The sequence below is a fragment of the Rhinolophus ferrumequinum genome, chromosome 7, assembly GCF_004115265.2.
Source record: "Rhinolophus ferrumequinum isolate MPI-CBG mRhiFer1 chromosome 7, mRhiFer1_v1.p, whole genome shotgun sequence".
NCBI lineage: Eukaryota > Metazoa > Chordata > Mammalia > Chiroptera > Rhinolophidae > Rhinolophus > Rhinolophus ferrumequinum.
In genome coordinates this window covers 90342191-90481685 of record NC_046290.1, presented here as the reverse complement: position 1 = coordinate 90481685, position 139495 = coordinate 90342191, and the positions used below count along the sequence as shown (strand labels likewise).

Genomic DNA, 139495 nt, shown 5'->3' with positions numbered 1-139495 from the left:
AAAGGTAAGTGCTCAAAGACCCCGCTCTCTCCCAAACTTTCCAACTGGGTGTTTCTGAAAACCCACTGCTCAGAATGGCCACTGGTGCCCCTTAAAAATGCAAATCCCTGCGGGGTGAGGTCTGGATATAGGAATCTGCAGTGTTAACAGTCTGCTCAGTGGTGTCTCTGAGTGAGCAAGTTTGAGAACCACCGCTCCACTAATCTGATCATTTTCAAGTTCTGTCTCTTGACTTAATCATTTCTCATCAGTGCTCACCTTTTGGTTCCTGGGAGAGAGGGTCTACCTGAAAAAGTAAGGAGAGAGCAGATGGAAGTTAGCTCAGCTCAGCAAACATTGGTTGAATGCCCATTTTCTACGGCCTGGCTTGTAAATGGAGATACTAGTAGGGAAAGCAGAAGTGCTGATTTGAAGGAACTCAGTGGGTAAAGGCAGGAGAGGGAGAAGTTGTCTCATTGGGGATGGAGGAGGAGTAATCAAGGAGGACTTCCCGGAGGAAGTGACACTGGCAGAAAGTCTCAAAGAATAAAAGGAATTAGTCAGGGAAGTGGTGAGCCTGGTGTAGAGTTCACTGTTCTTCCAAGCAGAGGAAACCATTCTGGGAGCTTTAAGCACCTCAGTGCTTTGGAGGAGGCAGGAATAGAGGACACTGTAAATCACATCCAAGAGCCTTGGATCCCAGAAGCAACGTGAAGCAGCCAAGGGACAACCTCACTTTACCTTGCAGATACATCAGTCTGTGGTGGAGGGGATGCAGGTGGGCCAGGCTTGAGCCAGTCTAATGCAATGGCATTGTGGGTGCAAGGAGAGAGCCAGATTCTGGAAGAGGTTAAGAGGGGACAGTAAGACTTGGGGATTGGATTGATGTAGGGGTGAGAGAGCAGGAGGAAGTCCCACGTTTACAACTTGGGTGAAGGAGGGTGCGATGAAACCACTTAGTGCATCAGGAAACAGGAAGGCAGAGACCTCCTCTAATTTGGGATAGGTTATATTTAAGATACCTTTGCTGTATCTGAGTAGAGATGTCCACCAGAAATTAAGATGTATCCATTTACAGTGCAGAGAGGACAGGGCTAGAGGCATTAATTATTTGTGTCCCAACACCCTCCAAAATTGATTTTAAAGAAAATTTTCAATGAAAGGAGATTTGCCGTATTACATATTAAAGCACAGAGGTGAAGAGCATAAAATCTGAGCTCCTGAAGTCAATCCTGGATGCGTCAACTCTGGCACAATGGTACTATTACTCTGTGCCTCAACTTACTCGTCAGTAAAATGGGGATAATAATAGTAATGACCCGGGGTTGTCATGGCGATTAAACGTAATGTATTTAGAATAGATCTTGGCACAGAGTAAACACCATATGAGCCTTAGCACTTATAATTATTCAGTTACCATAATATAAATGACGCAATACTGGCATATTAATACATAGAGAAAGCAATGGGAGAAAAGAGAAAAATCCAAATATAGGTAGTATGAAAACAGGCCCAAATATATGTAGGAATTTTGTAGGCTAAAAGGTCGCATTTCTTTCTTGTTGTTGTTGTTTGTTTGTTAAACAATTTTTTAATTACATCTCGTATACAATCTTATATTGGTTTCAGGTGCACAACATAGTGATTAGACATGTATATTACTTACTGAGTGATCACTCCTTAAATCTAAAAATTACCCATTTGATATCATACTTACTTGTTAAAACATTATTGACTATATTCCTTATGCTATATTTACATCACCAGGACTATTTAAGTTGTACTTCTTAATTCCTTCCCCTTTCTCACCCAACCACCAACCCCCTTCCCATCTGTCAATCATCAAAATGTTTTCTGTATCTATGAGTTTGTTTCCTTTATCAATAATGCTACAATAAACATATGGATGCACGTGTCCTGTCCAAGTAGTGTTTTGGGTTTCTTTGGATAAATACCCAGAAGTGGGATTACTGGGTGCTTCTTTGTCTCTTTGTATAGGCTTTGTTTTAAAGTCTGTTTTTCTGATATAAGTACTGCTACACCAATTTGTTTTAATTGTTTATTTGTTGATCTGAAAGGCCCAGAAAAATTATTAGCTTGACATTCATTCCTGGTCAAAAAAGTGGATCTGGGAGTGAGGCAGGTGAGGTGGGCAAACGTGACCTCAGAGGAGTAGCATGGTGAGCCAGAGGACCAGGCCAGGGCCAGCCAGTCAGTGACAGCTAAGTCACTGGCAGAGTGGGAGCTAGGGTAAGGAGGGGCTCTTTTCCTGGCTCCATTAGAAGGTGAGCGTGTACGGGTTGGGGCAGGCATCTGTATTTAAAGGAACCTGGCGGTAAGATGACGATGTCTTATTCCCAGAGCTGCTAGCGCACATGACCCCATGGGGGTTAAATGAAGGGAGTCCCGTTGGTTCATTGGCACCACTGTGGACTTATTAAATAACATTTTCTTGCATTTTGGAGGACTGGCTCTCTATTACTTGTGTTCGACACTGTCAACTCATCCTCTATTCAGTCCCCGAAACCTCAGCTTAGGGCTGCTATTAGAAACCTCCAAATTAAGAACATGTTCGTAAACTGGGGCCATATTGCCTCAAAATTAGACAAAACAAAAGCAAATAAAACAATATTCAGGTCTACAAACATAATTTCCATGTATCTCTTCCAGATAACTCTCCCTCCCCTTCATCTACACCTCCCATTCCATGAAGCCACCCACAAGAGGTAGTAAGGCAGCCAAATTTGGTGACTCTGCTCGCTCAAAGAAATGACAATGTGGCCACTGCAGAAAGAGGAAGAGATGGGAAACAAGGAAGGGGCTGAGTAAGAAACCAGAGCTGCATATATCAACAGGAATAAATCTCAAAAACATATTGAAAAAAATTGCAGAAACAGATATTTTGTTTTTTTGTCAGGCAAAGACAATCATATGTATGTACATACACACATATTTTATGTGTATATGTGTATATTCATATATTATACATACATATTAGATGGATACATTTTAGGGATGATATAGAACTTATTGGAATTCATAAATATCATAATGGCTATCTGGGAGAGATTGAAGGGAGAGGAATTGTGGACACATTTCATTTCTTTACACAAATCTGAGGTGTAGGAAACTACAATTTGATAGAGCCGGGTGGTGGGCATTTTGTTGTTATTTTCTTACACTTCTCTGTAAGTTGAAATTTTCATGAATATAATATATACCCTACACATTTAGTTTTGTAGGTATTATTGCTTTTCTATTCTTGTTTTCTTTGCAATTTTAAAATGAGTAAGTTTAAGGAAAAACATTAAATAAAAGACAGTGTAGACAGGGTATGTGTATGACAAAATCATGTGAAATTCCTAGTGCATGACTGGAGATTGGGAAATACCGATACACTTTTCACTGTCCCGTTTTTCACTCCAGGTGATTCAGAGTCTCAGAACCACATCGAAGTTCAATCAACAATAACAATATTGGTCATTGTTTTAGCATATTTGTATTCTTTTCCTTTAGATTTGATATTCCAGCTCTCTACTCCGCCTTACATTATTTCATCTTATGTATTTCAGGGCAGTGGGCACTGACACTGACACATGCTGAATCTCGCCCTGACTCCTGCAGACCTCAGTCACCTCTCCATTATCCTCTGGAATAAGCCAGGCTGACTGGCAGGTAGATGCCCTCTGCTCCCTCATGCCCAAACCCTCCCTTTTGGGGTCACAATATGCCAATAAAAGAAAACTACAATGAACACCAAATACATTCTATGAAAATTTACAAATGAATGACGAAATGTAAGTTCTCTCATTGATGACTTTTGGGTATAGTGAATTATTATCTAAAATAATTGTGAAAGAGGTCATTAGTGCAAAGTCCCAGGGGTGACCTTGGCATCCCCAAATGGAATCTACCATCTTACAGGAAGCTGCAATGGTTTCAAAGTCCAGAAAGTGAGACTCCAAATTGTAGGGGAAACCTAGGGTTTCGAATGGTGGATTTTGAGAGACACAGCGCCCGGAATAGTTTGCAGTATCAGGCAGAACATGTACCCCTCTTGGAAAATTACCACAGATAACAAACTCTTTATAACTGGGAGGGGCTATCATAAACGTTTACTCTTCTGTGCTCCAACAGGGTTCCTAGTTCGTACTGGATATTTCGGAGAAGAGTCTAGGTTGCCATGGGTCCATTCATGGGGCAAAGCAAGGGGTACAAGATTCTGACTGTGGGGTTGGTCTTTCTGGTCTGGGTGAGTACTACCCTTGCCTCCACTCCTCTGATCCCTGGCTTATTTGTTGTCTCCTATGTAGCCACAAATCTGGATTGATCACTGCCTTAATCTGGGAGAAGGGACTGAGGGAGCTTCAATCTTCTCTCTGCCCCTGTGTGACTCCAATTCAGCAATTGCAGGGTGGGATGGCATCCCTAGGAGGTGGGTGAGTGGTTGGGTGTGGGGTCTATTAGGGGATGAGAAACACAGACCTGGAAGGGATTGTTCAGGGAAATTCCAGAGGAGAAAAAAAGAAGCTATTCACATTGTCTTCAGCTCTTTCACCTTGTCTGCCCAAGTATAAGAGAAAGAGATAGACGTCTGTGGTGTCCTGTCCTGCTTTTTAGCACAGAGAAAAAAAGGCAGGGATCCTTTTCCAGAAAAAATCTTTCTCTGGAAGAAGTGGGCAATTGGCTGGAGTGACCTTTATTGTGTCTTTAGGGAACTCAGCTATGGTGAGAAGCTAAGAATACCTCCAGGAGAAGGCTTTTCCCTTTTTGTACACAGGTCAAAACTGGAGCTGTGGTGCTTAATGTAGCTATAGATGCACGTTGTTTGGCCTGTTTAAATTCAGGTTTAAAACAGTTAAATGGGTTATTGATAATTAAACAGTAGGAGATTTCCCATGAAAATATGGATTTCTGGTCTCTATTAAAAAGTGGTTGATCTCGAAAGATGGGTTCATATATTGGTCTTTATTCTAGGAGTATGTAGGAATTTGGCAGGGAAACCCTAATTCCTTAATAAACCAGTCTAAAGGAAGTGATGGTTTCATTACCAGAGATACCTTTCATTGTGAGAGAGAGAGACATCTTGGTGCAGCAGCCAAAGCGTCCCACCTTTTAAAAAAAGTTCAATTATAACATACATAAAAAATATATAAATCATAGTGCTCAACTAAATAAAAGATAACATACCTGTATAATCATCACTCAAGTCAAAAAATAAAAATTATCAGTACACCCAGAAACTTCCTTTTTTGCCTCCCTCTCCATCACTACTACCCTCTCTTCTTTTCAACTATAGACATTAGTATATTTTTGCATGATTTTGCATTTTATAGAAATGTAATCATACATTATGAACTCTTTTATGTGCATCTACTTTCATTCAATATTTTTGTGAGATTCATCTACATACACATATTTTTGTGTGTGTATGTGTATGTACATATGTATTTGATGGATACATTTTAGGTTGATATAGAACTTATATGGAAATCATAAACATCATAAAGGTTATGTGGCAGAGATTGAAGGGAGAGCAATTGAGGAAGCTTTTTGTTGTAGTGTAAGGCTATTATTTGTTAATTTTCCTCTCATTCTAGTACTCTAGTGTATGAATATGTGACAATTCATTTATCCATTTAAGTGTAGATGGACTTTTCTGGGGGGTTATTTTAAACATAGCTTGGTGCACATATGCATGCCTTTCTGTTGGATATACGAGCTAACCTGCTTGGTCCTAAGGTGTGCATCCCTTAAATTTCAGTGCATACTGTCAAATAGTTTTCCAAGTGGTTTCCGCAATTTATGCTCTCACCAGCATGACCTGAGAGATTCAGTTGCTTCAGATCCTCAGTAACATTGGTATTGCCCGTCTTTTAGTGGCAGCCTTTCTTTGACTATGTAAAGGTATTTCACTGTGGTTTTAATTTGCATTGCTTTTCTTGCCAGTTTAGCTGAGCACCTATTTACGTGTTTATTGGTCATTGGTCCTCTACTGTGAAATGCTATTAAAGTATCTTCTATCCATTTGTAATTGAGTTGTCTGTCTTTCCTTATTGATTTGTAGGAATTCGTTATAGATTTTGGATATAAGCTCCTCCATTTGTTGTACATGTTGCAACTATCTTCTCCAGGTCTGTGTCGTGCCTGCCTTTCACTCTAATACTGTCTTTTGAGTAAAACCAATTGTTTATTTTATTTTATTTTATCGTGATAAGAACACTTAACATGAGATCTACCTGCTTACCAATGTCTCAAAATATACAAGACGACATTACAGGTACAGTGCTGTACAGCAGACCTGTAACACTTACTCCTCTTGCTTAACTGAACCTTTCTGCCCATTAATTAGTACCTCCCCCTCCCCCCTCTCCCTGGACCCTGGCAAACACCACTCCACAATTCCGTTCTACAAATTTGACGATTTCAGATACTTCATATAAAGGGAATCAATCAGGCTATATTTGTGTTTCTGTGACTGGCTTTTCACACAGCACAGGGAGCTGTGTGGAGCCAAGATGAGGAGCTGTGGTAACAGTCCTGGTGTGGAATTAACCCCTGGTCATTCACAAAACTTGAAAGCATCCACAGACTCTACAAAGGAAGTTTGTATAAAGTTAGGGCAGAGAGAGAATGCCCATGGCAGTGTCCAAAGATGACGGCTGTCTCGGGTAATAAGAAGAGAAACACCGATGGAGTGTCAGGGGGTGGGGTACGTGGGGGCAGAGTCCAGAGCATGAGAGTGGGCAGCTGCATTAACTTCAGGTTAGCCTTTTCTTATATAGGAAAGGGGGAGTCAGTCAGGCAGGTTTGAGGGCTGACATCCCTCCTGGGATCTGGTCTATTTGAAGACGATGTTATCTCCAGACTATGGAATGGGACTGGGCCATAATCCCATCGAGGCGTGGGATTATGCATCAGCAATAAAAACTGCAAGGGAGTTGTAAATTGGATTCCAGTGTCCGGGAGCCTGAGGATTAAGAAATTGCTCCTTCCTAGGTGACGATGTTGTTAATTAATGAGGTGTCGGGAGCCTTGAGAAAGGGAACATGTTCTTCAGTTAATCAGTGAGGGGAGAAACAAAGAGAAAACAGATGAATATCAGGAAGAATCAAACTGCAAACAAACCAGGGTTAATTATAGGTGGCTAGATAAACTGCAAACTAGCTAAGTCTAACTGTGTTATTGATTCCCTGAATTTCACCCTGAATGAAACTACTACCTAAACTAGTAGTCCTTGTTCCCCCCCAGGCAGCTAGCTAGATTGTGCTGGTCTGGTCAGCATTGGAAAACTGGCAAGACTGAAGCCAATTCTCTAAGAAGTTTTACGGAAAAGCTGGGACACTAGACCAGTGGACCAACTCTTTCCCTTCTTTTCCCTGGTAGAAGCTGGGAGCTAAGCGTTCTCTTCCTGATCCTATAGCAGTGTACTGAGGGTAGGGATTCTGGCAAGAGGGTGTCCAGAGTCTCTCTACCAATTTAGATAAGTCTGGTTTCACGCTGGCCTAGAGTGTAGGAGCTTCTCGGTTAGTTTTATTATTTCTCACAAAGGGAATTGGTCTGTGAATTGTTCCTGAATCTGTGTGTTCCTGGAGGTAAACAGGATCTAGAGCTTCCTACTTTGCCACCTAAAAAATGTCACTCCTGAAGTTTTCTATTTTTATTTCTATGTACACAGATTGTATTTTTCTTTTTATAATTCCTCTTTGGTTAAAGAGAAATTAAGCAGAGGATTTTTAAAACTTGAAGTATTTTGCACATATGAGAGAATATATATATACCGCGTATATATATATATACCGCGTATATATATATATACATACACATGATATACACGATATATATATAATGTATGTATATATATATATACACATATATACACATATATATACATATATATATATATGTATATATATAGTATATGACATACATACCAGGAATAATAAAACAAATATCCATATGACCTCCCATACCTAATAATTCTTTGCATGTTACACAGTTATTGTTGGTCTTTCTCCAAATTGTTCAAATTTGCTGTAACCAGAACTCTTGGCCACTCTTACTGGTCAGTTCAAATCTTCAGCACCCTTTGTGTGGTGGCAAAGCTGCAAGTGACAGGAGGAAAACCAGTCTCTGCTTCTGGGAACATGGGTCATGTTCACCTGCTCTTTTTTTGCCATTTGTTGGTGATGGACAGGGAGCCATTCTAATCTGTGATCTCCCAGTTCAGTGGCCCTCCTGATATTCTCCCAGCCCAGGATGAGGGCCTGTGAACAGGCTCTAAATGGATCAGACACCTTACCAGATATACTACATCTGGCAATTAAGCTCGCAAATTTGTTGCAACGATGTTGCTAACCTTTTTTGATATCAGACAGATTACTCATTATGAATTTGTACCAACTGGACAAACAGTTAACCAGGTTTATGATTTGGAAGTGCTGAAAAGGCTGTGTGAAAAAGTTAGACAACCTGAACTTTTCACCAACAATTCATCGCTCTTGCATCACGACAATGCACCAGCTCACACACACTGTCTGTGAGGGGGTTTTTAGCCAGTAAATAAATCACTGTATTGGAACACCCTCCCTACTCACCTCCTCTGGACCCAATGACTTCTTTCTTTACCCAAAGAAAAGGAAATAAATATTGAAAGGAAAACATTTTGATGACATACAGGACATCAAGCGTAATTCGACGACAGGTCTGATGGTCATTTCAGAAAAAGAGTTCCAAAATGGCTTTGAAGGGTGGACTAGGCGCTGGTGTTGGTATAGCTTCCAAAGGGGAGTATTCGAAGGTGACAGTAGTGATATTCAACCATGAGGTATGTAGCACTTTTTCTAGGATGAGTTCGCAACATAATTGTCCAACCTCGTACTTCCCCCCAAGATGTCACGGGCCTTTGTGGGCCAAGCATCCCAAGGAACCACACAGCACTGGATTTGGTGCCCAGACTCTGTGATGTTCATTCCTGCTCCTCTCCAACCCAGGGATGAGCCAGTCCTGTGAGTGTTTCTTCTCCAGCGATCAAATCAGAGACTGCAGCCTCAAACACACCCTCCATGTGCTGCCATGGATTTTGAAACTTGTCATGTCTGAATAACACTTGTCTGAGCAGAGGGGACTATGGTGGGTGTAGGCGAGTATCTGATAGGCCAGGTGCACAGGCTTCCTCTCACATCTGTTACCACCCTTCATGACACAGACCATGGCCTCTCTCTACTGCTCTTCCTGTTTGGATACTCACACTTCTCTGGTCTGTATTTGTGGTGCTGTGTTTCTCAGAATATGATACCAGAGAGCTCTGAGCCCCCGGAGGAGACTCTTTGTTGTAGCAAACACCATTTCTTCCTAGAAAGGAATCTGCCATATCTCAGTCCTTCTTCAAACTCACACCTGTGTCTGTGCCTTTCTACAGCTTCTCACTTTTCCAATGGTTTCTGTAGTTGAATCTGAGTCCAATTAGAGAGGGAGTTCCCTCGGGATGGTCTAACCTCCTTCTTCTATAACCCTCAGCAGCATTGAGGAAAGGGCTTGCTCACCCACAACTCTGTTGGGAATCTAGGGTGGAGATGGTGGGAGAGAGGGACTAGGGAGGAAAAAGAGGACACTTAATCAGAATGCCAGGTTCTGGAAGGAAAGCAAGACTTGTGAGGGGTGAGGAAAGCTATAGATGTGACAGTTGGATGCAGACCTGCACTTATCTCTGTGTATGTTGTGGCGAGGGGGTGGGTGGTGGGTGGGGGGAAGGAGGTAGTAGAGGGAATAAGGCTGAGATAAGGAGACAGTTGAGACCCAGAGACATAACTTCACCTTCACACAAGATGAATGTGGTAATGACTCAGACACGAGGCTGATGAGTGACAGACAGCCTGGTGCAGGCAGGATAGCACCCCTGGCAGAAGGGACTAGCTTTGGTGAGTGGACAGCTCCTACCCAGAAGAAAGTGAGGGAAACACAAACCACGGATAGATTCTCCTTTCTCTACCCACAGGTCCTCTATTTCCAGATGTCTTGGCCTGACAGCACCGTCCCTCGGCCCCCAGCACCCCGCCCTGCCTCTCGATCTGCCTCTGAGTCCACAGAATCTCCCTCCCTCTTGGACTCTCTCCCCCAGGAGCTTGCCAACCTCACCCACCTTCTGTACTGGCCTCTGACCCCAGAAGATGAGGGGGACTTTTTGGCCTCCACCAGCCCCCAGGCCTCCACCTACCACCTGAGAGGTCCTGCCCAGACCAGCTATGCCCTGAGAGGCTACCTGGAGGCCATCCTTATCGCCAGAGACCACCGGGGCAGACCCAAGACCCATGGTGGGGATCTGTTTCGGGCGCAGCTGCTGGGGCCTGACTTGAAGGCTGGGCTCCCTGGGGACGTCCAGGATCTGGAGAACGGCACATACTTGCTGTCCTTCCCCCTGCTCTGGGCTGGGAAGGCCCAAGTACAGGTGCGTCTGATCCACTCCAGCGAGGCAGTTGGGGTTCTGCGAAGAATCTGGAGAGAGAAAAGGGCCACAGTTGATTTTGTGGGCTACTTTCGGGGCCCCACAGGAACTGAAGAGACTGTGATTTGCAATGTTGAACCCCAGTCTACTGGAACAAGACGGCCTACCTGCCAGTACAGGGATGTGGATTCGGGTGAGCTCTGGTTCTGTGCTCAACCCTCTACCCTGCCTTGCAGCTCTTTAGTTGGGCACTCAAGTGGGCGTTACCTGAAAGTGACTACACCACAGGATGAGGCCCTGCTGGCGGGGTAAGAAAACTCAAAATCGGGGACGCCTGCCCCACCCTAAGCCACATCCTTCCTTAGGGTGTGGATCATATTCCACATCCTCCACACACATTGTCCCTGTGACCCAATGGCCCTCCCCAGGTTACACCTCATTTATTTATACTCTCATTCAACACATGCTTTTTTAGCACCGTCATGTGACAGACTTTTCTACACAGATAGATACCCTGTTTCCCCCAAAATAAGACCTGGCCGGACAATCAGCTCTAATGAGTCTTTTGGAGCAAAAATTAATGTAAGACCAGGTATTATATTATATTATATTAATTACATTTTATAATACCCAGTCTTCTATTATCATAAAGTAAGACCAGGTCTTATATTAATTTTTGCTCCAAAAGATGCATTAGAGCTGATTGTCAGGGTAGGTCTTATTTGTGGGAAAACACAGTATATATCACAAAAAACTGGTCCGGATATCCATTTCGGAAGATTACAATTGATCTGGAATTCTCCAGGAAAGATAAGAAATGAAATATTCAAGGCAGAGTGAATGACCTCAGGGCAAAAGTGGCTTGAGTGCATCATTCATTTCTGTAAATTCCTGCCTACACTTAGCTTTTCATCTGAAGATTATTTATTTTGTTAGCTTTTCAATTATTTAAAAATCCATTTAAAAATATATTTTTAAGAAAACTCTTTTTGTCCGAATTTTTAGTTGTTCTCAGTGTATTTTTGTTGTGAATACTTGGGTCTGCCATATTACCAGGAAAATTAAGTCTCCATTTTATTTTAATTGTTTCTGTTGGTAACTTTAATATTTGTTGCTTCTAATTATTTATTTATTTATTTAAATTTATTGGGGTGACAATTGTTAGTAAAATTACATAGATTTCAGGTGTACAATTCTGTATCACATCATCTATAAATTACATTTTGTGTTCAACACCCAGAGTCAGTTCTCCTTCCATCACCATATATTTGATCCCCCTTACCCTCATCTCCCACCCCCCAACCCCTTTACCCTCTGGTAACCACTAAATTACGTTCCCCAGATTAATTTTCAAAACCCCATGGCCATCTTGTGGTTACTGATTGTTTTCTAATCCCCTCACCCTCCCCCTTACCCCCACACCCCTGCCCATCTAGCAATCCTCAGTTTTTCCTCTTTGTCTCCAAAACTGTTTCTGATTAGTTCATTCACTTATTCTTTTCTTTAGATTCCGCATATAAGTGAGATCATATGGTACTTATCTTTCTCTGTCTGATTTATTTCACTTAACATAATGTTCGCTAGGTCCATCCATGTTGTTGCAAATGGTAAGATTTCTTTCTTCTTTATGGCTGTGTAGTACTCCAATGTATAAATGTACCACAGTTTCTTAATCCAGTCATCTACCAATGGGCATTTCGGTTGTTTCCATGTCTTTGCTATTGTGTATAGTGCTGTAATAAACATAGGAGTGCATAAAGATTTTTGAATTGGAGTTTTGGATTTCTCCGGATAGATACCTAGGAGTGGAATTACTGGATCATAGGGTAGTTCCATTTTCAGATTTTTGAGATACCTCCATACTGTTTTCCATAGTGGCTGCACCAATCTGCAATCCCACCAACAGTGCACAAGCGTTCCCTTTTCTCCACATCTGCGCCAGCACTTGTTGTTTGTTGATTTATTGATGATAGCCATTTTGACTGGGGTGAGGTGGTATCTCATTGTGGATTTTTTTTTGCATTTCTCTGATGGTTAGTGAGGTTGAGCATTTCTTCATATGTCTGTTTGCCATCTGTATGTCCATCTGTATGTATTAGAAACATTGCCATCTGTATGTATTAGAAAAATGTCTCTTCAAGTCCTCTGCCCATTTTTTAATTGGGTCGTTTGTATTTTTGGAGTTGAGTTGAGTGAGTTTTTTATAGATTTGTGATATTAATCCCTTATCAGATATAGCATTGGCAAATATCTTTTCCCATTCAGTAGGATCCCTTTTTTTTTTATTGATGGTTTCCTTTGCTGTGAAAAAGCCTTTTAGTTTGATATAATCCCACATGTTTATTTTTTCTCTTACTTCCCTCGTGTGAGGGGATATATCAGTAAAAATCTTACTCCGGGTAATGTCTGTGAAGTTTCTTCCTATATTTTCTTCTAGGTATTTTATGGTTTCAGATCTTACATTTAAGTCTTTAAGCCATTTTGAATTTATTTTTGTATATGGTGTAAGGAGGTGGTCCAGCTTCATTTTTTGCATGTGTCTGTCCAGGTTTCCCAGCACCATTTATTGAATAGACTGTCTTTACCCCATCGTACATTCTTGCTTCCATTGTCGTAGATTAAATGGCCATATAGGCATGGATTTATTTCTGGACTCTCTATTCTGTTCCATCGATCTATGTTTCTGTTTTTATGCCAGTACCATGCTGTTTTGATTACTGTAGCCTTGTAGTATAATTTGAAGTCAGGTATTGTTATACCTCCCACTTTGTTCTTATTTCTCAAGATTGCTGAGGCTATACGGGGTCTTTTATGGTCCCATATAAATTATAGGATTATATGTTCTATTTCTGTGAAAAACGTCCTTGGTAGTTTGATAGGAATTGCGTTGAATATGTATATTGCCTTAGGCAGTATGGACATTTTAACTATATTAATTCTTCCTATCCATGAACATGATATGTGTTTCCATCTATTTATATCTTCTTTCATTCCTTTCTTCAGTGTCTTATAATTTTCAGAATACAGATCTTTTACTTCTTTGGTTAAATTTATTCCCAGGTATTTTATAGTCTTTGGAGCAATTGTAAATGAGATTGTTTTCTTAATTTCTCCTTCTGATGTTTTATTATTGGTATATACCAGTGCAACTGATTTCTGAATATTAATTTTGTATCTTGCTACTTTACTAAATTCATCTATCAGCTGTAATAGCTTCTTGGTGGAGTCTTTAGGGTTCTCTCTATATAGTATCATATCATCTGCATATAATGATAATTTTACTTCCTCCTTACCAATCTGGATGCCTTTTATTTCTTTTTCTTGTCTGATTGCTGTGGCTAGAACTTCCAGCACTATGTTGAATGGAAGCGGAGATAGTGGGCAACCTTGCCTTGTTCCTGAATCTTAGGGGGAATGGTTTTAGCTTTTCCCCATTGAGTATGATGTTAGCTGTGGGTTTGTCATCTATGGCCTTTATTATGTTGAGATATGATCCCTCTATTCCCACTTTCTTAAGGGTTTTTATCATAAATGGCTGTTGGATTTTATCAAATGCTTTTTCTGCATCTATTGATATGATCATGTGATTTTTATTTTTCATTTTGTTAATGTGGTGTATCACATTAATTGATTTGCGGATGTTGAACCACACTTGCATACCAGGGATGAAACCCACTTGATCATGGTGTATGATCTTTTTAATGTATTGCTGAATTCTGTTCACTAATATTTTGTTGAGGATTTTTGCATCTATGTTCATTAGAGATATCGGCCTGTAGTTTTCTTTCTTTGTGGTGTCTTTGTCTGATTTTGGGATCAGGGTGATATTGGCTTCGTAAAAAGTGTTTGGGAGTCTTCCCTCCTTCTGGATTTTTTGGAAGAGCTTGAAGAGAATAGGTGATAATTCTTTTCTGAACGTTTTGTAAAATTCACCTGTAAAGCCATCTGGTCCAGGGCTTTTGTTTGTTGGGAGATTGTTGATTACTGATTCAATTTCCGTGGTGGTAATCAGTCTATTCAGGTTTTCTGTTTCTTCTTGAGTTAGCCTTGGAAGGTTGTACGCCTCTAGAAAATTGTCCATTTCTTCCAGATTGTCAAATTTGTTGGCATATAGTTGCTCATAGTAACTTCTTAAAACTTTTTGTATTTCTGCAGTGTCCGTTGTCACTTCTCCTCTTTCATTTCTGATTTTATTAATTTGGGTCCTCTCTCTCTTTTTTTTAATGAGTCTGGCTAAAGGTTTGTCAATTTTGTTTATCTTCTCTAAGAACCAACTCTTGGATTCATTGATCTTTTGTATTGTTTTTCTGGTTTCTATTTCATTTATTTCTGCTCTGATCTTTATTATCTCCTTCCTTGTGCTCCCTTTGGGCTTATTTTGCTGTTCTTTTTCCAGATCCCTTAAGTGTGAAGATAAACTGTTGATTAGTGATGTTTCTTGTTTCTTTAGGTAGGCCTGCAAAGCTATGAATTTCCCTCTTAGGACTGCTTTCGCGGCATCCCATAGATTTTGGGTCGTCGTGTTTTCATTTTCGTTTGTCTCGAGATATCTTTTGATTTCTTCCTTGATCTCCTGCTTGACCCATTCATTATTTAGTAATAAGTTATTCAGCCTCCATGAATTGGTGTGTCTTCCAGTTTTTTTTTCCTGTAGTTCATTTCTAATTTCATAGCATTGTGATCAGAGAAGACAATTGGTATGGTTTCAATTTTCTTAAATTTATCAAGACTTGTTTTGTGGCCTAACATATGGTCTATCTTGGAAAACGTTCCATGTGCGCTTGAGAAAAATGTGTATTTTGCAGTATTGGGGTCAACTGTTCTGAAAATATCGATTAAATCCAAGTGGTCCAATGTATCATTTAAGGCTGTTGTTTCCATATTGATTTTCTGTCTGGAAGACCTGTCCCTTGTAGTCAGAGGTGTGTTGAAGTCCCCTACTATGATAGTGTTACTGTTGATCTCTGTCTTTATGTCAGTCAGTACCTGTTTTATATTTTATATTTTATATTTAGGTGCTCCTATGTTGGGTGCATAGATGTTTACTAGGGTTATGTCCTCTTGTCGGATCGATCCCTTTATTATTATATAGTGCCCATCTTTATCTTTTAATATGTTCTTCATTTTAAAGTCTATTTTGTCAGATATAAGTATTGCAACTGCAGCTTTTTTCTCATTTCCATTTGCATGAAATATCTTACTCCAACCCTTCACTTTCAGCCTGTGTGTGTCTTTTGTTCTGAGGTGAGTCTCTTGTATACAGCATATACAAGGGTCTTGCTGTCTTATCCAGTCAGCCACCCTATGTCTCTTGATTAGAGCATTTAATCCGTTTACATTTAAAGTGATTATTGATAAGTACATAGTTATTGCCATTTTAAAATTTGTAGTTAGGTTGTTTTGATCTTTCTTCTATTTACAGAAGTCCTTTTAGTATTTCTTGCAATGCTGGCTTGGTGGTAATAAATTCCTTTAGCTTATTTTTTTCTGGAAAGCTCTTTATCTCTCCATCAACTTTAAATGATAGTCTTGCTGGATAAAGTAATCTAGATTGTAAGCCTTTGTTTTCCATCACTTTGAGTATCTCCTGCCACTCCCTCCTGGCCTTCAATGTTTCTGTAGAAAAGTCATTTGATAGTCTTATGGGAGTTCTCTTGTATGTAACCCTCTGTCTTTCTCTTGCTGCTTTTAGGATTCTCTGTTTGTCTTTAAGCTTTGCCATTTTAACTGTAATATGTCTTGGTGTGGACCTGTTTGGGTTTATCCTGGTTGGAACTCTCTGCACTTCGTGGGCTTGTATGTTGGTTTCCTTCATCAGGTTGGGGAAGTTTTCGGACATTATTACTTCAAATATGTTCTCAATCCCTTGCTTCCTCTCTTCATCTTCTGGTATTCCTATGATGTGCATGTTGTTGTGCTTGATGTTATCCCAGAGGTCTCTTAAGCCATCCTCATTGTTTTTTATTCTTTTTTCTTACTGTTGTTCCGTTTGGGTGATCTCTGCTACCTTGTCTTCTAAGTCGCTGATTCGATCCTCTGCTTCATCTAACCTGCTGGTAATTCCTTCAAGTGAGTTCTTAATTTCGGTAATTGTGTTCTTTAGTTCTAACTGGTTGTTCGTTATGATTTCTAAATCCTTCTTTATGTCTTCTCTAAGCTCCTTAAACATTCTTATCACCAGTGTTCTGAACTCTGTCTCTGAAAGGTTGGTTACCTCTGCTTCATTTGGTTCCAGTTGTGGAGGTTTCTTCTGTTCTTTTATTTGGGACATGTATCTTTGTTTCCCCATTCTGGCTGACTCTCTGTGTTTGTTTTGATGTATTAGGTAGATCCCCTAGAGTTCTTAGTTCTTGCTAGGTTATCTTATGTAGTATGTGTCCTTTATATTTGACTTGCACTACGTCGTTCTTCTCCTCTGCATGTGCTCCAAAGGTGACTCATGTGTTGTGTATATTGTCCTGTTCAAGAAGATCTTTCATTGCTTTTTGCTTGTGAGTAGGTGGGGTTAACTCCTAGGCTGACTCGTTGTGAGACTTGGCTCTGCCCACCGCACGGCGTTCTGCTGCGTGAAGGTTGACCACTTAAATGTGGTTCGGCTTCTATGGGCTCTAGTGCCTGCAGAGAATTCCCTCTGGGTGGGTGACTTGTAGGTCAAACCCAGTAGTACTCCGGTTTGGTCTGGAGTTGGCCTCTGGATATGTTGAATCTTGTGACTCTTAAGCTGGGCCCTGGTAGGGCAGTTTCAGAACAAAGCAAATCACCAAGCACAACAACAACAACAACAACGAAAAAAATCAAATACATTCACATGTAAAAACTCCCGATAATCCCCATTTGACACAGGCAAAGATATCAAAGATATAAAGACAAAGCAAAACAAAACAAAACAAAGCAAAACAAAAAGCAGCGCCAGTCTTGGCTTAAGCCCACCAAGTAATGTCCAGGTTGTCCTCTGCTGTACCAAAGAACCCCTGCTTATTGCGCAGACAGAGCCGGTCACCTGGTGCCCAGAGTGACTTTGGGACTGTAGATTTAAATACGTGGGCCTGGATTATAGTTTTTACAAAGTCAGTGCAGTTTCTGCCCTTGCCTGCACATATGCACACTGAGAGTAGCACCACCAGCCCCATGTCCAGTACTCCTGAGTCTTAGGGCACTTCTTCAGTGTGTGTGTGTTTGGGGGCGTGCGGGCGGGAGATTTCTGAGCTGCTGAAAGCCCAGAGCTGCGTCTGCCGTTTACTGCTGATCCCTGGGAATGTCTCTGCAATTGCACTTGCCCCGCCCTAGGCAGGCCAGAAAGGGTGGGGACTGGGGATGGAGGGGGTCTTCTCTCTCCCAGCCCAGCCAAAATCACACTCTTCCCAGCCTCTTCCCTGGGTCAGGGCTGCCTGTCAGTCTTCCGAGAGCCTGAGCACTACTACGGCTCCGCTGTAATCTGACACTACTCCTCAGTTCAGGGGCCAGTTTAAGTCTCTGGAAGGGCGGGGTAGGATTGCAAGGGGGGGGAGGGGTGGGACCCAGGTATGGAGTCTGTGTTCTTTGTCCGCCCTACGGCCCACTAGCCACCCTCCCGGCGGGAGAAATCAGCCGTGGACGCAGGGAAAGAGCCCACCTCCTGGTCTCTGTGCTCTCCGTTCAGCCCTGGAATCCCGTGTGTGCCTGGAACTGCGGGTGCCACCACGGTTTTCGCCGCGGCCACCCCCGCTGCCACCGCCGCTGCCGCCGCCGCTGCAGCGGGCCGGGATTTCCTCGTCGCCGTGGGCCTGGATTCTGCCACCGGCCAGTGCGTTTTCACTCCACTCCCTTCCTTCCTTCCCCTGCTCGCCCAATTAGCGCACCTTCAAGTAATCCTTCCACGAGTCTCTTAGCTGTTCTGTGTGATGAGCAAAGAGTTCTTTGATGGGTTATAGGTCCCGTTTGTAAGCAGATCCGGAGGAGAACTCAGAAAGTGCGCCCCACTGCCGCCATTCCTCGTTTCTATTTAAGATTTATTTCCTTTTTCTAATTTCATGATTCAGAACAATTAGCCTATATATCAATCCTCTTTATATGGGATAAAAATTATACTTAAGACTATAAATTTTCCCTCTGAGTATAGTTTTAGCTGTATTCTCCAAATTTTGTATATGGGAGCTTCATTTTATTCAGTATTACATGTTTTATAATTTCTACAGTGATTTCCTACTTAAGTCATGAATTATTTAGGAATTATTTTTAGTTTCTGGATATAGGGTAGGGAGTTGGGTATCTTTGTATTTTTTCTTAATTTATTTGCATTATGACTAAGAGTATGGTTTCTAATATCAATTCTTTGAAATTTATTGAGAATTTATTTGTGACCCAACAGATGACTAAAATTTTTGTCTGTATTCTATATTTCCTTGAAAATAATTTGTATTCTCTATTTCTTCAGAATGAAATTCTGAACCTATTTGATTTGTCTTGTTAAGCGTTTTATTCCAAACACATATTTCTTCACTATTTTTTTCGTCTGCTTAGTCTATTAGTTTCAGACATAAATGTATTATATTGTGTTTGTAGGTTTGTAGATATGACTGTTTCTCATTGTAATTCAGGAAGTTTTCATTTTAGCTATTTCTAGGCCCTTTTGTTAAATACATTCAACTTTGTGATTGTTTTATGTTAGTGGTAAATTATTTGTGTTACTTTCTTGCTTTTTGTCTTAAGTCCTAATTTTTACACTATGAATATTCCTAGAAGAGCTTTCCCTTGCTTAGAATTTGCATGGCATACCCCTTTTCATCTCTTTATATTTCAATGCTTTTTGTGTGTGTGAAATAGTCTCTTGACATGGAATGTGGCATTTGTTTAGGCGTAAATAAATCATAGAAAAGACTAAATCCATGAAGATAAATAACTTTACCTAAACATGATAGGCATTCAAACCAATGGGGAATGCATTGAATAGAAATAAACAGAAAAGAATATAACTAGATCTGAACCTCAGTTTATATACATAAAGATCAATGTCAGGAGGATTAAAGACCTGAATGTGAAAAAGCAACCTTAAAACTTAGTAAGGATATAGCAGAAAACATCTTTATGATTTTGGATTAGGAAAATATTATTTTAGACATAACAAAAGGCATAAATCATAAAGGAAAATATTCATAATGGGGTGATATATAAATTAAAAACTTCTTCATGACAAAAAGTCCCTAAACATAGATTAAGTCAAGATATAAACTGGGAGATTATACCTGTAACACACATAATTGACGCAGAATTAGTACTTACAATAGAAAACAGTTACTGCGTACATCAATAATCCATCCTTTTTATGGCAGCCTGGTATTTCATCATATCAGTTTCTTTAACTATTCACCCATTGAGGACATTTGGGTTGTTTCCAGTTTTTGACTATTGTAAGTAAAGCTTCCATAAATATTCATACTTAGATTTTTCTGTGAACATAAGTTTTCACTTCTCTGGAATAAATGTCTGTGTGCAATTGCTGGGTTGTGTAATTAGTGGATATTTAATTTCATAAGAAACTGCCAAACTATTTTCTAGAGTGGCTATACCATTTTACATTCCCACCAGCAATGTCTTAGAGATCCAGTTTTTCTGCACACTCCCCAACATTTGATCTTTACGCCATTTTTTATTTTAGTGATTGATTTATTCCTATCTAAAGAGAGATCTAGTTCAGACCTGTCTAAATGTTAAGATCCACTAAAGCTGGATGTTGGGTACATAATAAAGTAACTTTAAAAATGCGCATAAAAAGTAGAAAAATAAGGCAGATAACAAGGGCAGATGAGTCTTTCAAGAAGTTGTCCTGTGAAGGAAAGGAACCTGACTGAGTTGTAGATACAAGAAGAGGTAGCGGAAGAGGTGCTTCATTCAGTGCAGCAGATGTCATTATGTTTATGTTCTGGGGAAAAAGAACTGGGGGGAAGAAGTTGAAGATGGTGCAAAAAACAAGGAGGAGGAGGAGGAAAGAAAGTGGTACAATCTAAAAGCTGCAGAAGGAGGTAGCATTAGGGTACAGTATCACCTCTTCTTCAAAATGGGGCGAGTAGGAAGTCAGGATGGGTGCCGGTTGATATATATTCTGGTAAGGGAGTTAATGTTGAGAAAGCTTCTGTAAATTAAAATGCTGCCCCTTTCCCACCCTCCCCTGCCTTGGGAAGTGAGGGAAGAAACATAACATAGGTAAGCGGCCAACCTCAGCTTTGAGGACTGGGAGAGACAGCTAGGTGGAAACACACAAAAAGGGAGCCCAACAGCATTTCCGGCCTCACTGGCACTCTAGCCCATCAATTTTAGAGACAGCAGTTCGCTCATACATTCATGCTACAGATATTTATTCTTAATAGCTATTTATTTAATTACAGACTACTCAGCAGCTCATAATCCTATTGTCTGAGTTTTCTGTTTTGATAAAAAAAATTTAAATATAGTGTATTGAAGTGTAATTTATATACAATGAAATGTATTTGTTACAAATGTGCAGGTCAATGAGTTCTGATAAATGTGTACACTTGTGTAACTGTCGCCACAATCAAGATACATTTCTAACATTTGGTTCTAACATTTCCACCACCTCTGAAGATTCCCTTGTGTCCCTTTACAGTCAAGTTCCCTCACCCACCTCCAAGCCCAGGCAAAAACTGATTTCCTTTCTGAAAGTATGTGTTAGTTTTGCCTTTTCTAGAATTGCATAAAAATAGAATCATGCAGTTTGTACTCTTGTACCTGGCTTCTTTTGCTCAGTAAAATGTTTTTTGAGATTCATCCATATTGTTCCATGTCAGTAATTTTCTCCTTTTTTTCCTTTTTATTAATAAATGGTGTTCCATTGTATGAATAGACCACAGTTTGTTTATCCTTTCACCTCTTGATGAACATTTGGGTTGTTTCCAATTTGGGCTATTATGAATAAAGTTGCTGTCAACATTGCACAACTTTAACAATTTTTGCCAAGAACAATTTTGTGGGCAAATATTTTCATTTCTCTTAGATAAACACCTGTGAGTGGAATTGTTGGAATTTTTTTTTAATTTATTTGAGTGACAATTGTTAGTAAAATTACATAGATTTCAGGTGTACAATTCTGTATTACATCATCTATAAATCCCATTGTGTGTTCACCACCCGGAGTCAGTTCTCCTTCCATCACCATATATTTGATCCCTGCTACCCTCATCTCCCACTCCCCACCCCGCTTACCCTCTGGTAACCACTAAACTATTGTCTGTGTCTATGAGTTCTTGTTTCTCATTTGTTTGTCTTGTTCTTTTGTTGTTTTGGTTTATATACCACATATCAGTGAAATCATATGGTTCTCTGTTTTTTCTGTCTGCCTTATTTCGCTTAGCATTACACTCTCAAGATCCATCCATGTTGTCACAAATGTTCTTATATCATCTTTTCTTACCACCAAATAGTATTCCATTGTGCATATATACCACAACTTCTTTATCCATCCATCTATCGAAGGACATTTTGGTTGTTTCCATGTCTTGGCTACCGCAAACAAAGCTGCAATGAACATTGGAGCACACGTGTCTTTATGTGTAGATGTTTTCAGTTTTTTTGGGTAGAAACCCAGGAGAGGGATTGCTGGGTCATACGATAATTCTATTCGTAATTTTTTGAGGAACCTCCACACTGCCTTCCATAATGGCTGCACCTGTCTGCATTTCCACCAACAGTGTATGACGGTTCCTTTTTCTCCACAGCCTCTCCAACACTTGTTACTATTCGTCTTGTTGATATTAGCCATTCTGACTGGGGTGAGGTGATATCTCATTGTGGTTTTTATTTGCATTTCTCTGATGATTAGTGATGTTGAGCATTGTTTCATATGTCTATTTGCCATTTGTATGTCCTCTTTGGAGAAATGTCTCTTCAGGTCCTCTGCCCATTTTTCAATTGGGTTGTTTGTTTTTTTGTTGTTGAGTTGCATGAGTTCCTTGTATATTTTGGATATTAGCCCCTTATCGGAGGCACTGTTTGCAAAAATCTTCTCCCATTCAGTTGGTTGCCTCTTTAGTTTGTCGATGGTTTCTTTTGCTGTGCAGAAGCTTTTAAGTTTCATATAGTCCTATTCGTTTATTTTAGCTTTTACTTCCCTTGCCTTTGGAGTCAAATTCATAAAATGCTCTTTGAACCCAAGGTCCATAAGTTTAGTGTCTGTGTTTTCTTCTATGCAATTTATTGTGTCAGGTCTTATGATTAAGTCTTTGATCCATTTTGAATGAATTTTGGTACATGGTGACAGATTGCTATCTGTCCAGTTTCATTCTTTTGCACGTGGATATCCAATTCTCCCAGCACCATTTATTGAAGAGGCTGTCTTTTCTCCACTGCATGTTTTTAGCTTCTTTGTCAAAAATTATCTGTCCATATTTATGTGGTTTTATTTCTGGGTTCTCAATTCTGTTCCATTGGTCTATGTGTCTGTTTTTCTACCAATACCATGCTGTTTTGATTATTGTAGCCCTGTAGTACAAGCTAAAGTCAGGGAGTGTGATACCTCCAGTATTGTTCTTTTTTCTTAAGATTGCTTTGGTTATTCAGGGTCTTTTGTGGTTCCAAACAAATCTGATGATTTTTTGTTCTATTTCTTTAAAAAATGCCATTGGGATTTTGATGGGGATTGCATTAAATCTGTATATTGCTTTGGGTAATATGGCCATTTTAACTATGTTGATTCTTCCAATCCATGAGCACGGAATGTCTTTCCATTTCTTTGTGTCTTCTTCAATTTCCTTTAAAAATGTCCTCTAGTTTTCAGCATATAGGTCTTTCACATCCTTGGTTAAGTTTATTCCTAGGTATTTTATTCTTTTTGCTGCAATTGCAAAAGGAATTATTTTTTGTATTTCTTTTTCTGAGATTTTATTGTTAGTATATAGGTATGCAATGGCCTTTTGTACGTTGATTTTGTAGCCAGCAACTTTACTGTATTCGTTGATTGTTTCTAATAGCTTTTTGGTGGAGTCTTTAGTGTTTTCTACATATAGCATCATGTCATCTGCAAAGAGTGATAATTTAACTTCTTCATTACCAATTTGGATGCCTTTTATTTCTTTCTCTTGCCTGATTGCTCTGGCAAGGACTTCCAACACTATGTTGAAAAGCAGAGGTGATAGGGGACAGCCCTGTCGTGTTCCTGAACGTAGAGCAAAGGGCTTCAGTTTTTCACCATTAATTATGAGATTAGCTGAGGGTTTGTCATATATGGCCTTTATTATATTAAGGTATTTTCCTTCTATACCTATTTTATTAAGTATTTTAATCATAAATGGATGTTGTATCTTGTCAAATGCTTTTTCTGCATCAATTGATATAATCATATGATTTTTGTTCTCTATTTTGTTTATGTGATGTATCACATTGATGGATTTGCAGATGTTGAACCATCCTTGTGCCCCGGGGATGAACCCCACTTGGTCGTGATGAATAATCTTTTTAATGCATTGTTGTATTCGATTTGCTAGAATTTTGTTTAGGATTTTTGCATCTGTATTCATCAGAGATATTGGTCTGTAGTTTTCTTTTTTCGTGTTGTCCTTACCAGGTTTTGGTATCAGGGTAATGTTGGCCTCATAAAATTAGTTAGAGAGTACTGTCTCTTCTTCAATTTTTTGGAAGAATTTGAGCAGGATTGGTATTAAATCCTCTTTGAAGGTTTGGTAGAATTCACTAGTGAAGCCATCTGGTCCCGGACTTTTGATTTTGGGAAGGTTTTGGATGACTGATTCAATTTCGTTACTGGTGATCGGTCGGTTTAGATTTTCCAGTTCTTCATGGTTAAGCCTTGGAAGGCTATATGTTTCTAAGAACTTGCCCATTTCTTCTAGGTTATTGAATTTGGTGGCATATAGTCCTTCACAGTATTCCTGGATGATCCTTTGTATTTCTGTGGCGTCCGTGATAAGTTCCCCGTTTTCATTTCTGATTTTGTTAATTAGTGTCTTCTCTCTTTTTATCTTAGTGAGTCTAGCCAAGGGTTTGTCAATTTTGTTAATCTTTTCAAAGAACCAGCTCTTTGTCACATTAATTTTTTTCTATTGTCTTTTTGTTCTCTATTTCATTTAGTTCTGCTCTGATTTTTGTTATTTCCTTTCTTCTGCTGACCTCGGGTTTCATTTGTTCTTCTTGTTCTAGTTCTTTAAGGTGTAACATGAGGTTTTTTATTTGGGTCATTCTTGTTTCTTGAGATAGGCCTGTAATGATATAAATTTCCCTCTTAAAACTGCTTTCGCTGCATCCCAAAAATTTTGGTAGGATGTATTTTCATTGTCATTTGTTTCTATGTATCTTTGATCTCTCCTCTAATTTCTTCTTTGACCCGGTCGTTCTTTAAAAGTATGTTATTTAATCTCCATGTATTTGTGTTTTTTCTTGCTTTCTTTTTGCAGTTGATATCCAATTTCAAAGCCTCGTGATCAGAGAATATGCTTGGTATGATTTCAATCTTCTTAAATTTGCTGAGGCTGATTTTATGTCCCAATATATGGTCTATCCTTGAGAATGTTCCATGTACACTAGAAAAAATTGTATAGTCTGATGTTTTAGGATGAAGTGCTCTATATATGTCATTTATGTCCATTTCATTTAATGTGTCATTTAGGGCTGCTATTTCGTTATTTATTTTCTGGTTGGATGATCTATCCATAGCTGTCAATGATGTATTTAAGTCCTCTAGTATAATTGTGTTTTGGTCAATTTCTCCCTTTAGTTCTGTTAGTAGTTGCTTGGTATATTTTGGTGCTCCCTGATTGGGGGCATAAATATTGATGACTGTCATGTCTTCTTGTTGTATAGTCCCCTTTACCATTATGAAATGTCCATCTTTGTCTCTTGTTACCTTTTTCACCCTGAAGTCTGTTTCATCTGATATCATTATGGCTACACCTGATTTTCTCTGGGTACCATTTGCTTGGAGTGTCAATTTCCACCCTTTCACTTTGAGTCTATGTTTGTCCTTATAGCTGAGATGTGTCTCTTGGAGACAGTATATGGTTGGGTTTAGTTTTTTGATCCAATCTGCTACTCTGTGACTTTTTATTGGTGAGTTCAGTCCATTTACATTTAGGGTGATTATTGATATGTGAGGATTTCCTGTCATTCTATCTTTAGTTTTCTGGTAAGGCTGTGTCTCCATTGTTTCTTTGCCTTTTTGTTGTTGTCTATTATTTCTGTGTGGTGGTATTCTATGATGTTTCCCTCTGTTTCTTCTTTTATTACAGTATATATTTCAGTTCTGGATTTTTTTTTTTGAGTGGCTACCCTTAAGTTTATGTAAAAGAAAGTCTGATATTTAGAGTATTCCATTTTCTTTAGCATGCTTACTTTCTCCATTCCCATATTCCGGTTCAGGCCTTTACTCTCCCCCTTTTTATGTTTTGGTTGCCACAGATTGTCCCTGTTGATGGTGGTCGAATAGCCTCCTTTAGTATTTCTTATAGTGCAGGTTGTGTATTAGAAAATTCCCTCAGCTTCTGTATGTCTGGGAAGGACTTTATTCCTCCTTCATATCTAAAGGATATCTTTGCTGGATATATTATTCTTGGCTCATATTTTCTCTCTTTCAATAGTTTGAATATTTGGTTCCACTCCCTCCAGGCTTATAGAGTTTCTGCTGAAAAATCTGATGATAATCTAATGGGCTTTCCTTTGTAGGTTACTGTTTTCTTTTCTCTGGCTGCCTTCAGGATTCTTTCTTTGTCGTTGATTATAGACAGCTTCAATACAATGTGCCTTGGAGAAGGCCTGTTGGGATTGAGGTAATTTGGTGTTCTATTTGCTTCTTGGATTCGAGGATCCAGTTCTGTCCACAAGTTTGGGAAGTTCTCATCGACAATTTGTTTGAATATATTCTCTGTTCCCTTCTCTCTTTCTTCCCCTTCTGGTATGCCCATTATCCTTATTTTGCTCTTTCTGATGGAGTCAGAAAGTTCTTGTAGAGTTCTTTCATTTCTTTTAAGTCTCAAGTCTCTTTCTTCTTCCATCCGTGTCATTTCCAGGTTTCTATCTTCGATGTCACTGATTCTTTCCTCCATCTGGTCAACTCTACTACCTAGACTGGCTATTTCATTCTTAATTTCTTCTTTTGAGTTCTTAATCTCCAGAAATTCTATTTGGTTCTTTTTTAAAATTTCAATCTCTTTCGTAAAATGCTCATGTTGTTCTTTGATCTGTGTTTCTGATTGTGTAAACTGCCTTTCTGTGTTTTCTTGCATCTTGTTGAGTTTTTTCAGAACTGCAATCTTGAATTCTCTGTCATTTAAGTCACATATTTCCATATCTTTAAGTTCCTTTTCTGGAGACTTTTCACTTTGTTTCTGAGCTGTCTTGTTGCCTTGGTTATTCATGGCAATTACTGATTGATTATTTCTCTTCCTAGACATCTACAGGAGTGGCTTCTGCAACAGGTTGATAGGAAGAGGTCTTTCTTTTGTTTTCCAGTACTTGTTGGTAGAATGGTTTATTTTTTCGCCAACTGCAACCTTTTTTTTCTCTCTCACATGGTAGTGCTACGTTTTCTCTGCACTATTCCAGCTTCTCACACAATGGGGGGATTCCCTGGGAGACGGGCTTCTCCTCTGTTAATAGTTTGCCTGGGTCACAGGGCGCAGTGTCCGTGTGGGTATGCGGAGAGCTTTTGAAGTTCCAAAGCTCTTCCTGCACCAGATTCAGAGCCCCTATGTTTCAGCAGTTCTGTTTACTCCTGCAGGGATCTGCCCAGATAGGTGGGGCCAGGGCGGGGTGAATTGTGAGAGGTGGCCCAGAGCAATGGCTGCGACCACCACCACAGCGGTCCTGCTTCCACAGTGCCCTCCCCTTTGCCAGAACTCATTGGACTGCGAATCTGTCTGCGGTCCACAGTTCCCTGAACAGCCAATATTCTGTTCTTTTGATCTGACACTGCTACTGTTCCACTTCTAGCACTGGGCAGGTGGGGGCAGGGCGAGTTCTGGGAGGGTAGGGAGGGGGCGGTTAGTCTCAGTGCCTCAGGCTTTCGTTCTCTGAGGCAGTGAGGGCTCAAACCACCGTTTTCAGGCTTCTCCCCTCAGTCTTTGCTCTGAGGTCTCTGCCGAGAGCTTTGGGTTTAGCCATGTTACATGCTATCCCCTTAGCCCTGTAGGCCATAAATGGAGCCCTAGCAGTCCGAATTCCTCCCTCCCCAACCGCTGGGGTAGTTCCGATATGCAGTGAGCTCGGAGCACTGAGCTAGGTCTGCATCCTGCACCCGCGGGGCTCCGACTCCACACTTCTCCCTTCCCTCCTTCCCCGCTCGCAGAATTCGCCAACCTTTAGGTGAATTCAGTAGTGGGCCTCTTCGTCTTGCCTGTCTGCTGTGCAGGGATTCCTTTGTGGAGTTATTGTTGTTCGATTAGTTGTAAATTCCAGGGAAGATTTACAGAGGTTCACCTCATGCCGCCATTTTTGATGATGTCTTTTTTGACCTTGACAGTTTTGAGGAGTATTGTTTAATTATACACGTGTTGTAGTATTCCTCTCTATTGAAATTTATCTGATGTTTTTGGAGTAATTAGAGGTGGGTTATGAGCTTGAGGGAGGAAGATCACAGAGATAAGGTTACATTTTCATCACATCATATCAAGGGTACATACTAGCAACTTGATTTACAAATGTTGATATTAGCCTGGTTATTGCACACGATGCTCTTTGTGAGTTTTCACGTAACAGAAAATTATTCTGCTCCATGTTTCTTCCAGAATTTAGTGCCAGGAACTTTGTCTTTCCTGGAATGCTTGTGTACCTCCATTTATCAGAGAAGGAGAACAACACAACCCAGCTTCGATGTTCTTTTATTACCTGGACTGTGAGTAGACTGAGAGACAAAGGGTAGATTGATTGCAGAAGATCCAGATTCCTGATATGATTTTCTCTTCCTTCCATTATTTTTTGACTCTTTATTGTAATTGCTTCACAGTGTAAATGTGCTAATTGTATTGTAACTACCTCAAACTCTTTGAACTTAGAGTAGAAATCACAAGTCAACCATCGTATGCTCATACTGGTCTCCAGCTTTCACCTGGTCACCTTCCCTCAATGCTTACTTTTGGTGTTTCCCCAGGAACGTGACAGACAAGGTGCTCCCTCAGGGCATTTCTCCAATCCAGGTCAGAATGTCAACCCCAGAGAACAGCAGCCTGGGTGAGTGGGGCTGGCATATGCTGGGGGTCGTGCGGGTAATAGACTTGGAGGGGTTTTATTCCTTGATTGGGAGTAGAGCCCTAACCACCCCTGCTAGCGCAGTATAGCATACTGGTTAGTAACATGGGCTGTAAAGTTAGACTTTGGGGTTAAAATGCTATCTCTGCCAGTCACTGTTCTTGATCATGGGTAAATTAATTAATACTTCAGGACCTCAGTGTCCCCACTTATAAATGAAGATAAGAATACTACTTCATGGATTTTTGTCAAAGAGTAAATGAAATAATGTAATGCATGTAAAGAGCATAGAGGAGCACCTGGCATTTTGTAATTTATAAACGTTAGCGCTATTCTGTTTTCCCCTTTCCTGTAGCCCTGTCCGCACGGCCCCCTTGCCATCCTGGGCTCCCGGCTACAAAACCCTCTGGCTTCTACCACCAAGAAGTGTGGCACTCGCTGTCCTGCTCCAGCCGCTCCTTCCCCACTGTTGACAGCATCCTGGGCTGCCTGGCTGGCCACGTTGTCCACATGATGGGAGACTCCACGCTTCGGCAGTGGTGGGAGTATCTGCGTGACAAAGTGCCCTGTGAGTGGCCCTGAGGGGAGAGGGCAGGACACCTGGAGCTTCAGGAAGGAAGAGGTGAACAGGGAGGGCTTTGTGAGACAAGACTCCCATGTTACAGAGGTTGGGGCAATATGCCGGGAATTTTCCAAGGGCAAATGAGCAAATGAATCAGAGCTGAGAGAATGTAATTATCATCACCAAGCTTCCTTTCCAGTTTGGTTGACCAGAAGATATGTAATGAACTCATATGACAGCATTAAAAAAAACCTTTCAAATAATACAATTTCTGATAATACAAGAACAGTCCCCGATTTAGTCTTTAAATAAAATCCTCATTTTCTCTCTTAAGTAAAATTAACGTGAAAGAAATAAAGTTCAGATTTTTGTACCCTACCCACCTCAATTTCTTCTTCCCTCCTTTTTCTCTCCCTTCCCCTCTCCTCTCCTTTCCTCCTCTCTATTCTCTCTCTCTCCTTCCTTTGCCTCACTGTTGTGTCTTGACTAGCAGCTGATAGAGCTATAGTTCTCTTAGCACCTAAAACCTGAGTGACTTTTGCTGAATGAGTGTCATTTTCTCAGCCCCTCCAAAGTTAAATTAATCCAATCTTAAATCTTCCACGTGTGCCATTTTTCTAAAAAGTCAAGATTAATGGAAAACAGAAAATTATCACTGATAGAACTTGTGAATAACCTCTCATTTAGAAAAGAAAAACAAACACTTAGCGTCTATAGTGGTTATTTTAAATAAAATTATGTCCAAGCATCTAGTACCTACTCCAAAGTTACTACAAGTCTTGAAGATATCTGAGTGGGAAGGTAGAACAGCAAAGCTAGCCTGAATGCCTGTTGGACTTGGCCCACTATTCAGTGGTCATAATCTCTGTGAACTCAATTGTCAAGTTAGCAACCTGCTAATTGTGGCCCTTACTTACCGGGTGTTTGAGGAAAGTCCACTTAAACATATTATGTCCAATTTCGGGTGGGTAGTGCAGATAAAATCCTGTCTTCCTGCAAAGTTTAGATATTTAACCATATCGTCACTCTCAGTCACTCGGCCTAATTTGAGGTTCCCCTTTATTTTAAACAGTTTATTGAGGTGTAACTGACGAGTCATTAACAGCATATATTTAAAGTGGACAGCTGGATAAGTTATAACATACGAGTATGTACATCTGGAAAACAATGTCCACACATAAGACAATTAACGTATCCACCACTCAGAAAGCTTTCCTGGTAGCCCTTGCTAATCCCTCCCTTTTACCCTTTTCTGACCCCAGGCAACCCACACATCTGCTTTCTGTCTTTTTAGCTTAGTTTGCATTTGCTAGAACTTCATATAAATGGAACCATACAATGTGTACTCTTTTCCTTGTGTGGCTTCTTTCACTCAGCATAATTTTATTGAGATTCATCCACATTTCTGAATGTGGCAATAGTTCGTTCCCTATTTGTTGTAGTGTCGTATTCCATTGTATGTATGGATATACCATTATTTGTTTATCCATTCATCTGTTGATGGGCATTTGGATTGTTTCCAATTTTTAGCTATTACAAATAAAGCTGCCATGAATATTTGTGCACAAATGTTTGTATGGGCATATGCTTTCATTTCTCTTGAATAAATACCTTAAAATGGAATGTTTAGATCATATGGTAAGTATATGTTTAACTTTTTAAGAAACTGCCAAACTTCTCCAAACTTGCTATACCATTGTATTTCCACCATCACTGGATAGGACTCCCAGTTGCTCTATATTCTCACCCATATTTGGAAAAGTCAATCTTTTAAATTTTAGCTATACTAATAGTTATGTAGTGTTCATACTGGCTATTCGAGCATTTTTTATGATGGCTGCTTTAGAAATCCTTGTCAGATAATTGCAATATCTGAGTAATATTGGTGTTGGCACTTGGCAATAGTCTTTTCTTATTCAAATTTGTGATGATCATGATTGTTGGTATGGTGAATGATTATCTATTGTTTACTGGACATTGTGCGTATTATGTTGTGAGACTCCGGGTCATATTTTTCCTTTGTTCTCAACAAGCACTCACCCTGTGTAGGTGTAGCATGCAGGTCCAGGTGTATGTTCAGCTCCCTTTTGGGTCCTGCTGATGCCACCCCAGTGAAAATGGAGCACCCATTCCACGGCCTTGTTGCCACTGGGTGAAGGTACAAGTTTACGTTTAGCTCCACACTTTGCCCTACTGACACCAGGGGTGGGCAAGCACAGGGCCAACTGGCATTTCTTCACTCTACCTGTTTTATGCCATGTTGCTACCAAGCGGGAAAGGAAACTTGGATCCCTCCTGGAGTCAATTGTATTTTAATCAATGTATATGTTACTTTGAATTCCTTGTATATTACGAAGAACCAACTATATATTTTGCAAATGAAAATATCCTTTAAAAACTCTGAAGGAGGAATAAAGAGCAGAAGGATACTACTTTAGAGCAAATTAGTAAGCTAAAGAATTATTCCAGAATTCAGGTTCCTCATCACTATAGTATTCTTTAGAATTCTCTTTCCCGTATTATAGTTCATAATTCTTTACATTAATTTTCCCTGTTCAAACTAATGTGTGATTTCTTTCTCCTGATTGAAACCTGACTGATACACTAGTAATGCCTAATGAGTCCATTTTTGACATTTCTCTTTTAGCTGAAATAAAAATAACCCTAGAATTTCAGTGACTTGAAAGTTGGACTCAGCCAAAGTCCCGTGTTTGGGAGCAGGCTTCCACACTGTTGTCCTCAAAGTTGTGGTTCTAGAACCCAGGTTCCTTTCATCCTATGTGTCCACTGTCCCCTGGTGCCTCCCAAGATCACTACTGGATCCTCTGTACCCAACCCATTGAAGAGGAGAAAGAGACAGAGAATGAGAGGAAAAGGGAGAGGTAAAGAGAACAGAGAATTGTGTGGGTGCTTTAGGTTCAGGCATGGAAGTGGCGTACATCTTTACTGCTTACATTCCAATGACTACAACCCAGTCAAGGTCCAAACAGAGAATTTGGGAAATATAGTTCTCAGGAAAAGAAAATAAGGTGGTAAGCAACTAGCTAGCCTCCCCTTCCCACCTTTCCATTGCATTTATGTTAATTTTAGACGTATCAGTGAACTGTGTTTATATTTATAATTATGTAAATATTTTTCTCTTAATAGTCAAAACTAATACGATAATTTAGTTGCTTGTGTGTTAATTTGTTTTTCCTGTCTCTCCTCTCCCTTCCTTTTTTCTTTCCTTCCTTCCTTCCATCCTTTCTTGTTTTTCATTGATAAATATTTATTGAGCACCTGTGATATTCAGGCACTGTTCTATGTTCTGGGAACATAACAGTGACCAACAACAAAAATGCTAATATTCCTGTTTTGTTGTGCATACATGCTAATGTAAAGACTCAGAAACAAGTCACAGATAGCGAAAAGTTCTGTGAGAAAAAATACTGTGAAAAAAGAAGAAGGTGAGGCAGAGGAAGATAGATAAATGGTCAGGATAGATGCTTCTGAGGCAGTCTCACTCCACCATGCTGATTGTTCACTTGAAATCATGACCGCAAATCTCTAGGATGCACTAATGCTGCACAGCAATTCCAGCAGTTCTCAAACGTGGTCCCCAGACCAGCTGCATCAGCATCACCTGGGAGCTTGTTAGAAACGCAACTTCTCAGGCCCCATCCCAGACCTACTGAATCAGAAATTCTGGGGAGATGCTCAGTCTGTGTTTCAACAAGTCTCCAGGTGATTCTGATGGGCACTGACGTTGGAGAGCCAGTGTCCTAGGACGACTGAACCACTGTCCTTGTTGACGATGTCACAGCTTCTCCTTTCCTGAAACCTTCATCCTCACAGTCAGCTGCTGACCCTATATAGTTTCTTTACAACACAAAGCAATTAGCAGTGAAATTCCAGATTTCCACCACCACATTTCCTCTCTTACCAGCATCTGTACTAGTATTCTCTGTATTCCCACCTGTTTTTGAAAAAGAACTCTCCATGCTCCTTCCACTTTAGCTCTAGGTCTCATCCACTCTTGCCCATTCAAGGACATCTCTCTGCCAATTACTCCCCTCCTTCCTAAATCACCTTCCCTCTCAACAGAATAATTTTCATTACATTCCCATCAGCATACGAGGACGGACAATTTAGTTCGCGAACTCATCCTAGAAAAAGTGCTACATACCTCATTGCTGAATATTACTGTGGTTACCTTCGAAGTACTCCCCTTGGGAAGCTATGTACTGATGCCAGCGCCTAGTACACCCTTCAAAGCAATTTTGGAAATCTTTTTTGGAATGGCCATGAGAGCTGTCGTTGTATTACCCTTGATGTCCTGAATGTCATCAAAATGTCTTTTTTTCAATATTTCCTTTATCTTTGGGTAAAAAAAAAAAGTCAATGGGGGCCAGATCAAGTGAGTAGGGAGGGTGTTCCAATACAGTGATTTGTTCACCTACTAAAACTTACTCACAGACAGTGTGGCGTGAGCTGGTGCATTGTCGTGATGCAAGAGCCATGAATTGTTGGTGAAAAGTTCAGGTTCTCTTAACTTTTTCAATGCCTTTTCAGCACTTCCAAATAGTAAACGTGGTTAACTGTTTGTCCAGTTGGTACAAATTCATAATGAATAATCCCTCTGATATCAAAAAAGGTTAGCAACATCATTTTAACTTTTGATTTGGACCGAATAAACTTTTTTGCTCATGGAAAATTGGCTGACTTCCATTGTGCACTTAGACGCTTTGTTCCAGGGTCGTATTGGTACATCCATTTTTCATCATCAGTAATAACACAGCCTAAAACATCATCTTGCCTCTCCAAAAGGTCTTGGCAAACTTCGACTCTCCTTTGCTTTTGTTCATCAGTGAGCTCCTTCAGGACCATTTTTGTACACACTTTTCTCATGCCAAGATTTTCAGTTCAGAGTTTCCTAACTGTTTCTCTATTGATGTTTACTTGGTCTGCTATGCTTCTCACAGTCAGCCAATGATTTTGACGCACAATTTGACAATTTTTTGCAATGTTTTCATCAGCTCTGTTCATTACTGGCCAACCTGACCTCTCGTCATCAGTGACGTGTTCTCCGCCCTCAAAAATACATTTAATCCATTTGTACACTGCTGTTTTCTTCATGGCATTATCTCCATAAATTTGGACTAACATGTCCTTGATTTCACTTCCACTCTTGCCAAGTTTAACAAGAAATTTAATGTTTGTTCGTTGCTCTAATTCAAGCTCAGACATTCTCACGATGGCACGTAAAAACACGCAACAACAATAATGAATGCCACTCAGCAAGACACCGTCACATATCGACACGAACACATCTGTGAGACACTGACATACCAAGGTTAGGAAACCTTACCGAGCTGTTTGTACAGTGCTGCCAATATAAGCGCAAATGGCAGATTTGTGAAATTAATTGATAGACCTTGTATATTAATCAGTGTGCATAATTTTATTAAAAATTTTATTATAAAGTATAACAGAAAATGCATAAAACATTTCTATTGTTATAAAATGATCACCCATATAACCTCCACCCCCATTAAGAAAGACAACAAGACTCTCACTCCAGAAGCCCTCCTGATACCATGTCTCCTCTAAGTTATAACTCCCTCTCTCTCTCTCCTATTATTCTAGAAATCATCATTCTGTTCTAATATTTAAGCCCTTGTGTTTCTTTATAGTTTTGCCAACTTATTAGGCATTTGTAAACAATATACGAGATGAATTTTGCCCGATTTCCAACTTCACATAAATGAAAATATACACTATGATTTCTGTTGTGTCTGGTTTTTTTTTGTATATAAGATTCATCTGTATTCTTTCATGTGATTGTAGCTCATTCATTTTCACTGCTACATGGTATTTAGTTGTATGATTGTATCACACGATATTTTTACATTCTACTGTTGATGGGACTATCATGAAAAATGCAGCTATAAATGTTCTTGTACATGTCACTTTAAGTCCACATGAGGTTGTGATTTGTAGGATGTCACCTGGTGATGGCTTTGCTGATCAGAGAGTAGGTGTATCTTTAGAATTTTTGATTCTGCCAATATTTAAAAATGGTTTTACCAGTGTACTCTTTCACCAGTGGTTCTTGTTGTTCCACATTCTTGCCCAGCATTTCATATTATCATTTTTTAATATTTGGCAAAAAGTATGGGTGTATCATAGTGGCTTATGTGGTTTTCATTTGAATTTTTCTATTAGTCATGAAAGAACACCTTTTTTTTCTAAGTTTTGGATATTGGGGTACCTGATTGACCTGGCACTGTTGACTGAGAAGCCATCTTTTCGCCATAGCTCTGCAGGGCATCTTCGTCATAAAGCAGGTGTCCTTATGTCTGTCTGTTTGGGGGATCTCTATTCTGTTTAGTGAATCTATTTGCTTGTATCAGCACCAATACCACCCAGTCTTTATTACTATAGTGTTGTAAGAATTTTGGATTTCTGGTGGACAGGAGCTACATTTCTACACTTTTTAAAAAGAGCCTTGGCCTTTTTTTTGGCCCTTTGTTCTGCCATATGACTCCTTTAATCAACTTGTTGAATTGAAAAAGAACTTTTTCCTGTTGTGATTTTGATTGTGATTATATTGAACCTGCAGTTCAAGATGGTTCCAACTGAGATGTTTGGATATGATATATCTTTTGGTTAATACTATTTTAGTTATTGATGCCAATGTAATTGCATTGTGACCAGAGGACACATTTTTAAATTTTGAAATATTTTGAGATTTGCGGAAAACTCACTTTTTGGACCAGTATACCATCAATTTTGTAAATGTTCCACATAGGTATTCTGCAATTGATAGTTTCAGTGTCTAAATAGGGATGGTTTTTAAATCATGTTGTTGAAATCTTTACATCATTACTAATCGTTGTCTACTTACTTTACCAGTTATTAAGAGATATGTATAAAAATCTCCCAGAATGATTGTGATTTTTCCCATTTTTCCACATGAATTTTGAAATTTGCTCTATTTATTTACTTAATGCTATATTATTAGATGCATAGCTATTTAGAGTTATTCCAAATTCCGGGAAAATTGAACTTTTTATCATTATGAAGAAAACTTTCTCATTCCTATTTGCCTGACGGTCTATATCAACTTTCTTTTATAATTATTTGCATGTTTTATCTTTTTTCTATTAGAGTCAAGCAAGGTACACACATTGCATTTGGTTAAGTTTCTTACATTTCTCTTCATGGTTATGGTGCTATTCCAATTATCTATTACATATTAGGTGAGTTGTAATAGTCTGTGCTTTTTAATAAATTGGTCCATTTCATCTAAGATGTCAACTTTGTGTGTGTAGAGTTGTTTGTAGTACTCCCTCATTATACTTTGATGTCTGCAGAGTCTAACGGTAGCCTCTATTCTATTCCTGGGGCATTGGTAATTTTTGTCTTCAGTTATTTTTCATTTGATTTTTTCTATATTTTCAATCAAATGTGATTAGATATGGATTTTTCAACAATTGTACTTTGGCTTTGTTGGGATCTTTGAAACAGTAGATCGATGTCTTTCATTATGTTTTTGTTTCTGGGAAATTGTCAGCCACGATCTCTTCAAATATTACCTCTTCCTATTTTTCATCCTTTTCTCTGAGACTCCAACTAAATTGTGTTCTATTTTTGTCACTCTCTTCTCTGTATCTTCCCTCTCTTCTATGCTTTTCATCGATTTCCCTCTTCACTCGTTCTGGGTCTTTCTTTCCAATCTGTGTATCAACTCAGTACTTTTCTCTTGTTGTGTCCAATCTGCTATTAAACCCAACCATTGGTTCCAAATTGCAGTTACTGTATTTTTTACTTCCATAATTTCTAGATGATTCTTTTTCAAATGTTCAGTATCTCTTTTACTGTTCTGTTTCGTTGCTGAGATTTTCAAATTAGACATTTATTTCCTTGAACATAGTAAGCGTAGTTGCCTTACAGTTTGTGTCTGATATTTCCAGTATCTGGAGTCCCCATAGGCTTCTTTCTGTTTTCTATTGTCTCTATTGCATTTAGCTTATTTTGTTGTGCCTCTTCAAGTGTCTTGTAATATTTTATTGTTTTCTGGATGTTTTATTTGACAAAATACTTTTATGTATAACGTAAGATCTAAGGCAATGTTATCTTATGTTGAAGAAAGTTTTCATTCTGGCAGACATCTAAGAAGAGTGCTTACAGTTTAGAAACAAGGTTGGAAGTTTTGTGAGCCATCTCAACTTGTGTGAGAGATAATCCCTCGGAGTACAGTACGCACCACCATCCATAGTGAATTTCTTCTGTCTCTAGCCCAGTACAGGGAATGTTACACTAGGTTTTCCCCCTCTGGGGGATGCTAAGTTCCATCCCTCAAAGCCACCAGAATACATATCTGCCTTTTAGTGAACTTGCATGGATTGGAAAATGATCCCAGGTCAGTCTTTTCGGGTCTCAGCCGAAAGCAGAAAGTATTCCTATCTCTGGTGTCTTTACTCACAAATACCCCCAGTTAAGAATCAACTCTAATCCCTTTGATCTCCAATTCTGTCATTCTTCTCTTAGAATTTTTAAAAACTTTTAAAATTACTTTTTAAAATTGTCTTCATCAGGGTATGTGGGCCAAGTGTCACAGTGCACCATTAGCAAAAGGTAACATATAGCATTATCTCCCTACTGCTAAAACTGGAAATCTGGCACTCACTAATACCTCCTGTTTTTTAATGCCAGCTTCCAGTTATCTAATCCTGTCTACTCTACATCAAAAATATATCTGTTTCAGTTATTCAGGATGAGTAAGTTCTGGAGATCTAATGAACAGCATGGTGACTGAAGTTAACAATTCTGTATTGTACATTTGAAAGTTTTAAAAAGGTAGATCTTAAGTGTTCTCATCACACATACAAAATGGTACCTGGAAGGTGATAAATATGTTAATTAGCTTAATTGTGGTAATCCTCTCAAACATCCTGTTGTGCACCTTAAACATAGGTAATTTGTATTTGTTGATTATACTTCCACAAAGTTGGAAAAAATATAGCTACCAAAAGAAAAGAAAATTACAGATATAATAATATATATATTATATATATATGTGTGTGTGTGTATATATATATATATATAAATATCACCCTCTTGTTTCTATCCCTATTTCTCCTCATCCTTGACATTGCCAAGCCTCTCACAAAGTCCTTTAAACCAGGCTCCCCATTTCACCCCAGGTTTTCACAAAGAAACAAGAAAGAGCTTTTTAAAATGTAAATTGGATCATGCTACTCACCTTCACTTTAAATTTACTTGAGACAAAAATCAAAATCTTTAACATGATGTATAAGGAACTACGTGACCAGACCGTGCCTATATCTTAACCTCACCCCGTGCCATTCATTATGCTCCAGGAGCACCAACCTCCTTTCAGTTCCTCCCAATTTCCAACCTCCCTTCTGCATCAGGAAATCTCTCTCTCCCAAGAAGCAGTAATCTCCATGAGGGCAAGGATGGCTGTCTCTTTTTCAGCATTGTACCCAGAACAGTGCCAATTTGTACCGGTAAGATATTGCTAGATGAATGTAGCCAAGAGTTACTAAGAGCCTAAACTAAAAGTTGGATGCATGTGTTGCACATAGGAAACCTTAAAATGAATAATGAATGAGACTTGGTTAATTATTCGAGTTCATACTGAGACACTGAGAGGTATTAAATATGGCTAACGGCCTCCCCAGGGAGAGCTAAGAAAAAAACAACAAAACATTGGAAAGTCACCAAAACAATAGCTGACTGTTGTGGGGCAGTAGGGGGAAGTTCAGGACATAGACATTTATGCATGCTAAAATGATAGATTGATCTATCCAGGCAATGTACAAAATATTCAAGGCCATGGTGGCTATTAGAGAGAAAATACTGCCTGGGCAATTGGAAGTGTGGAATCAAAGCTCAGGAAGCCATCAGGGCTTAGACAAAAACTGAGGAGGTAGAAGTGAATGAATTCCCCAAAGGGAAGATGGTAAAGAAAAGTAGATGACAGTGATAGAATTTTAGGGAATACCACATTTACAGAATGCAAAGAAAACATGAAGCTGACAATTGAACAAAGAATGACCAGAATGGTAGAAAAAAATAGGATAATGTAGTGTTAAAGCAAGAAAGAGAGGTTTCTGGAAGAGGTCACTCAGCATGGAGAAGTCAAATGTCTTAGACAAATAAGAGCAAACTGAATAGGAGTTTGGATGGTAATAGTGAGATCCTTGGCTACCTTGAAAACTGGGGTTGGGGTGGGTAAGCATTAGGGTTTAGAGACAGGATGCTTATGTCCTGGAATATGGGGACTAGAGATTTCATTTGTCCAAGAGGATGGTACACAGTCCTATACTAACCTTTGGGCCTCCTCTCTCTTCCTCTCCACAGCCCTAAAGCCCATGGATCTACACGCCACATATCAAACAGGGCCCCTGATGGCCGTGGAGACCACTCGGAACATAGTGCTACACTGGCGGGCCCACAGCTGGCCCCTGCGCTCCCTCCGCACACCAGTGGCCTCCCTGCACTCTGTAGCCCGAGAGCTGGGGGGCCTGGCAGGGGGCCCCCACACCGTGGTGGTGCTGGGGCTGGGTGCCCACTTCACCACCTTCCCTCCATCCATCTTTGCACGACGGCTGGCAGGGATCCGGGCAGCTGTGGCTGCGCTGCTGGCCCGGGAGCCCCGCACTCTCGTGGTCATCAAACTGGCCAACACTGGCTACAAGTCCGTATATGGCAGCGACTGGCTCACCCTGCAGGTGAACCGGCTCCTCCGAGCTGCCTTTGCCGACCTCCGTGTGGCCTTTGTGGACGCCTGGGAAATGACCTCCAGCCTGGCGGTGCCCGACAACATCCACCCAGGAAGGCTCATCGTCGGCAATGAAGTGGACCTCCTCCTGTCCTTCGTCTGCCCCACCTGAGCGCTTCTGCGGGTCTTGGCACTGTGTGGGTGGAGAAGCTGGAGGGGTGATCAGGCCTGCAGGCCCTTCCCTGAGCGGACTGTACCCGTTCTCTGACCTCTTCCTAATGAACTGGCCATAAAATCAACCAGCAGGAATTGGGATGTGGGTGGTGGCCGGGGAGAGCAGCCTAGCAGTGGTCCAGTGCAACTTGAGAGGTTTAGTTCCCACATGGAAAAGTAGTGCTAAGAGGGTGAGGGTAGGGACAGAGCTGGCAACATCTAATACATCAGTACATCTAGTACATCCAGTATAGGAGGATTGTCATTTCATGTGTTGGAGTTTCTGTGTGGAGTGTCAACAAGCCTTGCAAAGGCCTAAGACACGGATTCCATTTCAGTTTATCAGAGCCACCCTAGTGGAAAGCCTGAGTATATATGTGAAGACTTTTATGGACTGATTGGTAAAATAAAATACTTCTCCTATTTGTCAAAAGTAATACATGCTCTGGGCCGGCCCGGTGTCTCAGGTGGTTGGAGCTCCATGCTCCTAACCCCAAAGGCTGCCAGTTGGATTCCTACATGGGCCAGTGGGTTCTCAACCACAAGGTTGCCTGTTCAACTCCTCTAGTCCCGCAAGGGATGGTGGGCAGCGTCACCTGCAACTAAAGATTTAACATGGCACCTTGAGCTGAGCTGCCACTGAGCTCCCAGATGGCTCAGTTGGTTGGAGTGTGGGCTCTCAACCACAATGTCGCCAGTTCGATTCTTTGAGTCCCGCAAGGGATGGTGGGCAGCACCCGCTGCAACTAAAGATTGAACATGGCACCTTGTGCTGAGCTGTCGCTGAGCTCCCTGGTGGCTCAGTTGGTTGGAGCATGTCCTCTCAACCACAAGGTTGCCGGGTCGACTCCAACAAGGGATGGTGGGCTGCGCCCCCTGCAACTAGCAACGGCAACTGGACCTGGAGCTGAGCTGTGCCCTGCACAACTAAGACGGAAAGGACAACAACTTGAAGCTGAACGGCACCCTCCACAACTAAGATCGAAAGGACAACAACTTGACTTGGAAAAAAGTCCTGGAAGTACACACTGTTCCCCCAATAAAGTCCTGTTCCCCTTCCCCAATAAAATATTTAAAAAAAAAATTCATGTTCTTTGTAGAAAATTTGAAAAAGTCCAAAACAATTAACAAAGAAAATAAAAATCACCTAGAATCCCATGACCGGGAGACAATCACTGTTGAAGTACATACGAGTATGATCCATTGCTGCAGTGGGTCTCAGGGCTCCAACTGGTGCTCGTTCTCTCCCTCCTCCACTCTTTTCTTTCTTTCTTTCTTTCTGTTTTCTTTTTTTTGAGAATTTCGTGAGATAACACATGTCAGGTACTTAGCCTGCTGTCTGACAAATAAATTCTCACTGAATTTTAACTATGATTCTTATTTATTTATTTCTATTGGGGAAAGGGAACAGGACATTGCTGGGGAACAGTGTGTACTTCCAGGACTTTTTCGAAGTCAAGTTGTTGTCCTTTCAATCTTAGTTGTAGGGCATAGCTCAGCTCCAGGTCCAGTTGGCGTTGTTAGTTGCAGGGGACACAGCCCACCATCTCTTGCCACCATCCCTTGCTGGAGTTGAACCGGCAACCTTGTGGTTGAGAGCATGCACTCCAACCAACTGAGCCATCTGGGCAACTGGAAGCTGAGCGGCAGCTCACTGACTTCATTCTAGTTGCAGAGGGCGCAGCTCACTGGCCCATGTGGGAATCGAACGGGTGACCTCAGCGTTAGGAGCATGGTGCTTCAACCACCTGAGCCACCGGGCTGGCAGCTCCCTCCTCCACTCTTTATTCTACATTCCTTCATCCTTTGCTCTCCCCTCAGCATATCTTGGTGGCTTACTTGGTTGTTGGTCCAAAGCTCCGTCCCTGAGGGACATGAACCATTGATAATCATGCCCTTCTCACAGTGGGTTTACTGCACGTATCTGTTCACAGTTACAGTGCTGTGTGGAGTACCAGGAGGTAGCCAAGGGGACCATCTGCATTCCACAGATTCCTCCCTGCTCCCATGGTGTGCAAGTGGCCCTATCTCCTCTTGCTGATGAACTATCCCTGCTAAGTTGGCGACTTGTCTTGCGCAGGAGTCCAAAGTGTCCTGATGGCAGCAGTAAGTGTGCAATTCAATGGCATCATTGCTGTGTCCCCGAGCAAGAGGGTGCCCCCTTTGGGGATGGAGACCTCTAAGCCTACAGAGCCCAGAGTTGCAGGGATACGAAGCACAGAGTCCCCAGGGAATCATTGGGTGCAATGCTGCCAGCCCCTGATTCCTATCAGAGACCCAGCCCCACAGAGGGGTCTCCGATCTAACAAAGACACTGAAGGATGGCAGGCCACCCTATTAGAGTGTTTCCTCCAGGCTGGGGCTTCTGCTGCACCTCACAACGGCCATGCAAGGGTTCTGTAGGCTGGCTGCCTCCGAGTGAGGTAGCATGTGATATGAGCAGGGGTTCCACGGTCAGGGCCTCATCCCACTACTCCTTCTCTGACAAGTGCATCCCCTAGTTGGGTGCTAACCTGTGTGGGATTCCATGGATCCCCAAATGGACCATAATCAACAAGCCCCAGGATAGTGGTGCTGGCTCAGGCTCTGCAGGCAGGAAAAGGAAACCTGTACCTGCATTAGACATCCAAACTTGTGAGGATGGACCACTGGCCCTTTCAGGGCACAGCAGTGTTCCCTTATGCTCCCTGTAATTGGATGTCTGGGAGCCACTTTCTCGTGGCTGCCACAGTCCCCTTGTGGCTGAACTACATTTCCTGATTAAAAAAGAAACACAATGCAATGTCAAGTTTTTCCAAATGAACTTTTAAATATTTTATGACTTAAAGTTTAAATTAAAGGGACAACGTGGCAGAAGCTAATAGTTTCTCAGTCAAGTCCATTCTTTCCTCCTTACTAACAAAATCTTGATTTCCCTCCCTCTCCACCCCCTCACCCCAGGGTAGCCAAGTGCTGGGTGAAAAAAGCCATATTTCCTAGACTTTCTTGCAACTGTGATTGCCATGTGACACAGTTCTAGCCATTGACCTGTATAAGCTGACATCTCTGAATTGGGCTTCAGGAAAGTTCTTTAGCAAGCATAGAGACTTGGCTGGTAAATGTCTTTTGCCCTTTTCTCTTTCTTATTTTTGCCTCCTATGAGGGAGTTACGATGCTGAGAGGGGGCAGGCATCTTGTGACCACAGGAAACAAAGCACCTCAGCCGTATGGAAGGCAGTGTGGAGGTTTCTCAAAAAATTACGAATAGAATTACTATATGACCCAGCAATCCCTCTCCTGGGTATCTACCCAAAAAGTCTGAAAACATCTACACATAAAGACACGTGTGCTCCAATGTTCATTGCAGCTTTGTTTACAGTGGCCAAGATGTGGAAACAACCAAAATGTCCTTCGATAGATGAATGGATACAGAAGTTGTGGTATATATACACAGTGGAATATTATTCGGCGGTAAGAAAAGATGATATAAGAACATTTGTGACAACATGGATGGAGCTTGAGAGTATAATGCTAAGCAAAACAAGTCAGACAGAAAAAGCAGAGAACCATATGATTTCACTGATATGTGGTATATAAACCAAAAACAACAAAAGAACAAGACAAACAAATGAGAAACAAGAACTCCTAGACACAGACAATAGTTTAGTGGTTACCAGAGGGTAAGGGGGGTGGGGGGTGGAAGATGAGGGTAAGGGGGATCAAATATATGGTGATGGAAGGAGAACTGACTCCGGGTGGTGAACACACAATGGGATTTATAGATGATGTAATGCAGAATTGTATACCTGAAATCTATGTAATTTTACTAACAATTGTCACCCCAATAAATTAAAAAAAAAAAAAAAGAAAGAAAGAAAGAAAACAAAGCACCTGGTAAGATTGGTTGAAATGAAAGATACAGAGAGTTAGGGTCTTTACTGGTATCACAGATCTGCTGTGCCAGTCCTAGGCTGCCTACTTCCAGACTTCTCATTATGTGAGAAAAATGATTTTTTTCTAATTTGTTTAAGCTCCTGGAATTTGTTTGTGTTTGTAATTCGCACCTGAACTCAGAGCACAACTTTCACAGTTGTGGATTTTTCAACCTCTTGCAATTTAGACCGGTTTTCTTTCACATGGTTGAAAATAACGTCATGTTATTACGTGCATACAAGAAAATTTAACACAAAACAGCCAACATCGGGGCATCACTTGTAAAATCATTGGCTTTTAAAAATAAAGAAAGATTAGACATTTATCATTTATATCCCTCACACAGTTGCAACCCCTTTGCCACCATCCGATAAATGTCTAACTATTACATTGTTTTGTGTACCTGAAACTAATAAAAAAAAAGTATTAAAAAAGAAAATCCAACTATATGCTGTGTACCAGAGACACACTTTAAATTCAAAGATACAAATAGATTGAAAGTAAAGGGATGGATCAGCAATTCCTCTTCTGGGTATTTATCTGAACATTATGAAAACATTAATTTGAAAAAATATACGTACCCCTGTGTTCATTGCAGCATTATTTACAATAGCCAAGTAATGGAAACAACTACTAAATAAATAAATAAATAAATAAATAAATAAATAAAATAAAGTAAAGATAAAGAAAGAATCGGACCGGCCTGGTGGCACTGATGGTTGGAGCGCTCTGCTCCTAACCCCGTGGTCTCTTGTTGGATTCCTATATGGGCCAGTGAGCTGTGCCCTCCACAGATAAGATTGTGAACAACAGCCATCCCTGCTGTGGGCTGCCAGGAGCAGCCAGCAGCCAGCGAGAGCTGCCATGAGCTGCTGTGAGAGGACAACTCACTGACTACCTCAGCTGGGGGCGGGGAGCGCAAGGCTCATAATACCAGCATGGGCCAGGGAGCTGTGTCCTACACAACTAGTCTGAGAAACAACGGCTTGAATGGGATTGCGGAGGAGGGCATAAGAAGGGGTAAAAAAAGATAAAGAAAGAATCCTTTAGGCTTTGAAGCAAAACAGGCTTAAGTAATAACCTATAAGAAAAAAATTTATATTGACTTAGATTAATAAGCAGCAAGATTCAGCTCTAGAAGACAGTGGAACAATGCTTGCAAAGCCCACACACTAAACACTAAGGGAGTTTAAACTCCGCTAAAGTACTATTGAGCTACAAAACAACACACAAACATTTCAATATCTAGTAACTCAGGAAATATAGTATGTTGTCACGCAACAGCCTAGCCGACTGTCCCCCTGTACATTTCCTTAAAGAAGAGTCTGTGAGACTGTGTCTTTCCGGGACCTTGCTTCACTCTTGTGCTTATGCTTCATGCCTCTCTGTTTGGTCCCCAAAAGATGGCTGGTCAGCCAATGACGAGTAAGATTCCCCACAGGGGAAACAACTCAAGCCAGGCGCAGTTGAGCGGGGACCAAGAGGAAAACTCACGGGGTCGATAGAGGTGGACACAGCCCCCACCTTCCCCCAGCTGAGGAGTGCTTCTGGCTATGTGACTATATTCCTTCCCACAACTTGCTTGGGAAGTGAGCCAATGGTGTGATAACATCAGTTCTCCTTCCATTCTTAACAATAGGTTTTAGCATAAAGGATTTGTTCCTGGGGAGGCACATGTCATAGTTGTTAAGACATCATAGGACTTTCTGCTCTGGCTGTTAGCAGGCAAGGGTGATTGGTTTGAATCAGTTTGTGGTATGATGTCTGAGACTCACAGACCTTCTTTGGAGAAAACAATGCTACTTCCTTGTATAATTATCAGTAAAAGCCACCAGTCAGTCTGAGTCGGGGCTCTCGGTCCTTTGAGGCTGGGAGACCCTTGGCGCTGTGAGATTTAACTGCATTAAGTCTCTTTTCTCTCTTTCTCAAAACTTAACCTAACTCCGCCCCTTCTCGATCCCTCACTGCCCATGTTGCGCTGAACGCAACAATAGTTGATTTTCTAAATGAATGATGAAAGTCAAACTTCACTCAGAAGAGAGATTACTGATATGATCCAGCTGTTCCACTCCTGGTTATTTATCTGAATGAAAGGAAAAACTAACTAAAAAAGATATCTGCACCCCCATTTTCATTGCAGCGTTATTTGTAATATCCCAAACATGGAAGCAACCTAAGTGTACATTCATGGATGAATAAAGAAGATGTGGTATATATGGAATATTTTTCAGCCACAAAAAAGAAAGAAATCTTGCCCTTTGCAACAACATGGGTGGAAAATGAGGGCATTATGCTAAGTGAGATAAGCCAAATAGAGAAAGACAAACACGATATGATCTCACTTATATGTGCAAAGCAAAAGAACAACAAAATGAGCTCACAGATTACAGAGAAGAGGTAGTGGTTGCCAAGGGTGGGTTATGAGGCTTGGGTGAAATGGGTGAAGGACGTCAAAAGGTATAAATCACACCTTAAAATTCCACACTCATGGTGATCAGTGAAATACACAGCTTGCATCTAGGGAGACCATACATGGGAGCAGTTGGGCCTGCGGCACCTGGAGAGCAGGTACTCTGTGAAGATAACCCAGGACCTGTTTAAATGGTCTGTGCTGCCCAATAAAACGGGCAGGGATGACCCGTAGTGGGGTCCAGCGCCCTTCTCTGGCGGCCTGGAAAAGAAGAGACTATCCAGCCAGGTCCCACAGCTAGTGGGGCACGGCAGGCATAGAACCCAGGAGTCACCCCGCAGACAGGGAAGGCCACCCTTTGGAGTTCTCCTGAGAATCCATGGGTCCCTTGTCCTCTCTTCTGTCCACATTTCCAGCTCTTACCAAGTGACCCAAGCATCTTTCACAGCCCATAGGACTGCATGACATCAAGGCTCTGTGACTCAGTTTCCTTAAGGGTAAAATGGAGATAACGATATACCAACTACAGAATGTTGTAAAGCTGAAAATGAGGCAATGGATGTTTAGGGCCTGACTCAGATAAGAGGATTCCATGAAAATTTGGAACCTCTCTTCTTGGGCCTGGGAGGAGGGGTAAGAAAAGCAGACACAGAGAGAGGGCGGGGGCTGCCTGGCTGACTGTGGGAAATGCTTAGAAGAAAGCTATTAGGATTGGGAAGAAACTGAGAAAAGGAAGAAGAAAGTCGGTCTGCTACTTCCACCTCTAGAAGATCAAGACCACTTCCTCTGATGAAACCATGTCCTCCCATGCCCACGGTCTATGCAGTAGGCTGATGCCCACCTCATCCTGGAGAGGAGTGGGCAGGGCCTCCTATGGAGCCAGCCCTGTAGGTCACCAGTGGTCCCAGCCCCCAAACTCTCAGCCCATCCACCACCAGTCACAGGCTGGCACTGCCCTCATTGGAGACAGTCCCAGGGACTGTCACTGGGGTGAATCATTACTGCTCTGAGTCTTCATCCTGTGTCCAAGGAAGGCTCTGCATTAGCCAGGGCTCTAACAGCTGTTCATGGAATCACCTTAGGAGCACTACAGAAACACAGACTCTGGGACTCACCCGCAGAGGTCTGCACTCAGTACCTGAGGCCCAGACATTAACTGGAGCAACCAGACAGAAACATCCAGAAGTAGCAGAAGGCTCTGTGGAGTCAGCCAGACTGGAGTTTGAGTCCCGCACCTGTCACTTGAGTCATGGACTTGGGGCAGAACCTCCCTGAGCCTTGGTCTCACATCTGTAGAGTGGAGAGGACAGAAGTCCCTGCAGATCCCGTGGTGGAGGCATGGCCTCCAGGAGGCCCACTCTCCAGGGAGGTGGGAGTGTGAGCCCACCCTCACTTCTTAACCTCAGGGAGGGTGTGACACTGCCCCTGGGAACAGAACTGGCCTGGTGGGCCTGGTCCACCCTGGAGACTGCAGGGGAGGGAAAGGGGCCAAGAGCAAGCTGGGTGCCCCTGGTGCTGGGGATGGCGCCCGAGGGCATCTGACCACAGCGGCTCCCTCCTCCTTCCCTCTGAGGGGCTGTAGCTGGGCAGAGACTCAGGGCGCCTTTCCTTTCCTGAAAGAGACTGAGCTGGTCCTCCTGCTGCCCCTCCCTCTGGGATGAGAGAGAGAAACAGAGGCTGAGAGACACTCAGAGAAGAGGAGAAAGGGAGAGAGTGAGAGGCAGAGAGAGATGGAGACTGACTACTAAGATGAGGAGGGCGCTGGCAGAGGCAGGGAGCCGAGGTGGGAGAGGAGAGGCCCCAACAAGCCAAGGTCAGGATCACGCCCTTCAGTGTGAAGATGGAGGCTGGAGACCAGCATCATGGCTCCCTTTGCACTGACCACAAGGGAGGCCCTTTTGCAATAGAGGAAAAGAAGAAGCCAGATTGGTACAGGAAGTGATGGTCACTCTGGGGCATCAAATTGGGGAAGGTTCCCACCCTTCTTCTGTCCTCTGAAGGAGCTGGATTGTCCCTCTCCTGCTGCGCAGACTTCCCTGAGGTGGCCCCTCCGCGAGGCCTCCCCTCTGGCCTTGAGGTCTGTGCTTGTCTTCTCATCTCCCTGGAGGAGAGCAAGGCGATGGGTCTGCCCCTGCTGCTGCCCCTGCTGCTGCTGCTGCTGCTGGCGTCTCTACAGGCTGGTGAGTGGCCAGGACCGGCCTGGCTCTGCCCAGGGCCATGAGGGAGCCTGTGGGAGGGGCTTATGCTGGGTGTCTGGAGAAGGGGTCTGCTGGGGTGGCCGGCCAGGCCTCCCATCCCCAACAAGCAAAGGGCTGGTCCCACAGTGCTGGGAACTCCCCCTTCCCCTAACTCCTCATCTGGAGAGAAGGACACCTAGATAGAGGACCAGTCCTACCATCTATCACACTTCTGCCCTTGGGTGAGGGTGCCAGATGGTCGGGGGCTACCTCTTTGTCCCCCACCCACCACCACCCCCAATTTGAAGTTTCTCCCTCTCCCTCCCATCTTCAGTTCGTTCAACAAAGTGCAATTCACAGTATGTTTATGAAGTCAACCAACCAGAGCAACTCTCAGCCCCTGAAGGTGGCTCCGTCCAGATCCCTTTCTCCTTCTGTCACCCCTGGGAGTTACCCAGTGTACTCAGCGTGAGTATATCCTGGAGATGGAAACACTACCATGGGGAGACCATCTACAACACGACCCTGTGTTTCATCCATAAGAATTTCGAGAACCGGCTCTCTCTGAACTGGACAGAGGACGGGAGGAGCGGCTTCCTCCAGATCTCTAACCTGCGGAGGGAGGACGAGTGTATGTACTTCTGCCGAGTCCAGTTGACCGCCCAGAATCATGGCAAGGTGATGTGGCAGTCCATCTTTGGGACCAACCTCGTCATCACCCCCGGTGAGTCCCGATTTCCTGGCTGAGGTTTTCGAAGGCCACTGGTGCCCTCATCCACCAGGCCTGGTCCAGGCGCCACTCTTGCTGACCCTTCTCTCAAACTCCTGTCCCTCGTCGCTACTCCTGCCCAGCTATTCCCATACCTGTGCCTCCCCACAGCCATGAGCTCAGCCTGGCACACACAGTAGGTCCCAACAACGCTCTGAGGAGCCCCCGATTCCCTGATAACACCCCATCACCTGTTTTCCCAATCCCCCTGCTTCCTTCTCCCACTCTGCTCCCCAGAATATGGCCTCCAATGCTCCCCGCCCTGGTCCCATCTCTTTCTTCCCCTTCACCATCTCCCTCCTCCTGTCTCCATCCTTCTTACCCTCCTAGCCTCTCGCTGACCCCCCAGTCCCCACCTCTCCCACAAGAGGCCCTGTGTTGTTCCCTTCTCCACTCTGATCCTACTCCCCTGTCCTGGTCGTTAGAGGCCCCTCTGTAGCAGCAATAACAGCAGCTCCCGCTTACTGTGCATCATGACCAGGCTGACACCTTGGTCTGCATCGCGCTAGTTACCCTGCACAACCCCACAATAACAGCAGGTATTGCTATCATCTACCTGTTCCAGATGGGGAAACTGAGGCCTGCAGAGCCTAAACACCTGCCCAAAGTCGCTCTTGTGATGCAGGTGAGATATGAACCCAGTTTAACCCCAGAGTCTCCTCTCTTAACCATGAGCCGATCAGCCTCACCTACTGACTTGATCATCTTGTTGTTTTGACCCATTTTTAACCTAACAATGGGGGGTGTTGCATTAATAGACCTTCCTAATTACTCAATGGGCATCAGAACTTGAACCAGGATTTATCTGTCTCCAGGGCAGTGGGGGAGGTGCTGTCTCCCAGGCGGAGGCAATAAGTGGGCGTGTTGTCCGTAGAATATTATTTAGAAAACTAATAATTAACTAAGTTGGATGCTTTTCATAATCACTTGCACTGGTAATTCTAAACTATTAATATGTCAGTGATGAATTACTGCTCCCGGCTGGGAAGGACACTCTTTGAGCCCCACCCTGCCCTCCCTGGGTAAACCATTGGCCCATCTTGACCACCATGCTGTTTCTAGGACTTAAATGTTAATTTAACCTTAAAATCACATTCCAGTATACACTAGGAGTTTTACACATGTTTTCTCATTCATTAAAAAGCAATCCTGTAAAAGGGAAAACTACAGTTTGATTCTACTTAGATGAGGTCCCTAGAGTAGGCAGATTCATAGAGACAGAAAGTAGACTAGACATTATGAAGGGCTGGGGTGGGACAATGGGGGGTTGTTTAGTGGGGACAGAGTTTCAGTTTGGGAAGATGAAAAAGTTCTGCAGATGGACAGTGGTGAGAGTTGTATAACAATGTGAATGTACTTAATGCCACTGAACTGTACACTTAAATATGGTTAAAGTGCTAAATTTTGTCACGTGTGTTTTACCACAATAAAATTCTTTAACCCTGCGTTATAATTGAATGTAAGTTAGAGTTCATCACTTACTGTTTGTAAGTGATGAAATGAGGTTCTGAGGTCAGACCACGGATCAGTGGTAGAGTCAGGATTTAAACTGAGTGATGTGGATTCTGAGCCTTCAGCATTTCACATTGTTACTCCCGTCCCTGTGTGAGAGCTTCAGAGGGTTGCTCCCTGCTCGCAATATTCCCCAAACTAGGGAACAAGGTGTGACAGTTTCACCCAGTTGCCTCCAGTCCTCCAGGGGAGAATTTGTTTATTTCTCATGTCTTCTCAGCCACCAAGAAAACCACCCAAAGCCCCACCAAAACTGCCGCCACGACCGATGGCCTCAGTGTCTCTGGGGACAAAAGGAGCTCAGGGTCTTGGCCCCTGAGAACAGAAGCTGTGGTCGCCGTGGTACTGTTCAGCGCTGTGCTCAAAATTGCAATCTTGGGAGTGACGGTCTATCTCAGGTGGAAGAGAAGCAAAGGTAAGTGCTCAAAGTCTCCGCTCTCTCCCAAGCTTCCCAACTGGGTGTTTCTGAGAACCCACCTGCTCAGAATGCCCACTGGTGCCCCTTAAAAATGCAAATCCCTGCGGGGTGAGGTCTGGACATGGGACTCTGCAGTGTGAATAGTCTGCTCAGTGGTGTCTCTGAGTGAGCAAGTTTGAGAACCACCGCTCCAGAGCAACCCCTCTCCACTAATCTGATCATTTCAAGTTCTGTCTCTTGACGTAATCATTTCTCATCAGTGCTCACCTTTTGGTTAGTGGGGGGAGAGGGTCTACCCTGAAAAAGTCAGGAGAGAGCAGATGGAAGTTAGCTCAGCTCAGCAAACATTGTTTGAATGCCCATTTTCTAGGGCCTGGCTTGTGATTGGAGATACTAGTAAGAAAAGCAGAAGCCCTGATTTGAAGGAACTCAGTGGGTAAAGGCAGGAGAGGGGGAAGTTGCCTCATTGGGGATGTAGGAGGAGTAATCAATGAGGACTTCCCAGAGGAAGTGACACTGGTAGAAAGTCTCAAAGAATAAAACGAATTAGCCAGGGAAGTGGTGTAGAAGTCACTGATTTTCCAAGCAGAGGAAACCATTCTGGGAACTGTAAGCAGCTCAGTGCTTTGGAGGAGGCAGGAATAGAGGACACTGTAAATCACACCCAAGAGCCTTGGATCCCAGAAGCAACGTGAAGCAGCCAAGGGACATCCTCACTTTACCTTGGAGATACATCAGTCTGTGGGGGAAGGGATGGAGGTGGGCCAGGCTTGAGCCGGTCTAATGCAGTGGCAGTGTGGGTGCAAGGAGAGAGCCAGATTCTGGAAAAGGTTAAGAGGGGACAGTAAGACTTGGGGATTGGATTGATGTAGGGGTGAGGGAGCAGGAGGAAGTTCCACATTTACAACTTGGGTGAAGGAGGGTGCGATGAAACCACTAAGTGCATCAGGAAACAGGAAGTCAGAGACCTCCTCTAATTTGGGATAGGTTATATTTAAGATACCTTTGCTGTATCTGAGTAGAGGTGTCCACCAGAAATTTGGATGTATCCATTTACAGTGCAGAGAGGACAGGGCTAGAGGCATTAATTATTTATGTCCCAACACCCTCCAAAATTGATTTTAAAGAAAATTTTCAATGAAAGGAGATTTGCCGTGTTAGATATTAAAGCACAGAGATGAAGAGCATAAAATCTGACTTTCTGAAGTCAGTCCTGGATGGGTCAACTCTGGCACAATGGTACTATTACTCTGTGCCTCAACTTACTCGTCAGTAAAATGGGGATAATAATAGTAATGACCCGGGGTTGTCATGGCGATTAAACGTAATGCATTTAGAATAGTTCTTGGCACAGAGTAATAGTACCATTTAAAAAAAAATACAGAAATCATTTAATTCCTTGGAAGGGAAATTTCCCGGATAATTCCATGTGTTTTTATAATCATAGAGACAATGTTATCCTTACTCATTCATTAACAAAAATAAAGATTATGGTTACAATTTATTCTCCATAGACACAAATAATCTCATCTATTTTGACATCAAAAAAGGTAGAAAGACAAACCAGAGATGAAAAGAATATGATTTTCCAGTTTTTAAATGTATTTTATTATTTATTTTTATTGTTTGTTTCACTGTTTGTATGTTTATCTTGCAAGAGCCCATGGAAGTGAGGGAAAGTGTTTGCAGGCTAATTTTAAACAACATGAGAGGGATTAAGCACTAAATATGAAAAATAAGACTTTTAGCTTGCTTATTAAACTACGAAGAACTTTCCTGAAACATACGGGTTAAATTGGTCTGCAACACATTAATAAATGGAGAACATGTATGTCCTGTAACAAATAGCTTAAAACAGTGTAGACACTACCAAAATTGCTAGTGAGGATATGGAAATTTTCAAGCCACAATCCCCTGGGACACATGAAAAAAAAGCTACTTTTTAACCTGAAATCAGAAGAGCAAGATCTGTAAAAGTAACAATATTGCCATTCTTCTCAGCAATCTACTGATGAGTTCTATAGATTCTGAAAATCTTTTCAATAAAACAAACTAGGATTTCTTGGCAAGCTCCTTGCCTAAGGGACAAGTAACTTCTAAAGCTGGATTTCTTAATCTGTGGGTAGATGCAAGCTGTACTGACAGCACAGCTCCATCTTGAGAATTATCTTCAGAATGAAAGTCCAGCAATGATCTCCTTCAGTGAAACACTGCCTGTAGAGCTGCAAGTCTGCACTAGAGGTCCCTGGGCAGGTACAACTCTTAGCCGATAAGCCAGAAATAGATTAAAGAGAGGAAAGTAGAGGTCAAAGACTTCTGTTTACAGATGCTATCCTGGATAAAATAACAAGAGCTTTTGGACTAGAAATGGACAATATGCACAAAGGAGTTAATCAGATATCAATAATGCTGAGAAGTTAAGATGTCTGAAGACTGAGCCTTTTATATGTAGCTGCTGGAATATCTGATTGGGACCATTCTATTTGGAACTCACATCTGAGCAGCACTCCTAGACGTTTCTATTATCTAGTACTTGTGTATTTCTGAATAACCATAATAACTAACACTCAAAAATGATGCCTCTGACACCCTCCAAGGTTCTGTAGGTTCTTCCAAATTCAAGAAAGGTCACATAGTGCCTGGTACTATTTTGGCGTTAGCCTATATTATATAACAATTATTTAAAAATTGGTAATCCATGGTGGGCTCAATAAGAGCTCTCGTTATAATCGTATTGGTTTATTAACTAGAATATCCCACTCTCTCAATAAAGTTAATCATTAGGGCCTACTGTACAACCAAAACCAAGACAAGAGCAATGGGTCCTTGGAATCTAATCACCCATGATGAACTATCCTGTTGACCGACTCCCTGATGCAAGATCACCAGGGCATTTTAATGCAACATGAACATCTCACAGAGTAAAGTACTCGTGAAGACCAGATATCCAAAGCCTTAGATTTTTGTAGGATTCAGAATCATTTTTCATTAGGTCCTCTACTTGTGCACTCTCGTCGGCATGCACCTGTCCAACTTTGGTTGGCTGCTGAGTTCCAGTGTAAGAATTCCAATTCTACCTTCTAGCCTTTCCTCTAGGGTTCTTGGAAATGGAAGGTAGTGAAACTCTTTCTGGCCATCTGCCAGGCATGGCACCCCAGGCATCTTGGGATAGGCTCACAAGGCAATTTTAAAGAACTCTTCTGCAGCATCATGAGTGATGAGACGGTCCACAACGCAGAGATATATTTCTGAGAACTCCTAACTTGGGAAAATAGTGGTCTTTTCAGCCAGTTTTAACAATATCTCCCAAGCTCCTCTTGTGTTCTCAGAATCACTGATGGTGCTGAGTTTCGTCATTGACAACAAAGAGTCTGCTTTTTTTTTTTTGAAATCGTAAATCTTCTAAAATGCGTTTTCATCTATTTCTCACTTCCCTTCGAATATGTCACAAGGTGTAGATATCATGGTTGAGTTTTTGCCACTCCTCTGAGCAAGAAGGAATTATGCCAGCACACTGCTTTTGGATTTGAACAGCAGTTCTTCCCTGACTTTCCAGCTTGCAGCCTTCTCCATCAGATTTTAAATTCACTAAGCTTCCACAATTGTGTGAGGCAATTCCTCTGAATCTTTGGCCTGCTGATTACAAACGACTATCAAATTGTACAGGATTCTGTCATCATCAGCCTCTGTGTGGGACACATTGTGAGGCACACTCCAAAATTCTTTTCATCATCTCTCACCAGAGTTGCTCCAAATGAAGAATATGGATTGTTGTCACTGAGATACTCAGAAGTTGGCACTAAGGAAATCTTGCAACAGGATGTGAAGTCCCAGTCTCCAAATAGGGGTTCAACAGCAGGAACCCTCCCAGCAAGGGAGGGGATCCAGCACTTGAATGATGTGGTACAGATCAGGCTACCAGTCAAGGACTCAGATTTGGGAGAGCCAACCAGTGGACTGACGCATGAAAACTGGGGCAAAGAGAAAATGGGATCTTGGAACCCAGGTCAGCAGGAGGGCTCCAAGGACATTGGACACTCTACCTGAGTCAGGCAGAAGGCTGAGAGACGGGAGGCTGAACAGGGCTCCTTAAATCTCTCCAGGTGCAGTTCAGAAGTATAGGGTCTGGGATGTGACTGGGGGATCAGAGCTATGGGGAAAAGAGAAACTTACAGGGAACCAGACACAGCTCATCCACTGGTTCTCAGAGCCATCCTGTTTTCACAAGTCCACCTGACACCACCAAAGCTGAAACCTGAACATTCTTATAACCAGTGATTTGAACTCTGCACCTGGTGGACTGCTTGTCTCCATTTTGTTTAGTTCTTTTTCTGGAGCTTTATTCTGTTCTTTCATTTGGGACATGTGAAACCTTTTGGCTGCTTCCCTGAGTTTGTTTCTATGTGTTAAGCAGGGCTTCTGTGACTCCCAATCTTGATAGAGTGGCCTAATGTAGTAGGTGTCCTGTGGGGCCCAGTGGCACAGTCTTCCTGGTCACTTGAGCCAGGTGCTCCAGGTGTGTCCCTTGTGTGGGTTGTGTGTGCCCTCCTGTTGTAGTTGAGCCTTGGTTGCTCTTTGTACATCAGTGCAAGGGGTTGATCCTCAGGCTGATTGTTTGTGAGAACTGTTTGTGGCTATAGTAGAGGAGGTGTTGGCAAGCGCTGATCCTATAGAGCAGGATTCATTTTAGGGGGGTTCTAGTGACTGCCAAGTCAGCCGTTTAGGTGTGTTGTGTGTGGAGGTGGTTGGGTGGTGCTCCAGCTCAGTCTGAAGCTGGCCACTTGGTGTGCTGGTCCTAGGGCTTCTTGGGCAGGGCCTCACAAATGGTCAAGTTCAATACACCCTGTGCCTTTCAAGGGGCCAGGTGGTATGAGACATAAAGCAATTTTCAGATGGCCACCACCCGTGCTGGGCTTGGTGGTGCCTGGGGGAGGCCAAGCCTTGACATGAGGCCAGATTCTGCCACTGCCAGGCTTGGGGCTGCTCAGCAAGTGGTACAGGGTATGCCAAGGCCAGATGCTGTTGGTTTGGGGTTTGTTAGACTTTGAGAGATTTTATGAAAGTCTGCAGTATGCGCCAGACAGTCCACTTGTATGGAAAAGCCACTGGAAGCTCCTTGGGTGGATCTGAAAGTTGGGTGGGGTGGGCAGGGTTTCAGTGAATCACCAGGGTAGGGCAAACAGAGTTAGGCATGTTGATGGAAACTCAGCTATGTCACACACTTAAGTCTGCATACTAAGAAGGAGGACGGTTGAACAAAGGAATAATGGATTCTGCCAGCACTTCTGTCTGGGAGAAAGCTGCCCCTCAAGCCTTTGACCTGAAGCCAGACAATTCAATTCCTCTGCGTATATCCCTGGCACCTTACAAGCTCCTGCCCCAACACTGGAGCTCAGAGCAAGTGAGTCCACCAGCAAGTAAGTCCATGCACGGGCCCTTTAAAAGAAGCACCTGGCAGTGCAGCCGCCTTCCATTAACTCAGCTACAATCTCCTCTTGTTTTCACACCCAGAAGCTGTGCGTGTTGCCAAAGGCTCACAGGGATGTCCAAGAGAGGACTCAACCCAGAGCAGTGGTGTACAGGTTCTTGTCTCCACACAAGAAAGAATTCGTGAGTGAGACAGATGCAGGAAAGCACAGGGAGCTTATTGAAGCAAAAAAAAAAAAAAAAAAAAAAAAAAAAAGTGCGATGAACTCAGAAATTGAATCACCTGAAAGAAGTCCTGATCAGGGGTTTTTATCCCTCCCAGGGGAGGACTTGATGACATCCCATTGTTTTCTGCTATCCCAGGGCAGGACTCTCTGTTTCCTGCTGTTTCTTCCTCATTTGGTTCCTCCAGATCTGTCATGGTATCAGATGCATGATGGGAGTCACAGTAACCACAATGTAAATGACATTAAAATTAGCTAAAGGATAGATCCTGGTCAGGGATGCTGGCCCTGCCGGATAAAACTTGTTCTTGTTTTTCTCTTCTCTTCTTTTTCTCTAGTTGCAGGTGCTGGATACTATTTCTTGTGAAATGAAACAAACTAGGGAGGTACCTCACATTGTATTCTTTAGAGGGTCAGTTCCCTAGGCTCTTTATCCTCCCTTATGGGGAATTCTGTTCCCAGCATGGAACTCTGGCCTGGGGAGCCTGGTGTGGGTCTGGGTCCCCTCACTCCTTAGGGGGTACCTCCGCAGCCAAAATACCCTTTCCGATTTTCCACTGCCATGCAGGTGTGGGACCAGCCCATTCTACATCTCTGCCACTACTACCTATCTTGACATTTCTTCTTCTATATATCCTTAGCTGCAGGACTTCTATTCAGCTAGACTTCAGGCAATTTTCAATGATGGTTGTTCTGTAGTTTAGTTTTAATTTCAATGTGGTCATGAGAAGATGCAAGAAGTGTTTATCTACCCCACCAACATGACTGGAACTCCAAAAGGTAACATTTCTGTGGGGAGCCATAATTTCTTGTTATTCTGAAGTCTTGCAGACTGGCTCAGTTGTTATCTTTGCCTGCGACTGAAGGGTGTTTACAAGTTGCTGAGGAATGTGGTGGGAATGGCCAGTTTCTCGGACACAGATCACTGATGGCTATCAGGATAATTGATAGGCTCTGTTATGGGATAATTGCTTTGGGGAGCTTTTAGTGATTTGTAGTGTCTATGTTAAAGTTAAAAATTTACGTTCAATGATGTAATGCATTTCTGTAACTGCTAAGCTGCATGTACTCTGATGGTATAAATTGGTGAAGGAGAGTAAACTCAGGGCTTCAGCATCACTGGAGACCGATATCGCATCTTAATTAATTGTGAGTGTCTTTATTTAATTCCCACTCCCCTTTTCAGGTTCTTCGTTGATTCGTGGCTGCTGGTCGGTCACACATTTCTAATCAATGGGGAAAGGTGAGTAATTCAATACATAGTGTTGGAACAATTGCGTAGCCATCTGAGAAAAAATAACGCTATCTCCATGTGGGGACAGAGCCCCCAAAAGCAGTTTCCAGGCTCTCAGCCTCACATAGAAAGGTACTGGCTCAGGTAGTAAATGGCCATCGACTGTGATCAAATGGCCATCAGCTGTGGCTGGTTGGCCATCAGCTGTAACCAGTGAGCCGTTGGCCACTAATATAACTGCTGTGGCTACGCTAGCAGAGAAAAGGGGGAGCTAGCAAGAAGATGGTGGCTGAGTCTGCAAGCGGCGCAGTGAGGGTTGAGAATTGTGTTGCTCCTGGTTCCTGTGTCTCCAACCCAGCCGCCAGTGAGAGTATAGTGGTATGACTCCCTTACTTATGGCTCCATGGGTGTTCCTTTTTGGCCTAGCCATATCCTGCGTTCTTGTGTGGGGAGCGGGACCAGAGACCCTGCCTGACACCCCGCATGACACTCCATACCCCATAATTTGCACCAAAATTAATTCCATGAAGGTCAAAGATTCAAAATAGGGGGGGAAATAACCCTAGTACTAAAAGAAAGCATACGAGACTATTTTATAATCATGGAGCAGAAATGACCTCTTTGAGTAAAACATAAAACCCAAAAGCCATGAATCAAAATACTGATAAGTTCAACTCCATACAAATTGTTTTTTAATTCTGCAAAAGAAACAAACAAACAAACAAACAAACATAGTTTTCTCCTGAGAGTGAGAATGAGGGTCAAAGTTGAAGAGAAAATTTGACATAGTCACTGAGGAAATGGAAGATGTTATTTAATGACTCAACTCAGATAAGAAGCCATGAATCAGCAGAGGTATCTTTGCACATGATTGTGTTTTTCCCCACAGGTATTCAACCATGTAGTTTAGTAACTTTTAGGATCTGTCAATTAGGAGTTCTGTTTAGCTGCTAGTACTAGAGACCAGAAGCCACAATAGCTTAAATAACACAGAGTTTATAGTTTTTCCTTCATGTAAAAGGACCTGGAGGCAAACAGCACAGGCCAGAATCTTAGGCATCCAAGCTCCTACCTCTCTGCTCACTCTCCTGGATACCAGCGTCTATCTTGAAGATTGCATCATCGTCCAATATGGCTGCTAAGATTCTGGCCATTATTTCTGAATCCAATCAGGAAACAAGGAAAGAGGATAGGGCAAAAGACTAAGCCCCAGTTGTCTGTCCTCATTTTAATGAGCCTTTCTAGTTCCATCCACCCCTTATATCTTATTGGCTAGAATTTAGTCATTGCCCACATCTATCTGTAGGGAAGCACTTGCCACTCCAAATAAAATCAAGGTTCTATAACTGAGTAAGAAGAAGTGAGTGGATATTAGGTAAGCAAATAGCACTGCTTGCCATGGGAGACATGCAGGATTGGCATTTGTCAACTCAATGTGGCAGAAGGACAAGGGAACACAAGAGGTCAAGGAGCTGGTGAGAGGGTGGAGGGCTCAGCAGGGAGCTTGAATAACCTCAAAGAAAGTGGATGATCAAGGAACAAGAGTTCAGGGCGATCAAAGCACAGGTGTAGGGGGATGATGACATGAGAGAACTGGAAGGAAAGAAAGCTGTAGCATAAAAACGATACTAGCATTCAATATTTCAGAGGTCTCAGCAGTCCCAGTGATTACAAATATAAAGTCCAGGGTATAACTCAGGGGAGTGGAGGTCTCTGGAGCTGGGATACAGGCAAGTCCAGTGCATTAGAGGTTTGTCCCATGGATGATGAGTCCTCCCAGGAAGGTGAAGGGATGGAGAGGATGTGTGTGAACTGGAGCCAAATCCTTGGGAAATGCTGCAGGGACACTTGAGGTTGTAGAGGGGGGAGGGCCTGGGAGGAACAGCAGAGGTTTCAGCGGAAGACATGGAGGGGAATGGGCTGCAGGGCAAACACAGATTGCAGCCATGAGATTTATGAGGTGGGAGAGAGAAACAGCCGCCGCTCAGAAGGAAAGCACAAGAAGCTGGTTTGTCAGGGCAGGAGGGAGCAGTGGTGCCTGTGACACGATGGGGGGGGGAGGAGAGAGTGGGCCAGTGCTCAGCAGTGGAAGGAACAGGTTGTGGAATCATGGAAGGGTTCGAGGAAGGGAGAAGGATGCACAGGGAAAGGTGGGGGAGAGAGGGCAGGATAAAGGGACATGGTGCAGAGAAGAGCTGTTCCCCACATTTGGTGTTGAGGACAATAGCAGGACAGGTGTGGGGGGCCTCGGTGCCAGCTGGGTGCCCGCTCTGAGCCTCAGGCTCTTCCCAGATGGGTGTCAGCAGAGCCGCTTTGCTGCCCAGATCTCTCCAAGGATGGTCTCAGAGTAGGACGAGCATAGAAGGCAGGGAGGAGAGATGCCATCATGGATGGCACACTGACACTCTGTTGGTCCCTCTACAGGTCTGTGGACTAATGCCAGAGCCCCAGCCAGGTGAGTGCTTGTCCTCCAAGGAGTGGGGTGGGGGGAGGTGTGGTTTCGGAAACAGGAAGTGTCTTTATGAGAAGAGAACTGGGGAGACTTTCTCAGCTGTTCTCATCCTCCACTTTCTTATCCTCATCCTCATATGCCCCTAATAGGCCAGGTTCTTCACTTCCTGAGGCTCCTTAGAGTCAGCTGCACAGAGGGATCACCGCTTCCCATAATGACCCTGGCCAGACGCAGACAACTCAGAAGCCAGCAGGGGTCGAAAATCACCAAGGACCTGAGAGAAACAGCCATCTGCTCCAATTCCCTCTACAACCTCCTGCTCTTGCCCACAAAATAAAAGTACCTGTAAGATTTTCCTGAATGCATCTAAGGAGAAAACTGATGTCACCTTCAACATCTGTCCTTCTCACCAAAATGAACTATAAGATCCCTCCTCTAGTCCTTCTGTCCAGGGACTGCCTCAAGCCTGGAAACACTAAGTCCCCAAACACTGGTAGGCAGCCCAGAACCCAAGGTCTGCCCCCCAATCTAACCATTCTATTCCCCCTACAATAATAAGGGATGTATCATGTTAAGCCTTTGTGTGTATTACCTTATTAAAGATAATGAACAACCCTGAATATGGTATAGGAAGTACTCATTTGAGGCATGGAACAAGGAGCCAGAATGCTTACGGTGTTTTTCACAAGGCAACACAGCTAGTAAGTGGTGAGCCACGATTTGAACCCAAACCTGCCCTTCTCGATGTCCTTCTCCCAGGACTCAGGTGTTGTTGTCTTCCCAGATTCCTATACTGTGCGGGCCTCCCACCAGAAATGATGATATCGGTAACATAGACAAAAGAGAGAAGTTAAAAGGGAGCATCTGGTTAGAGATGACGAAACCAAGTAAACCACTAAACTCTTCAACACATAAACGCACAAGTCTGACTTGACGCACAATTAACCTTGTAGCCAATGACCAACCCCAACACTTACGAGCTTCATAGCGACACTCTAAGAGACTCTCCCTCCTGCTCTCAGGGAGAGGGGGTGAGAGAACACAAGAGCACAGCAGAACTCCTCAAAGAAGGCCAATGTGACCTCTTCTGCATCATCTCTATCATCTCTATGCTCTGGCTCCACCCTCTGCTCCAATTCTTACCCAATGTCTTCCATGAGTTGCTCCATGTCCAGATCAGGAGTACACTGCCAGCCTCCTGAGGTGGTGGTTCCTGGGATCCAGCCTTTCTGTCCCTACCATGGACAGACCCCCACAGTGAGCTATCCATTTGGCACCATCCTAGCTTCTTTTTCCTCAGACTTTGCTTGCAGATGACATGATTGTTTATATGGAAAATTCGAAGTAATTGACAAAAAAAAAAAAAAGAGAGAGAGAAACGCCTCCTGGAACTAGTTAAAATCAAACCAAATATATACAAGATCTATATAAGAAAAATTATAAAATTCTGATGAATAAAATCAAAGAACTAAATAAATGGAGAGCTATTTCATGCACGTGGGTAGGAAGACTCAATATTGCCAAGATGTCAGTATTTGTCTATCTATAAATTCAATGCAATCCCAATCGAAATCCCAGCAAGTTATTTTATGGTCATTGACAAACTTATTCTAAAATTTACATGGATAGGCAGTAGACCCAGAGTAGCCAATACCATATTGAAGGAGAAGAAGAAAGTTGGAGGATTGACCCTAGAGACTTACTATAAAGCTACAGTAAACAAAACAGTGTGGTATCAGTGATTGAATAGACAAATAGATCAATGGAACAAAAAGGAGATGCCAGAAATACGTTTCCATACATATAGTTAACTGAGCTTTGACAAAGGAGCAAAGGAAACACAATGGAACAAAGGTAGTCTCTTCAACAAATGGTACCAGAAGAACTGGACAGTCAAATGTAAAAGAAAGAAAAGAAGAAAAAGAAAGGAAAGGATAAAAAGAATGTAGACACAGACCTTACACTCTTCACAAAAAGTAACTCAAAATGGATCATAGAACTAAATGTAAACCACAAAACTATAAAACTCCTAGAAGATAACATAGGAGAACTCCTAGATGACCTTGGGTATGGTGATGCCTTTTAGATACAACATCAAAGATATGATCCACGAAAGAAATAATTGATAAGCTGTACTTCATTAAAATTAAAAACTTCTCTTCTACAAAAGACAATCTCAAGAGAATTGGAAGATAAGTCACAGCCTGAAAGAAAATATTTGCAAAATATTTGCAAAATAATAAAGTTACTGTTATCCAAAATATACAAAGAACTCTTAAAACTCAACAAGAAAACAATCCACTTTAAAAATAGGCCAGATACTTCACCAAAGAAGATATACAGATAGCAAGTAAATGTATAAAATGACGCTCCCCATTACATGTCACCAGGGAAATGCAAATTAAAACAAGTTACCATGACACATCTATAAGGTTGACAATTAAGTTCGCAAATTGTTGCAATGATGTTGCTAACCTTTTTTGATATCAGAGGGATTATTCATTATAAATGTGTACCAACTGGACAAACAGTCAACCCAGTTTACTATTTGGAAGTGCTGAAAAGGCTGCGTGAAAAAGTTAGATGAACTGAAACTTTCACCAACAATTCATGGCTCTTGCATCACGACAACGCACCAGCTCACACGGCACTGTCTGTGAGGGAGTTTTTAGCCAGTAAACAAATAACTGTATTGGAACACCCTCCCTACTCATCGATCTGGCCCCCAATGACTTCTTTCTTCACCCGAAAATAAAGGAAATATTGAAAGAAAGACATTTTGATGACATTCAGGACATCAAGGGTAATACGATGAAAGCTCTGATGGCCATTCCAGAAAAAGAGTTCCCAAATTGCTTTGAAGGATGGACTAGGTGCTGGCATTGGTGCATAGCTTCCCAAGGGGAGTACTTCGAAGGTGACTGTAGTGATATTCAGCAATGAGGTAGGTAGCACTTTTTCTAGGATGAGTTTGGGAACTTAATTGTCTGAACTTGTATTAGAAAATCTAGAACACTAACTAACAACACCAAATCCTGACAAGGATATGGAGCAACAGGATCTCTCACACATTGTTGGTGGGAATACAAAAAGTTACTGCCACTTTAGAAGACAGTTTGGCGGTTTTTACAAAACTAAACATACTCTTATCATAAGATCCAGTGGTTTATCTTATTTATCTCTCCTTGGTATTTATCCAGAAAATTTAACTCTCCTTGGTATTTATCCAGAAGAGTTGAAAACTTATGTCCACACAGACACCTGCACATTGATGTTTATAGCAGCTTTATTTATAATTTCCAAGACGGGGAAGCAAATACGTTGTCCTTCAGTAGATGAACGGGTAAATATTAATAAACTGTGGTACATCCGGACAATGGAATATTATTCAACACCGAAAGAAATGAGTTATCAAGCCATGAAAAAAATATGGAGGAATCTTAAATGTGTATTTAAGTGGAAGAAGCCAATCTGAAAAAGCTGTATACAGTTTGATTCCAACTATATGACATTCTGAAAAGGCAAAACTATAGAGACAATAAAAAGATCACTGGTTCCAGGGGCAGGAAGTGATTGTGGGCAGAAATGAATAGGCAAAGCACAGAGGATTCTTAGGGCAGTGCAAATACTCCACATGGTAATATATATATATATATATATATATATATATATATATATATATATATATATATATATATTTGTCCAAACCAATAGAATGCACAGCACCATACTGAACCTTAGGGTAGTCTTTGGGTAATAGTGATGTGTTAATATAAATTCATCCTTGGTAAAAGAAAGAAAAATGTACCATTCATGTTGTCAAAAATGGAAGGATTTTCTTCTTTAAGGCTGAATAATATTCCCGTATGCATTTGTGCTTATGTACACATACACGTACATCTCACATTTTCCTTACCCTTTCATCTGTCAATGAACACCAAGGTTATTTCCATACCTTGGCTATTGTAAATAATGTGCAATGCATTTGGGAGTGCAGATATCTCTTTGAGATACTGGTTTAATTTCCTTTGGATATATACCCAGAAGTGGGATTACTGCATCATATGGTAGTTCTATTAATTGTTTGAGGAAACTCCATACTGTTTTCCTAATGGTTGTACCAATTTACATCCCCACTAACAGTGCACAAAGGTTCTCTTTCATTTACTCCCTTGCCAACACCTGTTATCTCTTGGGGTTTTGTCTTGATGATAGCCATCCTGGTAGGTGTGAAGTGATAACTCTGGTTTTAATTTGTATTTCCCTAATTGTTAGTGATATTGAGCATCTTTTCATATAACTGTTGGCCATTTGTGTGTCGTCTTTGGAAAAATGCCTACTCAGGTCCTTTGACAATTTTTAAATTGGGTTGGTTTTTTTTGCTATTGAGTTATATGAGTTTCTTATATATTTTGAATATTAACTGCTTGTCAGATATATGGTTTGCAAATATTTTCTGCTATCTCGCAGGTTACCTTTTCATTTTGTTGATTGTTTTCTTCGCTGTGCAGATGCTTTTTAGTTTGATATAGTCCCACTTATTTATGTTTGCGTTTATGTCTTTCCTTTTTGTGTCATGATCCAGACGAATGTCAAGAAGCTTTGCTTTGTCACTATGATTTCCTCTAATTTTATGGTTTCAGGTCTTCCATTTAAGTTTTTAATCCCCTTCGAGTTAACTTTTGTGTACGGTATAGAGGTCCAATTTCATTCTTTTGCATGTGGATATTCAGTTTCCCCAACATTATATGGTTTTCCATAAAATTGAATACTACACATGTGAAAATGAATTACAGCTACCCACAATAAATGAATAAATTTCTGGATCATAATATTGAGTGAAAGAGAAGCAAGTTGTATAAGAATATTTACAATATGAATTTAGGTATATAAAGTTCGAAACATACAAAAACAATCCTTGTGTAGAAATGCAAATATGGTAAGAGTACAAAAAATTTCAAGGAAATGGTAAACACCCCACTCAAGATAGTGGTGTGAGGGGCCAGGAAAGGGTTGGGACTGAAGAAAAACATGAAGGAGACTTCAAAGTAATGACAATGTATCTTTCTTAAACTGGGTGGTGACTACACAGGTGTTGGTTGCATTGTTATTCTTTGTACCTTTTATTTTTGAAATGTTCTCCTGACAAATTAGTATTTAAGAACAACAACAAAAAATTAGACTATTTCAGGTGTATGAGTAGTAAAAGAGCCCTCACAAGGGACTGAGAGGGAAGTGGGCAGTTTTTGGAGAACAGAGCAGTATGTAGTCAAGGGATCCAAGAGGGGAAATGCAGGTTTCAAGAAGGAATGTTCCGTGCTGCTGAGTGAGCAAGTGTAATGAGCGCTAAGTGTCCATGGATTTGGCAATTATGACATTCGTGAGCAACACCGCCCAGAGCCTTTTTAGTGGAGTGGTCAGTGTGGGAGCCAGACTGAAGAAGACAGTGAATGGGAAATGATGAAGAGGACTCAGTGAGGATATAAAACGTCTGGTAGGGGTGGGTGAGGGACTGCTCCTCGTCTGGAGGTGACGCCAGATACAAATGCTGAGTTTTCTGATAAGGGACTTGTAGCAGAGATAGCTGGGACAATGGTCGGCTTTCTCTGTGAAGTAAGAAGTGCTGCCCTCTTGTGGGAGTGAGGAGGGAATAGTGTAGTGTGATTGACAGCTACTTCAGGGAATGGGAGGAGGCATAAAAGGATTGTGGTTAAGACTTACCTAACACAGGAAATGGTGAACTTTTAGTATCATCAGTTTATGCACACAGATGTTGTGGTATATTGCACCTGAAAAAATGGGCACAAATTCTTTACAGCTCCTTCTATCAAGAGGTGGAGGCAATTTCCTCATTCCTGAATCTGGGCTGGCTTGCTTTGACCAACTCAACGTGGTGTGAGTGATATTGTGCAATATCTGAACCTAGACCTCAAGTGCAGGTGGCCTTGCGGCTTCTGCTGTAGCACTGGGAACACCTCGGCCAGCACATGAACAAGATCGAGTCAGCCTATCGGAGATTGAGAAAACACGCAGAGAGACGCCCCAGTCAAGCCTCCAATTCCAGGTAAAGCTCCTGATGGGTGAGTGAAGCCATCCTAGGCCACTCAGCTGTAGCCAAGGCAGTCCAGAAGAATCACAGGTTTGTAAAAAATAATAAATGTGGTTTTAAGGCACTAGTTTTTGGAGTCATTTGTTGTACAATAAAGCTAATTGATACACCATTCATTCATTCTTTGGACAAGTTTTAAAGCATATTCATAACTGTTTGGTTGTTTCCAGTCATCATACTTTTGTCTGAGATTTCATTCACTCCCTGATCCTTTTCGAATGTCAACTCAAGAAAAAATTTCTCTCCAAACAACCTCTCATGTTTCCCATCACTAGAAAAGCAAAACTACAAAACCCATTGAGTGTCTGTGTGTTGCGAGGAAGTTTAGGGCCAAATACAGTGTTCAGTTTTCGGAAGAATCCCGAAAAAATTCTTAAGTCCCTGGTAAAATTATCTTCACCTTATACTTGGTCTCTAGTCTTCCTTTTAACTTTTTTTTTAATTATTCTATATTATATACATATATCTATGGTAGCCACTTGGAATCTCTTTTAAATATAGGCTTAGTTAAAATTATGAATAATAGTCTCCTACATAAACTCAAGCTTTCAGCCCGTCCCCAAGTCTTCATTCCTTTCAGACATTTGTCTCTCTAGGAATGTGAGGACCAAGTTCTCCTTCAGGGCCTTCTCTGATCCAGAGCCAGATGGCAGCCCAGAGAAGGAGCAGCTTGAGTGAGTGCATCGCGGTGGCTCACCTGGGTCGGTGTGGGGTGGAGGCTAGCCGACCTATAACTATATTATATCTATAACTGGGATTAGCCTCTCCATAGGGTAGTTACGGGATGGGCAATAGAGCCTGGAAGCCTTCATTCACATGCTTGCTCTGACATTTACTAACTCGCTTCACTTAATTTTCTTATCTATTTTTAAGAGGACAGTTATCATACATGCACCCAGCACACGCTATAATTTTTAGCTTTTCACTATTTAGCCTATTACATTTTACTCCTTTTCTGTAGCCCTGGCACCTCGAACCCATTCCACCCTGGATTTCCGGCCCCCAAACCCTCTGGCTTCTCCCACTGAGATATGGGGTACTTGCTGTCCTGCTCCAGCTTTTGGTTGCCTGGTTGGCCGTGTGGTCCACGTGATGCGGGACTCCATGTTGTGGCAGTGGAGGAAGTATCTGCATGACACTGTGCCCTGTGAGTGGCCGTGACAGGAGAGGGTAGGACACTTGGAGCCTCACAAAGAAAGAGGTGAACAGAGAGGGCTTTGGAAAACACCCCTTTGTTTGCGAAGTGGACAGGATGTTGAAACTTCTCAGAGGATGGGTAGGGACAGACACCTGAGTCCTGGACAAGGAGTCAGAACTGGGCCACAGGTAACAGAAAACTAGGTAGAGCAGACACAGCATGTATTTATTTCATGGCATTTGTAGATGAAACACTGAGCTCTGGAGCATTCAGAGAAGTATCTTGCATAAATTCTGCTCTCAAGGGGGACCTTGAAGAGAGGACATTTCCAGAAAAAAATGACCAACACCAGGCATTATCTAATGCTAAGAGAATAATACAGAGAATGCATTACAAGAATTTTAAGTAGGGTTAGAAAAATCACGGTAGGTTTTCCGTAAGTGATGAGCTGAGCTGAGCATGGATGGTTAGGATGGTGGAGAAGAGAGAGAAGACAGCAGGGGAGAAACGGATGAAAGGCCTGGAGGAGAGAAGGAGGATGCTGGCTTGTGTGGAAGGCAGCAGGCAATCCAGGCAAACTGAAGCAGACTTCACTTGAAAAGGACTCGGAGAGACTATTCTGCAGGCAATGTGAAGGCATCGAGTATTTGTGATTAGAGGAATCTAATCATATACCTCAAGTTTTCCTGAGAGTTTTCAGAAAGAAATGAAAGAAAGAAGGAAAGAGAGGGGGGGGGGGGGGGGAGAGAGAGAGAGAGAGAGAGAGAGAGAGAGAGAGAGAGAGAGAGAGAGAGAGAGAGAGAGAGAGAGAAAGAGAGAAAGAGAGCAAGAGAGCAAGAGAGCAAGAGAGCAAGAGAGCAAGAGAGCAAGAGAGAAAGAAAGAAAGAGAGAAAGAGAAAGAAGAAAAGCTTGAAAGAAGCGTCTAAGAGTACGCTCCGGGCCCAACCTCCTAGTGTATTAAGCACTGCTTTCCCTCTGTTATCACCCCTCTCTCCACACTGTCCTCACTGCTTCTCTCTAATGGATCAATTTCCACCAGTGTTTGTATCCATTCAGGCCTCCTCTTGCTGCAAGGTGCTGAAAATACAAAGTAGCTTAGGCAGGAGAGAAGTTGATGAGTTAAGCCGTAGATCTGACTTTGAAGGCTCAAACTTGTCCTCAGGTCTGTTTATCTTAACTGCTCACTTCTGCCTACTGTTTAGCTTCATTCTGTCCCCATTTGGTGGCCCCAGCAGCAGGGGGCTGCCCCAAGAAGGTAGCAAGAAGTTCCATCCTCCCACATCAGTCTTGCAGGAAAAAAACTAGACTCTTTTCCACTAGCTCCAGCAAGATTACCAAGACTGGACTAGCTCGGGTGACCCGTCCAACCTGGAGATAATCAGTGTGGCCAAAGGGATGTGTTGCCCTGACCAGGCCTGAGTCTTGAGCAGAATAGCTATGTTGTGGAAAGTAAGCCAGGGCTGGAATTTATATTTGTACACAATTCCAGTGCATAGCTCTAAATAACCCCTAACCTCTCCTCTCTCTTCTTCCTCCCACAGCCCTAAAGCCCATGGATCTACACGCCACATCAGACGGGGCCCCTGATGGCCGTGGAGACCACTCGGAACATAGTGCTGCACTGTCGGGCCTACAGCTGGGCCCTGAGCTCCATCCGCACACCAGTAGTCTCCCTGCACTCTGTGGCCCCAGAGCTGGGGGGCCTGGCCAGGGACCCCCAAACCATGGTGGTGCTTGGGCCCACTTTACCACCTTCCTGGAATCCTTCTTTATCTGATGACTGACAGGGATCTGGGCAGCTGTGGTTGCAATCTTGTGGTTCTCAAGCTGGTCAACACCAGCTACAAGTCTGTGTATGGCAGCGAATGATTCATCTTCCCGCTGAACCAGCTCCTCCGAACTGCCTTTGCTGACCTCCGTGTGGCCTTTGTGGATGCCTGGGAAATGACCTCCAGCCTGGCCGTGCCCAACAGCAGCCACCCAGGGCGGCTCATCATCCACAAGGTAGACTTCCTCCTCTCCTCATCTACCCGAGTGCTTCTGTCAGTCCTGGGGCTGCGTGGATAGAAGGCTTGGATACCGGGACAGTTGTGAAGAGGACCTGTCATAATAGGACTTCTGGGATACGGGCAGGTACCATCAACTTGTCTCCCCTGGAAGACGGCAATAACTTCCTAACTACAGCTGATTCTATTCTTGCTCCAGTCCTACCCCTTTTCCACTCAGAACAAGTAATTAGTTTGAAACATAAATGAGACCAGGTTATTAGCCTGCTCAAAACCCACAAGTTTCGAGCTCAGTAAAAATCCAAACCCCTCACCGTGGTCCACCAGGCCCTGCATAAAGGCCCTGCCTAACTCTGCACCCTCATTTATTGCCGCTCAACCAACCCCATGGATTCCTGCTGCTCAAGCAGGTCAAGCTGTCCTGTCTCAGGGCTTTTATATCTGCTGTTCCTTGTCTTGAAGGCCCCTTTCCCTGATCCTCATATGGCTGGCTTTCTTTTCATTCAGTTCTCTTATCAAACAGCATCTCCTCAGTGGCTTTCCCTTACCGCTCTCCCACCCCAGCAGTCTATCCTCTTCTCAGTCTTTTTTCTCCCATCACTAACTACAACTTGTAATTATTTGGTTTACTACTATTATTACTGTTGTTTACTTCTCTCAGTAGAATCTCTTCTCCAGGAGGGGCAGGGAGTTTGTCTAGCTTGCTCACTGCTGTATCCCGGTGACCTAGAGCACTGCTTGAGACCTTGCAGGTGTTAAATATTCATTGACTCAACGAATGAATGAATGAATTAAAGTCAGATGACTAAGGTGTTACTTTCCTGCCCTGAACTTTCTCTCAGCAACACGCATCCCATGAGAAACAAGCAATGGCCAGTGTTGCAGTTGCTGATCACATTTGCATGATTGTCACTATTAATGCTTCAGGGTTACAACAGGGCAGTTATGAGTTTCAATGTAGTTCCCTATTTTTTATTTGGAGGACTCTCCCAAGAACATTCTCCCACTTTATCAATGGAGCCTGGAGAGGTGGCACATAACAGATCCAGTCCTTGGTCCTAGTTTGGTAGCAAAAATCGTGATACTGGTGACAGCAGTGGCAGAAGCACTCTGACCTCGCTGGAAAACCGGCCTCCTGCAAAGGCTGGTAGTTGCCACCCCGACTCTCTGACTCTGGCTGACAGGGTCCTCTCAGTGTCCTGGACGTCAGCTCTTTGGCTGAGGGGATGGGGGAGCTTCCCTGACAGGAGCCCAGTCTCTTCCAGGGCTTATCCGTGCACTGTGGGCGCCTTGTCTACAACCACGGGATCCCGCCGGCTGGTCCCTGGACCCTTTCTCTCTAGATTCCAGGCTTCCCTGACCACCCTGAAGGGGGCTCCATGACCAGGCACGACCACGTCAGCAGTGCCTAAGACCCTCTTCCGGCTCCGCTCCTGGGCCACCGGATCTTCACTTAGCGCCTGCCACGAGTCTTCGTCGCTATCGCGTTCAAACACATCACCCACCACCATTACAGTGCCCAGGGCCGTGCCCGCCACCACCACGCTCACGTCCCGCTGGCCGCCATGGCCAGGCGTGGCCCACACCTCGAGTCCCGGCCCCAGCAGCAGGGGCCGTTCCTCACCCAGCCCGTGGGGGAGGTAGTGGCCTCCGGGAAGGCAGAAGTCGTGCGAGACCAATAAGGCCGCCCCGGGAAACAGCCCCAGGTTCCCGATGTGATCCGAATGTCCATGGGTCCCCACCACCAGAGTGACGTCTGCGGGGGTAACTCCCTGCCCGGCAAGGGCCCCCAGGAGCGCTTCCCGAGCCCAGGGGCCCCCAGTGTCCACGAGGATGGGGCCGCGGGCTGCCTCCTCCAGGGCCGTCTTCGCCTCGCCGCCCGTGGACCGGGCCTCTCGATGGCTGGAGTCCGAGCCCCAGGTCCCGGGTAGGATAAGGGTCACAGAACCGTCGGCGTGCACCGCGTCGCCGACCCCCTCCGGCTCCGCGTAGCCCTGCAGCAGAACCACCACAGAGTAGGGGTCGCCGGACACTCGCAGAGGGAGCTCCCCGCGCAGCGGCTCGGTCCGCAGTAGACTGCTCATGGCCGGAGAAAGACGTCGGGCTGTGGGCGACTGTCCAGTACCTTCGGGTTCCCACATGCCCCCGGCCTCGGCCAAGTGGCACCTCCTAATCTCAGTTCTTTGCCAACCCCTTGCACCTTTAAGGTGGTATCTCCCTCTACCCTTCCGAAGATGGTACCGCCCAACCCTTTCTTCCGCGTTAATCCATCTGTACTTCAGCGTTTTCGGCCCCCGACCCGCTCCTTTGGCGTGGTAGGTGCACTCATCAGCCTCCAGAGGATGTACTTTTTATTTCCCTCGCTCTAAGCTAAGCCACCCTACCTTAGACCTAATTTTATCGTCCCTCTTGGGCCTTGTCTCGTTCCGAGGAAAGAACAGAAGTCGGAGAGGCGGGAAGGATTTTGTCCTGTGCGAGCTGCCGTAAATCCAATTTTTGCGGCAGGGGTGGCACCACGCACAGAATTTGAATCCCCGCGCAGTCTCAGACATGCGCAGGCCGGGGTTGCACTGACCCGCGGCTAAATACGGCCCTCAGCCGTGTTTTCCCTACCAGCCTCCTCCGGTAGCAGCTTTACGAAGCACTACTCGCTTCTAACCGGAAGGCGGCCACCAGTCCTATTCTCTGGGCGCTGCCACATCGGCCAGCTAGGTATGCTGTGTGCTCGGCAGTTGTTTTGAAACTTTGGACCCAGATGATGTGTATTTTTTTAAGTTTACTAGCGATATAGAAAATTTGGCACCTGTGAAATTATGTGGTGGGCCCTCGGTGAAATTAATACTTAGTACATAAAGTATCTACTCCACCTAATTTACCAACATCACCCCATCCCGTCCAGTGTCCCCTCGGTTACAGTTTGTTGGTATGTAACCTGGATGCAGGCGGTGTTTATGTCGTAGAGAATACTCTCTGGGTCTAAAAAACGGGCAAAGTGACCTTCCCACGGCCCACAACTCCTATGCCATCCTGACCTCTAGTGGGCGGGGGGCGGGGTAGTAGTAAAGATATTTAAAGGGGAAAGCCTTCAATACTGTCACCACACACACCTACAATTAAGGAGCTAGTCAGCAAGCAGAGTGCTCATCTGTTGGGGTTGGGCTTTCACCTACTGTACACACCTTTCTTCCCATAGCCATGCTGTACCATCAGGATCCTGCCTGAGACCAAATGGGAAAGAACAGCTACAAGCTCTTGGTTGGATCACTCACAACATCACCCTTAAAACTGGGAGGCAGGGAGAACTCAGACTTCAGAGAGTTCTTCTCTGTGAGCCCTGCCCTTCCTGGGGATCAACAGCAAGGGTCAAAGATCCTCTGGGTCGTGCTTGGAGTGGCCTGGTGTGTTGGTCCTCTCTTCTTCCTCTTTCTCCTCCGCCTCCTCCTTCTCCTCTTGTTCTTGCTCCTCCTTTCCTTCAGTCTTCTCTTGCCCATCGGTGATCTTTTCCTTTCCAGTCCAAGTTTCCTGTAGACACCCTAGGTTAGGTAATAGGAAACAATTTAGATGTGTCCTGGGGGTAGGGGATGTTGTCACCTGGCAGGAAAGGGCCAGCCCACACACTTACCAGTTTCAGCAGCTGGAAGCACATGACCTTCACAGAGAAAATGCTGTAGGGGCTGCTCCTGATGGTGGAAGTACCAGTCTCCCACCACGTCTTCAAACTCCTCCAGCATCGTCTCACACTGGTCAAGTAGAAGGGTCAGAAGGGTATCTGCTCAGCTGAACTTTGGAAACCCTCCTCTTTGCTCTTCACTCCCTGTCTCCCCACCCCACCTTAGAGAGGCAGGTAGCCAGAGGTTAAATTTGGCTTACTAGATGTGTGATCCTCATTCATTCAACAAACATTTACTCTGCCAGGTAGGTTATTAATAAACTCTGACTCTCAGCTCCTTGCTTGTAAAATGGGAAATGGTAACAAGGTTATTGTGAGGTTAAAATGAGGCAGCATCTGAAATGTATGCGGCTTTGAATTTAGGACATAGTAGGTGCTCGGTAAGTGGTAGTATATATTATTAGCCTCCATTATAACTTCTTGGTATGCTCCTGCAATTAATGGCAGAGTCCTCACTCTCGCCCCTTCTCCCTGCTCAGGGACAGACCTCCCTCGGGTCTAGCACCCCTTTCAGGTTCCCTTCTCACCTCCTTGGTCAGTGCAGTATCCTATCTCACCTGCTTCTTGAGGAATGTGACCTCCACACTGGGCTCATCCCACAGCTCCACAGGGATCCCCAGATCCACCTTCACCCCCTTCTGCACCAGGCCTTTCAGCGTTGCCATGGTCTGACTCTGCCCCTGAGAGATGGGAATTTGGGATCAGCATAGCCTACTACCCACCTCTGTCCATTTCCACCATATCAGATTTGTCAACTACTGGAGACTTGGGTGAATTCTTGAGGGTGAGATGAGGGAGTCTTAACAATGGAGGGGACAGTCAAGAGCTGGGGGAGGTGGGCCCCAGAGGATACAGGTCTGAGAAGTAGGATCCTCCCCTGGGGAAGAGTCTGACCTTGGCATATCTCAGTGAGCCCTTGCGCTCAGCATGAACACTGTAATCCAGGATCCGCTCACATAAATTCTCCAAGGCCTCTTCTAGCCTTGTCTCTCTGTGGGAAGAGGAGAAATAAAGACTCCCTGAATATTGTACGAGCTCCCAGGGCTCCTTTGGGGGTTTGAGGGTGGAGGGGCACCAAGAAGGACTCACGAAACGCTGTAAGGGACATGTCTTTTCCTCTTGCCTGTGTCCAGCACCTGCCCCAGCTCCAGCACCTCTCGAGATCGGCCAGTGCGACTCAGCTCTTCCTGTAGCTCCAGGCTCAGCAGCTTACACACTAGATGTTCAAGGGGACGTGAGAAATAAACAAACATGCCAGCAACTCATTCTGCAGATGAGCAAAGGCAGTAGAGCATGATGGTTGTAAGTGCAGACTCTGGAGCCAGCCTAGCTGGGTTGCAATCCTGACTCAGCCACTTAGTAGCTGTGTGACAATCCTGCTGTGCCTTGGTTTCTTCACCTCTAAAATAGAGATAATAACAGTACCTCTTCATAGGGGTGTGGTCAGGATTAAACAAATCAGTCTATGGAAAGCCCTTAGAATAGTGCCAGGCATACAGTGAGCACTGTATTAGTCTTTGCTGCTGTTCTGCAGTTATTTATTGAGCTCCTTCTGGATGCACAATAGCAATACAGAGAGCAATAAAACCCACGATCTCTATCCATGGGACACTGCCAATATTGTTGGGGACAGATAAAAGACAACAATATGGTGTGAAGGACCCTACACTAGCGGTTAAGACCAAGAGACATAATCTCATTAGAAAATGCAAAATTCATTCAGTGGTCACATACTGACTTCCTACTAACCTGCAATTTCCTTAAGGCGAGCATTGCATCTGTTCCACCACTGTCTTTCCAGCACCTGGCATGTGACCTGGCATGTGACAGGTCTCAAGAAAGGGAGTGGCCTATACAGATGTGCCAAGTGAACTAAACACAAAGGCAAGTAACAAAAGTGCCTAAAATGTGCCAGGCACTATACTAGAATCTGGGAGACACAGGTACTCTCCTTCCCTCCAAGGGCTTACAATGTGGTTGGAGGTGATATATAAGAAAGAAGACTTCAAAAGGAGGTGACATTTAAATTGGATCTTGAAGAACCACCTACAGAAGGAAGAGGGTCATTCCAGGCAAAGGGAAAAACGTCAATGGCACAGAGGTTCAAAAAGATAAGGCAAGCTCAGTGACCACTAAGTTCAGTGTGGCTTAAGCATGGGAACTTTGGGGATGGGAGTTGGGGTACGGAAATGAAAGAAAGGTGGGGGCATACAATAAAGAGACATATGCTCTGCCTTAAAAAATGTGGGCTGTAGTCTGAACACAGCAGGAGGCCTCCAGAGGTGTTAAAACAAGGACTGACCGAAGGACTGACAAGATTGTGTATATGTTTAGAAAAACTGACAGAGGTGGGGGGAGAAGAGTGGGACCAAGTCTTGAGGAACACTGATACTGAAATTTAGGTTAAGGGTAAAAGAATTCAGGGAAGAAATTAATGTCAGGAAGGCAACAAACTAGAGAACCACAGCACTCAATGGTCCAGCTCTGAAGTGCCCCCTCTGAGCTGGGCTTCAAACTTCATGCAGCCACAGAAGATGCTGTCTGCTGTAAAATCCATACAGTACACAACCTTTGCAAAGCCTCAAACGTATGGGGAACCTCTCCTAGCTGTGTGGCCTCCTCTTTTATTTATGAGCTAGGGCTGACTTACTCACCTCTAAACCCCCTCAGGAGAACGTGGGACCTGTAATTTGGGAGCGTCTCTGCCGGGGTGGAGCAGAGATGTCCACAAGGTATGAGCGTCACACCACGCTCCTGCAGGCTCTCCAGATTTAGGTCCAGTGGCATGGGGGAAACACACACACACACTGAAGATGCTCAGTAGAGTGGGCGGTCCTGCGCAGATAGTCCCTGAACGAGAATTCCCACAAACCATTGGGTCACAAGCCAGCCAGAAAAAGCGGGCCCTTTCTGGGTGTCTCATGGGAATTATAGTGCCATAATTTTGGGGTAGCGCTATGAGTTCCCTCCCTTGATCCCATTCGATTTCCGCCAAACTCCACCAGAACCTTCCTCGGATCTTTAAGGAGGTCGAGTGACCCACCCGTCACGGTCCATCTGGTCCGGCCCAGACAAAGGACTGGGGCAGAGGGATGCAAATAGGGGCTACTCCCTTCAGATACCTTCGCATTTGCTGGGCAGGCGTTCTGTGTCATCGTCCTCCTCCTTCGGCGTCCCAGCCCAAGCACCGTACACAGCCAAAATGAAAAGCAGCATTCCCAACCGCACAGGTCCCATGACAGAAGTGCTGTCCACAACCAACCACCCTTTGCCTTCAAACCAACTTCGGGGAGGCGGCGGGCCCTTTAAATTCCAAGGCTGTCAGCGCTAACTTTAATCTAGCCTAGCACAGGAGGCGCATGCGCAGTGCCGGCCCAAGAAGGGGTGGGGCCTCTGTGTTCAGGGCATCCCCACCTCAGTTTTGTGGCGCTTCGCGAAGGTCCTGGCCGCCCGATAGTGAAGGGATAAACAGAAGTAATTATAGCAGGGGGCTGTGCTCTTTACACGTAGACAGCGGAACAGCGTTTATTATATCGTTTCAGGCCGTGAGCCTAGGGGACTTACTCCGATTCGGAGAAGGGGCGGTGACTTGCTCCCCATCTCTGCCAGGACCTGCTCCCGGGAGGGGGCGGGGCCAACATGGCGCCGAGCGCCGGGTGAGCGGCGCTTTGGCTGCGGTGAGAGTCTTTTCCTGAGCGGGGCGCACGGCTGGTGGGGGTGGGTCTGAGTGGTACCTGAGAATAGACCCTATGACGGGCCTGTGTGGGGACCCGGAGGAAGACGGTTGGTTGTGTGTCCGTGCGCGTGGGTTCTGTGTATTTGCATTGGAGGGATGTTGGGGGATGAGGTGGGCTCTGCTGCTTCTTTCGCGCTGGACCCATTGCCTGGGGATCTTCGACCCACTTCCCTGCTGAGGGAACTACAAAGATCTAGCTCAAGGTCCTCCTCTGTGAAGCCTTCCTGCCGACTCCACTGACCTGAGGGGCTCCTTAGGCCGTCACGTGATTTATGAGCCTTTACTGGCAGACGGTACCGCAGGGTATTGAAGGATTAGTGGGAGTTCGCCAGGAAACTGGGACACGACCGCTTCTTGTATACCCGGCTCCAGGAACAGAGTATGTGTTGAATAAATGTGTTCCCCGCAGATAAGACTTACAAAAGTGGGAGAGGAGACCTGGGATGGTTTGAGAAGAACCAAATTCTCTTTCGCCTCTATCCTCTCACCCCTCCAGCACGCCCCCACCTACACCCTGCAATCAGTCCTAAACACTTTTGACATTAGTCTTCCTAATGCCAGCTTCAAGCAAGCCCCTTTACTTTTTACCGCAGAATAGATTTTAAAACTTGGGCCTGTGTCTTCTTCGTCTTAATAGTGGTAGTGAGTATGTATTGAGCACATACATCTCTAAACCTCACAATTCATTCATTTATTCAACAAATGTGCATTATCTAAGGCGTCTCAGGCAACAGTCTGTGGTCTTGGAATATATCAGTGGACATAACAAAGATCTATGTCCACTCGGTGCAGGAGGGGATGTGTGTGGTGGTGATAAACAATAAGAAATACAGTATATGTTAGATGTTCAATGCTCCGGGGCGGGGGAAGAGCAGAGTGTGTGTGGGGGGGTGCAGTATGAAATAGGCAGCTAAGCTGACATCTGGGGAAGAGCATTCCAGGCTGAAGGAACAGCAAAGCCCATAAATCAAGAGCATGCCTGTCAGTTTTGAACAGCAGGCAGCACAGTGGGGCTGGCTGAATCAAGGTGGAAGAAGGAAGGAAAGGAGATCAGAGATGTAATGGAGAGGACAAATCATGCAGGGCCTTGTAGACCATATGAAAATTTTGGATTTTACTCGATGGCAAATGGGGAGCCATTACAGGGTTTGAGCAGATAAATGACCCAATCTGATTTATAATTTGACAGAATCACTCTGGCTGCTATATTGGGAATAGATGTAGGGAAGCAAGGGTGGAAGCAGGAAGAGCTTATCAGGAGGCTATTGAAGTCACCCAGATAATAGATGCTGGGGACCTGACCGTGTAGTGGGAATGGAGGAATCAGTTTGGGTCACCTGGTGGACTTGAAGTGAGGCTTACATAGAGAGTGAGCTCCTGCATGGGTGATGGCACTACAAAGACAGGAAAGCTGAGGCTGGAGGAGGGGGGCGGGGGAGATCAGGAGTTGTTTTAGTGGAGATTTTAAGGAGACAGTTTGACATACAAGCCTGGAGCTAGGAAGAATGCTCTGTGCTGGGGATAAATTTGGCCACCATCAGCCTATAAGGGATACTGAAAACAGAAGTTGAGGTCACCAGCGAGTAAGTATAGCTACAGAAGAAGACTAAGGATTGCATTCCAACATTAAGCAGATAAGAGGAAGAACCAGTAAAGGAAACCAAAAGGGAGTGGGGTAGGAGGAAAACCAGGAGAAGGTAGTGCAGCAGTGGAGTAAAAAAAGTGTTGTCAGAAGAGAGTAGTCAGCTATGCCATGTGCTGCTGAGAGAGTAAGGAAGATGAGAACGGAGAGTGGGCCTCAGATTTGGCAATGTGATGCCTCAGTGATCTTAAGCGGTTTCAGGGACCCAGTGGGGTCAGAAACCTGATTGGAATAGGTCCAAGAGAGGAGAGAAATTAGAAACAGAGTTAAGACAACTCTTTTAGGAAGTTTTATTGCAAGAAGGAACCAAATATGGGGTATAGCATATAGAGAAAGTGGAATGAAGAAAGTATTTTTTTAATATATACTTTGGTGAAAAGACACATAAAACTTACCATCTTAACCACTTTTAAGTGTAATTTAGTGGCATTAAATACATTCACTTTGTTGTGCAACCTTCACTATCCATCTCCAGAACTCTTTTCATGTTGTAAAACTGAAAGTCTACCTATTAAACAATAACTTTCCATCCTCCCTACCTCCTTTTGACTTTGAGTTTGACTAAGACCCTGACACAAGTGGAATCATACCATATTTGTCCTTTTGTGACTGGCTTATTTCACTCAGAATAATGTCCTCAGGGTTCATCCATGTTGTAGCAGGTGTCAGAATTTCCTTCCTTTTTAAGGCTGAATAATACTCCACTGTACATATACCACTGTTTTGTTTTTTTAAGATGGGAGAAATAACTGCATTTTGTAGGCTGATGGGAACGACCTGGTAGGTTAAGAAATGGATGGTGCAGGGAGATGGGAGAAATGCTGGAGCAAAGCTTGAGTTGATGACTAGCATGAACAGTTTATACCGTGTTCCCCGAAAATAAGACCTAGCCGGACCATAAGCTCTAATGCGTCTTTTGGAGCAAAAATTAATATAAGATCTGGTATTATATTAGACAAAACACAGTCTTATTTTACTATAAGTAAAATAAGGTCTTATATTAATTTTTGCTGCAAAAGACGCATTAGAGCTGATTGTTTGGCTAGGTCTTATTTTCGGGGAACACGGTAGTAACAGGTGGGAAGGCAGAGTATGTGGGCACCAGTGCTGCTGGGGGTGGACATGGTGCTGGGAGTCTGTGGTGGTCCCTTCTGATGGCTGAAAGTGAGGAAGGAAAAAGGTGTCACATAGGACAGAGGGCGACTGAGTGCATAGAGGTGTATGTGATTGTCTGGCAGCATTAAGGACCCACTTGAAGTCTATGGCCATTAATTTAAAGTGGGAATTGGTCATGATGGTTTTATGTTTTTCACATCACATTGAATTGTATGGGTATATAAGCTCAGAGTGGAGAATTGTATTTAACCAATATTGTGTTTGTGTCAAGCATGAATAATGATGCAAGAAGGGGCAAGAGAGATGAAGGTATGCGCTAAACAACCTTAGGAAAAAAGCGTTTTCCACGTTTTACAGAGAAGAAACCCAAAGCGGGACAATTTAAGTAATCTGCCCGATTAACATAGCTAGGTAGTGCTAGGGCTAGGATTTAAATTGAGGGCCGAGATCATTCTGTACCTCACGTGCACAGTGCCTGCCAGAGCTCAATAAATTATGTTGAATTGGATTAGATTGCTAGCTCCTTCTGTTACACCCAGTGCTGACTCATGTGGAGCTGGACACAAGACACCCTGAGTTCCTTCCCTTGCATCCCCATTGCCCTTCATTTATTGTGACCTCTCCTGGCTAGATAGCCTCTCTTCTTTGGGTCTCACATTTCGTTTTATCTCTTCTTTTCCCCCACCCCCCTGCCAGGGTCTCCATCTCTCCATCTCTTCACCCTGGGGGGATCATCCTTCAGGGGAGGGAGGAGGGGCTCCAGAATGGCTGAGGAGAAGAAGCTGAAGCTCAGCAATACGGTGCTGCCCTCGGAGTCAATGAAGGTGGTGGCCGAGTCAATGGGCATTGCCCAGATTCAGGAGGAAACCTGCCAGCTGCTGACGGATGAGGTCAGCTACCGCATCAAGGAGATTGCACAGGTACTGTGGCCCCTCTACCCAGCCCTGCACTGTATTGAGGATGCTACCCAGGCCCCCTTCTTCCCCAGGGTCTTGGGCTGACACCTGTTCTCCCACCCTCAGGATGCCTTGAAGTTCATGCACATGGGGAAGCGGCAGAAGCTCACCACCAGTGACATTGACTACGCACTGAAGCTTAAGAATGTTGAGGTGATTGAGACGGGCAAGACAGAGCTGAGGGGCAGGGTGGTGAGAGCACTCCTCCCAGACACTGCATGTGCCTTCCGCCATGCCTCCACGGGCTCCCTTCTCATCCCAATGTCTGTCTCTCTCTCTCCTGATTTAGCCACTCTATGGCTTCCACGCTCAGGAGTTCATTCCTTTCCGGTTTGCCTCTGGTGGGGGCCGGGAGCTTTACTTTTACGAGGAGAAGGAGGTTGACCTGAGTGACATCATCAATACCCCTCTGCCCCGGGTGCCCCTGGACGTCTGCCTCAAAGGTTGGGGGAGAGGAGAGCAGGGTGGTGGGGAGAAGGAAAGGGGGGCACAATGCACATGGGTTTGAGGAAGCTCACGAGGAAGAAACCGTCAGTGTGAGATCCCTGGTGAGTTGCAGGAAGTGGGCACAGGATTGAAAACACACATTCCTTAGTGCGGAGGGACTCCCTAGTGTCCATGTCCAGCAGTTCAACTTGACACCTTCCTTCCTTGCAGCTCATTGGTTGAGCATTGAAGGCTGCCAGCCCGCTATCCCAGAGAACCCACCCCCAGGTAACCTCCATTCCCAGAGCCCACCTCTCTCTATATCACTCTCCCTTCTTCCTTTACATCTACCGCTCTCGACACTCCTGTTGAGACTGCTTTCCCACCAGCTCCCAAAGAGCAGCAGAAGGCTGAAGCCACAGAACCCCTGAAGTCAGCAAAGCCAGGCCAGGAGGAAGATGGACCCTTGAAAGGCAAAGGTCAAGGGGCTGCTCCAGCTGACGGCAAAGGTCAGTCCTGCTAGGCCAGGCCTCTCGGCTCTTGTCCCAAAGCCAGATGGTCATTTGTAAAGTGGGTGAGGTCAGGGTAAGGAGTGAGACCTCAGACCAGAGAGCCTCAGAAGGGAGCCTAATGGAAACTGGGTCTCTCTAAGTGGGGGAGTGGAGGGGCAAGGTTTGTCTGGTACTGAGGCCTCTTCTGGAGCTTTCTTTTTCAAATCCATCTTCCCAATACACACAGGGAAAGAGAAGAAGGCACCACCCCTGCTGGAGGGAGGTCCTTTGCGACTAAAGCCTCGAAGTATCCATGAGTTGTCTGTGGAGCAGCAGCTGTACTATAAGGAGATCACCGAAGCCTGTGTGGGGTCATGTGAAGCCAAGAGAGCGGTGAGGCCCTACCATCCTGCCTTTACCCCGAGACTCCTTCTTTTGGAGGCCCCACAAATTCCTTCCATGGTGTCTGTCCCCACTTCACTCATTCCCCTCCTCCCATAGGAAGCTCTTCAGAGCATTGCAACAGACCCGGGGCTGTATCAGATGCTGCCACGATTCAGCACCTTCATCTCAGAGGGGGTGAGAAGATTAAGGAAGGCCAGGACCTCGGATGAGGTTCCAGGGGGTGAGGAGGTGGGAGGGGATGCTCATCTGAAGGGTCTCCCTGCCCTGTCACTTCTGCCTCCCACAGGTCCGTGTGAACGTGGTGCAGAACAACCTGGCCCTGCTCATCTACCTGATGCGCATGGTGAAGGCATTGATGGACAACCCTACGCTGTATCTAGAAAAATACGTGAGTGGCCCTGCCCACCCGCCTCTCAGGCCAGGGTTCAGGGACCTCACTGCCATCAACAGGAAGCCATTTGTCAGAATTAGCTGACTCGGCACTTCTCCCTTAGGTGCATGAGTTGATTCCAGCTGTGATGACCTGCATCGTGAGCAGACAGCTGTGCCTGCGGCCAGATGTGGACAATCACTGGGCACTCCGGGACTTCGCTGCCCGCCTGGTAGCCCAGATCTGCAAGCATTTCAGCACAACCACGAACAACATTCAGTCCCGGATCACCAAGACCTTCACCAAGGTGAGCCAGGGGAACAAGGAGCGGAAGGAAGCCCTTTCACATCTCTACCCTGGGTTGTCACGACAGCTTCACCCAAATTAGTGGTAGATCAGTCGTGGCTGGGGGCAATGACTCTGAAAACAAGCAGCAGAGGCCAGGGGCAGTGGGCCTGGGACTTGAGCCTAGTCCTAACGTCTCAGTGATCTACAAGGAAAGTGTTTATAAGAGATTCAGGTCCTTACCAATTAGCCTTTCAGCCCCTTTATCTGGGTTTATTTTCCATCCCCTTACAGAGCTGGGTGGACGAGAAGACGCCGTGGACCACGCGTTACGGCTCCATCGCAGGCCTGGCCGAGCTGGGACATGATGTCAGACCCCAGGGGGATGCACTGGGGGAGGGAGGCATCACGAGGGCATAGTGGGTAATAGCCCTCGACATCGGAAGCCCTGTGGTGACCTCAGGCCTCTGGCTTCTCCCCTTGCTTTCCCACAGGTGATTAAGACTCTGATTCTGCCCCGGCTGCAGCAGGAGGGGGAGCGGATCCGCAGTGTCCTGGATGGCCCCGTGCTGAGCAACATTGACCGCATCGGAGCTGACCACGTGCAGAGCCTCCTCCTGGTGACCAGAGCCCCCTGCCCTTCCTGCACTTCTTCCCACTAACGCCCCCCCACACACACACACCAACACACATACACATAGGTGCAATGTTTAGCAAGCATGTGGTATCTTTTATTCACTTATCCCATCTTTGCCTCCTATATTCAGAGCACACCTCACAGTCCTATATTGTTTTGCAGATGGAAAGACTGAGGCACAAAGGGGTTAAGTAAGAAATAAGAGGTTTTAACCTCAGCCTGTGACTTTTAGACACACTGCCCCTGACACTTCTGCATCACTATGGCCCTTTCTGTGGCCACAAGGCAAATGCCCTGTGGACCAACTACCCCTTAGATATTACCAGGGTATTCAGCAGGTTCTCTGTTCACACCAGTTGGTGCCTGTGTTTTCTCATGGAAAAAAACAGCAACAACACAGCATTCCTTGCACACATACTGCTATCCCAGCAATTTGACCTCCAACAGGAACTTAGTGAAGTAAGTTTGGTCTCCAAGAGGAACATAATGAAATGATGGGTAATATCCTTTTTCACCCCCTCACCACAATTTGTCCCAGCCCTCCCTCTACCTGGCTTTTTTTTTTTTTTTGCTTTCTCTGCAGAAACACTGTGCCCCTGTTCTGGCAAAGCTGCGCCCACCGCCTGATAATCAGGATGCCTATCGGGGAGAATTTGGGTCCCTTGGACCACTCCTCTGCTCCCATGTGGTCAAGGCCCGGGCCCAAGCAGCTCTGCAGGCTCAGCAGGTCAACAGGACGACTCTGACCATCACTCAGGTCAGTGACAGTGCAGGGCGGAGAAAGGGTGACTGAGTGGAGAGGAGTAAGGAGACATGAAGAAAAACGGGGGTGGGGTGGGGTGGGGTAGAGTTCTGGTTCCCATCAGGGTGGGAATGACCTGTGTAAAACCCAGGGCGCTCTGAGTCAGTCTTGGGGGAGGCTAGCCCCTCAACCCCAGTGGGACCGACTGAGGAGCAAGAGCCCTTCTTTTTCTTAGATGTTGACGTTTTCTTCCTGCCTCTTGTTCCTGCAGCCCCGGCCCACGCTGACCCTCTCACAGGCCCCTCAGCCTGGCCCTCGGACCCCTGGCTTGCTGAAGGTCCCTGGCTCCATCGCACTGCCTGTCCAGACGCTGGTGTCTGCACGAGCAGCTGCCCCACCTCAGCCTTCCCCTCCTCCAACAAAATTTATTGTAATGTCATCATCCTCCAGCGCCTCATCCACCCAACAGGTACGTGGAGTGTGTGGGACCAGGGGTGGGGAGCATGTCACCATGCTGCCCTGAAGGACCTGGGGTTACCTCAGAGTACCCTGTGGGCCCCAGAGGAGAGCCCAGTCACCTCTGGGCCCAAAGACAGGAACTAGAAGGAGCACTGCCTAGGGGCCTGCAAGGCTGTAGCTACCCCTGAGCAAGACTCAGAGTGGATTGTTGGGTTGGAGCAAGTGAAGATTCCCCCAGGCCTGGGGAATGGGGAGGGTGCAAGGCAACAGGCAATGCCTTTCCTTTCTTCCCGTAGGTCCTGTCCCTCAGCACCTCAGCGCCTGGCTCAGGCTCTACCACTACCTCTCCCGTTACCACCACGGTCCCCAGCGTGCAGCCCATTGTCAAGCTGGTCTCCACCGCCACAGCTGCACCCCCCAGCACTGCCCCCTCTGGCCCCGGCAGTGTCCAGAAGTACATAGTGGTCTCTCTTCCCCCAACCGGGGAGGGCAAAGGAGGCCCCACCTCCCATCCTTCTCCAGTCCCTCCGCCATCCTCAGCCCCCTCCCCACTTGGGGGCAGTGCCCTCTGTGGGGGGAAACAGGAAGCTGGAGATAGCCCCCCTCCAGCTCCAGGGACTCCAAAGGCCAATGGCTCCCAACCCCCTGGATCTGGCTCCCCTCAGCCTGCACCTTGATGCTGTCAAACATCTGTCAACATTCTCTTCCTCAGATTCTCTCACCGCCTACACACACACACACACACACACACACACACACACTTACTAGGTGGAAGGAAGTAGCAACCTGCTTCCTACCTTAACTTTCTTTTTAGATATTGTACAGCCAGCTTTTCAGAATAAAAGATTGATTTATAAGTTCTGTTCCACCTCAGTCTTTCCTGTGACCAGTACTATGGGAGGGTCTAACCCATTGAGCCCTCATGGTCTCTAGGACTTAGACTCTTCCAATCAGATCCATAGCCATACACCAGAAGGCTGGAATTGACAGTATCATCCTTCTCCCCAGCCACGGACCACCGCCTTTGCTGCCTATGTCCTCATTTGGGGAGCCTCAGATCCGAATGACATAGGCATCACTGTGGCTCAGGTGTCGCACCCACTTGTGGGGATTGGCGTTGCTGCAGGGTCTGAAGGCCAGTCTGAGGAAGCGAACCTGGAGGCCAGAGCACGTGTGCCGGGGAAGTTCAAAGGAGAGGCTTGCCGGGCCTAGCCCCAGAGGAGGGGCTGAGGTGGAGTGCCCTTGACTGGGAGGCCCAGGCAGGCCAGGGACGTCCATCTGTGGGAGGCAGAGGCAGGGGGAGGGATGCTGAAGGCACAGAGAGGGAGAGGAAGGCGGGCAGGGAAGTCAAGGGGCCAGAAAGCTGACCACGCTGGCGGGGACGATGCAGCAACTGCATTAGCAGGGTTGGGTCAGAGGGCTGAAAATGGAAGTGGGACAAGAGGGCTTTAGAGAATCAGCCGCTAATACCTGGAAAAGGCCTGAGAGCTGAGAGCCGCCTTGCACCCGAGGCAGGTCCCAGCGAAGGGCTCCATCCCCCAGCTCTGCCTTCTGTTCTGGGCTGCTCAGCTCCTGAGATAGGCTGGAGTTTAGAGACAAAAGGTGCTGGGCTCAGCCCCTACCTGCCTTGGGGGCAGGCCAGTTCCACCCCATAGTGCACACTTTCCTCCCCAATGCCACCCAGTTGTCCAAGGAAGTTAGTAAAGCCACCCAAGCAAACCCCCACGTTAAACACACACTAACCTGAGCACCCCTCGAGGTAGGGGAAGGTGCATCCTGACGTTGAGAGCCTGGCTGCACAGTGAAAGGAACAGAGTCAGCCCCAGGAAAGTAGTGACTTGTCCCCACACTTCATTAATGTCACAGCTGGAATGCAGTACAAGGGCCACCTCATCCCCTTACCAAACTCTCGAGCCTCAAACTAAACTGGATTCTGAGGCTGGTGGCTGCATCTGAAGGTGGAAGCAATAGGTATCTGGGCCCTGTCTCCTACTCCCCATAGCTGAACTAGTCTTGGCTACTACCCCCACTCGTACCTCTTTGGGGGCAGGTCACATCGCAACTTCAGATAAACCTGGAGCCTAGGTGAGAGTACAAATACTGTTACTTGGGCCATATCCTACTGCCGTCTCACCATCCTCCACCCAAGCCCCCACGTGTGGCTGTGTTGGTTGTGCCCCGGGAAGGAGAGAGAAAGGCTGAAATCTACCCAATTCCACTAGTCACTAGAGTTCATGGGGCTGAGTCCACGGGAGGAGGGTACCTTTTTCTAACTTGTATTCTATACCACTACCACCACCACCCCTCCACAATAAGACTTGGGAATATTGGCTTGAGCTCTACAGAAGTTCTAGAGCAGAGAAAATGGTCTCACCTGCCAGAACCTCGGTCCCACTGCACAGAGGGAAAGAGCCGGAACGGGAGCGGGGAAGGGAGGTCATCTGAGAGTTGGTACCGCATCACAGTCAGCTGAGACCAGGAAGGAACAGAGTCGGGTTAGTCCCCTTACACCTGAGCTGCCTCCCTTCCCGAGTAGATGGAACATCTAAGCCAGTCCATCCTGACCTCGCCCTGAGGTGGCTGCAAGTGGAGGATTCGGTGAGACTCAAACTCATCAAGGTGCACCGAGCTGTGAAACGAAACCTCATCCACCCGAATTCCCGGCCCATAACCTGTAAAGACAGAAAGACTCCTCTCCTGACCCATATACTGGGAGAGAAGAGCAGGGGTGGGGTGGGGTGGGGATCTATCTCTGACTTCTCTCCACCAAACCTCTGGCAGTGACCTATGCCTAGGAGAGAAAGACCCACTGTCTCCTCACCTCTCAGTTCTGACTTGCCCACACAAAACTCTTCTGTCAAGCCAATGCGCATCTCTGTCAGAGGAAAGGACATCAGATCGGAAAAGGCCATCAAATACCACCACACAGATCATCTAGGAGGCTGTCCCAAACCCAACCCTGGGCCCAACCTGCAAACTTCTCACCAGAGCCACTGGGAAGAAAGCTCTTGAGTCGGATCTCTCCCTGCACGTCCACCTTCAGCAGCGAGCCCTGAGAGTGGCCGGAGATTAATGCCCAGAGGCCACCTCCCCAATAGTTTCCCAGATACATCTGACCTCAGCTCCGGGGAACTTACATTAGATGCTATCAGCACAGATAGTCTCTCGACCACATCCAAAAACACTTCATTCTTTTGGCTCTGAGGAAGAGAGGAGATTTGGGTGGGTGGAGGCTGAACCACCTGTGTTCTAAAGTGGACAGGGCAGTGGAGGCTAGGGCCCTGGGGTGGGAACACAAGGTAAGAGAAGGGGTTGGATAATCCACATCTGAGGGAGGTGGAAAGATACACTGGGAAATTAGACTCTGGGGTCCCAGAAAAAAATCAGAGGGTCTGAACCCGTTCATCCCTCTCACCTGGTCAGAGCGGCTGGACAGGACGGGGCGGCTGGCTGCACTGCTCGGGGCCACTTTGCTCTGTTGTGTCTCAGCCCCAAACTGGAAAGCACCCAAAGCAATCAGTCCTCAGGTCTGACACTCGCTGCCAACCCTTCCCCCTCCTGGTCCTCTTTCCTTCACTGACCAAGCCAACACTGCTGAGGTCAAAGAGGCTGAAGGGCTTGCTGACCACAGCCTCGGTCTGGATGAAGTTCCTCAGCATCTCTGTGGATGTGGTCTGTACGTAGCCATAGTCCTAGGGGCAGAGGAAGAACAGTCTTTGCATGGCTAGCGGAGGAAAGCGGTGAAAAGGAGTGAACTTAGCCTCCCAACCGAGGAACAGATCTTCAGGGAACAGGGACAATGAGGAAAATCCTTGGACCTTACCAGCACTTCATCCAGGAGTTCATAGACAAGCGCCACATTTCGGGAGATGGTGCCCTCACCCAGGGAGCCACAGTAGTCGCCCAGGAGAGTGGCTAACCTGAGGGAAAAGAATGGAGTGTGCATCTTCTCCTCCTCCTCTCAGACCCCCAAGCCCAGCTGCCCAGCCCTGCCCTCCTCACCGAGAGAGCAGCTCTAGGAGACTGAAGGGAGAAATGTTTTCTGAAGTCGTGGCCACCAAATACAGGCCGCTGTGTCTGATGTGAATAAAATGACGGTCTTCGTGGTGCTGAGGCAAAGGCGGGGGTGGGGGGGGGGAGCGTCAGGAAAACAAAGCTGTGCTTAAGGACCCATGAGACGTGGGCTGGTATCCTGATTCCCCTACTTCAGAGCAGTGCGACCTAGGGCGAACTAGAAATCTCTCTAGGGCCCCGCTTCCCGAGTAAGTGGAGTTAATAATAGTTCCTACCCAGAGGTGCCGAGGATTAAGACATGGGTGGATCCGTGCCTGCTATATAGTTAGCGCTCAGTAAACTCGTTAACATTATTTGGAGGAATGCATCCACCAACGGGAAGCTCTCAAGGAAGCCCTAGGAGGGAGGGAGGAGGCGCCCCCCTACTCGACCTTGCCTGGAGTACCACTCCCACTCCCGTGTGGTTACCATGACAACCGGGGACTCGTCTCCGGGCAGTCCCGTCAGCTTCCGGTAGAAGAGCTCGGCCACATCCCGGCCGCCACTATCCCCACGGACTGACGGGTTGAAGGACAGCTAAGGAGCTGGCGACACGGACTGGCTCTGGGGCACTACTCCCATCCAGCCCACCCTCCCTCCCCCCACGGACCTGTGGGGTCAAGGATACAGTCCTTGTAGATGAGCGGGTCCCCCTTGGAGGACAGAATGAAGAACTGGGAAATCATTGCCGTTCTGGAGAGTAGACAAGGAGACTTCGAATGTTGGGCCTGCCCCTTCCTGCTACCCGGGAACAAAAGGACGCTCGTGGACTGGCCCTTTAAGAGCGATTCTCCTCCAACGCGGGAAACCCGGTGCCCGCCCAGCCTTGCCCAATCTGTCCCTTCAGACGCCCGCACCACCTCCCCGTCACTCAGCCCAGGCTCGCTCGGTGATTGGCGGAGGCTGGAGCCTGCGGTGAGTGGGAGGGACGGAGGGCCTCTTCTCGGATTGGCCCCCTCGCAACGGCGCCGGTCACGTGTTGGGCGACGTTTCGCGCCAATTTCGGTTGGTCAGCCACAGTCCGCCGCGCGGACGTTCACTGCTGTCGAGGTGATCCTTGAGCCCGCTAACTGCTGCCGTAGGGCTCTCGGCAGCGATGGCACTCAAGGACTACGCGCTCGAGAAAGGTGAGGGTCTGCAAGTCTGGGAGGGGCGTCTGGCGCGGGAAGCGTCCCGACCAACACCTGTTGGTTTGGGCTGGCGTCCTGGGGGGCCGGGCTCAGCGCGAGGCCAGACCCCGAGCCCAAAGCGGTGGAGCTGAGGAAGACATTGCCTGGGAGGCACGTGGAAGACTAAGGTCGGAGAAGACCTGGTGACCGTGCCCGGGAAAGAAGTGGGGCGGGGGAAAGCCGGCCGGCTTGGTGGCTCCAGTGGGGAGGGCCGCGCCCAGGAGAGACCGGGACCTCAGGAGACCCTGTCTAAGGCGCAGTGTTGAGCACTCCCTGGCTCACTTTCATCCGCACTTATAAGCACTTCGAGTGCCCGCGTTCTCCAGAGACGCGCCGAAGCTCCGGGGGCGGGCGGGCCTGGGCCGCTGCGCGCAGGGATTGGCCATTTTAGGCCAACCTCCAAGCGGAAGTGAAGGCGGGCGGAAGTTGCGCGGCGCCTCTGGAGGGAGTGTCGTGTGTAAACAGTGTCCTTCCGCGCGGTGGCCTCGGAGAGAGCTACTGAGGGTTGGGGAGTGCCTGCAATTGGGAGTTTTAGTGGGAGGCCGAGAGAGGAGATAACAGGTGGGACCGAGTGGCCCTGGACGAGCTGGCCAATAGTCGGAGGGGCTCACGCCCTGAGCGGAGGAATCCCGGGCTGTGAGGCGGCGGCATCTGGGCCCATGTGCTTCTTTGTTTACTAAGAGCGGAAGCAGTGGCGGGAGAGGGGGTGGGGTGAAGGATGGGCCTAGTGGCAGAGATTTAGGGGAACGAAAGAAAAGGGGGAATCTTCCATACGCGTGGAAGAAAAGCTGAGAACCTTGAAACCTGAGTGTGTTGCTGGGAGTGGGGGGCCTTTGGGAAAGGGCGCTGAGATTTCTAAGGCAGAGACTGGAATTCCCCTAGGGGAGGGTATTGGGTGGTACTCTAAACTGTCCGGGGCCCCTCATTATTCTCTCGTTAAACACTGACTCGTGAAAAGGAGTTCTGCCCAGTCTGGGGAGGATTATGTAGGGTTATTTAAATGTTCATATGACTAGTTTGTTTAAATGAAATGGTTTAAATGGAAGTGAGTTTCTTGGATTTCTATCAGAGTGGTTTGCAGTAAGGTATCCGAAAGAAAGGAAGGTTGATTCTCATGATTTTATGTTTACCTTATAGAAAAGGTGAAGAAGTTCCTACAAGAGTTTTACCAGGATGATGAATTTGGCAAGAAGCAGTTCAAGTATGGGAACCAGTTGGTAAGTCTACAATTAGGTAGAGGGGATGGGCTGGTTGCTTACAGGAGCTGTAAGAAGTGGCTGGACTCACTTCAGCAAGTCCATTTGTAAGTGACGTGTTTACAGCCATATGGTATGCCAAGTGAATATAATACTACATTTGTGATAAGTAAGGTGTTTTTAGGAGTTGGGAGGCTGTCCTTTGATAGCTGAGAAGTGAGTATTGCTCTGTATCACACCGCTCTTTCTCGCTTTTGGAAGCCTGGAACCTGTATGCTGAACTCATGGTGATAATGTCTTTGCATGTGAACGCTGGTGAGCATGGTAAACTTGGTTCTGGAGTTTTGTTGATTCTTCCCCACCCCAGGTTCAACTGGCTCATCGGGAGCAAGTGGCAATGTACATAGACCTAGATGATGTGGCTGAGGAGGACCCTGAGTTGGTGGACTCAATTTGTGAGAACACCAAGCGCTATGCGAGGCTCTTTGCTGATACCATACAAGAGCTGCTGCCTCAGTACAAGGAGAGGGAGGTGAGTGCAGGAAAATGCAGGGCAAGGAACTTAAGATTTCTGTCAGGAAGCTTCTCACGTTTTCTGAACTGAGGAAGGGGGCAGTAATTTCTACCTGATGTTCTTTATGCCCCATCCTGCCACTCATTTTTCCCGTCTTCTTCTGTATACCTGTAGGTGGTAAATAAGGATGTTTTGGATGTTTACATTGAGCACCGGCTGATGATGGAGCAGCGGAGCCGGGACCCTGCGGCTACCCGAAGTCCCCAGAACCAGTACCCTCCTGAACTCATGCGTAGATTGTGAGTGGTCTCAGTGGGGAAGAGTATGGGAATTTGTCCTCCAGGACCTTGCTAATGACTGTTTTTTCCCTTAGTGAGCTGTACTTTGAAGGCCCAAGCAGTAACAAGCATCGTGTGATCCGGGAAGTACGGGCTGACTCTCTGGGGAAATTGGTGACTGTGCGTGGAATCGTCACTCGTGTGTCTGAAGTCAAACCCCGAATGGTAGTGGCCACTTACACTTGTGACCAGTGTGGGGCAGAGACCTACCAGCCGGTATGTATGGAGCAAGGAACAGGAACACACTTAACTCTGTTAGTATTTTCTGTAAGAGTTTTGTGTGCTGACGCTGATCTGTTATTTTGTCTGTTGTGAAACACATCTGTGTGTATATTTCTCATTCTTTTTCTGGTATGTAGTAGTTTTTCCACGTGTTCTGTGTTCTTGATGCCTATCCCTGTTGACCCAGAATAGTTCAAGATCATTCTTGACAATTTATGGTATCTGCCATCAAGAGGAAATGTGATTCAAGTGACTGACTCTAATTGGTTCATTTGCTTCTCACTTTCTTTGGTGTTTTCTTTCTTACATCCTAGATCCAATCTCCCACTTTCATGCCTCTGATCATGTGCCCAAGCCAGGAGTGCCAGACCAACCGCTCTGGTGGGCGGCTATATCTGCAGACACGTGGTTCCAAATTCATCAAATTCCAGGAGATGAAGATGCAAGAACATGTGAGTTTGGGATATGTTGCCCAGGGAAGGTGGGGCTTGAGAGTCCATTCAAATACTGTACTCACTCACTGAGTGGAAGAAAGAACAAACGAAGAGCTGAGGCAGAGAAGTCACCTAGATCAGGAGGCAGGTTTGACTGAAACTTTCTGATTGAGCTAGGAAGAAGTAAAGGAAATCTCCGCTTCCCTCCTCGTCTGGCTTATCTTCTGAGGCTGGGCAGGCCGAGAAGTAGAAGAGTGGGATACGTTGGCAAAGGGGGTTAAGTCCTTGGAGACCTCATGTTCCTTTCTCCTTGTCTGTGCACCCTTATCCCCTGTAGAGTGACCAAGTGCCCGTGGGAAATATCCCTCGTAGCATCACGGTGTTGGTAGAAGGAGAGAACACACGGATTGCCCAGCCTGGGGACCATGTCAGTGTCACTGGTATCTTCTTGCCAATCTTGTGCTCTGGGTTCCGACAGGTGGTACAGGTAAGAAAGGGAGTTTGAAATGAGGAGGAAATACTCCCTTTTCTCCTTTGCCCACCACATCCACAGAGAATACTATCAACAACAAAACAAAATACAACAAAGGGTTTGTTAGGAACTCCTGAGGGAATCATGTGGATGGGCAAGTTAAAGAGACTTCATTCATATCCTGGTCTTTTCCTGTTCAAGGGTTTACTCTCAGAAACTTACCTGGAAGCCCATCGGATTGTGAAGATGAATAAGAGTGAGGATGATGAGTCTGGGTCTAAAGAGCTGAGCAAGGAGGAGCTGAGGCAAATAGCAGGTGAGGGGCCAGAGGGGAGGCCGGAAATGGGAGTTTCTTCCTAGCACATTTTTCTTCCTAACCTTCATTTTTCCCCAGAGGAGGATTTCTATGAAAAGCTGGCAGCCTCCATCGCTCCGGAAATATATGGGCATGAAGATGTAAAGAAGGCGCTGCTGCTCCTGCTGGTGGGAGGTGTGGACCAGTCTCCTCGAGGCATGAAAATCAGGGGTAAGCGGAAATGAGACGGAGGCTCGGGGTAAGGGAATACATTTGGGAGAAGGAAAGGATGACAAGAATTGGTGTCCCTATACGTCACAAAATAAAAGAGTTGGCATCTTGGCTTCATGGGCACGGAGAGATCAGAAGAAACAATGCTGAGTATGGGAGTGGGGACATACCTCAAAAGTATTTTTCTGTTGTTGGACAAGTTCCATGAAAAAATAGTCATACGGGGGCTTCCTTTCTTCAGGCAACATCAATATCTGCCTGATGGGGGATCCTGGAGTGGCTAAATCTCAGCTGCTATCTTACATTGATCGCCTGGCCCCCCGCAGTGAGTAACCAGATCCTGAAAGAGGTGAATGTAGAAGATAGGGATAGCACTACCCCGTATTTATTCTCTTCCTTGGGGGTTGAGGCAGGAGATATTGCCAGTACCCGCACCCCACTGGGTTTCCCCAGAAGGTTTGGGTGGGTAGGTACATCAGTCCAGTGCAGGCCTCACCTTGCTGTCCTCATTCCTTGTGTCCTCTTTTCCTGACCCTGCCATTCAGGCCAGTACACAACAGGCCGAGGTTCCTCTGGAGTGGGGCTTACAGCAGCTGTGCTCAGAGACTCTGTGACTGGAGAACTGACCTTAGAGGGTGGTGCCCTCGTGCTGGCTGACCAGGGTGTGTGCTGCATCGATGAGTTTGACAAGATGGCTGAGACTGACCGCACAGCCATCCACGAGGTCATGGAGCAGCAGACCATCTCCATTGCCAAAGCAGGCATTCTAACTACGCTCAATGCCCGCTGCTCCATCTTGGCTGCCGCCAACCCTGCCTATGGGCGCTACAACCCTCGCCGCAGCCTGGAACAGAACATACAGCTTCCTGCCGCGCTCCTCTCCCGATTTGACCTCCTCTGGTTGATCCAGGACCGGCCCGACCGAGACAATGACCTACGGTGAATTGAAGCTCCACACTCGAGATATCCCTTAGGAAGGATCTAAAGGGAGGGAGGGAAGAGAAATTGGAAAGCCCTCCAATTCTCTGCTTGTGGATACTGGTCCACAGTTCTTAGGGCTGAAACACAGATGAGGATTTCCTGGAAAAGTTAGTTCATCCCTGCCACACTCTGAGGACACGGTGGAGCTAAGGGGAGAAGATACAGAATTGGGGTACAAAGTGTGTGTGTGTGTGTAGCACCTAAAAGTATTCCTCCTTGCCTCCACTCTTCCTAGGTTGGCCCAGCATATCACCTATGTGCACCAGCACAGCCGGCAGCCTCCCACCCAGTTTGAACCTTTGGACATGAAGCTTATGAGGTAGGAGAGCTGGGTAAGGACAGGTGTGCTTCACCAGTCACCATATGTGTGTCCTGAAAAACTTTCAGTCTTAGACTGTACATGTTTCACCACCACTCTGCCCTCTTCTGTGTCCTGGGTCTGAGAACACTTGAGTCTAGGTAACCCCCATCCTGGCCACACAACACATCCGAACCAACCTTTCACACCATCAGCCTGACCTGACTGGTGAGGCAGGTTCAGATTTGAGGCAAAGCTGGATCCTACTCCATGGGATACTTAATGACACGAATTTCTCTAGAGGTCTGTGCGCGGCCCCCCAGTGTCCCCTCCACTTAGCTATTCTCTCTAAACAATTGTCTCAACGTGAACACAATATATTTCTGCTGCTTTTAGCTATACATGTTCAGAGGAGGGGACTTGATCATCTCTAGTAACAGGTGTATATGTCTTATTCATGCATTCAAGGCCATTTTCCTTAAAAGTTGGAAATAATTTGAAAAGCACCATTTAGATAAATCCATCAGTGATATTCAAGCCACACAAATAATCACTATTTTTTTTTCTACTTAAAAGTTCCCCACCTACCCCCAAGAGTTTTCTTAAATGGGAAACTTACACAGAAAAGAGCCATATTCTCCCCATCTTCCTTTTCTGCTTTGCCATGAACCTCTCCTGCAGACGTTACATAGCTATGTGCCAGGAGAAGCAGCCCACAGTGCCTGAGTCTCTGGCAGACTATATCACAGCAGCGTACGTGGAGATGAGGCGAGAGGCTTGGGCTAGTAAGGATGCCACCTATACTTCCGCCCGAACCCTGCTGGCTATCCTGCGACTGTCAACGGCCCTGGTGAGTTCCCGATCCTTTGTTCTGCTAGAGGGGTGGTCTGCTTTGACTTACTGGGCAGCCTGCCCTATCATTGTCCTCTCGTTGCCGCCTCTTTCCCACTCCAGCCCTGCCGGGGCTAAAGTGCTGACAGTGCAGATAGTGGTCCTCTCCGTGCTACCGCACTGTGGGTACTTGCTGCTCCAGCAGGGCACGCACAGCATCCATGGAGGGAAAGGCCTGGCTTCTCAAACCTCACTGCCGGTGTGGGAGGGGTGAATTTCATTCCCCGTGTCCTAAATCCTTGTGTTAGAAACGTTCATTTCTGTCCTCACCTCTTGGACCTTACTTAGTCCTGGGGGCTCCAAAGTGCTGTTCGTGCAGGTAGTGTGATTACCTGACCTACTGCTGAGCTAGCACTTCCCGAGCCCCAGGGACACAACCTCTCTGCCAATCACCTGCTAGGCTGAGCTCCCCAAGCTCCATCTGTCATGGTGGGGAGCCCAGTGGAGTTCAGAAGGGTCTGGTCTCCCTCACAGGACAGCTGAACACCGGGACTGGCCAGTGTTGAGAGGCGGAGACTTGGGCAATTGCTGGACGCTGCCCTGGGCATTGCACTTGTCTCGGTCTGACAGTGCCGGCCCCACACTGCGGATGTTTGCAGGGGAGGGTAGGGGGCCTCCACCTGTTTTGTGCGTAGGCACCCCATGAGTTGCCCAGCCTTAAAGCTGAAACACGGGGGTCCCCTGACTATTCCACTCCCCTCCTCCCGTTCCCATCTCTCCCTACCTTCCCCTTAGGCACGTCTGCGAATGGTGGACACAGTGGAGAAGGAAGATGTGAATGAAGCCATCAGGCTAATGGAGATGTCAAAGGACTCACTTTTGAGTGACAAAGGACAAACAGCTAGGTGAGTGGTTTAATGGAGAAGGAAATCAGGAGTCACCTTGACTTTCCTGAGCAGACCACTTATCCTTGTGGCTTCTGCAACCACATGTATGATTGCCTCAGAATTCCACTGTTCTGACATGTTGGGTGCTCTTGTCGGTAGCCCTGACCTTACACATCCACACTTGTTTCCTTCAGGACCCAGAGACCAGCAGATGTGATATTTGCCACTGTCCGTGAGTTGGTCGCAGAGGGCCGAAGTGTCCGGTTTTCTGAGGCAGAGCAGCGCTGCATATCCCGGGGCTTCACACCTGCCCAGTTCCAGGCAGCTCTAGATGAGTATGAGGAGTTAAATGTCTGGCAGGTTAATACTGCCCGGACACGGATCACTTTTGTCTGATTCCAGCCCACTTGAGATACTGGGGTCTGTTCTGCGTACCGTGCTAAACACCCCCCTTCCTTTAAAGGTCTAACGATGCCCTTGAGGGGAAAGGAGGACACCCCTCACCCCCGTTTTCCTGAGCTGCACTTGTTTTATACATTCCTTTTGCTAATAAAGTGTGTGTAGATTGCCTCCTTCTAATAAAACTGGGTATTGTACATTTTATAGATTCATCTCTTATTCCTTTTATACTCGTCTTCATTTACTCAATAAATGTATGAACTACCTACTCTCCCTGCCAGCTACCAAGACAGACACTGGGAACGCAGCAAGGAATGAAAACGCCGCTGTACAGCGGGTCGCACTGCATCTCCACTCTGACCCCTTGCCTGCTCTTACTCCCCTCCAGATTCAAATGTATACTGAGTCTCCTGCTGTGCTCCCTTCTAGTTCTGGGGATACAGCTGCCAGTATGAAACAGCCTCTAAGCCAACTCCATGTCTACCTTCCAAAATGCCTCCAACAGACCCCTCAGTACTCACACCTCTTTCGTCCCCAAATACAACTTGAAAGGCCTGGTTAGGGGATGAAAATCAAGGACCTGGAGGGAGGCACAAGTAATTGCATAGAACAGTCTTCATGTTTACACCCCCTGGCCTCATCTCTAAAATGATACGGACACTAGTATCTGCCTCCTAGGGCTGGCTGAGGTGCCTGCTGGGTCAGGTACATATTCTGTAGCAAGCACTCAAACATTAGCAATAATTGGGAAACATCTCCCTCTTGGCAATACTCAGTGCTCGCTATAGGATCAAGACTCAGTTGTCCCTCATAGAAATGTGCTTAATATCCCGCTCCCTCCCAATCTCTTTTTGTGTGTGAAAAACTAAGCTTGGGAAAGGGGTCATTTGTTTACAGGGAGATACTAAAGAGCAAAACCCATTGCTTAGGTGGAAGCAGGCAGCCTTTGGCTCAATATAGACAGTCTACCTGACCAGACTTGGGGTCACTTCAAGTGGCAGTGAGCTCCCAACCACTGAAAGGTGTTGAGAAGAACTGATGATAAAATGGGACTCATGCCTCTGAGCAAGGCTGGAACCGAGAGCCTAACATCCAAGTGAGAAACCTATGTGGTGCCTAACAGAGGACAGAGCCACTGGAAGGGGTGCTGAGGGGGCACTCCCCTTTTATTAATGACAGGTTTCTCTAAGGGGAGTGGAACACCTCTCCCCTCTGGGACAGTTCTGACCCCTGTGCGTCATCTCTTCAAGTACCCTCAGAAGAAGAGCCCCCGCATCCGCCTGCCGATGCCTTGTCGGTCATAGAGGACGTTGAACTTGTTCACGAACTGGTTCATGGTGTTGCACGTTTTGGTGATGGTGCCAAGGTAGGCCATGAGCCCCACATCATTACATTGCTGGGAGGGAACAGAAAGATCCAGGTCCCTCACATGCCAGGGAACACCTGAGTCCTATGTCCTGCATGCAGAAATGATAGCATAAGCCCCACCCACCTTCCTGGGTTTTAACACTCACATCATAAAAGTCTGTCTTGAACTTGTCTGTGCTGAGTACCGGGAGGCAGTGACATAAAGCATAGGCCTCCCGCAGGATCTCGTGGTTAAAGGGGACCTCTCCTAAAGGTACAAAGAGAGGATGCATTAATGTGGATGTTGTCACTTCCCCAGGAGGGAGTGGAAAAGTGGTAGGAGTGCCAGGGAGTCCCCGTCCTACCTGCTTCAGAGGCTTTGACATACTCCAAGATGAGCTTGACGCGACTGTGCAGCATTTTGATGGCGCTGTGCTGTGCTATCAAGTGTTCAGCCACTGCAGGGGGCAGGGACAGGCCACGGTTGAAAAGGCTTGTGGCTACACCTTCCACCCCCACTTCCAAGTATGCCCCTCCAGCCTCCATTACCCGTGGAGTTCTCTCCACTGCCTGTTGCTGTCATTCGGGCGACATGGTCTACACCAATGCGTTCAGCTTCCTCTGTGGCCAGGGTGTAGGTCAGTTCAGCAAACAGCATTGTGGCCTACAGGACACATAGGGAGAGTCAAAAGCGGGAAACATCAGGGGCAGGATCTGAGGGTTGAAGGGTAGGGCATTACCTCTCCATTGATTATATCGATGACAGACTCAAAAACGCTGACAGGAAGCTGTAAAGAAGAGATGGAGAACAGCTCTTACATCAAATCCACCTGAAACTATACTATGTGCCAAAAATTGGGATTGGCAGTTTCACATTGAAGGGCCAATGAAGGACAGATTATCGCTGTTTTACACATAAGAAAAATGCAGGTTAATCCAAAGACATAGCTGATAAATGGCAGAATGAAGATTCAATTCAACAGAGATGTCACACAGTAAAAGACAGCAGGGGATGAGTAAAAAAGATAAGCATAGCGATAGACAAGTATGACCAAATGGGCATTGGGTCAGTGTTACTCACATCCGTGTGCTTGGTCATGGGGTTCAACTTAAGAAAGAGGGGGCTCTCAATGATCTCACACACCTGGAAGAGGGGGATGATGGATAAGTGTATTGCCCATCTTTCTTCTCTCCCTCATCCTCTATTCTTTACCCCAGCATGCACATGTGTGAGCACGTATACCTGCTTATGGACGTGGATGTCGGAGGGGTCAGGTGGCCCCCCAGTGGTATACCAACCCAGAAACTCCAGCTCCTTGAATACCTGTTTAACTGGAGAGGAAGGGGCCAGAGCACAAAGTATTTCTTTAAACCATCCTTCCTTAATTTGAAGCTCCTGGTGTATTTTCACCAGCTTCTCTCCTTCCCCTCAAATCCCGGTTCATTTTAGAATGGTTATTTTCTTCTCTCATCCTTCATTTTTTTGGGGCAGAATACCCGAATGTGTTCTTTTTCTGAGATTTCTTCAGGTACTCCACTTTCCCACCGTTCTCATCCCATGTCCTGTTTATTTTTCCCCAACCCTCTCCATCTTCCCCACTCTGCTTTTTTTTTTCCTCCCACTCCTCTCTTCCACTTCTATTCCCCTCTCACACTGCTCCTCCTTGGTGTAATAATATTCCTTGTCAATGATAATCTTCTCTTCCACGGTGTGTGACAGCAGCTCAAAGGAGTTCATCACCTCGATATTTCGGCCCTCCTGCTTCCCGATCAGAGCCCCAATCACTGGGGAAGAGAAGGACACACAGGGGTGAGAGGCAAGAATCCCAAAACTTACCTAATCATTACAGCTGGAGGGTGTGAAGTCAATGTGAACTAAATACAGGGGAAATGGTGATTTGGCCGAGGAAGGATTATCTTCAGGAAAAGAAGGAGAACAGACCACTGTTTGGTGGAGGTGACCAACGAAAGGAGGTTGCAGAATTAGGCTGAACACTCACCCTGCATAGGCCGCCCCTCCTGGGAGCGCATGCGAATCCAATGATCTGAGATATTGAGAATGACCAGGGGATGAAGAGCAACTGAAACACTCCCAGTCACTCCGGAAGCCATCACGCTGGGGACTACTAAAGGTGGAGGAGAAGGAGAGAGAGTGAGACTCCGGGCCCCACGCCCTTCCCAGGAGACGGGAGTGGGAGATGGCAGAGCCGGGCCATATATCCCTCCCGCAAGTTATCCCAGGGAGCGATGTTACCGTCCACCCTCCTGACCTCTCCTGAGATCCAGGAAGGCGGCCTTAACGCACCTCGAAGGCCGTCTCCAGAAGCCGCCCCCGCGGGGCCCGTTACCTGCTGCATCCACCTCCATCCCGCTGCTCCCCCCAGTCCCGTTCGCCGCAGCTGCCACCGCCGCCATTTTCCCCGCGCCCGCCGGCCTCGGCCCCGCCCCCCTTCCCGGCTTCCGTCCGTGGCGGCGCATGCGCATCGTCCCCGGGGCGCGCGCCTGCTCTGGCGCAAGACAGCGGCTGTCCTACCTGCCTGGTGTCCGCCCGCAGCCCTCCGGCGGCAAAAGTCCGACGCCCGCATGGCCCTGAAGCCGACAGATTTTCCTAGACCCTGACCCAGGCTCTCGTCTGCGACTGACCTTAAACAAATTACTTAACCCTACCCCAACCTTTCCGTCTTCGTCAGCAGAATTCGATTAAGATTGCCTAGTCCCTAAGTCTATTACAGAATGAATGAAATGTCATGTTATTGCCCTCAGAATAAAATCCAAGCTGCTAACCGCGGCCTGCAAGGCCCTGTATGATTCGGCCCCTGCTTGTCAATGGGCCCTGGCCTTTTCTGCCCCCTGGTCCCCATGTTTCAGCCACGCTAGCTCTCACACCTGTTCTTTTAACACGCCCCACTAACGCAAGGGCCTTTTGTCATGTTCATCATTATAACCCCTAAGACAACACGGTACCTGACACGGGTACCTAAATGATTTTTGAGTAAATGGATGAATACTTTGGGGTGGAGCCTGGTCTTGAGTAGCTCTCTGCAAGTCCTATCTTTCCTCCTCCCAAATAATGGTATTAACAACAGTATTAGGGGCATCCCCAGAATCTCCTAACCCCTTCCACGCTCCCTGTGCTCTCCATCTCCGTAAATCTCACCTCTGGCAAAGAGACCACTCCAGCCCTCTCCCCACTCTTCCATGTACGCAAATTGTGTACACCGCCTTTACCCCTTCTGCTGCCCCAACATGTCTGGTTGGCTTTTTAATATGTGTCTGTACCCCACCCAAAATGTAAGCTCTAGAAAGCAGGTAGAGACCTGTTTCTGGACCCCACGAGCCTATTCTGGTGCCCAGAACTAGCAGGTACTGGAGATGTTTTCTAGTGATAATAATAACTTACATGAATTAAGTAACCTCTCCACTTAGGAACCTGGATAAAGGAAAGTTGAAGGGCCAGCAACACTCAAAGGAAGAGGCCTGAGAAATCCTGCAGGGATAGGGGTCTTCTGGCCAAGGGGAAGTTGAGAAAGAGTTTATCTCATTCTAATCTCCAGTGAAAAACATTCCAGCCAACTGAGACAGTAATGGAAGAAAAGCATATGTGCCATTTTAGGGAAAATGAGGTCAGAAAAATCTATCTCTTTTACATGATAGGCAACGTTTAAGGAGTTTCTCAGATTGAAGGCTAAAATAAAGACAAGAATTATTCTAGGGTTAATAAAGTTGACAGTTGGTGTTGTTGTTTCACACATTAAAGTACTTCTTTGTCTTTTTGTTGTTTCAAATGCTTTTGAAACTGCTCAGATAATTATACAACCCATAAAACAGTGGTTATTGTGAAATTCAAGGATGATTTTGAAATTGAATCAGTTGATTATACATGCTTTGGAAGTAAGCTCACTGAGCATTTCTTAAAAGTGCATTGTATTAAAAATCTACTAACAAAAACTCAAGTTGAAATTGTGTTAAGGCAACTTATCCCACAGTTCTCTTTCTACCTTCCAACAAAATTAAACACAATGCATCATTTTGTTGTTTTGCTAACTTTTCCTTCCACAGAGTGGAGGTAACTGGGCTGGTGGGGAATAGCTGCTCAGAGAGTCAGCAAAGAAGATACCAAGGACTGAAGGGAAGGCCCTCCAGGAAAGAACACAGACTGAGTCACCGATTGCTTTGAATCTGTGGTGTTATCAAGAAATTCTACTCTTTGGGGTCAGTGATTATCCATCCATCCATCCACCCATCCATCATTCATTCATTTACTTAAAAAATATTTAGGAGTGCCTACTATGCAGCAGGCACAATTCCAGGTGCTGGGGTTACAGCACTGAACACAACCAAGTTCTGATTTCATGAAGCTTACACTCGAGTTGTAAGAAACAGACAATAAGCACACATAAGGATATTAAAAGGGATTCGAGGGGTGGTGTTTTACATGGAAGGGAAGACCAGAATGGAGTCAGGGAGCAAGGTGTAAGGAGAGCTGGAGGAGGAGTATTCCAAATGGAACAAGTGCGAAGGTCTTTGGGCAAGAGAATGCATGATGTGTTCCAGGAATAATGAGAAAGCCAATGACTGGAGCTGAGTGAGGGGGCAAGTGGGGACTGAAGGACTGAGATGAAATGAAATCAGAGAGGTAACAGGGTCAGACCAGGTGAGGACTCGTGAGCTTTGGCTTTCAGTCTGAACAGACACATGACTTGATTTGACTCAAGGCTGTAAAGGGTCACTCAGGCTGATGCATGGAGGTTAGATGGATGGTAGGGGACATAGAAGCATGGAAAACTGGAGCTATTGTCCTAATCCAGGTGAGAGATGACCATGGTTTGGACCTGGGCAGTAGAGGCAGAGGTAGGAGATGACTCAGGCCTGTAGCTATCCACATGCCCTGGTGTGTATTGGAAAAAGTCTCTAGTACAGCAGCTATAGTTAGTAGTGCTGTATTGCATATTTGAAAGTTGTTAAGAGAGGAAATCTTAAAAGTTCTCCAAAAAAAGAAAAGGATGTCCCTTCTAAGCTCAAGCTGGGTTTCAGTCCCCACTTGCCCCTTCACCCAGCTGCCCTGGACAGGGCAAAACCTGTGAGTCCTGATTGAATTCAGGATACATTTGGAAAGTAGAGTTAATAGGATTTGCTGACTCAAGGACACTTGGGCCTCAGGAGAAGCGCATGAATTTGTAGTAGTGGGTTTGAAACAAGGTTGTGCTGGTCTGTGTGTCAGCATGCAGATGGAATGGGGAGAGGTGTTCACAAGGAGGAGTTTCAGTGCTGGCAAATCCAGCCAGAGCTGCTGCCTAGCTCAGGTAGCCACGGGATGGGCTTGCTAGGCTGCGGTGGTGCTAGATCTAGACGACAAAGAGAACGTTAAGGGATCCTCCTCCCACCTCCCTGCACCTCCTGGGTCTAAGGTGTTCCCTTTCCAGTTGCTGGGTTATTGCTCTTCTTCTATGGCCACAAAATTGGTGTGTCACATCCTAGTAGCTTTTTCTCCAATTATCCCCTATTTGCATACAGACCTTTTGTCCAGAAGGGTCAGGTGTGAGTGAAAGAGGGCATTTTTACAAAATTTGCAAAGACCATTATACCCTCCACCTTGACCTATATATTAGTTTCCTGTCATCTTTTCTAGCTTCTGGAACTACATTCCTTGCATTACTTGGATCATGGCCTCTTCCTCATTTTCAAATCCAGTGTTTTCAGCAGCATCTTCATATATCTTTGTCCCTCTGTTCCCATCACCACATTGCCTTCTTAGTAAAATCTCTCCCTACCCCTCTCTTATACTTGGGATTACATTTAGTGCCCACTAGGATAATCCAGGATAATCTCCCCATCTGAAGATCCTTAACTTAATCATACCTGTAAAATCCTCTTTGCCATATAAAGTAACCTTCACAAGTTCCAAGGATTATACCTGGATATCTTTGGGGGATCTTGTTCAGCCTGCCACAGCCTGTGTGGGCCACTATAAGAAAGCTGGAGAACAGTGTCCTTAATCAAATGATCTCGAACCATGTCAAAACAATAAGAAAATGCTGTGACTAGACCAGAATTAAGTTAGCATGCCCTAGGCTCCCTTGTGGCTTGGCTGTAGCCAGAGGGTCTACCAACCAGGCTGGCTTGGGGTAGCCATAAGGGGAGGCGGCAGGGCGGGTAGGGAGTGTCATTCCAAGGAATAGGTAGGGCAGAATCTTTAATTTTCAGAATAAGTCTAGAGAGCTCCCCAGCCCTTTTATCTTCGTCATTACCCAAGGGATGACTGACCAAGAGGAGACAAATGCTTTTGGGGGATGGCCACATTCAGTGACCAGCCTGCCTCACTAAGGCGTGTGGACCAGAGGAGGGAAGGGAGGTAGAGCTGATTTTGGAGGAGGCCATTCCAGTGCTTGGCAACGAGATGCTGCCCATGGTAGGGAGTGTGGAATGTTCACCCAACACCTTGACTCTTGATTCATTGTTGGGTGGCTTTTGTTGACAAAAGGTACACCAATGTCAGACTGTTGATGGTCTGCAAAGCCTAAAACACGACACAGTTTAGTTTCAAGGTCCATAGTGATGAGGCCTGAGTCACGGGATCAGACTGAAACAGGGACACCGGCACCAAGAGAACCCTTAGATCAAAGGTTCAATGGAGTCAATTTAAGAAGAGCAGGAGGGAGCTTCTGGGCAATGCAGGCTTGATCAGCAGCTTGTTGCCAGTCAGTCTGATCAGAGACCACTAGGTCTCCACCTTGGGCATCCACATGAGTGATGCACCTGTCAGATAGACCCAAGGAATGTTTCCATAGTTCACCACCCCACAGGGTGTGTCTTTAATATTCCTTGTCTGTCATCTTCCAAGTGGTGGACCAAGTAACCATGCCATTGGCTAACAGCCCAAGTCTGTAAAATGTAACACGGCTCATTAAGGGGCGTGCTGGCCGGACATGATGAGAACGGCCTTGAGTTCTGCCTACTGAGCAGAGCCGGGACATCTGCTTTCAGTTTTACATAACTGGCCCTGAGGCTGGACAGCAGCAGCCACTCAATGGACCCCATTAGGTTTTACCTTAGCTGAGCCATCAGGGAACCAAGTCCCGGCATTTAGGGGAATCTCTGAGACTTGAGGGCCCCCACTGATGCACATTTTTGCTTCAAGTGGTTTCTCCCAAAGCAGTAGCTGCCACTTTTTCATGTAAAACCTCTCTTGGTCCAGGCTGACTGCGCCCTTTAAAATTACCATTTCTGTTTGACTAGCAAAGCCTTTTAAGCTCTTCCCGTATTGTTAATGATGAGGTTCAACTCGATTCACCTCAAAAGGCGTGTATCAGGCTGGAGAATTACAAAGCCTCCTGGGTCTGGAGTTCTTCAGCAGCAGGTGTACCTGATGGATGTGTCCAGCAGGTGGCGATGTTGCACTGAGAAATGGCCTCTCTGCAAACACTGGCAGCTTGAGTTTTTTAAGTAAAACTGTAATTTCCCTTTCTCTCCTCGCCATTCTTTATTATTTCTGATAGACCATTCTGGAGAGGAAAGGGAAGTGGGTTGGTGAGTGATCTGTGTGTCCCACTGTCACCCTTTACATATAGCAATCCCTGAATGGGAAATGTCTTTAATACTTAAGAGGCTGGAAAAGTGCAAGCATATAACCCATCGATTCCAACTACACCTTTAGGTGTAGAAACAGCAAAGACATTGGGCTCCCCACAAAATCACTTTAGCTTCACTTCTCCATTGAAAACCTTGTCCAAACCACATCTGTTGAATTTGGGCATGTCTTCCCTTACAGGAACAAGGACCAAGAAATCTAGCAAACGTTTTCAGCGGCTACAAGCATCAGACAATGCTAATTCCCTTGGCTGAGAGCTCAGGGCAGAAGGGGTGCTAGCCTGCAGAGCATGGTAGACGCAGCAGAGGGGAAATTTAACTGTCAGTCTTTTTCTTTCCTTGGCCTTGCACTCCAGAGTTAGCACTCACAATTTAGTACTGCTTCCTCCTTCACGGGGAGGAGCGCGCTACCCCTTTGATGTCCTAGGAATGCCTCAGCCCAGGGAACCCTTTCTTTCTTTGTGCATGTTGCTGCACTTTACTCTGCAGTTTTCGGCACCTCAGCCACCCTTGTGCCCAGCATCCTGTCCATACTGCCAGCCAATCTGGGCTGCAGCAGGAACCAAGTACTGCAGCTGGGTTGTGAGCCCAGCCCGGAGGACATGCAGACCACTGGCTTATGCAGCACTGGCCAAAGGTGACTGTACACACACCCTTGCCTTGCATAGACAAGCGATGTCCCACAAGGCCACCTATGACAACTCCCTTAATGAAAACTAGTGGCCTTGTTATTGGGCAGGGGCTGGAAAGGCCTCCTGAGTCCATTACTTTTGGCAGTGCCCCATGTGGCAGGAGGAGCAGGTCCATGGGCCAGCTGCAGCTCACAGAATCCCTGTCCCAGGTACTGGCTTCGAGCAAGTTCCTATAACCCACAATGGGCTAGTCATCTAGGGGCAGTTTACATCTTGTGGGCACTTTCTCCACCCAAACCACCATTCTCTCTCTTTCTCTCTCTCTCTCTCTCTCTCTCTCTCTCTCTCTCTCTCTCTCTCTCTCTCTCTCTCTCTCTCTCTTTCTTTGTCTCTCTCTCCAGTTCTTTATTCAGGAGGAAGTGCTGAGAGACATAAGGTATTCACTCTTCATTTAGGTATGGAGGTGGCCAGAAGAGTTTAATTTATAAATAAACTGACATTAATTTTCTAATTGATTAAGGCTCTGTGGAGGTACAAGGATAAATCTGTCCATGTGCCTCTCCGCTAGGAGTTACAATCTAGAGAAAGAGAGTGAGCAGTGTTTGGGTGTTGTAGGAACTAGTAGACCCTGAACCCATCCCAGCTCAGTGATGGTCAAAACATAATAATCTCTTCTTGTCCTCCATGTCCCTCATCCTCGATATTTAATCAGTTGCCAAGTGCTCTTGTTTTTAGCTCTATGAAATTGATAGTGTAGGTAGGTAGATAGAAATGAGCAGGAGAAGGAGAAATTTAGCCCCGGTTAGAAAACCCCTTGCTGCAGCTCCTACTTGGGTCAAGACTGCTTGCAGCTGCCCAGCAGAATTTCAGGCTTACACATACCTCAAATGGATGTGTTTACACATGTCCCTAAATCAAAGAAACACATTGGAAGAGAGACAGACATCCTGCTTATCAGAGAATACATTCTTTTTGTCACGACCACCAATACCTTACTAGCCCAGTAGGATTCCAAGTTTTCACATACCCCAAGAAATGTGTTTACATATGCCCCTAAATCAAAGAAATGCATTGCTAAATGCCAGAGGACCGGGCACCTCAGGGGGAGAAAGAGAGATGAGAGAAGGGAGAGGGGTAGGTGATTCTACCCATAGAAATCCAAGCCTTCACACAATGTAAGGAGAGGCTGCTTCCAGCCTTTGGGTCGGCTCCCTCCGTGTCTCAGAGCATACTCACATTTTCTAATAAACTTCTTGCTATCTCATTGCTACACAAAATTCTGTCTCTTGATTGAATTCACTCCTTCAAGAAGATGAAGAGCCGAGGTTCAACGTCATTTCCCGAAAACAAAATCTCCCATACCTATCTCTGCCTTCCTATTTCTGATGGCAATAACCTGCTGGGCCAGTATGAGTGGGCAGCCTACTGGGCCATCGTGAATGCCCAGAATGTCTCTGCTTACCTATGACTTATCTGGGTACCCAGGCGGGGTCACCTGGTGGGAACCCAGTTCTTCACAATCTTGACCCTTTATTTTCACCCTGCCTCCTGCTTAACAGAAAATACAGGCTCTGTAGTGCAGGGGATCCTGCCGACTACGCCAAGTGTCGTGCGGGGCGCCCGGCGGGGTCTCTGGTCCCACTCCCCACACAAAAACGCAGGATATGGCTAGGCCAAAAAGGAACACCCACGGAGCCATGGGTAGGGGAGTCATACCACTATACTCTCACTGGCGGCTGGGTTGGAGACACAGGAACCAGGAGCAACACAATTCTCAACCCTCACTGTGCCGCTTGCAGACTCAGCCACCATCTTCTTGCTAGCCCCCCCTTTTTTTCTGCTAGCGTAACCACAGCAGTTATATTCGTGGCCAATGGCTCTCTGGTTACAGCTGACGGCCAACTAGCCACAGCTGCTGGCCATTTGATCACAGTTGATGGCCATTTACTACCTGAGCCAGCACCTTTCTATGTGAGGCCGAGAGCCTGGAAACTGCTTTTTGGGGCTCTGTCCCCACAGGCTCTCTGGTATGATTTACCTCAACTTCCTGATCTCTAACCTAACCTAGAAGATATATACATCTACATCAGTCTCCTCGTCCTGTAGAGGATGAAACTTACTTGTAATTTCACTGGAAGAGCTTACAGGAGCCAATCATGACTCAATGGCTACAGGCCTGCCCAGTAGAATGAGCAGTAGTGGTAGAGACAAATGGATGGGCCACAGCCCAGTGGCGACCACCTGGAGATGACCGCCAGGTGCAGGTTGCCAAAGCCCATCACCCACAGGAAGCGAAGAGACTCTGGACTCCAGCCCAGCCACAGCTGCTTATTCATGGGTCGTGCCATCACAGGGACTTTGGCTATTTATCCAACATTGAAACGATTGCATAAAACCCATATGAGTTTTGGCCACAACTGAAAATAACTATCTGACAAGTGAGTTGACCTCACCTGCCAGCCCACTCAGAGCTAAGCACCCACATCGCCCTTTTTGCCCTGTGGCCACCAGTGGGAACCACTCCTGGGTATAAAAGCACATTTCCTCACTTCCTCTAGCCTCAGGGAAGCCTTCATTATAGATAAGGTGTGGCGGAGCCTAACTGTGCCTCCAAATGTATCCTGGGGTCCTGTGTGCGTGCTCAGGAGTAAGCAGGGGGGCTGAGCACAGGGAAGAGAACAGAGGAGAAAGGTGGGTCAGATCACTTAGAGACTGGCTGCTTCCCTTGCAGTTCTAGGAGCCCCAACTCTGATTGGGATCCTGCCTTTGGAGTCACAAGCTCCCTGTAGCCCTACACCTTCCCCTGCTCCACTTTTCATGAGTTAGTCTGGTGGGGCTATTACACACCAGTGAGGCACTGGATTGCAGCACTAACTCCTCGGCACCAGAACCACTGCAGGATTACTGGGCAGAGCGGCTGTTGCCGTGGGGATGTGTACTGTAAAGCGTTGATCCAAAGGAATTAGCACGGCAGTTTTGACCGAAAGGTAAGGATTAAGAGGGCCCTTTTGGGATGGCCGGTTAGCTCATTTGGTTAGAGCGTGGTGCTGATAACACCAAGGTTGCCGGTTCAATCCCAGCGTGGACCACTGTGAGCTGCGCCGTCCTAATAAATAAATAAAGTGTTTGTTGTTTATTTTTTTAAAAGGCCCTTTTATTCAAATCATGCATAGAATGCCATCCCCATACAGAATCTTAAGGCACTTGATTTAAAGGTAAAAGAGAACTATAGAATCACACATCCATTTCCAATAATAACTAAAAAACAAACTGGAGTGGCCCTCTAATTCTGTTTGAGATCCAAGTGGATCCCTGATCACAATGCTTATACCCACAGAGCTGTAATAGAAGGACTTCTGGATGTCCTGTCTGTTCCTCTCCACAGTTGCAGCCTGCTCCCTCTCTACAAGTCTGGGATTCCCGAGTACGCAGACACATGTCCTATCGGATCCTATATTGGAATGTTCGACTGGAGGGGCCAGGTGATGGGAAGAAACTGGCCTGGTGGTGGGGATTCCAGAGCACCAGTCTTGCTTCTGGGCTGGCCTTGGGTCTAGCATGAGGTCCAGCCCTCAGGGCCACCGCGTGTGCAGGCCAGCCACCTGCTCTCTGTGCAGTGTGTCACTCAGTAAAGGCAGCTCCCAACCAAATGGGTTAAAATCAGCAGCTCTTTCTTTCTCTACATCCAGGGTGCTAGACTGCCCTGGAGTGGATGCGATGGAGCCGCTTCCATGTCAGTTGTCTCTTAGGTATGAGGCTGAAGCTTGGCCTAAAGTGGCTGAAATGTGGTTCAATCTCTCCCACCCAAGGCACAAATTGCATGAACAACGACCTTATTCCCAAAGTCATGCTTGGAGTCTGGTTGTTGAACCTGGTAATCAGCTCCAGCAATTACCTCTGGAGCCAAGGTGCCCTTCCCCATCTTCAAGTTGTTTGAGACAGTCATCCCAAACTAAGCTCAGGGAGAGAGCTTTTCACCCTAACCCAGTGGTTCTCAACTGGGGGTGATTGTACTCTTCAGAAGATATGTGGTACTTTTCGTTGTCACAACTGGGAGTGGGTGCTACTGGCATCCAGTGAGTAGAGGTCAGGGATGCTGCTAAACATCCTACTATGTGCAGGATAGCCCCACAACAAAGAATTATCCAGCCCCAAATCTTAGCATCAGCCCTACACACACACACACACACACACACACACACACACACACACACACCCTTCCCAGGGCTCAAGCTGGCCCAGGAGACATGGAGAGGACCAGTTCCAGTATTTGCCACCTCAGAGTATCCTGTTCCCTCTTCTTCCTTCCCTCAATGGCCCCGTCTCTCTTCAGCCTTTCTAGGTTTATTTCGGAGGTCTAGTGCTGTTTCCTGCTACTGAGACCTTGATCGGTCTCCCTAACTAGGAACCATATCAGGAAGCAGGAAAAGATAGGGGTCCACTCATTATGCAAACCGATTCACTTTCTCCATTGCAACCTGACAATGGAGCTTTTACCAAACCACAGACAAAGGCAGCCCACATTTATACAACTCAGGGAGACCATTCCAGGGTCTTCAATGAACAAAGACCAGTAATTCAAGGGGATTTTCTCTCCCTAAATGATACCTCTCTTGCTAAAGAAAAATGGCAATGAAAGTTTTTTAAACCTTTCTTTGGAAATACCCACAAAGAATTGAAAGCAGGAACTTGTACACCAGTGCTCACAGCAGCATTAAACACAGTAGTCAAAAAGTAGAAACAACCCAAGTCTATTGAAGGATGAATGGATTAAAAAAAAAAGAAGAAAAAAAAAAAAGAAGTGGTTTATCCATACAGTGGAATCTTATTCAGACTTAAAAAAAAGAAGGAAATTCTGACACCTGCTACAATGTGGATGAACCTTGAAGACATTATGCTGAGTGAAATAAGCCAGTCACAAAAGGACAGAAACTGTATGATTCCACTTATGAGTATGTGAGTAGTCAAATTGAGACAGAAAGTGAAATGGTGGTTGCCAGAGGCTGTGGGGAGAGAGGAATGGGGAGTTGTTCAGTGAGTACAGAGTTTCTGGTTGGGAAGATGAAAAAGTTCTGGAGATGACGGTGGTCACGGTTGTACAACAATGTGAATGTACTTAATGCCACTGAACTGTATACTTAAAAATGGATAAAATGGGAAATTTTATGTTCTGTCTATTTTACTTCAATAATAATTATTTTAAAATCTTTTAGGAGTGCACAGAAGCAGGCTGTGGATATTGCTCCAGTGCTGGGATGGGCTGTGACCCTCAGTGGGTAGAGCAGATCATTGGGGTTACAGACATTATTGGAAATTCACCCGTTTTTCACTAACGTCCCTTTTCTGATCTAGAATCCATGTTGCAGTTTGCAGTCTTGTCTCCTGTTATCTCCAGCCTTTCATATTTCCTCATTCTTTCTTTGTCTTTCATGACCTTGATGAATGTTTACATTTTTGTAATTCTTATGAAGAACTTTTTGTAATTCTTATGGTTTTCTCAATTAAACTATGACAATTTTTTTTTGAAGATTTTATTGGGGAAGGGGAACAGGACTTTATTGGGGAGCAGTCATATGCTTTTCCCAGGACTCATCAGCTCCATCAAGTCACGTTGTTGTCCTTTCAGTCTTAGTTGTGAGGGCGCAGCTCAGCTCCAGGGCCAGTTGCCATAGTTAGTTGCAGGCGGCACAGTCCAGCATCCCTTGCGGGAGTCAAACCAGCAACCTTGTGGTTGAGAGCACGTGCTCCAACCAGCTGAGCCATCTGGCCACCCGGGAGCTCAGCAGCAGCTCGTTGACTTCATTCTAGTTGTGGAGGGCGCAGCTCGCTGGCCCATGTGGGAATCGAACCGGCAGCCTCGTTGCCCAGAGCTCGCGTTCTAACCAACTGAGCCACCCGTCTGCCCAACTATGACAATTTTTTAAAAAAATCTTTCCTAGGGCCAGTTAGGCAGGAAATCATATATAATATATGATATATACAGAGGGTGCCAAAAAATGTATATGCATTTTAAGAAAGAAAAAAATTGTATTAAAATTATGCTGATGTAACCACTTTGAGCATCTCTTGTAGTTGCAGAAGTCAAACGGGACTTGTATGCGTCTTTTATTATCAGCATATATTATTACAATTTTAATAGTTTTTTTCCTTTCTTAAAATGTGTATACATTTTTGGCTATATATATATATATCCAGAACAAGGGTTCTTGTATTGTCACATAAATGAGCAGATGAGTGGTAAAAGGGCTACGGTAATAGCAATTTCAATTTTATATGCCAAAATCACATTGTGATCTATCAACAGAAATGGTTTTTGGCCTCCTCTCATTTTTTTGGAAGGGAATAATAGGGAACCACTTGAATCACAAAGGATTTGTTCACCTACTACATATTGGCAGCAGTATTTCAAATGAATCCTTTTTATTTGGTACCCCAGAGGTTTTGACACCCCAAGGCAATGCACAGCAGTAAGGTTTGGAGTGAGAAGTCTATCTTGTGATAGAGGGCACCGTGGCCAAAGGGATGTTTTCCAGGGCAGCAGTTTTAAAGGTGTACAGATAGATAAGAAGGACAAAGAAATTGGTTCTCTCAAAACTAGCTGTCTCTGGCCTGCACAGTGGCTCAAGTGGTTGGAGCGCCATGCTCCTAATGCAGAGGTCGCTGGTTCGATTCCCACATGGGCCAGTGAGCTGCGCTCTCCACAGCTAAGATTGTGAACAACAGCTCTCCCTGGAGCTGGGCTGCTATGGGCTACCAGGTGCTGCCCTGAGCCTGCGGCAGTCAGCATGAGCAGCCAGCCAGGCGAGAGGTACTGTGAGCTGCTTGAGCGCCCACCAGCGACTGGTGACCGACTGCCCCAGCCCGGGGGAGCGCAAGGCTCATAATACCAGCCTGGGCCAGGGAGCTGTGTCCTACACAACTAGACTGAGAAACAACGGCTTGAACCAGAGTGGGGGGGAGGAGGTGGAAGAAGGGGAGGAAAAAACAAAACAAAAACTAGCTGTCTCCACACAGTTTGGGAAGATTTGTGTGTTCTCCCCTCCACCCCCACCCTCACCCTCACCACACCCCAGGCCCGCCATCCCTACCCCCTCAGAATTTTCATACCCTTGTCTTAAGTCTGAAAAGAGACCCGAGTGAGGCAACCAGCTTCCTTCCTTCTGTTGACTTTTGGTAAGGCTTACTTTCTTTTTTTAACTCTATTTCCCCGCCCTTTCTTTTAGAATAAAGCTATACGGAAGTTTAAACATTTTCTTCCCCACCTTGAGCATTCCCGGGTGACTCATGGCACTATGGAGACTATAGACTCGGAAACATAATCCTTAATAGCATGGCTTTTGAGAACCTGGCTGGGAATTCACAAGGTGTCTTGGTTCGGGCACCAATGGTAAACTGCAAATTGACTCCTCAGCTCCAGAGTAATAATGTTGATTGCCCTGAAGGTGCTGGGAGTCTTAAGAGCTGTTCCCTGAGGGTTGTCATTAGGAGAACTTTTCCGAAACAAACATTCCTGGCTCTCAGGAACCTCCCTCTAATTCCATTCTTGCCATTGCCTCCTTCTTTATCTCTGTTCTTGTCCTGGGGGTACATGTGGAAGGATAAGGAATTGAGAAGAGAAAAAAATAAAGCCCAGTTTGAAGGGGGAATTGAGTTCATTGAGTGGCTTGGCTATTCCAAGTATTTGCTCAAATTTTCACTGGGGTCTAGAAGAACTGGAAATGGGTCACACATCCACCTCTCAGGCCACCCTCAAGTTGTATGAATTACTTGTGTATTTTGTTCTCTCTTGCCTCAGGGCCTTTGCACTGGCTGGTTCCTCTGCATACTGTGTTTCCCGAAAAATGAGACCTAGCCGGACCATCAGCTCTAATGCGTCTTTGGGAGCAAAAATTAATATAAGACCCGGTCTTACTTTAATATAATATAAGACCGGGTCTTATATAATATAAGAACTGGTCTTATATAATATAATGTAATATAATATAATACAATACCAGGTAGAATATAAAACCGAGTCATATTAATTTTTGCTCCAGAAGATGGATTACAGCTGATTGTCCAGCTAGGTCCTATTTTCAGGGAAACACAGTAGAACACTCCCCTTCCCCTCATTGGTCTTGTATATTGATTTAGTATAATTTCAAATCCATTTGTTTATGACTTAAGTGAAGGTATTTTAATCCACTTGTTTGTGACAATGACAAACACAAAAAAGATGTTTTTTAGAAGTAAAGTTGTTTTGATATAAGAATGAAGTAAATCACGCCAGGATGTCATCATTCTTCATCTGTTGTCAGCAGCGCAGCTGCTGAGGGGCCCTGCTGGGGCCTTATCCATAAGAACCTGTGGAGAAGCAACTATGGAAAGGGGACATTTAGACTATAAACACTTAGAGTTTGTGAGGACTATTTGAGAATTTCCATTTGGGCAGGGTGACTCTTCACTAACCTAAACACTCTCTGAAGACCTTTGGGGCATTCGCTCCTACTGTGGCCAAGGTGACTCTGGTTGGTGGTGGTGATAAACTATGCAGTGGTCCCATGAAAGGAAATTGCCTGGCAACACCAGCATCTTCGTTTCCTAGCAACATGCTCTAGCACAGCTCGGTGGGGACCCCCATAGTAGAGGCCTTGCAAGGCCCCCTGGACTCACCTTTCCTTGACTTATAGCTTAACAACAGATCATGCCCCTGCAGCTAAGGTTCCCTGTCCCCACTCAGTTCCCTGTTTTAGAAAATTACCCTGAAATTTATGATTAATACCCTTAGGCTTATTGATCAAAATCTCTATGGTCTAACATTCTTTCCAGGCTACTCCCATTATTGTACCTGGGTTGCTGACGCCACCACCACTGGATAGCCACGTTGCCAGAGGGAAGACTCCATGCAAACCTGCTCACTAGCCTCTGGAGGAATGCCCAGATTTTCCCTTAAATACCCCAAGCCAGTCTGAGAATGTTAAGGCAATTTTTGAAAGTGTTAACCTGCTGCCTTCTCAGATCTCAGGTGCTCTGACAATAAACACTTATCCTATTGCCCAACTCCTGTGTTAGTCTATTGGGTGAGCAGTGCAGGCACAGGCACAGGCAGCACAAGCCCAGACTCGGTTGCCCTCCAGTTTCAGCAACAGAGGACTTTCACCTTTGAGCTTGCAGCTGGAAATCAACTCTTGGTTGTTTACAGACTCTCCTGAGTACCTCCTTGTATGAAAAGGTACACCTCATATGAAATTTGGACTTTATTCCTTCACCTTCCCTTGCGTGGAACAATAATGTGATTAATCTGTCACTTGTTTGGAGTATGTTATTTCTTTATTTTGCTTATTAAGAAATATCCTGTATGCTATTGACTTGTGAAATTATAATTCCCACACAAATCTGTGCTAAATAAATTGCTGGCAAAGGCAGAATCAGTCTCTGAGTGTAACTTTTGCTGTCCCCCTATAACAAAAGTAAAACAGGCCAGCATCTCTTCTGGAAAAGTCTAGCCTCCCCCCCAGAGCCCTGCTCTTTGTTTTCTAGAACATACCATGTTTTACTGGAATTGGTTATTTAAATTATTGTCCTTAGATTGAAATCACTGATATGGGAGCTCCCTCACTATAGAAAATTTAAGTCTACTTTTCCCTAGTTTCTTAGCTCCTTAGCCCCTGGCTTTGATTACACTTCTAATCAGTTTCTGAGTCCTAGACTAAAGATTGCTCCTAGCCTGAATCACAGAATGTCTCTCAGATAACTACTTAAAAGCCTGTGACTTCCCGACATGCCCCAAGCCATCCCAGACCCCTCAGGCCAGTATACTTGTTGATTGTAATCATTGAAGCCTAATGGTTCTTTCCAACCCATTCTGGGCCCAGCTCCTGGACAATCGATGCCACCTATATGACTGGTTGAATGGCCACAGGCTATATACAGTTAATGGATTTATTAATTAAAATCTATTTTTCCTCATTCAGGGGCCTTGGGGATGCAGAGGATATCCCAGCAAGATTGCCAGTTGCAACCAAAGAAGCCAATGCGGTCTTCCAGGCAGATCTTGAGATCCCTTCCTCTTGTCTAAGATCAGATACAGCGAGAGTTCCGTGAATCCCCCAATAGGTAGGGACAGCTCTATGCCCCTGCCCAGCGGGAAGCAGATACAGAAAAACAGACCTTCTGTCCCTCAACTTCCCATAGAGATGTTATGGGGATCTCCTTTCTCAAGGGGAAAACAAGGCAGGCAGTTAGAGATAAACATCGGGTCTCTGCATTACCACCCCAAAGACCTCCCCTCTCTGTCCAAAACTTCCCTTTTTCATTGTAAACAAATGGGTACAAGATACCCAACTAGATCAAACCAGCCACTCACACCTGCACAGTCTAAAAAGATGAAGTAATAGCCTCTTGTCAATCTCAAGTGTCGATCAAGTGGTCCCATGCCTGGAAAGGAACAGCCAATTGGAGAGAAAAAGATAAAAACTCCAAGTCCTCACACATCAGGCCCTTTGTGAGCCCGGGCCTTTGGCCCTTTGGGCCTTTTTGCTTTTTGAGCCTCGTCTTTTGCTCAGCGTGCTCCAAATTCTTTGGAGTGTACTTTTGCTCCTGATAATGCCACCTTGGGCCCTTGAGCCATTCTCTACTGCTCGGGTCCACTTCTATTTCTTTGAAGTGTACTATCTCTCCTAATAAACTACTCTTTCACCACTTTATTTCTGTGTCTCGTTCAATTCTTTGCTCGAGACGCCAAGAACCTGGACATTGTGCCGAGAAGGACTCATTCTCTGGTAACATCACCAGAGAGCAAGGTCTGTTGCATTCACAGAGATGAGTGGGTGCGCTGTAAATGCAATAAAAATCGCGATCAAATGTGAGGCAGGGCTTTAAGAGGGATCCGGAGAGCCCTAGTTACTCAGGAGATAACAGGATTTTGTTTTGTATATAATGTGTAAGGACTGGATTCCAACACTTGTAGGACTCCTCCTGTGAGGGCATAAAAGTGAGTGAACCCCAAAGCCTTGCCCCTCATTCCCTCAAGCATTTCCACACATTCATCACACTGATGGAGCTTCCCCTGTTTTCTTGGATCAGTAACCTCTCCAACTCGTTTTTGCTCTCATGCCTTGTACAGGTTTGTCCTCACAATAACTGATGGGCTGGAATGTTTTCAGATTTTAGGAATTTAAAGGGGGGCATTTTTACATGAAACTGTTGGGGAGGGGGAATTCCCCTACTATCCTTCTTGAGTTCTTACAGCTGAACTAGTAAAATTGACAAAAGACTAGATTAATAGGAGGGAAAAAAAATTTAAAAGTGGACACAGATCACAGATAACGCTCTGAGAAATGATGGACCAGAGCCATCTTTTAATCTTTTTAGACAAAGATAATAAATGTGTGAAGAATCTACAGGACACCTAGGTTTGGATGCTCATTAGGTAGGAATCTAAACAAAATTTGGGCTTGGGTAGTAAATTAATAGAGTAACGAGGTTTGTTTACGTAAACGTTTCCGCTCTGGATTCCTTAACTCTAGTGATAAGGGTGTCTTTCCCCCTAGGAGCAGGGCACCTTTCAGGTGCGAGATTGATCTGCTTTTAGGGGGGCACACAGAGAGGTCAGAGTGTTCTCTTTGTATTGGCAGTTTCTTAAATAACTTTAATTCAAAATAATCAACATGCTATTGTGAACTATTTTGGGGAGTCCTGCCCTGGGCCAGGATACACACAGAAAACTTCGTTTGGAAACATAAACTTGGTTTATTTGTAAATTTCAAATAAGGGTGAATTTTTTACATAGATGAATCTTTCCCAAGTTTGCTATGGGTCGGCTCTGGACCTGGCTCGGACCCTGGTTCCTCGGGCACTCTCCTCAGCCCTAGGCTGCCTCTCGGGAGACCACGTGCGGAGCGCGAGCCGGTGGACGCCGTTTCCCCCATGACCCCTCCCGGGCCATGGGCGCCCGAGCAGACGCCCTGAGGCGGGGGTGTGCGGCATCCCGCCCAGCCCGGCCAGCAGGGGGCGCGGTTTGGCGGGCGGCGGGAACGGGGGGCTGCAGTGCCGCGTTCGTGTTCCGGCCCTGAACCCTCGCCTCGCGAGAGAGGCCTGGAGGTTGCAAACCACCGAGAGGCAAAGACCTCCTATTTTCCTAGAGAGAACAGGTGGGCGTGAGGGCCACGGGGGTGGGGTAGGTGGCAAAAAAAAGAGGGCCGACCCGGAAGCGAAACGGAGGGAGCTTCCGTTCTTTGTTCTGTCCCCGGTGTGTGGGTCTGTGACAGTGTCCAGCGGGGCCTGGTCTGTGTCCGGCCCCCCAAGTCTCCCGTCCCTGTCCCCAGGGTGAGTCCGGCCGCCCCCGCGGCTCGCGGTGAGACGGAGACTGTAGTCACCGGGGAAGGGGGTGGTGTCCGTGCCGCTGAGTCCCGTGGGGTACCCAGGCCCTCCCGGAGCAGGGTGCCGGGAGGCGCCACTCCCTCCGCCGCCGCGGGTCCCGGACTCCGTTTCCCCGGGGACCTCCTCCCCTGAGAAGGACTCTGCGTGGGAGAGAAGATAGGGGCTCCGGTGCTGGTTTTGTGACTTAGCGCACACCTCGAGCACTTAAAAGTTCCATTATGGTTGTAGAAGCTTCTCTCTAATAAAACAACCGATGACAGCGACCTTAATTTGGTAGTTCTCCGAGACACTTTTCGTTGAGGTTTACACAGTTATTCGGCCCGTCGTCAGGAGTGGAGGTCTGTTTTTACTTACGTGGGTCTGAGGATCAGGGAATGAGTTCTCCGAAGTGTGCACAGTTAGAATTAGGCCTGGGAGGGAGTGCAAACTCAGATCCCGGGAATAATCCGCTGGCGCCCCGTAAATGGAGTCTTTTAGGGGGAGTGGTACAACTGTCTGGCTCCCATTTTCAGTTGTTTTGGATCCCTGATTTGATCCGTTTTTGAAGTGGGATTGAACACAGACCGGTGTTTACGCTCTGCAGGGCGTGTGTAAACTACTAGAGGATAAGTAACTGGATGATAAACCTGAAATCTGTGGATTAGAGAAACTAGGTATTTATCCCCAAGAAAAGTTTGTGGCGAGTGGACATCATTTGGTTTTAGATAGTTGTGTGGAAAAAGATTCTATCGTTTAAGCTCCGTAGGGCACTAGGTCTCTACGGGGTCCAAGGGGGTAGATTTTCAGCTTACCTCTGAAGACCTCTGAGGGCTAAATGTGCAGCAAATAAACAGACTCCTTGCTGAAGTATTAAGAGCACGTAGCAAGTTAGCTGTAGCAAGTTAGCTGACAGAACGTTGCAACTTGAGAAAGTGTTACTTACACTAGATGGGAGGTTGACAGGGAGAACCTTCAGTTCCCTTTCAGTTTTCTCTAGGGGTGCAATGCAAATACCAGTTGTGGTCTTAATTGGTATTTATTAGACAGTGTCCTTTTTTTTCTTATCTATAAATATCTATATTAGAAGTGAAGTTTACATGAATATTTCAAATTCTTTTTTTTTTTTAAATGATACAGCATTGGCATCAACTAAAGTCAGAATTCCCAGGAACTTGAACACAGGCCCCCAATAATTTCTGCTCTGGCCTACTAGTGATAACTCCAAGGAAGGTAGGAAAGAATCCAGCAGGTAAAACGTTCCATGACTCGTTTTCACCACCAGGTGATCTTTCTCAGTCCACAGAAACAGTTCCAGGGAGAGGGGTTGGCAGTGGAGCAAGGGAAGGGCACTGCCTGCACCTGAAGCTGTGGGGACACAATAGAGATTTTTCTTTCTGTGAAACATTGTTTACTGATCCAGACACTGGGGACTTGTTCTCAACAATATGCCTTTGAGTGCCAGCTTTGGTTAACCCAGCTGTGAGAAGGGAGCGTCACTTTTTTTCTCTGGAGTCACAGCCTCTGACTTTCCTTTCTAAGGAGAGTTTGGACTGAGAGCTGATTTGTTGGGGGTGACTGCTTAGAAACAGCCCTGGAAATTATAAAGTTGGTTGACAGGAACAAGAAGATGGCTGGCTCTGACACAGAGTTAAAGGGACCCAGATGGGAGGATGATGGTGGCAAGAGGGTGTGTCACCCACCTTGAGCTGGTGGGCCTGGCTCATGCTTGATTCAGTGCTTTTCACTGTAAAGGCGTTGGTGGTGAGTATTTTATACCCCTTTGTTGCCCAAAGATTAGAGTTCTCTGAACTCTCAGTGGCTCTCAGACAGGGCCCCTCCCCTTTTTATGTCTTATATGAATGCAGTAGTCTGTAACAATGAAGCAAATACCATGTGCATTCCTGATTTTCTACTCCTTTCAGTAATGCTTTTCAATATTGTTGGCATAGATGTTTGTTCTTTGAGCACATAAACAGATCCGGAGAGGGAGGTGGACAAAATGGAAGGTTTTTGTTCTTTACTCTTGCCTAAGTGTAAGTATGCTGTCGTGGCTGCTGCATCCGTTCTAGGTCTGTTGATTCTTGCCACAGCGTTCAAGTGTGAAATGGAAACTTCTACTTGAAATCCAAACCTCAATCTAGGTGCCAATGTTACATTTTATTCCCTAGAGCCACAGAGAACAGATCTCTTTGATTGTCGGGAGTATGGACATTAGTAGGGATAGAAACAGAGTCATAAGTAATAATTGGTCTCTGCTCAGAGAGTTAACACTCTGACCCAAGGAAATGTATTAGGAGAGAAGGGAGAAAAAACAAAAAAGTTCGCTGCTACCTTCTCAGTGAGAGGAAACACAGCAACTGGCACTAGTCTTTTAGATCTGGGTGAATATATACACCCACTCCCTGTAATGAGACTTGCAAGGATCAGGCAAAAGCCCAAGTTCCTCATTAATATCCCAGCTTTGGGACTGGAAGCAGACAACTTTTAGAAAGAAAGGAGAGGAAGAATTTATCTTACTTAATTTAATGGATTTGAGCTATTTGCCCTAGTTCTGTGAGATAGGTGGTGTTTCCCCAGCTTTTTTAAAATGAGAGACAGAGAACTCGTGGAAAGTTTCTCTCTGATCTCTGTTATTTAGGTGCTATTTCATGGCCTCTTTTCCCCTAACGATAACACCTAAATTTAATGTAATAGCTAGAAACCTAATGAAGCAAGTTTTTTTCCCTCCTACCAATTCTAATGTTTGTGGGTTTTTTCTCTCCTCTATAAACAAATAGCTTTATCAATTACCCCGAATATTCTTAAAAAGTTGGTATGATGCATACACAGTTTGCAATCCATGTGTACATTACACTCTCTTTTTCACTTTACTCTGAATTTTTCATATTTTTGATAGTTGCTCAGTGTTTCCTTCTGTTAATATTATTTGGCACTGGTGTGCCCCGTTTTTTGTTGTCATAAATATCCCTCCATGTGTGGGGGGAGCCAAAGGTGAGATATTGTGGAGGAACTTCGGCGTTTTGAGTGATCCTCCTGCGGTCTCATCACAGGGAGTGGGTGTGTATATTACACACTAGTCCCAGTTGCCGCCTTTCCTCTTGCTGTTCCTGAGAAATGAATTAAATGCTAGTTCTTCCTTTCTGTATTCAGGAGGTGGGCTGTTTTTTCTAAATCTTTGAACCTTGAACTTTTGTTTCTGCAGTGCTTCCTCATCCTCATTCAAAACCTGTTTCTTACAGAGTCTGCAAATAGGAGAGCAGAGACGGAGCTTCTGGCCCTACCCATGGAAACTCAGGCTGATCATGTATCTCAGGAACCTCAGGCCCTGCTTGAGAGTGGTAAGGAATAGGGATTCATTCATTCTTTTATTCAGTCATTCAGCAGTCATCTATTGAAATCTCTCATTCACTTTGTACTAGACTGACTGCTAGAATCCAGACCTGGATAAGACACAGTTCTTGCTGTTTAGCAAGTCATAGCCGAGTGGCGAAGGCTGACTGAAGCCAATAATTAATGTACTGCTTGATAAGTTTTATAGTTGAGGCATTTTTTTTTAACTTTTTATTTTAAGTGTGTTTTTTCCAGGACCCATTAGTAGCTCCAAGTCAAGTAGTTGTTTCAATCTAGTTGAGGGCGCAGCTCACAGTGGCCCATGTGAGGATCAAACCGGCAACCTTGTTAAGAGCACCGCACTCTAACCAACTGAGCTAACAGGCCGCCCTATAGCTGAGGCATTTTTAAGGGCTGTGGGTTCATTGTGCGGGATTAAGAAAACTGTGACAGTCACCGAATTCCATCTTTCAGGCCCTTTGTAATAGCCAACTTCATAGTCCTGGTTTGTGCTCTTTAGGATCATTTGCTTAGAGGAGGTGGCTCTTGGGAATTGTTTTGTAGGTCACAGGCAAAAGGTAAAAATGGATAGAAAACCACAAAAGTATTTGTATTTTGCTTTCATAGACTGCTTTCATGACTTTGGGAGTTGGAGCCAGCTTCAGTCCTAATGGGTATTATTCCTGTGCTTATCAGGAAAGCATTGACGGACCTTTTTGTCTGGGTGATTCTGCAGAATCTAATACTAGGGATTTAGAGTCTCTGAGGGATAAATATTAACCTAAGAATTACAGAAAAAGATAGGTGACATAGCACAGAAACAGGAAACATTTGTAGTGTTTTGAAATTTGTAGATTTGTTGTGGGAGTGGAGAAGAGGAGCTCTGAGTGTTCTGTCTTCAGTCAGGCTTGGGGTGAACCTAAAATCGGCTCTTAGTTTTCCTCTGGTCCAAGAGAACTTCATGCAAGAGTTTGAGTTCAGAGATGTGGTGAATGGTGGAAGGGACGTGAGCTGACAGCCTGTGTTTCTGGCCAAGCGTGGGAGGATGGGCAAGAACACACTCCAACAGGAGGACGAGGCAAGTTTCATTGACAGCAGAGTGACTGGAGAGAAAGGAGGGACTGGGTGCAGATTGGAGAGCAAGAATCAGCAGGGCTTTGGACATCTCCTCATGGTGGGCCCACACTGCACGTGCCTGTGGCGAGCACCTTTAGTGGCTGCAGAGGACCTGAACTTCGAAATGTCAGAGGGCAGGAGGCCGAGGTTGTCCCAGAGACCCTGTGAGGTTTCTGTAGGTTGGGAGGCCCAAGAGCAGATAGACTCTCTCATGGACCCTTTCATTGTCCTCATCTCTTCCTTCCTCAAAAGTGGCTGCATTTTCCAACAAGGACAGTCTGGGGGATGAGATGTTGGCAGCCGCACTCCTAAAGGCCAAGTCCCAGGTAAGCTGTGGCTCCCCTTACCCGTCTTTTCTGTCCCATTTTGTGGACCCTGTTGGTGCAGCAACATCCCGTTCTGGGCCCTAACCACGATTCCCTCCATCCGGACCGTCGTCCTTTCCTGCTGTATAGCAGGTCTTTCTTGGACTCTTGGCTCTCTCCACCCTAATCTGCTTTCCCCCATTTCCCAAATATGCATCATGCCACCCTGTCCCGGATTGTTTATTTGGTGTCGCTAGTCCCCCCTCACCGTGAAGTCGCATGCGTGCGCATGTTCTTTCAGGAATTGGTGACGTTTGAAGATGTAGCTGTGTACTTCATCCGGAAGGAGTGGAAGCGTTTGGAGCCCGCCCAGAGGGATCTCTACAGAGATGTGATGCTGGAGAATTACAGGAATGTGTTCTCGCTGGGTAAGGAGTTACGCTCTCTTAATAAAACTCTCTGGGCATTTCTATGCTTCTCTTTTGCTGGTAACAGTTGAGTCACTGAAAATAATTCGCGAAGGACTGACTTAGTCTCAGAAAATTCTAACAAGGATAATAGTAGTAACAGAGAGGTCCTGAAAGGACCTGTTTGGGTGAAGGAGAAACAGCTGTTCCTGTCCCTGACACTCATTGCCCAGTATTTACTTTTGAAAATATTGACAAACTAAAAATGCTAACATCTAGACCCTTTATCCTTATCCTCTGCCTCAAGTTCCCTTTAGAAACCCCAAGGCAGTGAAAATAGAGAAGTGAGAATGGAAATTGTTTACATGTCCTCACATCGGCACACCCTTGTTTCTTCTTCCTGCTCTGCTACTGTTTCTCATCACTGTCCCCACTTTTAAAACATTTATTTTATTTTATTGGGGAACATTGTGTGTCTCCAGGGCCCATCAGCTCCAAGTCATTGTCCTTCAATCTAGTTGTGGAGGGTGCAGCCCACTGGCCCATGTAGGAATTGAACTGGCAACCCTGTTCAGAGCTTTGCGCTCCAACCACTGAGCTATCCAGCCACGCTCCCCGCCCCCTTTTTTAAAACTTTTGGTAGTCATCTCTCCCTAATCTACAGTCTCTAACTTCTCTGAGGACTTTGTCACTTCATTAAATAACATGTCCTTTCTCTTTTATTTTTGGTTCCCTGCTGCTGCCTGATGCATCCTCTCCTTACATATCCAACTTCTCTATACCTCCAGCTCTTGTCTTGATTTTGCTTCCTGCCTTTCTCCTTCCCTGTTTCCTCAACCCATTTCTTTGATTCTGCCGTAGCTGTACACCGCCTGGGCAGATAGAGAGGCATATATGTGATTTTCCTGTTCTCTGGTTTTTGATTCTTTTATAAGGAACAAATGACGTTTGTATTTTGTATTGTGCCAGATGGTGAGAGCAGAACTGAGCATGATCAAGAAATTTCTGAAGAAACAGGATCACATGGGGTGCTATTGGGAAGATTCCAAAAGGATATTTCTCAGGGTCTTAAGTTTGAAGAAGCTTATGAACAAGAAGTCAGTCTAAAGAGGCAATTGGGAACTTCCTCTGGAGAAAGACTGAATAGGAAGATACAAGATTTTCGTCAAGTGACAGTTGAGGAAAAGCTAACCCCCATAAGAGAGAGAAGTGAGAAATATAATGATTTTGGGAACAGCTTTACTGTAAGTTCCAGTCTTATTTCACATCAGAGACTTCCTGGGGGAGACAGACCCCATAAGTGTGATGAATGTAGCAAGAGCTTTAATCGAACTTCAGACCTTATTCAGCATCAGAGAATCCACACTGGGGAAAAACCCTATGAATGTAGTGAATGTGGGAAGGCCTTCAGCCAAAGCTCACATCTGATTCAGCATCAGAGGATCCACACTGGAGAGAAACCCTATGAATGTAATGATTGCGGGAAGACCTTCAGCTGTAGCTCTGCTCTCATTCTACATCGAAGGATCCACACTGGGGAGAAACCTTATGAATGTACCGAGTGTGGGAAAACCTTTAGCTGGAGCTCCACCCTTACTCACCACCAGAGAATCCACACTGGAGAGAAACCATATGCTTGTAATGAATGTGGGAAGGCCTTCAGTAGGAGCTCCACCCTTATTCATCACCAGAGAATCCACACTGGAGAGAAGCCCTATGAATGTAATGAGTGTGGGAAGGCCTTCAGCCAGAGTTCACACCTCTATCAGCACCAGAGAATCCACACTGGAGAGAAGCCCTATGAATGTATGGAATGTGGAGGGAAGTTTACCTATAGTTCAGGCCTTATTCAGCATCAAAGAATCCACACAGGGGAAAATCCCTATGAATGTAGTGAGTGTGGGAAAGCCTTTAGGTATAGCTCAGCTCTTGTTCGCCATCAGAGAATTCACACTGGAGAGAAGCCTTTGAACGTAATGGGAATGAGCAAAAGTTCTCTCAGAGTTACTGCTGAATTAAACATCAGGGAGTCGACATGAAAGAGCCACACGCCACACCTGTTTTTCTCAGTTCCTCTGAGCCTAAAGAGCTCCTGCCTTACTATAAAAGTACGAACAACTTAGGATGTGTCCCTTCTGGCACAAACCTTTCACTTTAGAGAATGGGGCAAATTGGGCAAATCATCCTGGCACTGTGATTAGCAACCTAGGCAGTTTCCCCAGGAATGATACCAGCCTTGAAAAATTACGAGGCAAGCAGCAGATTAAAGTGCTGGGGTTAGAGGGAAGCTCTGGGACCAATTACCTTCCGCTTTGGAAGGGAGTTTGCACTAGACCATTTTTCTCACACCAAGAGGGCCTTTCTTTCCAAGGTGTAGATGGAAGCACAGTAGGAATAAAACTAAGGATTCTTCTAAGAGTTGGAGTCAGTATAGTCAGCACAGAAGGCGGTGGAAAGAATGTTCTGAGTCCTGTTACTTGCTAAAAGGGGCAGAGGCTATATTTGTAAGCCACTGTTCCTAATCCAGCTTTAAGTTTTGATAAGGAATGTGCTGTTTTCTTGAACGAGATCGCTAATTGTGGGAATTCGGTGTTGAGGGATTTGTTATTTTATTGAGGAGGGCAAGAGGGGATTTCTGTGGTGACTGTTCTTTAGGGCTCTTGGAGTAGCAAGACCAAGTTTCCAAGAACATTCTGGCAATTTCGTCTGAGAACCAACCCCTCATCATTCCCTGTTGTGGTAGGACTAATGGAGAAATCTGTCTAATGAGTGAGTCTAACATGAGGGAGTGGGTCTAAAGCATTTAGCATTGGACTCGTTTCCTCTTCTTTCCCAATTCCTCTCACCACTCCTGGGATGGAAAGGGATTTAATCTAAACCCTTAGTTACTAAGGAGCTCACTCAGCCAGCTTGCCCTGCCCTCTGTCACCTACGACCTGTGACTTCTGGCCCCAGCAGCCAGACCGCTCCTAACTCCACCTCTATAATCAACAGCAAAGTATGAATTCAAACAAAGCAAAGCCCAGAGAAGGAAGGCTTTGGCCTGAGCCTGACGGCTGGGTTAGGCTAGAGCCCCTGAGTTTTCCCAGCTGAAGGGATAACCTTTCATTATGTTTTCCCAATCCTGCTCGTCCTGTAGCATAAATGAAGTGCACTATTAAACAAAATAGTTTTTCAGAAGAAGAGATCGAGTGTGTTTTTGCGTGGGGGCCAAATTTAGTTTCAACATGAAACAGTGATTAAATGCAATCTTGAATAATCTTAAAAATTTTTTTTACAGTTTCTCTTTAGGCCACAAACGTGACCTGTTTCCCTCAAGACTCCATCATATTCCTCTAGATGCTGCCATAAACTATTCAAGTTATTTACACAGTTGCTCCCACCTTTATACCCACACGTAGGATTTTTATTTATTTATTTATTTATTTTTTAAAGATTTTTATTGGGGAAGGGAAACAGGACTTTATTGGGGAACAGTGTGTACTTCCAGGGCTTTTTTCCAAGTCAAGTTGTCCTTTCAGTCTTAGTTGTGGAGGGCGCAGCTCAGCTCCAGGTCCAGTTGCCATTGCTAGTTGCAGGGGGCACAGCCCACCGTCCTTTGCAGGAGTCCAACCGGCAACCTTGTGGTTGAGAGCCCACTGGCCCATGTGGGAATAGAACCGGCAGCCTTTGGAGTTAGGAGCATGGAGCTCCAACCGCCAGAGCCACCGGGCTGGCCCTACACATAGGATTTTATGTACTGTGTAGTATGTCTAGTCATTCTGTGTAGTATGGTACTTACAACCAGCAATCACAACTAGAAAGGTGTTTCTGGGCATGGGGTCCCCAACAAGAGCATACTTGGATTTCCTAGCCGTGGGCATATTTAGATTTCCTAGTTTGGCTGTTGGTGCGGGGGAGAAGGCTGAGATGAAAGTCTAGTAGAGAAGATGAGGAAATGTCTGGAATTCTGGCCTATGAAAATTTTTGGATGACATTGTCATTGACCACCTAATATATTTTTAATCTTTTAAAGCTATAATGAAACATCATTTTGAATCTTTGACATTCACTGCATACTTGCAAATGGACTGTTTTTCAAAGGGTAGACCATGAACTATTCGTATTAGAATCAATAGGCTGCTTGTTAGTAATGCAGGTTTCTGAGCCCCAAGTCAGACTTATAAAAGAATTTCTGAGGATAGAGCCTAAAAATTTGAGAAGAAAGAAATAGTAATGGAAGAGTTAGAGAAAATTTCCAGGAGGAGATGAGCTAGGTCTTATAAGGCAAATAATACGTGATAAATGGGGGGAGGTTCCAGGCAGGACAGTTAGGGGTAGGCCTGAGCATGGCACTTCTGTGAGCTCCAGGAGAGTCCCCTGAACGGGAAACTACTACACATGGGGGACGAGCCCCTTCTCTGCCCAGAGGCTGCACTGCACCTCAGATGCTGAACCGCCCTTCATGACTGTCACTCCTTCAGAGCTCAGTGGGACCTGAGACTGATTGGGCTATTTGTTTTTCACATCTTGGAAACTACTTCCATAACATTTTAGTCACCTGACTTCTGAGAATTCCTATTCCCATCAGTCTCTAACAGCATCCCTAATGTCCAGTCATGGTGTCAGTTGGTGCTATTATCCTTGGAACGCATTTACTTGCATGGCCTCAACTGTTACCTCTGCAAATAAGTTTCAATCTGCAAGTGTGGCACTGATCTCTCCCAAGCTCTAGGAGTCGGTCTCCAGCAGACTACAGGGCATTTACGCTTGGACCTCTAAAATTAGTTTCAAGTGGTGTGTTTCAAACCAGATATGTCCGATAAACTGCCCCCTCATAATTTCTGCAAGTTTCTCAGGATCACAACTTCAGGGTTTTCTGGGATTGTTCTCATTCTGCATCTAACCAGTGTCAAGACCTGGGCAGGTTCGGTTAGCATGGAGTGGAAAAACATTGTCAGGAAGATTTCAGCGTTGAGGTGATGGAGAAGGTGGGATTTCCAAGTGATGGTACTAACAGATCACACATGGCATATACTCTGCCTGTCCCTTTTCCAAGTGGTTTTCATACGTTAAATCATTTAATCCTCACAACTGTCTGTGTGTGAGGCAGGTGTTGGTATAACTCCATATTACAGATGAAGGACTCCAGTTGAACTGCCCAGTGAGCTAAGACAATGAGATCAGAGAATAGAAGACCTCCCTGGCTTGCTCTACTTAGTGGGAGGCTGGACCACATCCCCTAGGTGGCTTGGATGTGAGATGGGGAGGCACGTGTGAAGTGTGAATTTCAGGCGATTGTCTTGTTAATTATGAGTCTACAATCCCTTCATAGTTCTAGCTCCTCTTCATTTCCTTTGCTGCTAACCCTAGAATTCTTTCCAGTCCTTATTCTCCCCGGGACTATATAAAGTCTCCTAATGGGTTATTGTCTTTATTTTCTCTCAAGTTAATCTCCCCAAACTATACCCATCTTGTCACTTCTTTATCAAAAAGTTTCAGTGGCTTCTCCCTTCTTAAAGAATAAATTCGAACTCCTTGGCTGTGTAGTACAAGGTTTTCCTTGAGCTGGTCTCTATGTATCTGCATGGCCTTAATCTTTACCTCTCCTCTTCACACACCGGAAAACCAGATGTGTGAAAAACCAGAGCTGGGGCCGGCCTGGTGGCTCAGGCAGTTGGAGCTCTATGCTCCTAACTCCGAAGGCTGCTGGTTTGATTCCCACATGGGCCAGTGGGCTCTCAACCACAAGGCTGCCAGTTCAATTCCTCGAGTCCCGCAAGGGATGGTGGGCTCCGCCCCCTGCAACTAAGATTGAACATGGCATCTTGAGCTGAGCTGCCTCCCGGATGGCTCAGTTGGTTGGAGCGCGTCCTCTCAACCACAAGGTTGCTGGTTCGACTCCCATAAAGGATGGTGGGCTGCGCCCCCTGCAACTAGCAACGGCAACTGGACCTGGAGCTGAGCTGCGCCTTCCACAACTAAGATTGAAAGGACAACAACTTGACTTGGAAAAAAAGTCCTGGAAATAAACACTGTTCCCTAATAAAGTCCTGTTCCCCTTTCCCAATAAAATCTTAAAAACAAACAAAAAACCCAGAGCTGGACAGTAGTCAGAGCGGTAAAAACTGATTTTATTCAGAACTATTGGTAATTGGGGGGAAAAGAGACCTCAGTATAGAACTGGGCTCAATTCTCAATGCAGGATGATTAAGTGGGAATTTACAGCCAAGGAATTTACAGGCTGGGGGTCAGTGGATGGGAAATTTCTAAGAGGAAATCGGGTAAGAGGAGTTTTGGCTAAACTGACCCAACAAGATTCTTGCTGAAGACAGGTCAGGGTGCTCAGGCATCACCCAGGGATGATGGTGGAGGATGGGTACTCTTGCTAAACTGACTTGGGGTTCTTGCTAAAATTAGATTTCAAAAGGAAGTGCACAGATGGGCCTAGGAGAAGGTTCAGGAGCCTGAGTAGGGTTTGGCCACGCAAAGAATCTTTGTCACATCAAATAGCAAGATGATAACAAGGCCCCCCACACACCCCATACGTTCATGCCTATGAATTTGTTCACTCATAACATTCCCATGTCCTGCTCCAGCTCCTCACATCCAATCAATAAAAATCAGAGTCCAGGAAGGCCTGAACCATCTTCAACCTCCCATTCAGCGCAGAAACGTTCAGTGGTACCCCTGATGGATGACTTTATTGTAGTTATCTTCAGGGATGAGAGGCTAATTACACTGGGCAAAAGCAAGCAATTCCGCTGTGGAGCCTTCTGGTCGCTGGGAATGAAGTTGAGCTGAGTTCTGCCTGCCTGTAAGCTTCTATCTTCTGTTAGCTTCTGGCTTTTGCCTTGGCATCTGCAAAATGAGAGGGATAGGCAAGGTAAGATTTTCAAGGATGTTGTCAGTCACAGCAAAAGCCATTTCATTCCTAATGCTTCCTCCCACCACCATCCCACGTCAGGATGGTGGTAAGGAAAGGATATGTAGTAAGTTTCCAAGTAAGGAAAAAGCCTGGTTTTACCTAAATGTATCAGCTGACGAGTGTAAACCATGGCATGATGATGGAGAACATCTTAACATTAACAATTTTTAATTAAAAGATGATTTTTGAAAGCCCAAAGACATTTTTTTTCCATAAATTGCTTATAGAGTTTAAATTTTTTCTACTTCAAGAAAAGAAAGACTAGTGTCGTGCAGGGGATCCTGCCGACTTCGCCAAGTGTCGTGCGGGGCGTCCGGCGGGGTCTCTGGTCCCACTCCCCACATAAGAACGCAGGACATGGTGAGGCCAAAAAGGAACACCCACGGAGCCATAGGTAGGGGAGTCATACCACTATACTCTCACTGGCAGCTGGGTTGGAGACACAGGAACCAGGAGCAACACAATTCTCAACCCTCACTGTGCCACTTGCAGACTCAGCCACCATCTTCTTGCTAGCTCCCCCTTTTCTGCTAGCCTAGCCACGGCAGTTATATTCGTGGCCAATGGCTCACTGGTTACAGCTGACGGCCAACTAGCCACAGCTGATGGCCATTTGATCACAGTCGATGGCCATTTACTACCTGAGCCAGCACCTTTCTATGTGAGGCCGAGAGCCCGGAAACTGCTTTTTGGGGCTCTGTCCCCACACTAGTCAGGTGCATTATTTTAAATGTGTCAGTAATGAACTGAAGATGTTTAAATGAAGCAAAAATTACATGGACTATTTTCTGCATACAAAGATAAATAGGTCACCAGAGTGGTTTCGCCAGGAACGACAGAATTCTTACCTGCCTCCACAAGCATATTTTTCCTTGTATACTTGTATATTCCCTTCTTTGGTTACTGATCTCAACTTCCCAGTCAGCCAAGCCAGAAACCTGGGAACTGTTCTGGATGCATTGTTTCTCTCCATCTCCTCACCCACAAAGCTTGTCCGTCAGTATCCTAGCCCATCCTGTCTTGCCCATTTCTGTGACTCCTGCGTGGGCCTAGACCGTCCTTAACTCGTTCTGGGACTTTGGCACCAGTCTTACAGGTCTTTTTGTTTCCAAAGTCTTCTCCAATCCTTGCTCATACCTATGCATGAGTTCTCTCTCTAAATGCTAATTGATGACACCACCGCAGAACCTTTCAGTGGCCCCTTCTCATCCCCCTAGATCAAAGTCCAAATTCTTTATCATGATGCAGGGCTTTTGATTTCCTAGTCCTGCCTACTTCCTCGTCCTACCTCCTGGCTTCCCCCTACCCCGACTTCACACCAGAGCGATGCAGAACTACAATTACAGGGGCACAGATGGTGTTTAATGCCTCTGTGCCTTTACACATGCTGTTCGTTCTTCCTGAATGCCCTCCCCTCCTTGTCCACCTAACAAACTCCTATTCATCTTTGAAAACATCACCGTAAGCCTCACCTTTCGTGTGGAGCCTTTGCAGGGCACTGTCATGCCACCTTCCACCCCACTGAGGTCATTTCCTCCAAGCTGCTCCTGCCTCTAGTACGTACTTTCATTATTGTGCTGGTCCCCCCATCTGTTACTTAATTTGTTCATACATCTCATTTCCTCACTATGGTGTGGGTTTGCCTACATTTTCACACTTTAATACTACAAGTAAATATTGTTTTCATAATAGAAAAAAATTAAGAAAAAAGTAATAACATTCATCGAGCACTTACTATGTGTCAGGCATTGTTGTAAGCACTTTATATATTAACTCATTTAATCCTCTTAACAATTCTGTGAGGTGCCGTCTATTATTGCCCCCATTTTTATTCCCTTCAGGAAGGAAGGAAGGAAAGGAGGGAGGGGAGGCCACCAGGTGCATAGTAAATGGTGCAGTGAGATTCAAAGGCCTTTGGAGCTCAAAGCCCGGCTTCATCTACCTTATCACACCCTCCCCAGACCACCAGAGAGGTCCCAACCCTTCCTCCGACACCCCTGCCTTGTCACTGATCCGTGAAGCTCTTCAACAGCAGGTCGGTAAGTACTGTAGGTGTTACAAAGACGAGTGAACCATGGCTCCTGCCATGTAGGGGGCTCCAGTCTAATGGGAGAGGTGAAGCCTGTATTGATAATACAGGACAGAATGAGATGCCAGGAAACGAACCATAATCATAATGAAGGTGAACTTTACTGTCTTCACAACAACCATATGGACTCTTAGTCCTACTAATGTCTCCATTTTACAGACGACAAAACTGAGACACAGAGGGGTTAAGTAACTTGCCCAACGTTACACAGCTAGTAAGTGGAGCAGTGATTCAAACCCAGGCAATCTGGTTCCAGAGCTTGGGCTCTTAATTATACCATTGTACTATCTCTATGAATGAAATGGGAGAATTCAAAGAAAGCTTGCGTGTGTTCTACTTGGGAAGGGGTGGGTCACGTGGTGATCACAAAAGACTTTGTTGAGGAAATAGCATTCAAGCTAAATTGAGAACATGAATAGGTAGAATATAGACAACCTCTTATAGTCACAAACAGGGGACTTCTCTTTCCCTCAAGACTCATATCCCTCTAGATACTGCCGTAGACTGTCTCAGTCATTCCACACTCACTGCCACTTTCACACCCACATATAGGATTTCATGTACTCCATACCATTCGGTGTGGGTGATACTTAAGACCATGGGCAGGGGAATCATTAAGACAAAACTAGCCAGGAATGAAGTACCGTTGCCACACCTCTGTCCCGTTTCCGTCTGCTTCATCACAGTGTTGCGACCGAGATGAAAAGTTCCAGTGAAAAGAAAGTTTAGATCATCTCTTCTGGAGGAAGAAGCTGATGCACCATCAGAATCATAAAGAGTAACAAATGACCCAACAAAATTGCTTTTAAAGCTACTTATATCATCTGTCTTATACCCTGATTTGAACATGTAATTTCTCAATAATACTTACCTACTCTGATTACACCATAAAAAACCTTACTGGCCGGTCCAGTGGCTCAGGTGGTTGGAACGCCACGCTCCTAACAGCGAGGTTGTCGGTTCGATTCCCACGTGGGCCAGTGAGCTGCGCCCTCTACAGCTAAGACTGTGAACAGCTGCTCTCCCCGGAGCTGGGCTGCTGTGAACAGCTGGAGGTTGGCGTGAGCTGCCGTGAGCTGCTGTGAGCGACTGACCGACGACTGACGACCGGCTGCCTCAGCCAGGGGGAGCGCAAGGCTCATAATACCAGCATGGGCCTGGGTGCTGTGTCCTACACAACTAGACTGAGAAACAATGGCTAGAACCGGAGGCAGGGGGCGGGAGGTGAAAGGAAGGGGGGGAAACATGAAAAAAAACACCTTACCACAGCAGATGCACATGATTGCCTGGGGTAGCCTATTGCTCCATTTTCTTCATGTCTCACACCTGTTCAGGAACTGTCATGTGCCCTGTCAGGGATTTCCATCAGCTACTCCACAACCCAGCATTAAAGGCCCATCAACCCACCAGCCTCCCCAGGACCCACCCAGCGTCTTGTCTCATGAGCTTGCCATTTACTCTCCACCACCCTGACTTTGCTGGTACTGTTCCTTCTGTTCGCAATGTCCTTCCACCTTTCCCTGATTACTAAAACCCTAGTATGTTAATATTGGGAGTGGGGAGCATGCCAAGCAGAAGGAACAGCAGCTGCAAAGGGCCCTTGAAAAGAAATGTGCTTGCCACATTCTAGGAACAGTGAGGGGCATTGCAATCTAGGAATGGTTGCATTCTGAAACTCAGATGGTCAGATGTGAAGGGGTTTTCTCATATAGAATCTGTGATTCTTAATTTAGTTGAAATTCTGATAGAAAAATCCCCTACAGTTAGTACATGCAAGGGTAGTAACTGCTACTATGAATTTTCTCATATCAAGCCATGTCTGACCCCCGGATGCAGTTTCTCCTACAAAGAAGCAGCATGTGGGGCCGGCCCGGTGGCTCAGGCGGTTGGAGCTCCGTACTCCTAACCCCAAAGGCTGCCGGTTCGATTCCCACATGGGCCAGAGGGCTCTCAACCACAAGGTTGCCAGTTCCACTCCCGCAAGGGATGGTGGGCAGCGCCCCCTGCAACTAGCAATGGCAACTGGACCTGGAGCTGAGCTGCACCCTCCACAACTATGACAGAAAGGACAACAACTTGAAGCTGAATGGTGCCCTCCACAACTAAGATTGAAAGGACAACAACTTGACTTGAAAAAAAGTCCTGGAAGTACACACTGTTCCCCAATAAAGTCCTGTTCCCCTTCCCCAATAAAAATCTAAGGAAGGAAGGAAGGAGGGAAGGAAGGAAAGAAGGAAGAAAGAAAGGAAGGAAAGAAAGAAAAGCATGTGTGGACATCCAGGGTTCTCCTCAGCATGAATCCTCCCCTGCTCCACCATGGCTGGCTCCTCAGCAGAAGCGGTGTGGTGTGTGCCTTATGCTCCCAAGGTATTTGTTTGTTTGCTTGAGTTTCTTTGTTATTTTTTATTTTTCATTTTTATTGGGAATATTGGGGAACAGTGTGTTTTTCCAGGACTATCAGTTCCAAGTCAAGTCATTTTTTTTCAATCTAGTTGTGGGGGCCATAGCTCACTGGCCCATGTGGGAATCGAACCAGCAATGTTATGAGCACTGTGCTCTAACCAACTGAGCCAACCGGCTGCCCCTCTTTGTGTTTTTTTAAATAACAACTTAATTGAGATATAATTCACACCCATTTAAAGTGTACAATTCAGTGGTTTCATTGTAGTTTTGATTTGCATTTCCCTGACAGCTAATTATGTTGAGCATCTTTCCCTGTGTTTATTGTGCAGTTGTGCAATCACCACCACAATTTTAGAACATTTTCACCACCCTAAAAAGAAACCCGCACCCTTTAGCAGTCACACACTGTTTTCTCCCAACTGCACTAGGCAGCTACCAGTCTAGTTTCTGTCTCTATGGATGTGCCTGTTCTGAACACTTCACGTAAATGGAATCGTAATCATGCAGTATGTGGTCTTTGTGTCTGGCTTCTTTCACTTAGCATAATGAAGTCAGGGTTCATCTGTGTATGTTGGAGTATGAATCTGTACTTCATCCTTCTTTGTGGCTGAATAACATTCCATTGTATGCACATACCACATTTTGTTTATTCTTTCGTCCACCAATGGACATTTGGTTTGTTTCCATTTTTTGGCTATTCTGAATAATGCATTGCAACGAACATTTGTGTACAAGTTTTTGTGTGGATATGTTTTCATTTCTCTTGGGTGTATACCTAGACTAGAAATTTCTGGGTCAAATGCTTTGACCTTTTAAGGAAATGCCAGACTGTCACCCAAAGTGGTTGTCCTGTTTTATATTCTCACCAGCAGTGTATAGGCTTCTGATTTTCCTACATCCTCAACAACACTTGTTATTATAGCCATCTAGTGGGTTTGAAGTGGTTTCATTGTAGTTTTGATGTGCATTTCCCTGATGGCTAATTATGTTGAGCATCTTTCCACGTTCTTATTGTCCAGTTGCTTAACTTTTTTGGAGAAATGTCTATTCAGATCTTTTGTCCATCTTTTAATCGGTTATTTGTCTTTTTATTATTACATTAGTTATAAGATATACCCTAGATATAAGTGCCTTATCATATATAGATAATTTGCAAAAATTTTTGACATTCTATTGGTTGTCCTTTCACTTTCTTGATGGTGTCCTTTGAAGCCCAAAATTTTTAATTTTGATGATGTCCAATTTATCTGTTTTTCCTTTGATTCCTTGTGCTTTTGGTGTCTGTATTAGCTAAGAGAAACAGAAACAATAGGATATCTGTAGATATATAAAAGGAGACTTATTATGGGAATTGGCGCATGTGATTTTGGAGGTTGAGCTATGCCAGGATATACCACTTGCAAGATGGCTTGTGTTTTTAAGAGATGGTCCATATCTGTATGGAACCAACATGGTGGGATCTGGAGTCAGATGTTCTTAGCTTTGCCCCTTGACTTGCTGTGAGTGATCCTTTGGCAAAGGAGTCACCTTCTCTGAGCCTCAGTTTTTATTTCTATAAACAGTATTTACTTCATAGAGTTTTATGAGGCTTAAATGAGAGCATGCCAGAAAGTACATAGAGGCTGCACATAGTATGTGCTCAGGAAGCATTACTAATTATTTATAGGAGGACCTACCAGGAGAAATTCAATGGTTCAGGGAGATGCCAGACATGTCCCGTGGTGTCTTTCTAGACAGAATTGACAACCCTCAAATAATTTTAAAGAGCATTTACAAACTCTTTCAGACTAATCTCATGTGTGTTATAAGGGTAATTTCGAGTTAGATATTCTTTTGAACTAACATAAAGCATCTTTTGTTTTTAACATACTCTAAATTTCCTCAAAAAACGGACTCCACAGTTGCAGAATATGATTCAAACATCTGTTTAAGCCTCTGTTTCTGATAAAAAATGGGATTTATTGCATACATGTAGTATAACATACTTTTTATTTTTAAAATTGTGGTAAAATATGCATAAATTTTACCATTTTTGACCATGGCAAGTGTATAATTCAGTGGCATTAAGTACATTCACAATGCTGGAGTCCTTTTGCTACATCAAACTCACAAGGTTTTCCTGAAATATGAATCGGTGACTGTATACGCCTGATGTAAGATGCTTCCCATTTTATAATGATTATAGGTCCCCTCTCTGGTGTGGAGATCCTAAATTATAATAACCTAATATAACATATATACTATGTATGAGATAAAATCCTAACTGTGTTTGAAGGCTCTCTCAAGGTTTGAGAAGGCTTTCCCACAATCATGGCATTTACAAAGTTTCTCTCCAGTATGGATTCTCTGATGTATAAGGCTTGACCGCTGACAGAAAGTTTTCCCACAATTAATGTACGTATGAAGTTTCTTCCCTCTGTGCATCCTCTGGTGTGTGATCACACTTGATTTCTGATAGAAGGTTTTCCCTCAGTTGTTGTATTGATAAAGTTTCTCTCCAGTGTGGAACCTCTGATGTTTTGTGACTTCTGTGCTAAGACGAAAGGTTTTCTCCCACTGATGACTGGAGTAAGATTTCTCTCCATTGTGTTTCCTCTTATGTCAAGAAAGCTGTGAGTTGCGGTGGCCGGTTAGCTCAGTTGGTTAGAGCGTGGTGCTGGTAGCACCAAGGTTGCCGTGTTCGATCCCCGCATGGGCCACTGTGAGCTGCACCCTCCTTAAAAAGAAAAAAGAAAGAAAGCTATGAGCAATTCCTGTAGGCTTTTCCACACTCAGAACATTTATGTTTTCTCTCTAGAATGAATTCTCTGATGTATGATGAGGTGAGAGTTCTGCTTGAAGGGTTTTCCACAGTCACTGCACTTAAATGGCTTCTCCAAAGCTGAGTAAGGGTAGAGTTCCCAGTGAAGCTTTCCCGCATTCGTTACACACAAAGGGCTTCTCTCCAGTATGTTTTCATCACGTGCATTACAAGGTGGAATTTCTGATGGTAGGTTTTCCCACGGACACACAGGATTTCTTTGCTCTGGGGATTTTCTGGTGATTCCCCGTGGCTGAGTAACCCAAATTACATTTCTTACAAGACCTTTCTTCTTGTGGGATGTTGACATTTCTGTCAACTTTCTTATGGTTATAGGCTTTTTCTCTATGGGGGGTTTCTGGGGATGACTGTTGCTCTGCAAGAACATAACCTGCAGGAAGGGGTACTTTTCCTCTCTCTCTTGTGGAATTTTGCTGCTCTATTTCTAAACAGCTCATAGATTTATCAGACTCATCAGATCTTCTGTTCAGATCCACTGCTTCACCATCACCCTATCGTGGAATACTCAGCTCACTCTTGGTTGTCTGCTTTTAGACTAAGACAATAAATAGAAAATGCAAATGTCATTAATCTCTGCGGTCAGGAAAAGAAACATTCTGCAAAGTGTCTAGAATGATCTACATGACTCCTAAGTAAATGGGAAGGCAGCCTGGGCACTGAAGGCAGACAGAGCTTCAGCGAGAATTCTAGTTCCACCAATGTGGGGACAGAGCCCCAAAAAGCAGTTTCCAGGCTCTCAGCCTCACATAGAAAGGTGCTGGCTCAGGTAGTAAATGGCCATCGACTGTGATCAAATGGCCATCAGCTGTGGCTAGTTGGCCGTCAGCTGTAACCAGTGAGCCATTGGGCACTAATATAACTGCTGTGGCTACGCTAGCAGAGAAAAGGGGGAGCTAGCGAGAGTATGGTGGCTGAGCTGGCAAGCGCGGATTGCAGTTAGGATGGTGGGTTGCGGACAGTGTGGATCCAGCCTCCAGTGAGAGTATAGTGCCGCCAGCGAGAATATAGTAGTATGACTCCACTACCTATGGCTCCGTGGGTGTTCCTTTTTGGCCTCAC

The 139495-nt window shown here is 45.3% G+C and overlaps 9 protein-coding genes and 1 pseudogene across 26 annotated transcripts in view; 5 read left to right on the top strand and 5 right to left on the bottom strand.

The window, feature by feature from the left end:
- LOC117024858 (NXPE family member 3-like) overlaps positions 1–40619 on the top strand; it is a 42990-nt gene extending 2371 nt beyond the window's left edge. Inside the window, exons 2-9 of one of the 9 annotated variants that reach the window (XM_033110476.1) lie at positions 1–4; positions 2650–2804; positions 3552–3654; positions 4117–4231; positions 9977–10731; positions 28506–28585; positions 28959–29171; positions 39537–40619. The exon at positions 1–4 is cut by the window's left edge and continues 185 nt beyond it. In XM_033110476.1, the coding sequence (XP_032966367.1) occupies positions 4163–4231; positions 9977–10731; positions 28506–28585; positions 28959–29171; positions 39537–40069 (1650 nt within the window). In that variant the 5' untranslated portion in view covers positions 1–4; positions 2650–2804; positions 3552–3654; positions 4117–4162 and the 3' untranslated portion in view covers positions 40070–40619. Of the gene's footprint in view, positions 5–2649; positions 2805–3551; positions 3655–3754; positions 3777–4116; positions 4232–4532; positions 4708–5622; positions 6260–8963; positions 8988–9733; positions 9900–9976; positions 10732–28505; positions 28586–28958; positions 29172–39536 lie in introns of those variants that run through there. The other 8 variants (XM_033110475.1, XM_033110478.1, XM_033110479.1 and 5 more) reach the window with 8 other exon arrangements.
- A 7784-nt stretch (positions 40620–48403) lies between these two features.
- LOC117024494 (paired immunoglobulin-like type 2 receptor alpha) lies at positions 48404–61284 on the top strand. The gene is made up of 5 exons (XM_033109846.1): positions 48404–48612; positions 48944–49333; positions 51111–51305; positions 60618–60648; positions 60795–61284. Exons 1-5 carry the CDS (start codon positions 48552–48554, stop codon positions 60823–60825), a joined length of 708 nt encoding a protein of 235 aa, XP_032965737.1. The 5' UTR covers positions 48404–48551; the 3' UTR covers positions 60826–61284.
- On the bottom strand, positions 54306–59347 carry LOC117025075 (melanoregulin-like; annotated as a pseudogene).
- Positions 61285–69570: 8286 nt separating the features above from the next.
- MBLAC1 (metallo-beta-lactamase domain containing 1) lies at positions 69571–73012 on the bottom strand. The gene has a single exon (XM_033110889.1). The coding sequence runs from the start codon at positions 72037–72039 to the stop codon at positions 71167–71169; it is 873 nt and encodes a 290-aa protein (XP_032966780.1). The 5' UTR covers positions 72040–73012; the 3' UTR covers positions 69571–71166.
- A 142-nt stretch (positions 73013–73154) lies between these two features.
- CNPY4 (canopy FGF signaling regulator 4) lies at positions 73155–76928 on the bottom strand. 2 transcript variants are annotated; one of them, XM_033110890.1, is made up of 7 exons: positions 76691–76824; positions 76223–76418; positions 74658–74784; positions 74463–74559; positions 74126–74248; positions 73521–73638; positions 73155–73431 (listed from the first exon to the last, which is right to left on the bottom strand). In XM_033110890.1, exons 2-7 carry the CDS (start codon positions 76353–76355, stop codon positions 73262–73264), a joined length of 768 nt encoding a protein of 255 aa, XP_032966781.1. In that variant the 5' UTR covers positions 76356–76418; positions 76691–76824; the 3' UTR covers positions 73155–73261. The 2 variants fall into 2 exon arrangements, with proteins under 2 accessions (XP_032966781.1, XP_032966782.1); XM_033110891.1 differs by lacking the exon at positions 76223–76418 and having other exon boundaries at positions 76691–76928.
- Positions 76929–77001: 73 nt separating this feature from the next.
- TAF6 (TATA-box binding protein associated factor 6) lies at positions 77002–85696 on the top strand. Of its 2 annotated transcripts, none has more exons than XM_033110884.1 (15): positions 77002–77245; positions 80759–80982; positions 81085–81171; positions 81308–81461; positions 81676–81732; positions 81834–81953; positions 82183–82328; positions 82437–82514; positions 82627–82728; positions 82835–83017; positions 83290–83364; positions 83490–83615; positions 84216–84389; positions 84646–84843; positions 85130–85696. In XM_033110884.1, exons 2-15 carry the CDS (start codon positions 80827–80829, stop codon positions 85508–85510), a joined length of 2037 nt encoding a protein of 678 aa, XP_032966775.1. In that variant the 5' UTR covers positions 77002–77245; positions 80759–80826; the 3' UTR covers positions 85511–85696. The 2 variants fall into 2 exon arrangements, with proteins under 2 accessions (XP_032966775.1, XP_032966777.1); XM_033110886.1 differs by having other exon boundaries at positions 77195–77683.
- Positions 85697–85840: 144 nt separating this feature from the next.
- Positions 85841–89734, bottom strand: AP4M1 (adaptor related protein complex 4 subunit mu 1). The gene is made up of 15 exons (XM_033110887.1): positions 89515–89734; positions 89316–89404; positions 88836–88942; positions 88657–88753; positions 88415–88525; positions 88249–88329; positions 87971–88033; positions 87819–87885; positions 87655–87708; positions 87399–87505; positions 87208–87302; positions 86870–86914; positions 86577–86627; positions 86304–86415; positions 85841–86111 (listed from the first exon to the last, which is right to left on the bottom strand). Exons 1-15 carry the CDS (start codon positions 89570–89572, stop codon positions 85887–85889), a joined length of 1362 nt encoding a protein of 453 aa, XP_032966778.1. The 5' UTR covers positions 89573–89734; the 3' UTR covers positions 85841–85886.
- Positions 89735–89855: 121 nt separating this feature from the next.
- On the top strand, positions 89856–97357 carry MCM7 (minichromosome maintenance complex component 7). Of its 3 annotated transcripts, none has more exons than XM_033110881.1 (15): positions 89856–90013; positions 91193–91272; positions 91619–91783; positions 91940–92064; positions 92139–92319; positions 92640–92777; positions 93097–93246; positions 93433–93547; positions 93626–93757; positions 93999–94082; positions 94303–94696; positions 94974–95057; positions 95718–95886; positions 96663–96772; positions 96949–97357. In XM_033110881.1, exons 1-15 carry the CDS (start codon positions 89983–89985, stop codon positions 97148–97150), a joined length of 2160 nt encoding a protein of 719 aa, XP_032966772.1. In that variant the 5' UTR covers positions 89856–89982; the 3' UTR covers positions 97151–97357. The 3 variants fall into 3 exon arrangements, with proteins under 3 accessions (XP_032966772.1, XP_032966773.1, XP_032966774.1); XM_033110882.1 differs by lacking the exon at positions 89856–90013 and adding an exon at positions 90483–90616; XM_033110883.1 differs by lacking the exon at positions 89856–90013 and adding an exon at positions 90800–90863.
- A 937-nt stretch (positions 97358–98294) lies between these two features.
- Positions 98295–100963, bottom strand: COPS6 (COP9 signalosome subunit 6). Its single transcript, XM_033110888.1, has 10 exons — positions 100849–100963; positions 100501–100626; positions 100154–100285; positions 99744–99832; positions 99582–99644; positions 99241–99288; positions 99050–99164; positions 98866–98958; positions 98668–98768; positions 98295–98549 (listed from the first exon to the last, which is right to left on the bottom strand). The coding sequence occupies exons 1-10, from the start codon at positions 100913–100915 to the stop codon at positions 98409–98411; spliced, it is 975 nt and encodes a 324-aa protein (XP_032966779.1). The 5' UTR covers positions 100916–100963; the 3' UTR covers positions 98295–98408.
- A 17758-nt stretch (positions 100964–118721) lies between these two features.
- On the top strand, positions 118722–127638 carry ZNF3 (zinc finger protein 3). Of its 6 annotated transcripts, none has more exons than XM_033109995.1 (6): positions 118744–118850; positions 120196–120288; positions 122298–122396; positions 123739–123830; positions 124111–124237; positions 125186–127638. In XM_033109995.1, the coding sequence occupies exons 3-6, from the start codon at positions 122342–122344 to the stop codon at positions 126253–126255; spliced, it is 1344 nt and encodes a 447-aa protein (XP_032965886.1). In that variant the 5' UTR covers positions 118744–118850; positions 120196–120288; positions 122298–122341; the 3' UTR covers positions 126256–127638. The 6 variants fall into 6 exon arrangements, with proteins under 6 accessions (XP_032965887.1, XP_032965886.1, XP_032965884.1 ...); XM_033109991.1 differs by lacking the exon at positions 118744–118850 and adding an exon at positions 118907–119025 and having other exon boundaries at positions 120196–120307; XM_033109992.1 differs by lacking the exon at positions 118744–118850 and adding an exon at positions 119100–119433.
- Positions 127639–139495: the final 11857 nt, after the last annotated feature.

Coding starts and splice junctions, on each gene's coding strand:
- ZNF3 (XM_033109996.1), top strand. CDS start 122,342: ATGGAAACTCAGGCTGATCATGTATCTCAGGAACCTCAGGCCCTGCTT. Junction 122,397..123,738: donor TCAGGCCCTGCTTGAGAGTG/GTAAGGAATAGG, acceptor CATTGTCCTCAT/CTCTTCCTTCCTCAAAAGTG. Junction 124,238..125,185: donor CAGGAATGTGTTCTCGCTGG/GTAAGGAGTTAC, acceptor GTATTGTGCCAG/ATGGTGAGAGCAGAACTGAG.
- CNPY4 (XM_033110890.1), bottom strand. CDS start 76,355: ATGCCACTGGACCTAAATCTGGAGAGCCTGCAGGAGCGTGGTGTGACG. Junction 74,560..74,657: donor CATGTCCCTTACAGCGTTTC/GTGAGTCCTTCT, acceptor CTCTTCCCACAG/AGAGACAAGGCTAGAAGAGG. Junction 74,249..74,462: donor GCTCACTGAGATATGCCAAG/GTCAGACTCTTC, acceptor CCCATCTCTCAG/GGGCAGAGTCAGACCATGGC.
- AP4M1 (XM_033110887.1), bottom strand. CDS start 89,572: ATGATTTCCCAGTTCTTCATTCTGTCCTCCAAGGGGGACCCGCTCATC. Junction 87,506..87,654: donor GGGCAAGTCAGAACTGAGAG/GTGAGGAGACAG, acceptor CTGTCTTTACAG/GTTATGGGCCGGGAATTCGG. Junction 87,303..87,398: donor TGCAGCCACCTCAGGGCGAG/GTCAGGATGGAC, acceptor TCCTGGTCTCAG/CTGACTGTGATGCGGTACCA.
- COPS6 (XM_033110888.1), bottom strand. CDS start 100,915: ATGGCGGCGGTGGCAGCTGCGGCGAACGGGACTGGGGGGAGCAGCGGG. Junction 98,769..98,865: donor TGTCAAAGCCTCTGAAGCAG/GTAGGACGGGGA, acceptor TTGTACCTTTAG/GAGAGGTCCCCTTTAACCAC. Junction 98,550..98,667: donor TCAAGACAGACTTTTATGAT/GTGAGTGTTAAA, acceptor GTTCCCTCCCAG/CAATGTAATGATGTGGGGCT.
- MBLAC1 (XM_033110889.1), bottom strand. CDS start 72,039: ATGTGGGAACCCGAAGGTACTGGACAGTCGCCCACAGCCCGACGTCTT.
- MCM7 (XM_033110881.1), top strand. CDS start 89,983: ATGGCACTCAAGGACTACGCGCTCGAGAAAG. Junction 92,778..93,096: donor AGATGAAGATGCAAGAACAT/GTGAGTTTGGGA, acceptor TATCCCCTGTAG/AGTGACCAAGTGCCCGTGGG. Junction 93,548..93,625: donor GGAGCTGAGGCAAATAGCAG/GTGAGGGGCCAG, acceptor ATTTTTCCCCAG/AGGAGGATTTCTATGAAAAG.
- TAF6 (XM_033110884.1), top strand. CDS start 80,827: ATGGCTGAGGAGAAGAAGCTGAAGCTCAGCAATACGGTGCTGCCCTCG. Junction 81,954..82,182: donor TGCTCCAGCTGACGGCAAAG/GTCAGTCCTGCT, acceptor CAATACACACAG/GGAAAGAGAAGAAGGCACCA. Junction 83,365..83,489: donor TGGCCGAGCTGGGACATGAT/GTCAGACCCCAG, acceptor GCTTTCCCACAG/GTGATTAAGACTCTGATTCT.
- LOC117024494 (XM_033109846.1), top strand. CDS start 48,552: ATGGGTCTGCCCCTGCTGCTGCCCCTGCTGCTGCTGCTGCTGCTGGCG. Junction 48,613..48,943: donor GCTGGCGTCTCTACAGGCTG/GTGAGTGGCCAG, acceptor TCCCATCTTCAG/TTCGTTCAACAAAGTGCAAT. Junction 51,306..60,617: donor CAGGTGGAAGAGAAGCAAAG/GTAAGTGCTCAA, acceptor GTCCCTCTACAG/GTCTGTGGACTAATGCCAGA.